At 41.6% G+C, this 121,896-nt stretch overlaps 4 protein-coding genes and 1 non-coding gene across 15 annotated transcripts; 2 read left to right on the forward strand and 3 right to left on the reverse strand.

Annotated features, from left to right (window-relative positions):
- The first annotated feature begins 10,947 nt into the window (after positions 1-10,947).
- Positions 10,948-27,200, forward strand: TP53INP1 (tumor protein p53 inducible nuclear protein 1). 5 transcript variants are annotated; one of them, XM_043483501.1, is made up of 5 exons: positions 10,948-11,154; positions 17,372-17,628; positions 18,220-18,580; positions 20,966-21,003; positions 22,338-22,472. In XM_043483501.1, the coding sequence occupies exons 2-4, from the start codon at positions 17,517-17,519 to the stop codon at positions 20,985-20,987; spliced, it is 495 nt and encodes a 164-aa protein (XP_043339436.1). In that variant the 5' UTR covers positions 10,948-11,154; positions 17,372-17,516; the 3' UTR covers positions 20,988-21,003; positions 22,338-22,472. The 5 variants fall into 5 exon arrangements, with proteins under 5 accessions (XP_043339436.1, XP_043339433.1, XP_043339434.1 ...); XM_043483498.1 differs by lacking the exon at positions 20,966-21,003 and adding an exon at positions 13,968-14,088 and having other exon boundaries at positions 10,949-11,154; positions 22,338-27,200; XM_043483499.1 differs by lacking the exon at positions 20,966-21,003 and adding an exon at positions 14,038-14,088 and having other exon boundaries at positions 10,949-11,154; positions 22,338-27,200.
- Positions 27,201-27,812: 612 nt separating this feature from the next.
- LOC122450897 (translation initiation factor IF-2-like) lies at positions 27,813-66,133 on the reverse strand. 2 transcript variants are annotated; one of them, XM_043483270.1, is made up of 3 exons: positions 65,233-66,133; positions 38,445-38,562; positions 27,813-27,947 (listed from the first exon to the last, which is right to left on the reverse strand). In XM_043483270.1, the coding sequence occupies exons 1-3, from the start codon at positions 66,050-66,052 to the stop codon at positions 27,887-27,889; spliced, it is 999 nt and encodes a 332-aa protein (XP_043339205.1). In that variant the 5' UTR covers positions 66,053-66,133; the 3' UTR covers positions 27,813-27,886. The 2 variants fall into 2 exon arrangements, with proteins under 2 accessions (XP_043339205.1, XP_043339206.1); XM_043483271.1 differs by lacking the exons at positions 27,813-27,947; positions 38,445-38,562 and adding an exon at positions 51,533-51,896.
- On the reverse strand, positions 57,017-57,124 carry LOC122451582. Its single transcript, XR_006272476.1, has one exon. It is a non-coding gene; the product is annotated as a U6 spliceosomal RNA (small nuclear RNA).
- Positions 65,798-78,859, forward strand: CCNE2 (cyclin E2). 3 transcript variants are annotated; one of them, XM_043483267.1, is made up of 12 exons: positions 65,798-65,914; positions 67,146-67,185; positions 67,282-67,378; positions 67,459-67,512; positions 68,438-68,589; positions 69,584-69,719; positions 71,826-71,972; positions 73,050-73,145; positions 74,810-74,944; positions 75,986-76,097; positions 76,788-76,945; positions 77,349-78,859. In XM_043483267.1, the coding sequence occupies exons 2-12, from the start codon at positions 67,172-67,174 to the stop codon at positions 77,460-77,462; spliced, it is 1,215 nt and encodes a 404-aa protein (XP_043339202.1). In that variant the 5' UTR covers positions 65,798-65,914; positions 67,146-67,171; the 3' UTR covers positions 77,463-78,859. The 3 variants fall into 3 exon arrangements, with proteins under 3 accessions (XP_043339202.1, XP_043339201.1, XP_043339204.1); XM_043483266.1 differs by lacking the exon at positions 65,798-65,914 and adding an exon at positions 66,044-66,134; XM_043483269.1 differs by lacking the exons at positions 65,798-65,914; positions 71,826-71,972 and adding an exon at positions 66,044-66,134.
- INTS8 (integrator complex subunit 8) lies at positions 78,781-120,503 on the reverse strand. 4 transcript variants are annotated; one of them, XM_043483262.1, is made up of 27 exons: positions 120,205-120,503; positions 117,730-117,904; positions 115,891-116,031; positions 115,514-115,585; positions 114,748-114,799; positions 113,653-113,835; positions 109,852-109,959; positions 108,205-108,360; positions 104,936-105,036; positions 104,343-104,484; positions 101,317-101,387; positions 100,756-100,931; positions 99,503-99,636; positions 97,874-97,984; positions 96,650-96,851; positions 95,768-95,889; positions 92,269-92,453; positions 91,791-91,824; positions 90,979-91,035; positions 90,831-90,892; positions 87,391-87,509; positions 86,013-86,116; positions 85,191-85,241; positions 82,834-82,907; positions 82,695-82,759; positions 82,487-82,530; positions 78,781-78,980 (listed from the first exon to the last, which is right to left on the reverse strand). In XM_043483262.1, exons 1-27 carry the CDS (start codon positions 120,332-120,334, stop codon positions 78,864-78,866), a joined length of 2,988 nt encoding a protein of 995 aa, XP_043339197.1. In that variant the 5' UTR covers positions 120,335-120,503; the 3' UTR covers positions 78,781-78,863. The 4 variants fall into 4 exon arrangements, with proteins under 4 accessions (XP_043339197.1, XP_043339199.1, XP_043339200.1 ...); XM_043483263.1 differs by lacking the exon at positions 78,781-78,980 and adding an exon at positions 79,891-80,668; XM_043483264.1 differs by lacking the exon at positions 82,695-82,759.
- Between the last annotated feature and the right edge of the window lie 1,393 nt (positions 120,504-121,896).

Raw genomic sequence — 121,896 nt, forward strand, 5'->3', positions numbered from 1 at the left:
AGTGCTGACAACTCTGTGAATACAGTAAAAATCAGTGAATGTACAATTTAAATGAGGGAAATTTATGACAGTTGAACTATATCTCAATAAAGCAGTTTAAAAAAAAAGAATGAAGTGTTTTCACTCAGACACCCCGTGACATAGAGGCTATGAGCAGCTTAGAGACTGTGTGTCCATGTGTCAGTTAACTTTGTACAAAATGTGAAGCCAAGGTTTGTTTACTGATTGATTTGTTTAACATCTGGACTCCAACACACACATGCTGTGATAAGAGAGCTTGTAAAAGCAAAATCACAAAGCCACCCATTCCTTGGGCTTATGAAAGAGGATAGCAATCTGCATGTGAAAAGCTGATGATGTAACTGGCTGAAACTGGTGGTGACCTGAAGCCCAGTTCAATTCAAATAAATAGGCCAGTTCTGGGTCACAGATTCCAAATATTCAACCACGGTGAAACTGGACTTTCTGGGGGTGTTTCAGCTCATTGATCAGTCGGACAGAGCCTCACCTACTTCTCCTCCTTCCCCTTCTGTGGACCCAAGACCACTCAGCCAACCCCTGAGTGCAGGGCTAGTAGGTAGCTGGGACAGCTGTAAGTCTATGCATGCTCGTGTTTACTCCATCATGATCCTCTGCTCCTTTCCTGGGGAATTCCTACAGTTATTGCTGGTATTGAAATGTAGCTGGCGAGACCATGAGTCTCTGGGTCAAGTGCAAGCCCCACCACTCACAAGTTAGTGACCTGGGTAAGTCAGTTCACACCTCTTGATCCCATCCCCTCTCAGAGCTTTGAGGACTTTGTACTGACCCGCTCTCTCCCTCACAGTGGTCTCAGCTTCTCTGTCATGCCTTTCTCACCAGCAGTACCAGTGGTTGGAACTTCTCCCAGAGTAAAAATCCAAAATAAAGACAAAACCTCCCTGTCTCCCTTGTCACCTCCAGTGCAGCCCTTTGCTCTCCTTCACAGCAAAATTCCTGAAAAGGAATTGCTTAGTGATAAGTGCCCCCTTGCCCTGAAATCCGTATGCTGAAGCCATAAACCCTAGCACCTCAGAATGTGACTACATTCGTAAAAGGGCCTTTCAAGAGGTGATTAAACGGAGGCAGTCTGAGTGGGCCTCCGTCCAATATGACTGGTGTCCTCACCAGAAGAGAATATTAGGACACAACACAGAGGGAAGGCCACCACCTGCAAGTCGGGGTGAGAGACCTCAGGAAAAAAATCAACCCTGCCTGCCTATACCTTGATCTTGGACTTCCAAGTCTCAAGAACTGTGAGGAAATAAATGTCTAGTGTTTAAGCCACCCAGTGTGTGGCACTTTGTTATGAGCCCTAGCAAATTAATACACTTAGACGTTCTGCCTCTGCTTTCTCCTCTCCTAGTCTCTCTCGGGATTTTCCGTCCTCTTGTGAACCTAGTCCAGTCAGCATTCCGTAGCCACCAACCAATCCGCCAGACCTGCTCACCAGACGTTACCGCTGGTGGCCATCTTGCTGGATCCAGACGCCACAACACCGTCCTCATCAGACTCGGCTTCTGGGCAGTTTCTTTCCTTCCGATTTTCAGCCCTCGGATTCCAGGTTATTTCACTCTTAAGTTTTCATTCACCCCATCGGCTGCTCCTTCTCAGTCTTCTCGGCTGAATATTTCTTCTTTCTGTCTTCTAAAAGTGAGAGCCCCTGGCCAGGCCTCAGCCCTCTTCTCGGTCTATAATCTTTCCCTCGGTCATTCCATTCAGTTCTTTGGCTTGAAGTATTAATAAAAAGCTGATAAGTCATACATCTGCATGAGCAATCCCTACCTACTTGTTCCTTGAGCTCCAGGCTCAATATTCAATTGCCTGGAACATTTTCCCTGAATATCCAAAGAGCATTTCGGATTCAAGGTGTCTGAAAATCCAGGCTTTAACTTCTCACCATATTTAGAATGAAATCGAGATTTCTCATTCCTGCTTGCAAGTTTCCTCGTTACTCTTTAGACAGCATCTTCTTCCACAGTCCCTTCCCTCACCACACTCCCTGCGCTCTGCTGGCCCTCTATGCACACCTGGGGTGGCCTTTACACTTACTGTTCCTTCTGCCTGTACAATGAGTCACTGCCTGGAGCCTCACAAGGCCTGTTTGGTCCTTTGCATCACTCAGGGCTTGACTCAAAATTCACCTTCTCCAGAGCCTTTTTTTGACCCATTGTCTCAGTATCACTCTCCTGAAGGTTGCAGAATTCAGTACATTCAGGTTACACTAATAACATTTTAATAAGCTCCTACTATAGTGCTAAGCATTATATTAAATGCTTTATATGCATGATCTCATTTACTTATCAGAACCACCTAATGAGACATTTTTATCATCCTTACTTTGTAGGTGAGGAAACCAAGGCTAAGAGTGGTTAAACCCAAGGTCAAACAGTTTGCACTAAGGTCTGATTCCAGACCTGGTGCTCTTAACCATGAAGCTCAGCTGCTTCTCACTTTAAACACTATTCCTGATTATGGACAATATGGCTTCCAGGAATTTACTTTCCAGGATTAATTAGTTTCCACTGCACTTGTGTTTGAGCTGGTAAAGTAACTCTGCTGTATCAGTGTTTGCCAGGGAGGCGCTTATTTTCCAAACTCTGGTTTTAAACAATCAGAAAATACAAAATGCAGGTTTCACGGGGACAAAGTCAAACATGGGTCCAGACCACCTCTGTGGTTCTTGCTTATAGACTTATTAAAGAAGATAAGGGTATTTTCCTCATCTTTCTTGTTTGGAGGTAGGCTCAAGTTCTCAGAAGCTATTAACACTTTTAAACTTTAGTTTTTTTCTCTTAAAAAACATCCTATTTCCACAAGGTGATTAGAAATAAAATCCTTAAAATAAAACTCTTAGATAAACATCAGTGTTCTGGTGAGAACAAACATTTGTCAAATACCTACATGTCCCAAGCACTTTTCTGCTATCACTGTCTAAGTAGGTATTATTTCCCATCTTTTACAATTAAGGAAACTGAGGCACCAGAAGATAAATGATCCACTATAGCACAGGAACTCTGCAATTCCTATCCCTTCCTTCTTTCCCAGATAGTACATGCTGCAAAGTGGTTTTGCCTTCCCAACATGATACTGAATTGACTCCTTGAAGCCATTGTTCTTGGGACTCTGAAATTTAGTCCCAGGACATAATGATAATCACAAAAGCCACTTCTCAGGGACCTATATGCCTTTGTGGCCAAAACCCAAAGACTAACAGAGGAATTTCAAGATCCGGGCCAGTCCTTGAACGCGTGGACTTACGGGGTCTATTCAGGTAACTGTCAGATACCAGGTCCTGCCAAATTCTCAGTGACACTGTTTGGTACAAGAGCAGCGCTATTCCATGAGCATGAGGACCCTTGTGCTTCCGACCTTTGCGCTGGCTCTCCTGGCTGCCTGGGCTGCCTCTTCACCTCATGTCGTTCTGTCCTCAGAGAATTCCATCTGATCATCCTACCTCCCCACTAGTTCAGTTCAGTTCAGTCACTCAGTCATGTCCGACTCTTTGTGACCCCATGGACTGCAGCACCCCAAGCCTCCCTGTCCATCACCAACTCCTGGAGTTTACTCAGACTCATGTCCATTGAGTCAATGATGCCATCCAACCATCTCATCCTCTGTCATCCCCTTCTCCTCTCACCTTCAATCTTTCCCAGCATCAGGGTCTTTTCCAATGAGTTAGTTCTTCGTGTCAGGTGGCCAAAGGATTGGAGTTTCAGCTTCAACATCAGTCCCTCCAAGGAATATTCAAGACTGATTTCCTTTAGGATTGACTGGTTGGATCTCCTTGCAATCCAAAGGACTCTCAAGAGTCTTCTCCAACACCACAGTTCAAAAGTATCAATTCTTTGGCACTCAGCATTCTTTATGGTCAAACTTTCACATCCATACATGACCACTGGAAAAACCATAGCTTTGATTATACGGACCTTTGTTGGCAAATTTATTCTCTGCTTTTTATTTATTTATTATAATTTTTTTTTACCCTCCTCCAGCTTTCCTACTTTTATTAATGGTGCTCCATACAGATTGGAATCTTCAGCCACCTCTGTCAACCATATATTCAAATGATCCTAAGCCTAATCTAGTCTCCCCAATTACACAGCTACCCTTCTAGTTCACTTTCTTACAATCCCCTTATTTGGGAACTTCTCTGAAAATATCTCCTAGTCTCTTCTGCCTCTTATTCCTTCAAACTATCCTGCACCAACCTGCTAAAATAAGCTTTCTAAAAAATCATTATTGTTACACCGATCCTCTGCTAAAATCCATTAAGTCTAACAGCTAAGTGTGAATCAAACTTACTTTGCCTAATAAGCCACTCTTTTACCCTACTCTTCCTATTTCCTACAGTTCCTGTTAAAAAAAAAAAAAAATATATATATATATATATATATAGGATCTAGAGATGAAACTGACTAGGTGTTTGGGGGAAAGGCAGCGGAAGGATTTGGGATACAGACCCTCCCCTTGGAGAGCTGACACAGGCACTGAGTAAATAAAATCAACGAGGAGCTGATGATGAGGAGCCGAAACGCTGGGGAGCCAGAAACACAGGCGCCCGGCGCCCGGCTGTACGCAGTGGCTCTGTGACTGTAGGCCGGCCACTAGCCCGCGGGCCTGGAACAGATCTAAGACAAGGTGACCTTCCAGGAATGAGAGCGGGATGGGGGCGGGGAGGGGCGCGTCCCAGGGTGCCGAACCCGAGGAACCCTGCGGTGACTTCGCCGGACCCAAGCTTACAAGTTGCGCAAAAGTCTCTCCTGGCGCTTCAACATTTCCCGTAGCTCCGCCAAACTCCGCTGCCCCAAGTCCTCGGGAGTTTGGGGCTCGAAGCCGCGGGGCAGCGAGGACATTCTGCGGGGGCTGAGGCTGGCTAGGCGGTGGGCACTCGGCGTCCTCGGCAGCCCCCGCAGCTGGCGCCAGATCCGCGGCCAGCGGGGACTCCAGCGAACCAGCGGGAGTCCTATTCTCTGCTTTTTAATAAGCTGTCTAGATTGGTCATAACTTTTCTTCCAAGGAGTAAGCGTCTTAATTTCATGGCTGTAGCCACCATCTGCAGTGATTTTGTAGCCCCCCAAAATAAAGTCTGCCACTGTTTCCACTGTTTCCCCATCTATTTGCCATGAAGTGATGGGACCAGATGCCATGATCTTAGTTTTGTGAATGTTAAGCTTTAAGCCAACTTTTTCACTCTTTTCTTTCACTTTCATTAAGAGGCTCTTTAGTTCTTCTTCACTTTCTGCCATAAGGGTGGTGTCATCTGCATATCTGAGGTTATTGATATTTCTCCCAGCAATCTTGATTCCAGCTTGTGCTTCATCCAGCTCAGTGTTTCTCATGATGTACCCTGCATACAAGTTAAATAAGCAGGGTGACAATATACCGCCTTGACATACTGCTTTCCCGATTTGGAAGCAGTCTGTTGTTCCATGTCCAGTTCTAACTGTTGCTTCCTGACCTGCATACACATTTCTCAGGAGACAGGTAAGGTGGTCTGGTATTCCCATCTCTTGAAGAATTTTCCACAGTTTGTTGTGATCCACACAGTCAAAGGCTTTGACATAGTCAATAAAGCAAAAGTAGATGTTTTTCTGGAACTCTCTTGCTTTTTTGATGATCCAACGGATGTTGGCAATTTGATCGTTTCTAAATCCTCTGCCTTTTCTAAATCCAGCTTGAACATCTGAAAGTTCATGGTTCACGTACTATAGAAACCTGGCTTGGGAATTTTGAGCATTACTTTGTTAGTGTGTGAGATAAGTGCAATCGTGCAGTAGTCTGAGCATTCTTTAGCATTTCCTTCCTTTAGGATTGGAATGAAAACTGACCTTATCCAGTCCTGTGACCACTGCTGAGTTTTCCAAATTTGCTGGCATATCGAGTATAGCACTTTCACAGCATCATCTTTTAGGATTTGAAAGAGTTCAACTGGAATTCACCTAGCTAGCTTTGTTCACCTCCACTAGCTTTGTTCATAGTGATGCTTCCTAAGGCCCACCTGACTTCACACTCCAGGATGTCTGGCTCTAGGTGAGTGATCACACCATCGTGATTATCTGGGTCATGAAAATCTTTTTTGTATAGTTCTTCTGTGTATTCTTGCCACCTCTTCTTAATATCTTCTGCTTCTGTTAGGTCCCTACCATTTCTGTCCTTTATTGTGGCCATCTTTGCATGAAAATTTCCCTTGGTATCTCTAGTCTTCATGAAGCTATCTCTAGTCTTTCCCATTCTATTCTTTTCCTCTATTTCTTTGTATTGATCACTGAGGAAAGCTTTCTTATCTCTCCTTGCTCTTCTTTGGAACTCTGCATTCAAATGGGTATATCTTTCCTTTTCTCCTTTGCCTTTTGCTTCTCTTCTTTTCATGGCTGTTTGTAAGGCCTCCCCACCAATGTCTGTCTAATCCTGAATCCAGCTTTGTCTTCCTTCACAGCATCCATTACATTCCACACTTATCTCGTCCACTAGAAGGTAGCTTCCTGAAGGCTGAGACTGTTTTGTTCACTGTGGTTATCTCCAGCGCTTAGCATAGAGTAGGTGCTCATTAAATAATTACTGAATGAATGAATGGATGCTGTAAACACAGCAGGCCTGAAGAAATGAGTGGGTATCGTTCAGTCTTTACAGGCTATATTATTCATATCCTCCTTCTGTCTGAGCTTCAAAGGGAGGGGCATGATGACTCCTACCAGAGGAGTAAACAGGGAAAGAGGCCCCCAAGAATAGAAATCAAAAACCCTCCTGCCTCTGATTTCATGGCCAAAGCCTTGAAAAACCTGAACACAAATTAACCTTGCAGAATGTAATAGATATTTAAGGTAGTTAATTCCAGCAAAAAGAATAACCCAGTAAACAAGTTTTCCTTAAACAGGCAGACTGGCAGGCAGAGTGCAGCTTACATAAGGAGCAATCACATTGTCTATGTCACCCTCTTGGAGAAAGGCGGCAAGACACGTTCTGCTCAAGCTGTCCCCATAACCGAGTGATTCATGGTTACAGATCCCACCTGGAGCTGCCTCTGGCACATGTGGGATGTTGGGCAATGACCCAGAAGTAGCCGTGAGAGTGAAGAGGTAGCTTCCGCACTAGGAGCAACAAAAGACCTTTGCTCACACTCCTCAGATAACAGCTGCCTTACTACTGGGACAGGTCATGTCTGCCCCTCCAGAGTGGGGGACGGGTGTTGTCTTCAGCTTCATGGTGCCCTGGTGTGTGTGCTGTGTATAGAGGGCTACTCTAGATCATGGATCTCAGTCACATCCATGGAGGGATGACTCTCTGCTCTGCTGTAAGGATACATTTTAACATAATTTTAAATAATTGGACACTTTTTGTGCGTTCACCTAGAAACCAAAAAGTCTTTCAAGTGGGGACTTTACAGAAACTGGAGAAAGCACACTAGGTCTGGGGGACTGTCTCCAGTCACTCACAATCCACCCGGTGCCACCACAGCTCTTGGGGCCTCTGCTCCTCAAACACTGGCTGCTGAACAAGGTGGTCCCACCTCCCTTCTCCCTCCTGGAGCCTCAGCCAGAACACAGACCCTTTTCATTTTAAGGATTTTATTTTAATCATCATTCATTTAAAAAATGAATCTGCTGGAGTAACAGAGGTTCCAGAGTCTGAAAAGCTAGTACACAATGACTTTAGTATCATTCCTGACTTCTTTCTGAGATGATACCTGGCAGCCTAGTTGCCTGACTCTTTTTGTTTCTTTTCCAGAAAGTGGAGTTCACCAAACCTCTTGCTTCTTTCTGTTCCAGGCTTTCTGGAGACCAAGACAGACCCTTTCTTTCTTTCTGACAACAGATTTCACTGGAATTTCAAGTGATTGTTTCCCCAAAATGCACAAACAAACAAATCTTTCATCTTTCCCAGATACTTGACATCAAGCTGGACGGATAGTAGAAGGCTAGCAGACCCTGTGTTGATGGACAGATTGAAAATTACCTGGGCAGACTTCACTTTGGGAGTCTCCTCACTAAAGACTGAATGACTTGTTGCTTTGTTGTTCTGAGGTTGCCCTGAGCAGCCACCCTATGGGGTTCCCCATCTGCAGCTTGGTAGGAAACAGCATTCTTTAGCAGCCTTGACGCAACTGGCAGGGTAATGGCCGTAGCCTGCCTTTGTTAACAGGAGGCAGGGGCATTAGCTGTATTGTTTCTGGAAGTTGGCAGAAATGTGGCCCTGCCCTGTGGTCCTTCAAAACAAAACTTGAGTTTGAATTTCTTTTGTTGGGGTAGATAAGGCAGTGCATTGAGCTCCATGGAAAACAGACAGGAGGGCTCTGACAGATGGGGAAAGGGTCACCCCCACAGCAGGGGGTCAGCTTGGAAGTGGGTACTATGGCAACCCACTGAGAATTATCCTGTGAATTAAAGGAAGGTTGGATTCACTGGGTCTGCCCAGGCAGGGAACCTGGCTGGGTCTTTGTCAGCCAACAGACAAGAGGCTGGTTTGCAGCTGTGTGATTTGACAGTTTGGTTGTGTTCAGACAGCTCTGTGCTGTGGAGACGACATTACTCTGAGTCTCACTGCGAGTGTGTATGTAAACCAGTGGCACACCAAGGAGGGAGGCAATGGGAGCCACCCGTTCAGGCAACAAGCAGTGGATTTCTGTGTGTGTGTGAGTGGAGAGAACTTAAAAACAATAATAAAACTGATGAAAATTCTGTTTGCTTTTTATTATTTTCATGCTCTAACAGTTCCAAACAAGGTACAGTAATAAAATACTCTTCCCTCATTGGGGCAGACTTCTCCTATGTCTCCTCCCCCCATCTTTGGTATAACACTGGGATAAACAAGCACCAGGTGGTATGATTATAAATCAACAAGAGAGTAAACAGAGAGCAAATAACTCCTGAGATAAGATTAAAAAAAAAAAAAAAAAAAGAATTATCCCCCAAACTCTGCCTTGTGGAGTCTACAGAAGGTTGATCTGTATCCTAGGGACTTTCTCTTGTTTAGCTTTGTCTTGGTTACCTATTGCTGCTTTTAAAACGACCCCAACATTTAGTGCCTTAGAACAACAATCATTTATTTGCTCATGATTCCACAGTTTTGGCAGGGCTCAGTGAGGATGGCTCATCTTTGTTCCATGTGGTATCTGCTGGCCTTGGACCTTCCTAGAGCGGTTTTTCACTCACAAGTCTGGTACCTCAGCTGAGACAGATTGAACAACTAGGGGCCAGTCAGTCATCTCTTTCCAGGTGGCCCCTCCACATAGCTTAGACTTCCTCACAGCATGGTGGGTTCTCCTTACGTGGCGGCTGGTGTTCCCCAGAATGCAAAGCAGAAACCATCAGGTTTGCTTAATGTCTGGTCTTGGAAGAACTCGAACACTATTTTTGCCACATTCTATAGGTCAAAGCAGTCACAGGGCCAGCCCCAATTCAAACGGAAGGAAAAATAGACTTCATGATGGAGATACTGTTGTGACCATCTTTGGAATCAGCATCTACCTCAGGTCTTTTTCTCTGTTGTAACAAGGTATTGTATGCTTCCACATTTTGCCTTTAATGATGATAAATCTTATCACACTGGAAAAAGGTAGGTCTCGCTGTGACCTTTTAAGAAATCAGACTCTTAGAATTACCATCATGCCTGGGTTCTGAATGACAAGATGGTCTCTTGGCAAATTCCTAAGAAGAAACGAGATTTGGGGGCATGTAATATTAGCAATGACAAGCAAGAGAAAATATGAGGATGAGCCTGATTTGCCAAAATCCAAGTTAATGCCTTGATCTATCTTCTGAGAAAAAAAGTCAAGTGGCCCCTGAATTTTGATTATTACTCCCGGGTGTCAGACAGTCCTGTATCTTACACCCTTTAAAACTAGTATTGCTGGAAACAGACTGGCCACAGGATACCCCTGAGGGTCAGGAGGCCAGAGTCTTTCAGATCCTTCATGTATGACACACCTGTTCAGGGGTCTCTATACAAATTTCACCATGGATCAGAGAACTGCATCTCAGTCGAAACAAAATCCACCTGAGGGTGGAGATATGTCGAAATGACTACTTTGTCTTTGCCACACAGTGTGAATCCGTCTATACCCCTACAGAGCTTTGGTTTGAAAAATATTTTCAAGCCCCCTAACATTCCACTCACTATAAATAACCGGGTGACCAGGTAGGCTTCTGGTAAACGCCCACGGTTTTGTGCTGTGTAAACACCAGAACAGAAGCCTCGGCTCCCTGGGTCAGAGCAGAGCCTGGACCGGGCCCTGTCTCCTTGCCCCGGGTTCTCCTGTCTTCTGGAGCAGAGCCCCTCCAGGCTCCTGGCGTCTCTGCCTTCAAGGTCTGGTCTCATGGCCTCTTCTGCCTTGCCGGCTTGCATCCCGAGCCAATAGACGAGGTCAGTCAGCTCCCAGGGTCAGTGACCACAGCAAGGTGGGTGCCTGGCTCCTAGTCTTAAACAAGGAGGTTGGGTGGGCGGCACGCCTGTACCCACCGGACCCAGCCCTTCCTTCCCACGACGGCCAAGACGTGGTGGGGCTGCCTCACCGTCTTGGGCTCCCATCACTCTCGAGGCCCTTAGCTTTCCTCTCACAGCAACTCTGTGTCCCTGTGTGCCCCCAGACGCTCGGCCAAAGGGCAGCTGGGGTCAGGGTTCTTCCTCTCGGCGGCCAGGTCTGCTTGGTCCTCACCCTCCGGGGCGGGTTTCCGCGTTGGTTCGCCCTCGAACCAGCCCCAGCACCCCCGCCTTCCGCGGGGCCCTGTCTCCTCGCTCGCTGGGCGCCCGGGCGTTGTTGCCCGGGCTTGTTTCTAGCTCCGGAGCGTCGCCCGGCCCGGCGCCAGGTCACGTGCGTTAGTGACAGCCTCTCGCAGGGCGGCCCTGGGGCCCGCGCGCCGCCGATTGGTGGGGCCGGGCCGGGCCCCGCCCTGGGGCGGGGCGTCCGGGCGGGCGGGCCCGACGGGCGGGCGCAGCGGCGGATCAGCTGTTCCGAGGCTGCACAACAACAAAAGGAGCGGGACGCACCGGCGGCGGCCAGCGGCGCGGCCTCAGGAGGGCTGGAGCGGCCCCGCGCCCCCGCGCCCCGCCGTCCGGGTGCCGCAGCTACCTCAGCCGCCCGCGCGCGGGTCCCTGCCAGCTGCCTTTGCCGCCCGTCCGGCCGCGGGTCGGGCCCACGTAAGTGCGGGCGGGGTCGGCGTCCAGGGCCGCTCGCTCCGGGTCGCCCCTCGGGCCGCGGTCGGTGCGCTCCCCCAACCCCGCTCGCCGCCGCGGGCCGGCTGCCCACCGCCTCGGCGGCCGCGGAGGTGGGCGCGGGCGCGGGGCGGCGGTTGGGTGTTTGGTTTCTGCCTCCCCCCACCCCGAGCGCGGCCTGTTTTCTCGGGGCCGCCGCGGGACCGACCTCCTCTTCCCTCTCCTCCTCACTCGGCCTCCTGCCCTCCGCCGTTGGGCTGGGGCTGCCCGCCCGGGAGTGGGCGTCGGGGGCCCCGTGTCCCGGAGGGGCGAGCGCGGCGGCCGCCGCCGCCGCCCCGGGGCGCAGCCCTCCGGGACTTGCGGCTGCTCGGGCAGCCCTCCCGGCGCGCGGCGGCTCCGCTACCCCGCGACCAGCGCTCGCCCGCCCGTCGGTGGCAGGTTCCTTGACTCCTGCTTTGATCTTACCTATCACTGGTGGAGGTTGCACCTGTGGTAGGCACTTTATCTCCCATCGTAGTTAAAATCCTCATCATTTTGATCGTGCACGCTCATTGGGTGCCACAAACTCGGTGAGGATTTTACATGCATTAACTCGATTCCCACAATAATCCTGTGAAGTTAGACTGTATTACAGATAGGAAACCTGAGGGCCCAGAGAGATGGACTTAACTTACTCAAGACCACACAGCCAGTTAGGAGGAAATGGTGTTTTAAGTTGAAGATGAGTTTTCTGTAGGGATTCTGTGTGTGTGTGTGTTTAATTGTATTTCCTAATTACATCTGCTCATTGTCTCCTGTGTTAATTCCAATTTCGAGGAGATTAAGGAGGAGGGCCTCTCCCCCTTTCCGTCACTGAGACAAGAACCCTTTCTGAGTACAAAGTAGTTTTGAGAAAGGGGAGTGGAAAGAGTCCCCTGGGGTTGTTGAACCGAGGAAATGAGGAGCCCCAAGATCTAGAAATCGCTTGGTAACTGAAACATCTTTTTCACTGCAGATGCAAAAAGCTGTAGGAAGCGTTTGCTTTTAAGGCACAGTCACTATAACCCTGAACTGGCAGCATAATTTTCGCAGGTTCCAGCCTGGAACCAGGACCTTGCTAATTTCTATGACTAAGGTCTGGTTTGTTTTTTTCTTTATCTTTTGTTCTTTTCTGTGAATGCTTCATCGATTGCTCATACTTCTCTTGGGAATGGTCCCACTTTCAAACCTCAGGGTTAACAGGCTCTGAATTACCCTTTATTGCTGTCTTTGTTCACTGTCATTCAAGGCTTCGGAGCCAACCTGGTGGATCCTGGGGAGAATAACCTCCTTGTAGCTGGCTGAGTAGGCTGGATAGAGTGGAACAAGCGAAGACAACTTTCTTAGCTTGGTTTTTCTACAGTTTAAAATTGATGTAAAATTACTTGAGTCAGCACATTTATTCTAAACTAGTGAGAGAGGGTGGGATAAAGAGATCATTTTGAGCTGCTTTTTGATGATGTGTTAGTCTGGCCACCTGATATTTCGAAACTGTCAAGAAGCCACAACTGTACACATAGTTAGGAGTTAAATCATCAAAGTTGTGGGATTTTTTTTTTTTTTAAATTTAAAATGTTTTTGGAGCCGCCTACTGGCAGCCAAAACCAACTGAAAAGTGCAGTTCTCCGAAGTTCAGAGAGCCAGAGTTGAGGCTGGAAGGAACCTGAGACATCCCATGCTGGGGATGGGGGGCAAGAGCGCAGGGTCCTAGGAACCAGACAGACTTCTGCTCTAACGTGGGCCCCACCCCTGAATAGCTCTGTCACTTTTGAGCAAGTTACTTAATTTCTGAGCCTGTTTCCTTATTAATCAAATGGGACAAATAAGTACCTCAAGTCTGTCGCATACAATAAATCACAGCTCTGATGACTTTATGAACATTTTGCCAATAAAGACACTCAGACCCAAAGATGCTAAGTGACTTGCTCTGGTTTGAAGTGAACTTGTGGTTAATATTTACTGGGTGCCTGCTGTGTGCCTGCTTCTAAGTGATACACACTTATTCCTCCTGTTGGCCCTATCTCCCCATTTTAGGGATGAGAAAAGTGAGGCACTGAGAAGTTACTATATATATTCTAAATACACACAAGTTCTGAGGAGCAGAGTCAAGATTTCGAACTGAGCAGGCTAACTCCAGAGCCATGTGGCCTCAAGGTTGGTTGCCTGTCTCAAAAATGAGAAAATAAGTCATACCAACAAGCTCTTCCCAACCTAGTAACTCCTTTTCTAAGTTCTCAAACTAGAATGCTTTACCCATGAGTATTAAACTCAGCTACCTTTCTCTGCTCACAGAGCATTTCTACTCATGTAATATGAAAAATATTGATAACAAAATGTTAAGTAACAAAGCAGGATACAAAATTGGGCATGCATTGGCCTACAATTGTGATAAAAAAGAAACTATTGGTAGAAGAAAATGCACAATGTACTAACAATGATTGCAACAAAGTATGGAGTAACAGTTTCCTTATTTATTTTCTAAACTTTCTGTAATGTGGCTTGGTTCATTTTATAATGAAGGGAGGGAATGGAGGTATTTAGAGCCAAGCGGAAGAGGCCACAGCTGCCCCCTTGAAGTGCTGGGGCACAGACACTTCGTTTCTTTTCTCCACCAGGGTGAGACTGCCAGGCCCGCCGGTGCCGGGGACAACAGCAGCGCCTCCCGCCTTGCCTTCATTCCTCGACCTCTTGGCTAAATTCCAGAGCTGTATTTGTAAATTTGTCCTCTTAGGACACTGGCCTTCTCTGGAATTTTCACCTTAGTTTTATCTTTATCCTAGAGTTGTGAATATCAAAAAGTCTGTGACCTGCTGAGGAGTGCAGTCTGAAGCCCTGCTTTCCGTTTTTTAGCTGCAGAGGACCAGCCCCAAGGAGAGCCTCCATTCTTGGGCCAAAGCCAAGGTGAAAAGTAGCAGTGACCTGGTAGGGACAGTCTGGGTCATTGGGAAGATAGGCCATCAAGACATTAGAACAGCATTGTCCAATAGTAACATACAGTGTGGGCTATGTATGGAGGTTTGGATTTTTAAGTAGCCACCTTAAATAGGGAAAAAGAAACAGGTGAAATTAATTTTGTCAATATATTTTATTTAACCTACTATATCCCAAATTAAATAAGATTAAAAATTTAGTTTCTCAGGGAATTCCCTGACGGTCCAGTGGTTAAGACTCTGAGCTTCCACTGCAGGGAACGTGAGTTCAAATCCTGGTCGGGGATCTAAGATCCCTCAGATCCCACATGCCGTGTGATTGGGCCAAAGAATTTTTTTTTTTTGTAGTTTTTCAATCTAATTGCATTTCAAATAATCATTCACCTGATGTGCCCAGAGGCCATCTCACTGAACAGTGTCAGTGTACTGGGGTCTCTCTAGCAGCTCCTTGTCCTTTGTGACAGCTACAGAACGCGGGGCTGGAGGAACTTGGCAAAGTCGGCCAACCTCACTTTAGGAAACCAAAAGAGGCTTGACTCGTGCGGTCCTGGGGGAAGCTCCTCTAGAGATGCCCTTCCCCTAGCAGAGCTGTGTGTCCTCCAGGCCCAGGCTGGCTTCCACATTACGGAACAGGGCACAGCCAGAGGGGGCAGTTTGGAACCTGCAGCTGCCCAAGCACAGTGGTCCCAGCATGATTTCTGCCTTGTAGCTGCTGCTTAACTGGCCTGGGCCTCAGTGACTGACCGCATGTGGCACCACAGTTGGGGGATAGGGGCACGTTCAGAACGAGCTAGGGTTCCCGTGGGGTGTTCCCTCCCCACCCAGCAGCTCTTGCTGCTGCAGGGCCTGAGTCCATCCGGGCACTCGGGAGAATTCATCCAGCTAGGTCAGCAGACACAGAACTGTACTTGGGGCCAATAATTTAAGAGAAGTGGGGGAAAGATTAAAGTATCCTTTCTCCCTCCTAGCTCATATGCTCAAAACTTTTATGTACACATCAGCCCTGGGATAGCTCATCTTTTGGGATAATCAAGTCTAGCCAACTACACAGCCCACTTCTCTTGTAAATTCTCTTACATGCAACATAAAGTTCACTTTGAGTTCTCATCCTCCAGCTCTAGACTACATGATTGGCCAGACTGCTTTCCAGAAGGGTTTTAGGGAGACTGGTTATGCAAGTGACACTTCCTGTTTACCCGTTTTTCATAATTAATGGCTGAAGATGACAGATTGTGACCACAGAAGTATTCCAGTGTCATTTATTTAAACACATACTTGTAGTACTACATGAGTAGTACCCTGCCAAACAGTCGTAGCAGTCCAGAGAACACGTAAAGATTTGAACCAGGAGTCTCATCACCAACAGATTTGAACCACATCATTTATATCTAAGGATGATTGTTTTGAAAGTGAAATATCCAGAGTCTGAAGTTAGGGATTCAGGGCTGACGCTCCCTGTGTGAGCTCACCTACTCTTACGGTTCTTATGGTTCATGTCACCCGCTTTGTGTTGGTAACTCCCAGATCTGTGCCCTCAGCAGACACCGTGCTCTTGGACTGCAAAGCCCTAGATCCAGCTCCTTGCAGACATCCCCAGGACTCATCAGCTTCCCTGGTTCCTCGTGTCCAGAGCACATGGCCTACACCTCTGCTGTGTTCCTCTTCCACTGAACTGTCCTACCACCCCCCCAGTTGGCCAGGCCAAAAACCTAGGGCATCCTTGACTTTTCCTCTCCCCTTCACTTCTGGCACACAGCACCCTGCAGGATCCAGTCCCCACATAGCCCCCAAGCCTGCTGTCAAGACTGTCTGCCTAGATCTTGAGCCAAATGGAAGTGAGCCAGATTCTCACTCATCTGCACGTTTCCATAGCATTCTTTCTCCTTCGTCCGTTCTTGAGCTCAGCCATTCACGATTAAGGTCATGATTGCAGGTGTCCTTCTGTGACCCCTGTCTGGGATTTGAGGAACCCCCAGTACTTCTCCTCACGTGACACTCATCACACCGGGTTGGTGGGCTTGCCGTGGGAGGGCCTTGTCTGCTGCTGTCTCTCCTGCCCTGAGCACTAGGCCTGATGCATAACAGGTGCTCAGCAAATATTTGCAGAATGATAGTTGACGCTGACTGAGAACTCTGTACCAAGTTCCTTGCTAAGTAGGTTGCCTGCACTATCTCACTGGACAAGAGTAGGGGCAGGGGAGCCATCTAGGAGGTGGTGATTAAGTCAAACCAGTTGGCTTCAACTAGGGTGAGAGTGGTGGAGAGAAGTAGGCGGATTCCAGCCGTGTGTGCAGTTTGGGTGAGGGGTGCAGGGGTGAGGATGAAAGGGAGTCCAGGGTGAGGGCTGAGTGTTTGGCCTGAATAACTGCTGCCTCTCTTTCCTGAGAAGAGGGACGGCTGGCAGTGAGCCTGAGTATGTTTGTGGGGGGAAATTAAAAGATCTCCTTGCAGTTTGTTAGGTTTGGTCTGCCCAGCAGGTAACCAGGCAGAAATGGGTATGTAAATCTGGAACTCTGGAATAAGATCAGGTGTGGCTGGAGTTCCTCGTTAGAACTCACCAGAACTCCATGCATGGGGTAGAACCCTTGGAGTAGTGTGACTTCCTCACCCTGGTAGGAGACACGCCACCTTCGAACCAGGCACAGTGGTCCTTCTTGGTTCTGGTTGCTGGGCCACCTGAGTTCTCTACAGTGTGACTTTTCCCACACCAGCTGTGGGAATGGTTTTGAAGGTCAAAGTGCGCTGTAGTTACAGATTTTAATGGAATTAGGTGTGCTTACAATCGTACACAGGAACAGAGCAGGACAGAAAAGGTGCCAGGGGAAGCTGAGGGCTTGGCGCGGCAGTGGACACGTAGCCGGCACGAGTGCTGGGCTCAGTGGGCAGCTTCTGACCAGTTGACCATGAAAACCTAGCTTTCGCTCTACTTACAGAAAAGTAGTATTTCAGTTGAAATATGTTACCCAGGGATATTATTTTATATCCCTTACTATAAAAGCACAGATGTGAAAGAGAACTAACCCCTTCCATTGTGCATTTTGAGATATTTACAGGTTGCATTTGAGTACTTGATTATATGTTTGTAAAAAAGAGATTTTGAAAAAAAAAAAAGAGATTTTGCATCCTTCTGTTTGAAAGAAGGGAAGAGCCAAGCTGTAGGCTAAGGCCTGTGCTTTTCTCTAGGGGTGAGCAGATGTACACATTATATAAACATGTGCTGATTTGAAATAACCTTTTTTTCTGTATTATTTTAGGGATAATGATCCCTGCTTCTCGCCTAAGTTGAATAAGCACCTTGTGCACTTTAATCCCCTGTCAGTGGCATCAGGCTGACCGAAGCGGGTTTTGGAAATCTCAGCTACAAAGACATCCAGCCAAAGTCTCAGTCTTGCCTTAACAATGTTCCAGAGATTGAATAAAATGTTTGTGGGTGAAGTCAATACTTCTTCTAACGAAGAACCAGAATTTAGTGAGAAAGAAGATGATGAGTGGATTCTTGTTGACTTCATAGGTAAGGGTATAGCCGTTAATCATCACAGCAAAAGTGGAAACTCTTTTATCAAGTTTTTGCATAAGTAAACCAATAATTCTGAAGGTTTTTAAGCCTTAAAAGTAAATAAACAGGAATTTGTCTAAAAAAATTGCAGGAAGCATTCTGTGCCAGATGATCAGGTCAGTGAAACTGATGTTAGCCTCTCCAGTATGGCAGCTCTTATACCCTGATCCAGTTAGAGGCACTTTTATAGGAAACCCCCATCCCCGACAAGCAGTAACCCATTTGGTGCATTATGTGTCTATGCAGCAGAAGAGAAACCAATCTTAAAAACTGTTCTGCCAAACCAACATAATCCATCCCATACAATGATGCACACCGCCCCCTAACACGCACACATGCACGCGCACACACACACACTAGGTGCTCAGAAGTTATTTTATGATCATTGTGAGTGAATATGAATGGTTTTGTGTCTGATCTAAATAAAGGGAGGACTGTGAGCATCAGCTAACAGCATCATCTCTTCTTTTTCTGTGCTCTGATGTGATCTCAATGTGTTACTCATACCCCGCGGGACTTCAACAACGTGTGTGGACTACCATCTAGACACTTGCACGGGTTTCTCAGCAGCAGAGGATGAGGAAGAAGATGACATCAGTGAAGAGTCACCTCCTGAGCACCCTTCAGTCTTTTCCTGTCTCCCTGCGTCTCTCGAGTGCTTGGCTGATACGAGTGACTCCTGCTTCCTCCAGTTTGAGTCCTGTCCAATGGAGGAGAGCTGGTTTATCACCCCTCCCCCATGTTTTACTGCAGGTGGATTAACCACTATCAAGGTGGAAACCAGTCCTATGGAAAACCTTCTCATCGAACACCCCAGCATGTCCGTCTATGCTGTGCATGACCCCTGCCCCAGTCTCGGTGAGGCCCACTGTGGGACTGAGGAATTCCATAACCCAGGCAGTCCCAGGTACGTTACTGTCTCCACCGATGTTCGTGAAAGTATGTGCCTAGTGCATAAGGCGGGTGATGGTATGAAAAGATGAACTCATTTGAGATTTTCAAAATATTAGTTCTAGCATGGCCCCAGTTATGTAATGGAGAGCTGTCTCGTTTGTAATATTCTGCTACTGAATGAAAAGAAAAGACTGGCATTTCTGCTAAGTATCTTAGAATATAACTCTGGCACTTTATAGTCTGGATTATTTGGGGTATCAAATTTGACAGGAATGGTATAACTTAAAATAAATCTCGTGATCTTCGAAGTAGTCCTAACTAGGTCACATCAAATGGTGCTTAGCCTTGAAAACCCGAGGAATCTGAAGCATGAGGTAAAGAAAATGGCAGATTTAGCAAAGCATTTTGCTCAGAGTTCTCTTCTGCCTTGCAGAGGGAAGCTTTCACATCCAAATACTGTTTTGTGGTTAAATGGGTGCCCCAAGTGGTCTGAAAGGCTCTGCTTGGATGGTGGATGGGTTGAGTGTCTGGAACCGTTCAGGGAGGGTGTCTGGTCAGTAATCCATTCCAGAACAAACTCACAGTCTGGCCTTTATCCTGGGACTACATTCAAGATGGTTCCCACCCACTAAACAAAGCCGGTGGCTGCGTTCAGCGGCTCAAAGTCCAGCTGGTCTGTGATGCATGTTGGTGGGAGGTCCCCTCTAGCATTAAGCTGTTGGTAGGATCCTGGCACTGACTTAATTCCCTTCATACCTGTCAAGGGGACAGGTGAACTGGACTTTGGAGCGGCTCACAGTGTTCTGTGGCTCAGTGCAGTCAGCCCGAGGGCCTCTTTTTCAGTTGTCCAGGCTCTGGCTCTACTAACCAGGCCACTGTGTGTGTATCTCCTTCTATTTCCTGTTTGCCAAATATAAACAAAGCCCAGGCAGCTCATTAATCTGATAACTTTACCAGAGTTTGCTGCACTTTCAATATTGTAGATGTTCTTGAATGAAGATAAATATACACTTGTGCCAAACTGAAAAACATTTGCTTATATAGTTACCCAAGCTTTGCATTAGGTAGGATCTTTGATCTTTGATATTTGACTGGCACTTTATTCCATATTATAAATTTATCAAGAGGTTAATGTTTCAGGCATTCCAACAGAAGTTTAAAATACATTTCTTTGAGGTGGTTTAATTAATTTATTTAATTGCTTAGCAGTTGATTCAAATTAATTTCTTCAGTTCTTAGAAATTCTTCTCACCTTATTTTGATCTCATCTCTGAGGAGTTCCACTCGAGAATTTAGTATGATTAATTACTAGCATTTGTATATTTATGTTTTCAATATTTAAAGTATGTGTATTTACATATGTATATTTAGCAGCTTCATAGACAATAGAAGTAGTCCATATGCACTGCAGAAAATTAGAAAGGGCAAAAATTTTTAAATTTTAAATGACATTTTTCTCACTACTGAGAGATGAATACTGTCAAGATTCTAGGGCATATCCTTCTGGGTGGTTATTTTCTGGATGTGCCCATGCATGGATATATAACACCATTTTTAACCTAAATGAGATCAAGCTATAGGTACTGTTTTATAATCTGCTTTCTTAGGCAATGATCTCTACTTTTTTTTTTTCCCAGTAAAATTTTACTTTGTGAACTATACAAACCATACTCAGATTTGCCCACTAAAGCCCAGAATATTTCATCTAGTTTGTTCAAACCAAGAACCAGTTCAGGACCTTGCATTGAACCTGGTTAAGTGTTTGCAGTTTTGATGCAGTGAGTTCATTTTTTATATCTTGTTTGTCACTGTATCTTGTTATATGTTTTGATATAACACTTAGGGTAGTTAATTATAAATAAAGGATCAAATGGACACATCTAATTTTATATTAATTCTTTCTGAACATAAGAAAGTACTGTAAATTATTATAGTTTTATAATAACTAAAAGATTTTAACACCTTTATATTTGGATTTTAAATTCTTATAAGAAAGGCCCAGTAAATCAAGATAGAAATCAGATGTCACCAAAATTAGGAAGATGGCTATGTAGTAAATATCTGTATTTTCTGAGCAAGAAGTAAATCATATGCTTTTCGAAAGTTAAGATTGTTTTCATCCTGTGTATCCTTGTAGAGATTACCATAAAGTACATAAAAGTAAGGTGCTTAACAGTTAGATAGGCTTCAGAGTATGTACTTTATTGCATTTTATCCTTTATAAAATATTGTATGTGAAGGTTTATGTGCTATCATAATCTTAAGTACTACATGTTCCTTTAATGACCCATAGTAACCCAGTTTTAATAAAGAAAAGTTGACCACATCCTAATAGTAAAATTAAATAGCATTTTCAACTTTACTAGTGATTTAATAGTTCACCATTTAACATTTGTAGGGCCAGGAAAAGCTGCTTATAAGACTCACTGGCACAGAGTAAGTATATTTCATTTGAGACTGTGTGATATGTGTTATCAGTCTGAGCAGGAAGGCAAAGGACTCAAGGCATCCAGCTTTTAAAAACCACTGTCTTTGTTTTGTTTTAACTGCTTTCTATTAGTTTCTTAATGTGACCTGCTTTAATTCTACTACTTAATAAAAATAATATATTAAAAACATAACTGTGTTTTCCTCTAGCAGTTGTAGGCAGAATATATAACTGCCTTCCTGTGTAAAATAACCCTTAAAAATCTTAAAGTTCTTCATTACGTGTTAATGTAGTTTAGAACTATCTGATTAGCTTTTTTTTTTTTTTTCAGTGGGTTTTGTCATACATTGATATGAATCAGCCATAGATTTACACGTATTCCCCATCTCGATCCCCCCTCCCACCTCCCTCTCCACCCGATTCCTCTGGGTCTTCCCAGTGCACCAGGCCCGAGCACTTGTCTCATGCATCCCACCTGGGCTGGTGATCTGTTTCACCATAGATAATATACATGCTGTTCTTTCGAAACATCCCACCCTCACCTTCTCCCACTCTGATTAGCTTTTAATACAGAAAATATATAGTAATTACATGGTTTGTAGCCATATATTAAGATTATGTGTTCTCCAAGGGTCTTTATAACATTGCTCTGCAAATGCCATTCCAAAGTGTGCCTGTTGTGATATAAATTTAAAACTTAAGAGTTATGTTTTGTAATAAGCAGATATCTTACCAAGACAAATTTTAGATGAGAATTTCCTTATGCATATTTCTATTAAATTCAGATTTAAGCCCTGTTTTCCTAGAACATTTTGCTTATAAACAGATAAAGTCTGTGAAGCTGCTGTTGGCACAATGCCTCAGTATCAACCCTGCCTCATAATCAAACCTTGGAGTGTGACTTTTGTTACATTCTTGGTTGAGTTAGTTAATGATTGTGACGTTTACCTCTCTGAGCCTGAGTTTTCTGATTAGTAAAATTTAGGGATTAAAATAGTTTTCTTTTAAGGTTATAGTGAGAATCAAAATATGTGTGTAAATGTGTTTGGTGTGTAACTGAAATTCACTCAACGTGTAAAGCATTTTTTTTAAACTACAGTCCACTCAGCTTACCACCTGTGGGTGGATTCTGTCACGTACTTCAGTGAGAGCGGGCTGCCTCTGTCTGCCATTATCAGTCAGAGTGCTCACAAAGTCAGAACCTGTCTGACGGCCCTGAGACCCTGAGCGCTCGGTCAGACATAGACAAGTCAGTGTGGCGAACTGAATTGCCAAGTAGCTTTCTCAGTTTCCTCGATAACGCACAATAGTCTGTAATAATCCCCAGTTTCTTCTCTTGCAGAGTGGAAGCTGAGAATGAGATGGGGCAGCATATTCATTGCTACGTTGCAGCTCTCGCTGCTCATACAGCTTTTCTGGAACAACCCAAGAGCTTTCGCCCTTCGCAGTGGATTAAAGAACACGGTGAAAGACAGTCTCTAAACAGAAATAGCCTTCGTCGCCAAAATCTTACCAGAGATTGCCACTCTCGGCAAGTCAAGCACAGCGGCTGGGCTGTCCATCAGCCCTGCCCACGTCAGTACAATTACTAAGAATCTGAAGCGTGTCTGGTTGGCTTCTCGTAGTTTGTGCGTATGTGTGGGCATGTGCATGTATGGACGGTGAAGATGCTGTCTCTTTACAGCCAACAGATGACCAATCACATAGTTTTATCGGTGTGTTTAGACACTATCTTGAAAACCAGATTTATATGCTGTGTATCACGTAATGCCTTGCTCTTAACATTTGCTTTTTTGTAAAAATTTCTTCAGAATATTTTTGGAAACATATCAATACAGCTAGTGTTTGGGAAGGTCTTTAAATCTATTAAGGTGTACATGAGTTAGCAATTTAAAGATGTTTCTTCCCAAGTACGAGAATAGGCATCTTTCAATTTCATTTTATTGGGTATTAATCAGTCTTTTGAGTAAGCAGAAATTTATTCTCAGGGTCAGCCATACACTTTATTGACCAGTACTTGATAATCTTTTCTGTATATAATGAATACATTTTTACACACTAACATGAGCATTAACAGGTGATGTGGTTGCCACAGATAAAATGGAATTATGGCTGAACTTTCTTTTGGAAGAAAACTTGATATATTTCTATGTGTATGGGGTTTTTATTTCCCAGGTTAGCCATGCAGTTCATTTTGGAATTCAGGTACATTAAGTGTTAGTGAACAGTGCATTCAATAATTCCGATGTGACTGTGTAACGTGGTACAGACATTACGGCATCGTGGGACAACAGTGCCCGTCTCACGTGCAGAGGGATTAAATTCGACCTGTGAAATTGTGGATTTGGGGAAATGTGTATCTGTAAGTAACGCATTGGTCCACTGTTTGTTTGGATTCTTTCCTGCCAGCTCTGCCTACTCGCCACTTCACATCAGCTGTAGATTCAGAAGTCCGTGTCCTGCACTCTAGTGGCTTCCTATTTATATCTGCCCAGGGGAAAAGAGATAGGCTTTGTATTTCTGATACAGTGATAGATCCTCTGCTGTGGAGCCTGTTCCGCCAGCTGGCAAGCAACAGTGAAGGGGATTCCTGGTGACATCTATTCATAGCATCTAAATGAAGAGTGACAGGTTGAGTTTTTCCTTGAGTTTATATATATATTTTTAACTTGGGCTTCAGGCAAATTCCTTAACCACTTTGGCCTTTGGTACCTCCACCAAGGAGGGCGTAGTAACACGTACCTCCCTCCCAGTTGTGAGGACCGTGTACTGATTGAAGTGGGGCTGTCCTGAACTGATCCTTGGGTGGAATTCCAAGGGCCCCTCTGCCGAGTCTAAGTGCAGGGGCGGGGCCGGGCCAGCTCTTCGGCCATAACTCCTCTTCAGAGTGTTGGTGCTTGTGAGGCCAGGGTGCAGGGTTCGGGTCACACCGAGGCCAGTTAGCTCAACGAACGCAGAGAAAACCCATTTCTTTACCTTTAGTCACTTTATTTTTTCGCAGTTGGGATGGGTTTTGCTGAGCCATCTGCACTCTGACCAGTTTCCTCTGAAATTAAGTTGAACACATTTACAACCCAAAGCACATTCTACTGACAGAGCAATAATATTATCACCTTCATAATCAGATAGCTTATTTTTCCAGTCTCCTCTGCAATCCTAATTGAGTACATGACTAGACAGTGTTGTCGAGGAAAAAGCAGCATATAGTTATGTGAAGTATTGTTTTATTCTTCAGCAACCCTGTAGCAGCTGGATGCAGGGAACCATGGGAGACTTTGCAGTGAATTCTGACCAGACTGGGACGTGTGGAGTCGGGAGAGGTGACATAGCTTAGTTAGATGATAGTGGTAGGCTGTTCCTCCACCACTGGCTGTGCTGAAGGGCCAGGAATCTCTCTCCAGAACAAGGGTCTAGATCCTCCTTCTCACCTTAGTCCCCTTCTGTTTCGACTACCCCTTTATTTATTTGTTTTCCTCATTAGGGGCCAAGTCTGTTAAGTTTTGTCAAACTGAGCTAGAAGTTGTTTTGTTACTATTTGTGTTTACCAGCATTGGGAGATAGAGTGTTCATGAAAGTGTGTATGTTTTATGCCATGACTGTTAAAGGGCCGTATGTTGCTAACTTGAGCATAGGTGTAAGCCTCTGAATACATGGGGGTCTCTTTTTTTCACATACTAAATGTAAGCTGTTAGTACCTCATGAGCTCCAGAAGTTCAGCCATGAGAATTTGTTTGGCAGCATGAACAGATTTGTATATAAAACTGCAATGGTCTTTTTTTTAACTATTATTTTTTCAGATTTCCTGATACCTTAAATACATTTACATCTCTATCAGTTACTGACTTTTCGTTTGCCTTATTTGGGCCAGGTTTTTTATGCTTTGTACCTGGAAAACAATTGACTTCAGTCTTTTCAGTGTTTTTTCAGGGTAAGGCCTACCAGACATCTGTGATATCATACTGTGGTTTCTGCATCAGTGTCTTAAGGCTTCTGTCTAAAACTGGCCCATGTAAGAACTGAAGAAAGTGGTCACCTAAGGCAGTTCTTGGTCATCACGTGTTTGTTAGGGATCGACTATGTGCAGGTTCACAAGACCAATAATAACAGAGAGTGCTATTGACCTGTTAAGTATTCTTTGAAACAGGGCTGAAATGCAGCTTATTATAAGTTAATTATTTTTGCTGTTGTAAATATAAATGGTTTACAGTGTGCTTTAGTGCATATTTCTTAAAAATTCCAGCGGTGAGAAAGAAATAAGACCCTTTTGAATTTAGCACTCTGGTTCTAAACTGATAATATAGCATGTTACTTGGAAAAAGTCTGGAATATGTGGTGCACACAGCAGTGCTTCATGAATGAGTTTCTTAGTTATAATGCACCATGTTTCTCAAAGTTTGTGTTTTTCATTTTTAAAACATTTTATGCTGTATATCTTATGTTTATTACTTTTCTTCCTCAAATAATTTGATTATGTACTGCACCATAAGTTGAAGATTAACCACCCATTATTTATCTTCTGTGGGACTTTATATGGTTGGGTTGGGGGGAGGGTAGGGAATTTTTTGCAGAAGGTGCAGAGTGATTGGGTTTATTACTCACTGTTCCAGGGAGCTTTTTTTACATTGATTTCCTGTGCGTTTTTTCCCAGTTTCGATGCAAACTGTTTCTGTTTACATACCTTCTCTGTTGTATCAGTACTTTGATTCTAGTGAGATTACAATTTACTTAAAACTTGAGAAGGCCATTCAGCATTGCCTAATGTTTTTGCTTCTCAAATCTGTGTAGTACACTGGTTTGTAATCTTTGTGTCTTCATTGAATCTGAGTATCTTTGCTGTTTCTCTTCTTCCTCAAAGAAATATGTTGTCTTATATACTCTTTTAAGAAAAAAGAGTAAAGAAGGATATCTTTCTTTCTCTCATTTTCTTTGAGTTCAAAACAAAAAAGGACTCTAGAAGATAGACATTTAAATTTAAATAGCTTAGTGGAAAAAGCTTAAGAGTTTCCAATTAGTAGTTTTTGTTCTTAGAATCAGTTAAGAGACTGCTCCTTGTACTGGAGATACTGGCATATGTTTGTAATGTTACCTTAAAATTATCTTTTTATTTTATAAGTCCCATACATACTGGTTAAATTCTTTAAAGAGTTGGGCCGCTATCATGGATGGTTTCACTGCCATCGGCCCTGTTGATGTATTATAAATGGCATTCTTATCTACTTATTTTAATGCTTAAAGTTTTATATAAAATGCTTTATTTAGAAAACTTACATAATATAGTGGTGTCAGCCTTGCCATGTACCAATTTCACTTGAAATTTGACACCAATTGCAGTGGTCTGGGGTGGAGAAGGCAGTCCTGGAAAGCATACAGATAAGGATATCTTTTCCTGTTTGCAACAGTATCCTTTATGTGGGAGGAGAAGTTACTATTCCAAGGAAGGCAGCTTAAGTGGATAATGTTTTGTGTGTCATTGACAATTTTTCTTAAAATATTTTTTAAATTGTGTAATTGCTAAATGCCCAATTTTTCTCTGTATTTGCCTGAAGTTTTAGTATTTGTTTTCTAGGTTGACTTCTAAAAACCAAACCAGCTTGGGGAGGTTAGATGTGTCTGTTTCCAAGCTTGCTGTGTGTGAGTGGTTTTGCTTGCTTTTTGGTTGTGTTTTCCTCCAGAGGTTTGGAAATCTTAATCAGTAATTGTGTGTATTATTTTATTTTAACTGGCTTTGGTTTTTGTTTTTTTTTTTTTCCCTCAAGTAAAATTGTGAACACATTTGCTTTTCAAGGGCAGGGCGTCAGTCCTAGAGACTGAAGAGTGTTGTAGGCTGTACTCTGTGCCTTCCTGGTGTGTTTCTGGACACAGTTTTTTTGTGTTTTTTTTTCAACAACTTGAAAACTTAAAAGGGACATTTGGTTAGGTTATATACTGTACATCAATCTATGCATAAATGGCAGCTTGTTTTCTTGAGCCACTGTCTAAATTTTTTTTTCTGTTTTTATAGAAAATTTTTGTACTGATTGGTTCATAGATGGTCAGTTTTATACACAGACTAAACAATACAGCACTTTGCCAAAAAATAAGTGTAGCATTGCTTAAACATTGTATATTAACACCGGTTCTTTGTAATTGGGTTCAGTGGTGTATTTTGCACTACCTGGAGTTACGGTTTTTAATCTGTCAATAAATAAAATGTCCTTTACCTTCACATTTGTCAGATTCTTTTATTTTATCTTTATGGTCATTAGCTTTAAAAACTATGTACAACTTACTTAATCAATCAGTCAGTTCAGTCACTCAGTCATGTCTGACTCTTTGCGACCCCATGAACCACAGCATGCCACGCCTCCCTGCCCGTCACCAACTCCCGGAGTTTACTCAAACTCATGTCCATTGAGTTGGTGATGCCGTCCAACCATCTCATCCTCTGTCATCCCCTTCTCCTACTGCCCTCAATCTTTCCGAGCATCAGGGTCTTTTCAAATGAGTCAGCTCTTCGCATCACGTGGCCAAAGTATTGGAGTTTCAGCTTCAACATCAGTCCTTCCAATGAACACCCAGGACTGATCTCCTTTAGGATGGACTGGTTGGATCTCCTTGCAGTCCAAGGGACTCACAAGAGTCTTCTCCAACACCACAGTTCAAACACATCAGTTCTGTGCTCAGCTTTCTTTATAGTCCAACTCTCACATCCATACATGACCACTGGAAAAACCATAGCCTTGAGTAGACTGACCTTTGTTGACAAAGTAATGTCTCTGCTTTTTAATATGCTGTCTTAAAGTGAATGCTTTTTAGTTTTACTTGTCCAAAGGATATGTTTAATATGCACTTTACTTTTTTAAAAAACTTGTATAAATTAATGTATTAAAAATTTTCAGCTAAAATGAATAATCATTTACCTGAACATGAATTTGGGAATGACCCCAGCCAGAACCTTTTCCCTCCAGCCAATCTGTGTTAAAAAAACAAATACAGAATTTAATGTACTGGTTCTTAGCCTTTTTTAAGCAAGCTTGGTAGGATTCTTCATAGCTCCTCTCCCAGATAAATGCAGACACAGTCTCACGTAAGCATTGCAGGACAACACCCCTGAGGCCCGCGGATGTCCCGCTGTGGCACTCTCGTCCTCAGTTTTGGTTTCTGTTGTTCTGCCATGCTGCACACCTTGCAGGCCCTTCGTTTCTCAACCAGGGATTGGACTTGGGCCACAGCAGTGGGAGCACCAAGTCCTAACACTGGAGCGTCAGTCGTGGCCGACTCTGCCACCTCATGGACTGCAGCCCATCAGGCTCCTCTGTCCATGGGATTCTCCGGGCAAAGAATACTGGAGTAAGTAGCTATTTCCCTCCTCCAGGGGATCTTCCCAACCCAGGCATCACACCCAGGTCTCCTGCATTGCAGGCTGAGCCTTTACCATCTGAGCCACCAGGGAAGTTCCCTAGGCACTGGACCGTGAGGGAATTCCTCTGCCTCTAGTTTAAATAAGCCAGTAACATTCAGAATATTTGAATAGGAAGCACAAAGAATAACTCCTGTGTGAAGGGATCTTTGAGGAAGACTGGCATTCTAGAACAGTAGCTTACTGCAGGATACATTTTTGTTATCTCTTGAAACTCTCAGCTGAGATGAAAAGACTGGGGGCAGGGGTGAAGAAAAGGGGTGACCCCAAAGACGAAAATAAGGTCCGTTTGGTTTGGGATGGAGCAGCATGAAATGAAAGCGCCTACCCGGGCGGGGCAGGTGGAGGGGCGCTGTTGAGTCTTTGGCAGGCCCACTTCCGGGTGACTGGAGTGTCAGGGGAATCCAGCAGCTCCATCACAGCTCAAGGGCAGTGACTGCACGGAGTCTAACGTAGGCGACTCAGAAGCACACGGGCTTGTGAGGGATGGGTATGTCAGGGTCTCACAGTTTGACATCTGCTAAGATTATCTAGCTCCTTCATTTGAATTTATACTGGCCAGAAGACTAGTCACTGCAGCATTGTCTGTAAAATGCTAGGAACAACCTAAATGTTTAAACATAGGAGAAGAGTTGAAAATATTGTGGTGCATTGCATAATGGAGGTCAATGCTCATTGGTTTTAAGAAATGAGATCAACTCTATGAACTGATAAGGAGTGATTTCTGAGGCTCTGAAGTGGAAAAAAAAAGCAAAGTGCAAAAGAGTATTTAAAGTAAGATACCCTCCATGCAAGAAAGAAGGGAATATAAGAAAACACATGTATCTGCTCATTTGTACAAAATACAGGAAGAATAAACCAGCCGCTAAACCTTTAGAAAGAACGTGAAGCCGCTCAGTCGTGTCTGGCCCTTTGTGACCCCATGGACTGCAGCCCCCCAGGCTCCTCTGTCCATGGGGTTCTCTAGGCAAGAATACTGGGGTGGGTTGCCATTTCCTTCTCCAGGGGATCTTTCCCACCCAAGGATCAGACCTGGGTCTCCTGCATTGCAGGCAGACGCTTTACCCTCTGAACCACCAGGGACGTTATTAAACCTGCAGAGGGCAGGTAAGAAAGCTGAAGAGAGGGACTGGGACAGGTTCCTTGGGATGAGGAAAGAGCAACATGTCTCTTGAGTGTCCCTTTTGTATAGTTTTGGCTTTTAGAAACCATAGTAATGCTTCCAGCACCCCCACAAAATAAAAGATGAAAATCAACCAGAGTGTGTGAAGGAGGAATCTCAATTGGAAGCAATTACAATTGGACCTATTACAAATGAGACTATAACCACACTGAAAGTGTGGTTAAGTAACTGGAAATTAGCATTTTGAATGGTTACCATTAATATAAGGCTAAGATGAAAAGAACTGTAGACAAATAAGCCAAGTAGTCATCTGCTGCTCACAAAGGTTATCAGTTAGCAATTCCGTCATTTTGTATGTATATTAGGACTGAATATATTGATATATTGAATATATATGAACGGAATATATGGTGGATAATGAGAGCCAGTTTCACACTCCATGACCCAGACACACACTAAGGTGACCCCGAGCAAGGTCACAGCTTCTGTAATCCCTTCCCTTCCTTCAGTGAAGGCTTCTAACCAACAGAATATGGCAAAGGTGAAGGGATTTTGTAGATGTAATAAAGTCCCTAATCGGCTGATTTTAAGATCAAAAGAGTCTCCTGGATGGACTGAACAATCAGGCAAGCCCTCTGAAGGAGAGTCTAGAGGTCATGGGCTTGAAGCAGTAGAAACTCTCTTTCCATTGCTGGATCTGAAAAATAAGCTGCTAGGAATTCAACAGTCACAAAGAAATCAATCTGCCAACAGCCCGGGAGAGCACAGAGGTAGATCCTTCTGACCTACAGAAGCTGAAATAAAAATAGGTGGTGTTCCTAGCCACTGAATTTGTGGTAACATTATGCGGCATGGAAAACAAATTACAGGGAATTCCCTGGTGGTCCAGTGGTTAGGACTCCACACTTTCACAGCCAAGGGCCCTGGGGTTTGATCCCTTGTGTGGTATGGGCCAAAGAAAAACGAAAACCAATTACACTAGTGGAGAAAGAAGTTACAGCTAAGGAAATGGGGAAGACTAGAATGGGCTTAAGGTGCTAAAACGGAATGAAAGGTGTCAGGGTTAACTGATTTTTAACATGCTTCTGCTACAGCACTGCTGCTAAAGTTGCATCAGTCGTGTCCGACTCTGCGATCCCATGGACTGTAGCCCGCCAGGCTCCCCTGTCCATGGGATTTTCCGGGCAAGAATACTGGAGTGGGTTGCCATGCCCTCCTCCAGGGGATCTTCTCAACCCAGGGACCGAACCCGCATCTCTTATGTCTCCTGAATTGGCAGACGGGTTCTCTACCACGAGCGCCACCTGGGAAGCCCAATTTTTAATATGTGTATAGATAAACATAGTTTACCCTGACACCTTTTCATTCCATTTTAACACCATTAGCCCGTGCTCCACAACAAGAGAAACCACAGCAACGAGAAGCCCGAGCACTTAGAGAGTAACCCCCACTCGCCACAACTAGAGAGAGCCTGTGCACAGCAACCAAGACCCAGCAAAGCCAAAAATGAGAATTAAAAAAAGAATGTTAAAGACACATTAACATCACGTACTCTTTAGTAAGATATACTGAGAAGGATACTACATCACTTCTGTGACAGTCTTGTCAAAAAGCTAACCTTGATCCATGAGAAAACATCAGACAAATCCAAACTGATGACATTCCACAGAACACCTGACCAGTACTCATCGTAAGTGTCAAGGTCATGAAAAATAAGAAAAGAATGAGGAACTGCCACAGACTGTCAGAGAACTAAGTAGACCCAACAACTAAATGCCATGTGGGGTCCTGGAATAGAAAAAGGACATTAAGGGAGATTCCAATAAAGTTATGACCTTACTATGTTATGGCTGTCCAGTCACTGTCTGTCCAGCTCTTTATGACCCCATGGATTGCAGCACCGGGCTTCCCTGTCTTTCACCATCTCCCGAAATTTGCTCAGACTCATGTCCATTGAGTCGGTGATGCCATCCAATCATCTCATCCTCTGTTGCCCCCTTCTCCTGCCCTCAATCTTTCCCAGCATCAGGGTCTTTTCCAATGAGTGGGCTCTTCGCATCAGGTGGCCAAAGTATTGGAGCTTCAGCTCCAACATCAGTCTTTCCAATGAATATTCAGGGTCGATTTACGTGATACTAGTGTTTATGTCCTGATTATGTTACGTTTTTAACACTAGGGGAAGTTAAATGAGGGTATTATTTTTGCAACTTTTCTGGAAGTCTTAAGATTACTTCAAAATAAAAAATGCTCCAGTGAGTGAAGAGACAAGCCATAAAGTGGGAAAAGATGTTCACAACACATAATCAACAAAGGACTGGTATCTAGAATACCTATAGAAATCTGGCAAAACAGTTAAAAGTTCAAAAATGTAGTAGAAAAATGGTTAAAACCCTGAACAGGCACTTCACAGCAGAGGAAACTCAAAGGGCCAATTAATATTTGAAAAGATGCTAAACTTCATTAATTATGATGGGAATGCAAATTAAAAGCATAATGAAATATGATTATATATTCACTTGATTGGCAAAAATCCAACACTGACAATGACAAGTGGAGGTGGGTCTACTGTTGACACAACCACTGTGTCCTGGCAGTTCCGTTCCAGGTGCAGACCACACAGAAATGTGTGCTTCTGTGCGTTAGGACTCACGTCCCAGAACTTTCCTTTCAGCATTTTTTTCCCAACAGCCAGAAACTGGAAACAACCCACTTGTCCTCCGATGGCAGACTGGATAAGCTGTGGTGCACTCGTGCAAAACACGGCCGTGCAACAGGGCCAGTGGGCCACCTGGAGCCACAGACATCAGACAGGAGTGAGTCTTAAAACGTGAAAAAGAGAAATCACAGGAGTGTGGGAGACCTGGGCTCTAGGAGGTGGGCTAGAGAAAGATACACTTTGCACTGTGTACATCCTTTTGTATTTAACACAAACTCAATGAAACTAAGTAACTTTTTTTCAGCTTCTTGGTTCTATTCCAGACCTACTGAATCAGAATCTCTGGAGGATGACTGGGAATCTGGGTTCTTCATGCTCCCTGGGATTTTTAGGCAACTGAAGTTGAGAATCCCTGGTGGCAGAAGAGGGAAGTCAGCTGTCAGGAATCCCAGTCCTCCGTGTCCCTCCCCAGAGGGAGGGAGGCTCCCCTGGGAGCCCTAGTCCTTTCCTTGGGCACGGACATCCCAGGCACAAGATACTGAGCTCTTGAAGGCTGGTTCCCATTGCTGCCCTGGAAATGAGACGCTGGCCCACCCACCATAAAGCTCCTTCTTGGTCTCAGGTGACCAGCCAGAGAAGAGTGTGACTGCTCCCTGCTCCCTGCTGCATCCTTCTATCTTGATCTCCTTCCTTCCTTTAGTGGTTCTCCCTCTGTTTTATTAGACCGTGGATGATACGCAGTTGAGAATTATAGTAAGACGAGTTCTGTGTCTTTGGGTTAATTTTAGGTCTAAAATACTGAGGCATCCTTCTTTAGCATGAAAATTTATATTTCAAATAAAAACTTCAGATGGTAGCCCCTAGCCATGTGTGGTTATTTTACTTAGAATCAAATAAAAGTAAGAGTTCAGTCCCTCAGCCACAGCAGTCATATGTCAAGTATTCAATAGCTACATGTGGCCAGGGAATACCATAATAGGCAGTTTCAGATACAGAACATTTCCTCCACCCATAACGATCTCTATGCCTAGCAGCAGTTCCACAGCTCCTATGTAGCAGTCTCGGACCGCTGCTCTGCCAGGCAGCGTTCCCCACTTTACCAGAGAACCTGCTTTGTTCTCAGAACTACACAGGCTGTCATCCTCTCCCTTCACGGCCACCCCCCTTCCCACCCAGCCTCAACGCCATTTTGCACCATCCTTGTGATCGCACACTTAACTCTGCACCTTCTCTCTTTCCCACATGCCTCCTCTGCTGATCTCCAGCCTCAGGCCAGTCCAAATGCAGGCCTTTGTTTCTACACTCGAGCTGCCTAAGAGCTACTGGAGCGTCACACAGCGGAGGGGCTTGGGAACATGAGACACTCGGGGGTACAAGCTCGAGCATCAGTGTTGGGCCATCCTATTGTGCCCCTGGTCAACCCAACACAATTCCCTTCTCTGCTCACCTCAAGACCCCTATCCCAGTGCTATCAAGCTTTAATGCATAGGTGAATCATTTGGGAGACCTTATGAAGAATGCAGGTTCTGATCCACTAGGTCCAGGGTAGGGCCAGAGACTCTGCAATTCTAACAGGCTCACCCTAGAGAAGTTTGTGAAACTGAAAAGTGGATTAGCAGTTACAGAGCTGCCCAGGCTTTGCTGATGATAAACGAAGCCTCTAAAATAACAGTAACAGAGGCTGATGTGGTGGCTTCCCTGGACAGCTTCTTTCTCAACCAGCCTTCCCAGAACCCGCTTGTCCCTATTATCTCTGAAACCCCAGGAGGCCCTGGCCAAGGTTTCCTGATTCACACCAAGCCTGGACCGCAGGGGACAAGAACAGCACCTGGCTTTGTCTCCCTGATGAGCCTGGGCTGTGTCGATGGCACACATCAGTAAGGGAGTCAAACGGATCAGTCCATTGCACTTAGAAGTTTCTGAGTTTCACAGGTCAGGCAGTAGTTTTGGGCGGGGGCGGCGGGGGTGGAGGAGAGAAAAATTGCAAATATATACCCAGAAATCCAGAACAAGTTAGAAAGTCTTGGAACTAGGGAACATCTTACAAGAAGTTTTGCTGATCCAAAAACATGTTGCGTTCGGCAACACGTGCTGCAGAATGCATTTGCAGCCCCAGAGTTCTGCAGAAGTACCTGAGGGATTATTAACACAAAGAAACTTCCGTTAATGCTCTTGCTGTTAAGCAAAATGATGAAGAAATGGATGTATTTCATATGCTTAAAGCAATGTAAATAAACTTAAGGATTCTTTCCTATATACCTTGTCATAAAATTGGGTTGGTAGAACTCGCGCGAGGTTGCAACGTTCAGGGGAGGACTTGACAAATTAAGATGACATCAGTTTCAGGTTCCAACTAAAACTTTGCACCTCCCTCTTAATAGAGTCCGTACACTTGACATTTTTTCAAATCTGAAGTGCCGACACACTAAATTTCTTCTAGACGGAGATTCTTTGTGGCTGTATTTTCTATTTTAGGACCATAAAGTGGGGGTGCCATTGCTAAGACACTTCTTGGTAATTCAAATACTTGGTTATTATACAAAAATCACCTATTTCAGACCCAAAGATTTACTATGTTTACTGTCAGTTCTGGCAGAACTGATTTTACATCTATTTTTCAGTTGAAATACCCTCGTCAGATACTGGAAAATGTGAGTTCTGGTCACATCCCATACCAACACCTGTGCTGTGGCTGAAATTCCAGTAAGTGTGTGAAACAATCCCGAGGAAGTAAAGCTGACTTGAAGATGTGACTAAATGCCTCTGTACCTCTAACCCGGGGACCCTGGGGAACAGGCAGAAAGCAGAGGACTGCACTCCTTGGGGTGTTACTGTAGGATTTTTATTGTAGGAACTTAAATATTGATAGTACCCTTTTCAGTGGTTTGTCTTCTAAATTCATTCTTCTGGCTGTTTTTCTGTTTGTTTCTTTGTTTGTTTGTTTTAATAGGTAAGGTAAGCTAAAATTGGGCCTACTCTGTAGTAATTTCTTTAAATGTAAATGCTAAATACACAGAAGTATCTGACAGGATGACAGCTGGGCTGCCGGAGCCGGGTCATGAACGGGCTGTGAGGGGCAGGGCGCTGGCCTCTCCCCCTCCGACGGAAGGGCCGGGGACAGGGGCTCTCCTGAGGATGTCTCTTGCTGTGGGGTGGTATCGATCCCACGGACCAGCACCTGGCTGGCCTCTGAGTGATGCGTTGTGTTGATTCAGTGTGGAGCTGCTACTGAGAAACAACGGAGGGGGAAAATATTGCGTCGGGCTCTTTCACAAGGCTTTATTTTTCTTTCATGCCATCTTGCTACTTCCCTCAGCTCCTTGAAGACTTACAAACTCACCGCACATTCCCGCCTCACTGCCTGAGCCGTATACACCGTTTCTGCTTACCTGCTGCGGCGGGAATTCCAGTTGGTGGTCTCTACTAGTTGCAAGGGAGAAGGGGAAGGGTACTTGGCCTTTCTTTCAGCGAAATAAGGGGATCTAACTACTGATGAAGAGCGAGGGCACGGACACCAGGGCAGGGTGCCTCCCCACCCGCCCACTGGAAGCCGCTCACCCTACAAGGTCTAGGACAGGCATCACTTACCCCCACAGGTCTTTCTGTTTCTTCCTAGTCCCCCTCAGCAGACTCCCAGCCACTCATTTCTCTGAAGCCCCAATTCTACTTCTGCTTGCTTTTGTGCTTTGAGAACAACGATCTATGAACCTTCTCAGGGCTCATGCTAAGTTTAAGTCCTGAGCCCTGGACACCTGTGGCTCAGCTTCATATGGGGGCTCCACATGTTAGCCACTCCGTGCTTCTAAGAACCGTATGTTCACTTCTGTGTGGAGAACCTGGGACATGTGTGGCAGTTTTCAGCCTGAGACCCCGGATTTGTGGGAAAACCAGTAAAAAATCTAAGCCATTTTCAATATAAATACCGAGGCTGCAATATATATTAAGCTGACAAATCTTATGCATGGCCTGAATTGTATGCTGTTGTTCAGTCTCACAGCCGTGTCTGACTCTTTCAGATGCCGTGGACTGCAGCACGCTTTCCCTGTCCTTCACCATCTTCCAGAGCTTGCCCAAACTGACATCCATTGAGTCGATGATGCCATCCAACCATCTCATCCTCTGTCATCTCCTTCTGCTGCCCTCAATCTTTGCCAGCATCAGGGTCTTTTCAAATGAGTCAGCTCTTTGCATCAGGTGGCCAAAGTTTTGGAGTTTCAGCTTCAGCATCAGTCCTTCCAATGAATATTAAGGACTGATTTCCTTTAGGATGGACTGATTAGATCTCCTTGCAGTCCAAGGGACTCTAAAGAGGCTTCTCCAACACCACAGTTCAAAAGCATCAATTCTTTGGCACTCAGCTTTCTTTATAGCCCAACTCTCACATCCATACATGACCACTGGAAAAACCATAGCCTTGACTATATGGACCTTTGTTGGCAAAGTAATGTCTCCGCTTTTTAATATGCTGTCTACGTTTGTCATAGCTTTCCTTCCAAGGAACAAGTGTTTTTTTCATTTCATAGCTGCAGTCATCATCGGCAGTGATTTTGGAGCCCAAGAAAATCAAGTCTCTCACTGTTTCCATTCTTTCCCCATCTACTATTTGTCATGAAGTGGTGGGACTGGATGCCATGATCTTTGTTTTTAAATGCTGAGTTTTAAGCCAGCTTTTTCACTCTCCTCTTAAACCTTCCTCAAGAGGCTCTTTAGTTCCTTGCTTTCTGCCATAAGGGTGGTGTCATCTGCATATCTGAGGTCACTGATGTTTCTCCCAGCAGTCTTTATTCCGGCTTGCACCTCACGCAGCCCAGCGCTGTGCATAACACGCTCTGCATGGAAGTTAAATAAACAGGTGACAGCGCATAGCTTCGAAGCACTCCTTTCTCAATGTTGAACCAGTCTGTTGTTTCAAGTCTGGTTCTAATTGTTGCTTCCTGACCTGCACACAGATTTCTCAAAAGGCAGGTCAGGTGGTCTGGTATTCCCATCTTTTTAAGAATTTTCCACAGTTTGTTATGAGCCACACAGTCAAAGGCTTTAGCATAGTCAGTGAAGCAGAAGTAGATGCTTTTCTGGAATTCCCTTGCTTTTTCTATGATCCAGCGGATGTTGGCAATTTGACCTCTGGTTCCTCTCCTTTTTCTAAATCCAGCTTGAACACCTGGAGTTCTTGGTTCACATACTGTTGAAGCCTAGCTTGGAGAATTTTGAGTATTACTTTGTATACAAGTCAAAATATTTGTTGTTTCTATAAATGAAATTTCAGTGCCAAACAGAACCTTTGTTTGGCAGTTAGAGCTCCAAGGCTAAAGAGGTCTCTGGTTAAAAACAAACAAACAAAAATGCATTCTCACTGTCCTAGGTGCTCAAGAAACATTGTTTAATGAAGGGAACTGTTATTTCTTTCACTACATGAAAAATATCTTCCAAAAAAAGTAGGCCCATGGGATGTCCCTGGTATGGACAGGGACATAATGATGGACATTAAGGATGTCCCTTAATCCAATGGTTAAGACTCTGTACTGCCAATGCAGGGGGCGCAGGTTCAATCCCTAGTCAGGAACTAAGATCTCACCTGATATGAGGCATGGGCAAAAGACTTTTTAAATGGGTCCATAGTTGCTTATCGGCAATTCTGAAGTCTAAGAGCTCTTAAAACCAAAAGTTATTTCATAGCTTTGGCACAAAACTTATTTTGAAGCAAAACCTGGCTTGAACTGACCTAAGACTCAATTGTGTCATAACAATCCTCCTAAAATATCTGCTGAATACTGGTGTTTTGTTGCTTTTTTTTTTTTTTGGTTCTTTTGTAACCGTAAAAACGTCAAACAGAGTCAAAGATACCCTGTGGTAATAGTGAGAAGATAAAAAGAAGAAAAGAAGTGTTTCTCATTAACAACAGCACAGCACAGTGACGTCATTACAGAAGCTTGATCCTGCAGTCTGTGAGGCATCTTACTGGAGATTATGAAGTAGAATAATTATTAAAGATGACTTAAAGAAGCAGGTGCTGTTTAAGGTATATAGTGATGATGGACAAAAATTAGTAAAAATAAAAAAACAGAAAACGTTGCATAGAACAAAAGAGTTAAGACCTGGACCAAGTTTTGGCTCAGTGGATTCCACAAGAAGGGAATGTGTATCTGGAACATATGCCATGAAGAACAGAACCTGAAGGTATGTGTGAACATTATTAGAACTGGCTATAGATACTGAAGAAGCGGAGAAGAGCCCTTGGAGGAAGGCAAGGCAACCACGCCAGTATTCTTACCTGGAGAATCCCGTGCACAGCGGAGCTTGGCAGGCCACAGTCCATGGGGTCGCAAAGAGTTGGATCCAACTGAAGTGACTTAGCAGGCACATTGAAGAAGCATCACTGTGTGAATGATCTGGAAATCAAGTGGAAAAAGCTTCTAATGATCAGAAAATTATATGGGTGAATCTGATAAAATCCTGCCTGGTGAAAACCTTATTCTTGAACAAATTGACAGTGTAGACGAAACTGCTCTTTCCTGGAGATACACTCTCAGAAAGACACGCACAACACCGCAGAGTGACCACAGGTCGTGGGTGTGCTGTGCCCGCTGCCCCAGTAGACAACCAGCAGTGCCTGGAGGGAGCAGCGCCTCAGATGCCGGAAAGGTGCGTGTGATTTACCTGGGCTGCATGACACAAGGAGGACGCAGGTAACAGAGATACAGTGGTGGGTCAGTGAGGATTCACAGGGGGCATTCCCTGCAGGCAGGCTGCCTGGGAAGGACTACAAGACTTTACTTTTCCTAGAGAAGTGCTCCACAACGCCACCCTGAATTTCCTGCGATGCCGATGTGGACTTATCCTCGGTGAAGAACACGTAAAATCATTTAACAAGTAAGACAAATACTGTCCTAGATGCTTGCTTGCTGAAGTTAACAAGGATCTCAGAATCAAAGACTTTCTGAAAAAGTTCAATCTTCAGGATGCCATCAGGTGCTCAGGCTTGGAATTATAGTGATACATCAAACATTAAAAGTGCGTGCCATCACTAATCATGAGAAAACTCAGACAAACTCAATTCGAGGGACATTTTTCAAAATACCTCACCAACACTTCTCAAGAGTTTTAAAGTTGTGAAAAACAAGGAAACAGCCACAGTTTCAAGGAGAAACCAGGGAGACATGAAGATGAAAGGCACTGGGGTAAACTGAATTGGATCCCAGACCAGGAAAGAAAAAAAGGCCATTAATGAGAAAACTGGTGAAATCTGATAAAATGTGGGCTTTAAGGAATACTATGATACCATCATTAATTTCTTACTTTTGGCCATGGTTATTTAACATTAGTGGAAGATGGGCTCAGGGTACATGGGAACTCCATACTATCTTTGCAATTTTTCTGAAAATCTAAGATTATTCAAAATTAAAAGTTTATTTTTAATCATGCTTGTATTTTTTGGTCTACAGTGATGTTTGAAGCAAAATCCAGCGATGAATACTTTAAAGTATTTCCTATCACTAATGAGAAGACTACTTTTTGCTCAAAGTTTATGAGCTAAAAGTATGAACTGACATCAAAGAAACACTCCACGTTGATGACGATACTTCCGTTGGGCATGTCGTGAGTGAGAAAATGCTGAAGCGGCTTTGTGTGTGTGTGTGTGTGAATGCATTTTTGTGTGTGTGTGGTAAAATTACACATCATAAAATTTATCATCTTAACTATTTTTTTTGTAAGTGAATATTTGCTAAATCTTTTTTTTTTTTTAAGGACTAGTGTTTTGTTTATTTGGCTGCACCACACAGTATGCAGGATCTTAATTCCCTGACCAGGGACTGAACCTGTGTCCCCTGCGGTGAAAGCAGAGTCCTAACCACTGGACCGCCAGGGAATTTCCATCTTAACCATTTTTAAGTGTACAATTCAGTGGTATTAAAATACAGTTACACTGTTGCACAGCCATCACCATATCATCCATCCCCAAAACTCTTTTCATCTTGTAAAACTTAAACTCTTTACCTACAAACACTAACTCCCCAGACTTCCCTCCTCTCAGCCCCTGGTAACCACCATTATAATTTCTGTGTTTATGATTTGGAATACTATAAGTATCTCAAGGAATTAAAGAGTCTCTTGATGAAGTTGAAAGAGGAGAGTGAAAAAAAGCTGGCCTAGAACTCAACAATCAAAAAACGAAGATCATGGCAGCCAGTCCCATCACTTCATGGCAATACATGGGAAAACAATGGAAACAGTGACAGACTTTGTTTTCTTGGGCTCCAAAATCACTGTGGACAGTGGCTGCAGCCATGAAATTAAAAGATGCTTGCTCCTTGGAAGAAAAGCAATAACAAACCTAGATGGGGTATTAAAAAGCAGAGACATTACTTTGCCGACAAAGGTCTGTATAGTCAAAGCTGTGGTTTTTTCAGTAGTCATGTACAGATGTGAGTTGGACAATAAAAAAAGGCTGAGCGCCGAAGAAATCGATACCTTCGAACTATGGTTTTGGAGAAGACATTGAGAATCCCATGAACTGCAAGGAGGTGAAACCAGTCAATCTTAAAGGAAATCAATCCTGAATATTCATTGGAAGGACTGATGCTGAAGCTGAAGCTCCAATACTTTAGCCACCGGATGTGAAGATCTGACTCATTAGAAAAGACCCTGATGCTGGGAAAGATTGACGGCAGGAGGAGAAGGGGACAACAGAGGATGAGATGGTTGGATGGCATCACTGACTTGATGGACATGAGTTAGAGCAAGCTCTGGGAGGTAGTGAAGGACAGGGAAGCCTGTCACGCTGCAGTCCATGGGGTTGCGAGAGTTGGACACGACTGAGCGACTGAACAACAACAACAAGTACCTCAGGTGAGTGGAATCATATAGTATTTGTCTTTTTTGTGGCTGGCATATTTCATTTAGCCTAATGTCCTCAAAGTTCATGCATACTGTAGCATATTGCAGAATTTCCTTCTTTTTTTAAGGCTGACTTGTATGTATATACTACAATTTGCTTATCCATGCATCAGTGACAGATACTTGAGTTGCTTCCATGTCTTAGCTAATGAAAATAGTGCTGCCATGAAAATGGGGGTACAAATACCTCTGAGACCCAGTTTTAAATTCTTTTTAGTATACAGCCAGAAGTAGGATTGCTGGATTATATAGTAATTCTATTTTTAGTTTTTTGAGCAACTGTTACACACTTTTGCAGTGACGACACCATTTTACATTCCCACCAGCAGTGCACAGGTGTTCCAATCTCTCTGCATCCTTTCCAATACCTGTCATTTGGTTTTCTGATAGTAGCTATCCTAATGACCATGTGAAATGGCTTTAAATATAGATAATCATGAGGATAACAGTGATGATGGAGATGAATTTGTAAACACAGGTGGAAAAAAACAGCCCTACATGAGATGGTGAAAATGTGTGATTAGTCAGGGGCTAGCCTTGAACCATGCCGCATTTATCAATGAGCGTGAGCTTATGGTGGTTTTCACAATTTAAGAGGGACTGCTAAGATGGAAACCTAAATTAACGAAGCATTTGACCTGAGGAAAAGTACTTAAAATGGCCCTTAGTTCTGCTCCTGCCATCAGGGGGCGCTCCGGCTGCTGCTGGCGACAGGCACTGAGGTTCCTCCCCCAAAGACGCTCAAGCAACCAGGGGCGACGGATGTTCACGTTTGTCTTTGCACAGGCATATTTACCTGAATTCAAACCTGTGTATATTGAAAGATTTATAAAATGTTTTCTTAGAAATAAGACTACTAGAGTATTTACATTCTGTATTCATCCCACTATTTCATGTTGGTGATTTTGTTATTTAAATAAACTACCCAAAAAAAAAAAATAAATAAAAATAAAAAATAAATAAATAAACTACCCACTATTTGTCCTAATAAATACTTCACTACAAAAATATTAACATATTTGACCATCGTATGCTACGTCAGACTCTGCTGGGGTTACTACATTACCTACTACTGCTTAAGAAATCTGAAAAATTCTGAATTCCGAAACTGACCAGGCCCCACGGATTTTTCAATTATAGACTATGGATATTCTTTTAGTCAAAAAGCAAATAATGTATTTGCGAGAGATCATTCCATTGTTCCAAGTTAAAAATCCTGTTTGAACAATTTCTAACACCTGCCACGGGTGGCTGTCCAGACTTCTAACTACAGGCAGCTATACTATCTTTCCCTCATAGGATAAAGACCTCTGTTATATTCTGGCACTAATACCAAAACAAAACTTACTTTTTTACACAATGGAGCTGAAAAGTTTAATCATCTTTGCAGCTAATACTTCTAGACTGTATAACCCCCTAATTAGGGGCCTTTACAAGATTATATGAAGCATGAATTAATTTCTCCCTAATAATTCAGCATCGTCATTATGAAGACCAGTTATTCATTGTGAAAACAGGGCCTAGCCCCAGACCATCTGGCTTCCTGAGTACTTGTGTTCGCATTTTAGTCTTCCATGCACGCCTGGGCTCAGACCCTCCTGTCTGCTCTGGGTAACTGCCATAGCATCATTACTGGAAAAGCTTGTTCGGGTTATCTAAAGTAAGAATAAATGATCGCATAGGAGCCTGACTGTCAGACATCTGTTTTGGCTATTCAGAGGCCCTCTTCCTTCCTCTCTAGGTTGCAGCTGGGTTACTTGTAACTGAGGCACCAGGTAAATAACACCAGAGAGGCATGGCACCATTGCACATTATTCTTCATCTCTATAAGGACTAAGGGGAGCAAGCAGAGCCACTGTATCACCCCTTTGGTAGGCCAATGCCACATCGCGCACATCAGGATAACACACACTGGTACCATAGCCAACATATTTTGCTTGTGTTTCAATATTCTACTACAAATTGTGTGTATAGAGGGAAAAACAAACTAACATTTACAGAGGGATTATAATCTGCTTTGCATATGTTACTGCCTTTAATCACACAAGGAGATGTAGGTATTACTCCCCTTTTACAGATGAGTGAAAGGCAAAGTTGCTCGGTCGTGTCCAGCTCTTTGAGAACGCCATGGACTGTGTAGCCTGCCAGGCTTCTCTGTCCATGGAATTCTCCAGGCCAGAATACAGGAGTGGGTAGTTGTTCGCTTCTCCAGGGGATCTTCCCGACCCAGGGATCAAACCCAGGTCTTCCGTGTTGCAGGTGGATTCTTTATTGTCTGAGCCACCAGGGAAGTCCTTTACAGATGAGGACTGAGGTTAAATACTTTACCTAATCTCTCACAACTATTAAGTGACAGAAACTAGATTATAAGCCATCTTCTGTCCATGTCTCAAACCTATTCTCTCAAAATTTTTTTCACTTTATTAAAAAAATCATAAACTCATTGCGTGCTTGTTATAACAAGACAAACAACACAGATATGCTGATGTCTCCTTCCACTTTCTGTCTGCCCTTGAAGCATAAGGTTCATTAGCTGAGTTGGTATCCTGTCATCTCCCTCTCCATAGTCACCTACTGGTGGTGCCTGACTTACTACGGTTCCACTGCCAACTTTAGACTTTACAATACGGCTCAAGAGTGATAAGCATTCAGTAGAGTCTCTACTCAAATGCTGAAGGTTGATCTTTTCTCAGGTTCACGACATGCGATCTGATACTCTCAAACCACAGACCACAGCTAGTCACACCATTAGGAGGGTAAACAGCCAATGCCCTTACAATCATCCTGTACCCAGAAAACTATTCCAGTGGTCACTTTCAGTATTTAGTAAATTACATGGACATTCAACACTTTATTATAAAATAGGGTTTATATCAACTTTGCCCAACTGCAGGCTAATGGCAGTGTTCTGAGCATGTTTCAGGTAGGCGACATGAAGCTATGAAGTTCAGAAGACTCAGTTCAGTGGCTCAGTTGTGTCTGACTCTTTGTGACTCCATGGACTGCAGCACCCCAGGCTTCCCTGTCCATCATAAACTCTCAGAGCTTGTTCAAACTCATGTCCATTGAGTCGGTGATGCCATCCAACCATCTCATCCTCTTTCGGACTCTTCTCCTCCTGCCTTCAATCTTTCCCAGCATCAGGGTCTTTTCCAATGAGTCAGTTCTTTGCATCAGTTGGCCAAAGTATTGGACTTTCAGCTTCAGCATCAGTCCTTCCAATGAATATTCAGGATGGATTTCCTTTAGGATGGACTGGTTTGATCTCCTTGCAGTCCAAGGGACTATCAAGAGTCTTTTCCAACACCACAGTTCAAAAGCATCAATTCTTTGGTACTCAGCTTTCTTTATAGTCCAACTCTCACATCCATACATGACTACTGGAAAAAACCATAGCTTTGACTAGACGGACCTTTGTCGGCAAAGTAACGTCTCTGCTTTTTAACATGCTATCTAGGTATGTCATTGCTTTTCTTCCAAGGAGCAAGCATCTTTTAATTTCATGGCTGCAATCACCATCTGCGGTGATCGTGGAACCCCAAAAAATAAAGTCACTGTTTCCATTGTTTCCCCATGTATTTGCCATGAAGTGATGGGACCAGATGCCATGATCTTAGTTTTCTGAATGTTGAGTTTTAAGCCAACTTTTTCACTCTCTGTTTTCACCTTCATCAAGAGGCTCTTTAGTTCTTCTTCACTCTGCCATAAGGGTGGTGTCATCTGCATATCTGAGGTTATTGATATTCTCCTGGCAATCTTGATTCCAGCTTGTACTTCATCCAGCCTGGCATTTCACATGATGTACTCTCCAGGAGTTGGTGATGGATAGGGAGGGCTGGCATGCTGCGGTTCATGGGGTCGCAAAGAGTTGGACATGACTGAGTGACTGAACTGAACTGACTCTGCATATAAGTTAAATAAGCAGGGTGACAATATACAGCCTTGACGTACTTCTTTCCCAATTTTCAAACAGTCTGTTGTTCCATGTCCAGTTCTAACTGTTGCTTCTTGACCTGCTTACAGATTCCTCAGGAGGCAGGTCAGGTGGTCTGGTATTCCCATCTCTTGAAGAATTTTCCACAGTTTGCTGTGATCCACACAGTCAAAGCTTTTGGCGTAGTCAATAAAGCACAGGTAGATATTTTTCTGGAACTCCCTTGCTTTTTTCGATGATCCAGTGGATATTGGCAATTTGATCTCTGGTTCCTCTGCCTTTTCTAAAACCAGCTTGAACATCTGAAAGTTCCCAGTTCACGTAATGTTGAAGTCTGGCTTCGAGAATTTTGAGCATTACTTTACTAGTGTGTGAGATGAGTGTGGTAGTTTGAGCATTCTTTGGGATTGCCTTTCTTTGGGATTGGAATGAAAACTGACCTTTTCCAGTCCTGTGGCCACTGCTGACTTTTCCAAATTTGCTGGCATATTGAGTGTAGTACTTTCACAGCATCATCTTTAAGGATTTGAAAGAGCTCAACTGGAATTCTATCACCTCTACTAGCTTTGTTCATAGTGATGCTCCCTAAGGCCCACTTGACTTCACACTCCAGGATGTCTGAGTCTAGGTGAGTGATCACACCATTGTGGTTATCTGGGTCATGAAGATCTTTTTTGTATAGTTCTTCTGTGCATTCTTGCCACCTCTTCTTAATATCTTCTGCTTCTGTTAGATCTATACCATTTCTGTCCTTTATTTCTGTCCTGAAGCTATAAAGTTCAGAAGATTAGGTGTATTAAATGTATTTTTAACTTTTTATGATGGGTTTATTGGGATGCATCATTAATCTGTCCATTTCATCATAGGTGATTAGAATGCAAAACTAGGAAGTCACAAGATATCTGGAATAACAGGTAAGTTTGGCCTTAGACCACAAAATGAACCAGGAGAAAGGCTAGCAGAGTTTTGTCAAGAGAACACACTGGTCATAGCAAACCTTTTCCAACAACACAACAGACTCCACACATGAACATCACCACATGGTCAATACCGAAATCAGACTGATTATGCCTTTTGCAGCTAAAGATGGAGAAGCTCTGTACAGTGAGTAAAGACAAGAACTGGACCTGACTGTAGCTCATATTATCAGCTCCTTATTGCAAAAGTCGGGGTTAAATTGAAGAAAGTAGGGAAAACCACTAGGTCACTCAGGTATGACCTAAATCATTACTTATGATTATATAGTGGCGGTGATGAATAGATTCAAGGGGTTGGATTCTGGTAGACAGAGTGCCTAAAGAACTATGGGTGGGAGTTTGTAACATTATACAGGAGGCAGTGACCAAAACAATCCCAAAGGAAAAGAAATTCAAGAAGGCAACGTGGTTGTTCGAAGAGGCTTTACAAATAATTGAGAAAGGAAGAGAAGTAGAAGGCAAGAGAGAAAGGGAAAGATATACCCAACTGAATAGCAAGGAGAGAAAAGAAGGCCTTCTTAAATAAATAGTGAAAAGAAATAGAGGAACACAATGGAATGGGAAAGACAAGAGGTCTCTTCAAGAAAACTGGAGATATCAAGGGAACATTTCATGCAAGGATGGGCATGATAAAGGACAGGACCTAACAGAAGCAGAAGAGATTAGAAAGAGGTGGCATGAATACACAGAAAAACTAAAAAAGAAAGGTCTTAATAACTTGGATAACCACAATGGTGTAGCCACTCACCTAGAGCCAGACATCTTGGAGTGTAAAGTCAAGTGGGCTTTAGGAAGCATTACTAAGAACAAAGCTAGTGGAGGTGACAGAATTCCAGCTGAGCTATTTAAAATGTTGAAAGATGATGCTATTGAAGTGTTATACTCAATACGTCAGCAAATTTGGAAAACTCAGCAGTGACCACAAAACTGGAAAGGTCAGCTTTCATTCCACTTCCAAAGAAGGGCAATGCCAAAGAATGTCCAAAGGGTGAAAGTGTTAGTTGTTCAGTCATGTCTGACTCTTTGTGACCCCATATACTGTAGCCTGCCAGGCTCCTCTGTGCATGGAATTTTCCAAGCAAGAATACTGCAGTGGGTTGCCATTTCCATTTCCAGGGGATCTTCCTGCCCCAGAGATAGAAACCAAGTCTCCTGCAGTGCCGGCAGAATCTTTACCGTCTGAGCCACCAACTACCATACAACTGTGCTCATTTCACATGCTAGCAAGATGATGCTCAAAATCTTTCAAGCTGAGATTCAACAATACGTGCACTGAGAACTTCCAAGTGTACAAGCTGGGTGTCTAAAAGGCAGATGAACTAGAGATCAAATTGCCAACATTCATTGGATTATGGAGAAAGCAAGGGGGTTCCAGAAAAATATCTACTTCTGCTTCACTGACTATACTAAAGCCTTTGTCTGTGTGGATCACAAAAACTATGGAAAATTCTTAAGAGATGGGAATATCAAATCAACTTACCTGTCTCCTGGGAAACCTGTGTGCAGGTCAATAAGCCACAGTTAGAACCAGATGTGGAACAATGGACTGGTTTAAATTGGGAAAGGAATGAGTCAAAGCTGTACATCATCACCCTGCTTATTTAACTTATATGCAGAGCACATCCTGAGAAACGCTGGGCTGAATGAATCACAAGCTGGAATCAAGATTGCTGGGAGAAATATCAACAACCTCAGATATACAAATGATAACACTAATGGCAAAAAACAAAGAGGAACTAAAAGAGCCTCTTGATGAAGGTGAAAGAGAAGAGTGAAAAAGCTGGCTTGAAACTCCACATTAAAAAAACTAAGATCACAGCATCTGGTCCCATCACTTCTTGGCAAATAGAAGAAAAAGTAGAAACAGTGACAGACTTTATTTTCCCTGGCTCCAAAATCACTGCAGATGATGACTACAGCCATCAAGTTAAAAGGTGTTTGCTCCTTGGAAGGAAAGCTATGACAAATCAAACCTAGATAGCATATTAAAAAGCAGACATGACTTGGCTGACAAAAGTTTGTATAAACAAAGCTATGGTTTTTCCATTAGTCATGTACAGATGTGAGAGTTGGAACATAAAGAGGCTGAGTGCCAAAGAATTGAAGTTTTCACATTGTGCTGCTAGAGATGACTCTTGAGAGTCCCTTACTCTGCAAGATCAAACCAATTAATCCTAAAGGAAATCAACCCTGATTGTTCATTGGAAGGATTGATGTTGAAGCTGAAGCGCCAATACTTTGGCTACCTGATGCAAAGAGCTGACTTACTAGAAAAGACTCTGATGCTGGGAAAGATTGAAAGCAAAAGAAGGGGGCGGCAGAGGATGAGAAAGTTAGATAGGATCACTAACTCAATGGACGTGAATTTGAGCAACGTTTGAGCAAAGTCAGGAAAACAGTGGAAGACAGAGGAGCCTGGCCTGCTACAGTGCATGCGGTCACAGAGTCGGACACAGCTTAGTGACTGATGACCACAACGGCAACAACACACACACACAGAGATTTGGTTTTTTCCAAAGGTAAGACCAACCCATTAATGTTACTCCATTACTTTATGTCTATATTTATGTAATATAGACAGTTTTACAAGAGTATACATATAATCCTAACTCATTAAAAAATAATTGCATGCTATATTCTGCATTACAGATAAACCATAATTTATTCAACATCTTCTGACAGAAATTCAAATTGTCTTTAGTTTTTTTGCAGTCACAAAAAACTGAGCTTTAGTAAACTTCCTCGGACATAGAACCTTCCAAACTGGACCCTTGATTTCCACAGGATAAATGAAACAAAAATGACATTACTGGATGTAAGCTCTGTATTTTTTAATAGGTAGCTGGCTGTATGCCCCAAAAGGAACAGCAATTCATACTTAGAGCAGCAATGGATGAGCGCTCATTTTCTCACCCTCTTGCCAGATACACTACCAAGGTCTCTGATATAATATTTTGCCTATTTGATAGTCAAAAATGGTATTTCATTGCATTTGTTTGATTACTGGTAAAATTTAGATCTGTGCTCTTCTGTTATCAGGGTTTGACTCATAAAAAAGAGTGATGTGCAAGGCCAAACAATGCAATCTGCCTTGAAGGCTGGTAGTTATCCCTGCAAGACAGGGGCAAGGTCTGTTGGATCCTGGGCAAAGCCCACCCACAGTTAAGACAGTAGGGTCTACACCCGGGGCATCAGAGAAAGAAAGGAAGACACAAATGGACTCTGAGGTGTGAATGGTTCAATAATAACAGTAAATAAATGAAGAGGTAAGTGGGGTCATTCTTATCAACTCTCAAAGGCTGTATCAAAACCAGGTCTTACGGGGGAGGGGGTAAGGAACACTGAAGACCAGATGCCTCTTTTACAGCCTTCGCCCCTCACCTGCAGGGTAAATAAGAAAGAAGAAAAAGAAATGACAAAAGAGGAAAAAAAAAAACAGTTTCCTCCAGCGAGGGCCAGGCTCCTGTAAGAGAGGGCAGGGTGTCTGGAGCCTCTGATACAGGAAAGCAGACAGAGCTCGGCCTCCCGCAGCTGGGCCCACCGTCTCCAACTGCGAGAGAAATCTGACGACCAGCCGGAGGCCAGTGTGGAGGGGCCGCCATCCGCTGAATCACGGCTCAAACCGGAGGCGTGCCTCTGGACAGCTCACAAAAGTTCTCCAAAACTTCTTTTTCCATTTTGAAAAACGAGAGAGGGGTTTGGAATTTCTGATGTGGAAGGCCACTTCCGACTCTAAGATTCTATAATTCCAATGATAAAATGTTGATAGTTTTCTGATAAGTTCATCTCATCTCTAAGTGGTATCTATGAAAAAGTTGAAAAGTCGTACAATTTGCAGTCTAGGATTCAGGTCCCAACCTGCCAGCTATGTGATCTTAGACAAGTGCTGTGATTCCTCTGAGACTTCCCTTATCTATAAAACTGAAAAAATAAACCTCACAGTGTTGCTGTAAGATTTAAGCATTTGAGAGGGTACTTTTAAACTGCACAGGTTAAAACAAACTCAGCAGAACATTCTTACTAAGTCTGAGCCACTTGTTCACATTTCTTCCCTTAGTTTAAACTTCACTAATCAGATACTTAGATCATTCTTTCTGAAAATATTGAAAGAATGTCTTCTGTTTTAAGCACTGGAGATACTTTAGTGAAATGCTGGAGGTCACTGACATGACAGGACTTGGACCTGAAGATGTTCTTTTAACATCTGCATCAGACAAGGAAATCTGGACATGTAAACATTTTAACAAGATACATAAAAGGTAAACAAGCTGTGTCCAGTATTGTAGATATGAATTCAAAAAATATGTACGGAGCTCCTACTATAGCCCCAGACCTATGGACCAGGCACTGTTCTAGGTGTTGGGAGGCTGAGCTCTGCACGAGACAGACCAGGTCTCTGGCCTTCTGAAGCTTACAATCCACCAGAAGAGTTGAATAAACCAGACTATCACTAATTATATGAGTACATATGACTTCCCTGGTGGCTCAGATGGTGAAGAATCTGCCTGCAATTTGGGAGATCCAGGTTTGATCCCTGGGTTGGAACGATCCCATGGAGAAGGAAATGGCAACCCACTCCAGTGTTCTTGCCTGGAGAATTCCACGGACAGAGAAGCCTGGTGGGCTACAGTCCGTGGGGTTGCAGAGTTGGACACGACTGAGCGACTAACATATATATATATATATATGTTTTAATTACATATGTAAGACACAGCCAGAGAGAAGTATGAGGCTGCTGTGAGAGGTATGAACATGTTCTGGACCCAGGGCTGTGGGCCTCTTCTTGGGCTACACTCAGGATGGGAGACATCATGAACTCTGCCATGTCCCCCTCATGTCTCATTTCTCCTTCCAACTATTGAGCCTGGACGAGTTAACCGCCTTTACTAAGGAATGAGATGTCTGGGTGGAGAAAATAACCGCAACTATTTTTCAGCTGTGGTCAGTTGTTCTGGCTTAATTAGATTTTCAAACAGGTTTCACCCATTCTGCTAAAGTGTGACTCAGCTTCATCCTTCTTTCAGGTTCCTCTGAATTTACCCGGTGACTCACTTAACATAACGACTCCACAGCCAATAACACTACCAGCTGCCCTCTGACCTCTGAAGTATTGATCACTGCGCTGCACACAGCTCTTCATTCAACAACTGTGGATTCTTTTACATGTAACACGGTACCAGGTCCTTGCTTCTGGCATCTACAATCACACTTGAAAACTTACATCAGCTACAGGTCATTTGCATCTCTCTTTGAAGACAGTATGAGTGGATACCATTTAATTAAAGGAGATACAGGATGACATCACTTCTGGCTCGAGTTAACCAGGGAAGGGGAGGCTGCAGCTCTCTGATGAGAACCTGCTTCATCCGGGACATTTTACGTAGATTCTTGGATTTGATGTGTAATGCTGCACAAAGAACTTGGAGGCGGAGACCTTGAGTAACAGGAAGAATTAGGAAAGGCAAAAATGAAGTTTCAACTGAGTATTTATTGACGGCCCAATGCTGGTCAGGCACCCAGGTGAGCAGTGTGGAGCTTGCAGCAAAGGGCTTTCGGTGGGAGACACACACAAATAAACAGGCAATTACAACTATGATACGGTGTAATGTGTGCTACGATAGATAAAAACACCAGGACAATGGGAGAACACAGTAAGGCATATTTGTCAGGATTCGTTCAGCTGCACTTAAGCTAGACTGCGCGGCCTGGCTTATGTCAGGACCCTCGGTGGATCCAGGACCTACTCTCCCCGTGTGTCACCGCGTCCTGTGATTTTGCAGATGGTGTGTTCTTCCAGGTGAACGTCCTTTGACACAGTGACCCCGGAGGCAAGAGGCAGGCGTCAGCTAGCTCCAGCGAAAGGAAGCCAGGGAGGGACTTTGGCCCTGTGTGGGCCATTCAGCTTTCCCTTAGACTGCTGCCCAGGGAAAGAGAACTATGATTAACATACTGGGTTTACACATCTATCCCTGTTAGTGGGTACGTAGAGAGGGGGAAGAAATAACATGCTGGGACACCAAAAACAACAGCTACCATGAAGAGGCCCTGAAGGGAACACGGGCTGGAACAGAGAGCAAGGCATGTGCGCCGTGAGTTCCTGGGTTGGTGGGAGATGAGTCTGGCCAGAGCCGGGGTCACATCCAAGAGCACGGAGGGAAACTGAGGCCAGACTGGGCAGGGCTTTGAATGCCTGGCCAAGGATGCTAGGTCAGCCTGATGGGTACATGGTGACAGTTTTGTGCAGAATCTTTCCCACTTTCCTGAAAATCATTCCAAGCAAGAACAGAGGTGTGAAACACCAACAAGCTTACATCTTTAGTAAAACAAGGAGATGAGAAATTTCACAGACGTCGTATGGTGTGCGGTGTCGCCCCCGCCCCCAACAAACACGGGAAACTATAACGGGAGGTTCAGCAGGTGCCCCAGGGAAGGGCAGAAGTGGTCCAAGCGTCCTGTGGGGGCAGGTCCCAGCAATGCCCAGCAAAACTTCAGCCCAGGAGAGGGCTCGGCCTGGGGGCGGGGGGAACAGCTGGGTGAGCCGGACTAAGGAGGAAGAGGGCCGGGACGCTGGGGAGGAAGAAATAAATCTGTGAATGACTGGGGCAGCCACAGTTGCAGCTCAGGAAAGCGAGGAGAGCAGGCGGGCAGGAAGGGGCAGGATGCCTGGGAATCAGAGGCTGGGGGAGGACTCAGGGGCGCCCCGGACTAACGACAGGAGCTCAGCTGGGCCAGGTTACAGCTCTAAACTGAGAGGACGCCCCGATACACGAAGGTGCCACAAAGTCAGGTATACACTACACGACAGAGGCGGGAAGCCTTGAGCTGAGAAATGCGGAAAGCTCCCTCATTCCTGTCAAGGGATTCTCTCGCTAACAGTCATTTTAGAAAATTCTGACTCATTCAAAAGTGATAAAAAGTTAGAAGTCAACATTCAATCAAAGGCACTGCCAGGAACACATCTCTACAAAGGTACCGTCACAAGAAAAATCTGAAGAGTAGCAACAAAACTTCCCTGAAGGCTAAGAAAACTCAACAGAAAAATGTGGCCACAAAGCAGAAGCAAGTTTTATCCCAACGTCCCACGATGAATTTTTAGAAATGTAACGAGGCAGGAGCAGCTAAGCAGGGAGCTGACAAAGCAGAAATGGTTCAAGGAGGGGATGGTCAGGTCAAGGACAGAGAGTGGGCAGGTTTAGGGAGTAAGTGTAAGAAAAATAAATACCAGACGTTTCAGAACAAAAACCAAGTTACAAGGAACACAAGAGAGAGGAGACATCACTCTGAAGGACACCGTGGAAGATACAGAGAAATAAAAGTGAAGATAAATGGAAATGAATAAAAATCATTAGAGAGGGAGAGTGGGGGAAGACAGGCTAAGGGAAACTGCACAAACGTCAGGTTAGGGTAACTGAGGGAAAAACCCAAAACAACCCAACAGAACGGATACTTTAAAATGAGCCCAATTTTAAGTAGGGATTGGAGGGAGAGCTAGGCCCAGGTCACAGACCTAAATTTAGGAGCGAGGAGGGGAGGGCAGGCCTGGCAGTCTTCCGCAAGGCTGCATACCTGGGGGCAGGTCAGAGGCATCTTCCCTGGGGGCTCTGAGGCGCTTCCCCTGAACTGCGGGGCGCAGTAGGGACACAGTGGGAGTGGACCGAGCATCTCTGCTCCCCTGTCCCGGCTCAGCCCCTTAGAGGTGGGCAGCGACTTAGATACAAGTTAGCAACCAGAGAACCAAAAACTACAGAGATTAATGTAATAAACATGTATCCAGCACCCAGCTTTATAAAATCTTAACACTTTACCATATTTGCTTCAGATGTTTTTAAGGAGAAAAACAAGTTTACTGATAGAGCTGAAGCCAATTATGAACCCCTGCGATCTCATTCATCTTTGCAACACCCCGTGAGATACCAGTAGCCTGAAATTGATCATTGCTTGCTGGCTTTTATGCTACTGCCGAGTAAGTGTCCATAACGATATGTAATATATCTTTCACAAGCTTTCAAGTTTGATATAAAGGTATCATACTGAACGTTTCGATCTAAAATTGGCTTCCCCTCACACCAAACATTATGTTTTTGAAATTTATATATGTCGACATATGTGGTTCTACTTCATTTTAACCATAACACAATATATCACAATGTATCCATGCATTCTTTTGTCAATGAACCTCTGGAAAAACGTCTGATGGTTATTTTATAAAACTGAAGCATATACCCAGCAATTCACCTCTTAGGTACTACTAAAAAGAAATGAATATGCTTATCCACAAAAAAGAAAGAAACCAGACACAAAATAGTGTATATGCAAGATTCCATTTCTGCATATAATATATACAAACACATATACATTCATATATATTCATAGTATGACCAATCTATGGTGGAAAAAAGAACAGTGGCTGCCTGTAAAATGGTGAAAATGGGAATTAACAAGAAAAGGAAACTGCAGAAGTGACAGTTATAGTCTATAATTTGTCAGGAGTTTGGGTTACACAAGTGTATCTGTTAACAATGTATACTTAATATTTGTATTTTTCACTGAAATTTTATCAAAGAAAAAACTAAACAAATATTGAACAATGGAGAAAAGACGATCTCTTCAATAAGTAGTACTGGGAAAACTGGACAACCGTATATAAAAGAATAACTTTTTAAAAATGTATTAAAAGCCTAAATATAAGATCTAAATACCTAAAACTCCTAGAGGAGAATACAGGCAGAATGCTCTTTGACATAAATCGCCGCGATATTTTTTTGGATCTCTCGCCTGAGGCAAAAGAAACAAAAGCAAAAATAAACAAGAGGGGCCTAACTAAGTTTAAAAGGTTTTGCACAGAAAAGAAAACAATCAACAAAATGAAAAGACAACCTACTGAATGGGAGAAAATATTTGCAAATGATATGACCGATAAGGGGTTAATAACCAAAATATATAAACAGCTCATACAACTCAATATAAAAACAAACAAACCAAAGAAAAACAAAAAAACACAATTAAAAATGAGCAGAAGGCTGAAAAGACACCTTTCCAAAGAAGACAGACGGACGGCCACAAGCACATGAAAAGATGCTCAAACCGCTAATCATCAGAGAAATGCAAATCAAAAATCACAATGAGATGGCAACTCACACCTGTCAGAGTGGCTGTCATTAAAATGTCTACAAATAACAAAACGCTGGTGAGGGTGTAGAGGAAAGGTAACCTAGTACATGGTTGGTGGGAATGTAAATGGGTGCGGCCACTACAGAAAACAGCATGGAGTTTCCTCCATAAACTGAAAACAGGACTAACACATGATCCAGCAATTCCACTGCTGGGGATAGATCCAAAGAAAACAAAAATACTAATTCAAAAAAGGTACAGGCAACCCCAAGTTCATAGCAGCATTATTCACAATAGCCAACATATGGAAGCAACCTAAGTGCCCATCAATAGATGAATGAAGATGGATATCTATATATACTACTACCCAGACATAAAAAAAGAATGAAATGCTGCCATTTGCAACAATGTGAATGGACCTAGAGGGTATTATGCTTAGTGAAACACACCAGAGAAAGACTTATGTGGAGGAATCTTAAAAAAACAAAACAACTGAATATGACAAAACAGAAACAGTCTGTTATATTCTTTCAGATACAGAGAACTAGTGGATAACAGAGGGGAGGCGGGAGGGTAGCGGGGCAAGATAGGGGTAGGGAATTAGTAGGTACAAACTACCATTATAAAATAAATAAAACACAATGTTATATCCCCTGTGCCCTATTGTACAGCACAGGGGATATAACAAAGGTTGCATAATAAATTTAAATGGAGTATAAGCTATAAAGAGTCAGACATGACTGACTGAACAACAGGTTTTATTTATTTATTTTTTCATTTATTTTTATTAGTTGGAGGCTAATTACTTTACAATATTGTAGTGGGTTTTGTCATACATTGACATGAATCAGCCATGGATTTACATGTATTCCCCATCCTGATACCCCCACCCACCCACCTCTACCATCCTCGTGGGTTCCAGTGCCCAGGCGGAGCATTGTCTCATGCATCCAACTGGAGGCTGCGTCTTGATCTACTCCTTAGATAAATACGATGTGTCATGTTGTTCTCTCGAACATTCCCACCCTGCCTTTTCCACAGAGTTCCAAGTTGTTCTGAATCCTTGTCTCTTTTTCTCGGTTTTGCCACTATGGGTTTATTCAGTTACCACTCTGTCTAATTCAGTATAATGTTAGTATGCGTAACATAGGTCTTATCTTTTGCTTCTTCAACTTCTGTTATAATGGGTCCTTTCATCATAATCTATTAGAATGATTCACAGTTCTTTTAATGCTGAAGGAATTTCCATGGTTGTATATGTACCCAAGTTCCTTATCCATTTCGCTGCTGATGGGCATCTAGGTTGCCTTCCATGTCTGGCTATTATAACAGTTGGCTTGTGAACATTGGAGTGCAGTGTGCTCTTTCAGATATGGTTCACTCACTTGTGTTGCCCAGAAGTGGGATTGCTGGGTCATATGGCAGTTCTATTTCCAGTTTTTTAAGAAATCTCCACACTGTTTTCCATAGCGGCTGTACTAGTTTGCATTCCCACCAACAGTGTAAGAGGGTTCCCTTTTCTCCACACCCTCCAGCATTTATTGCTTGTAGACTTTTGGATAGCAGCCATCCTGACTGGCGTGTAAGGGTACCTCATTGTGGTTTTGATTTGCATTTCTCTGATAATGAGTGATGTTGAGCATCTTTTCATGTGTTGTTAGCCATCTGTATCTCTTCTTTGGAGAAATGTCTATTTAGTTCTTTGGCCCATTTTTTGATTGGGTCATTTATTTTTCTGGAATTGAGCTGCAGGAGTTGAGCTGCAGGAGTTGCTTGTATATTTTTGAGATTAGTCCTTTGTCTGTTGCTTCGTTTGCTATTATTTTCTCCCAATCTGAGGGCTGTCTTTTCACCTTGCTTATAGTTTCCTTTGTTTTGCAAAATCTTTTAAGTTTCATTAGGTCCCATTTGTTTATTTTTGCTTTTAAAAATATGGAACGCTTCACGAATTTGCGTGTCATCCTTGCGGAGGGGCCATGCTAATCTTCTCTGTATCGTTCCAATATTTAGTATATGTGCTGCCGAAGCGAGCACTGAACAACAGGTTTTAAAAATATTGAGTCACTATGTTGTACACCACAAACTGATACTAGAAATCAATTATATTTCAATTAAAACAAAAAACAAATATTGATGTCTGTTAATGCTATGCATGCTGAAGTATTTGGGGGAAGCAAGTAAGTAAGTGTGAGTCACTCAGTTGTGTCTGACTCTTTGTGACCCCATGGACTGTAGCCCGCCAGGCTCCTGTGGGTTGTATCCAAGCAAGTATCCAGGCAAGAATACTGGAGTGGGTTGCCATTTCCTTCTCCAGGGGATTGTCCTTACCCAGGGATCGAACCCAGGTCTCCTGCATTGTAGGCAGATTCTTTACCATCTGAGCCACCAGGGAAAATGTATCCTAAATACTAAAATTATCCCAAATTGATATCCCCCATTTTTTTTTTTTTTTTTTGGAAAAGCATCAAAAAACAAGATGGAATGATAGATAGAAGAGGCATGGAAAGATCAAGCACAGCAAAATGTTGATGAAATTTAGGCAGTGAGTATATGAGTGTTTATTATAAAATCCTTTCAACTTTGCTGAACATTTTAAAATTTTCCTATTAAAATTTCCTCCTACATTTTAACATTTAGCTTGTCTAAAACCAACTCTTGATTTCATCCTTCCCTGAAGCCACTTTTCCCTTCACCTTCCCCATTCCAGTAAGTGACAAACGTTCATCTAGCTGCTCACCTTTGGGTTGTCCTGTCCCACACACCTAACCCATCAGCATATCCTTTCAGCTCTACCTTCAGCATATGCCCTGAATGCAACCACTTCTCCATAAGCCTGCCACAATAGCCCTGTTCCAGTCCACCATCATCTTTCACCTGGACCTACTGGTCTACTAACTGGACTCCCTGCTTCCACTCTCCCCCTTAGAATCTTTTCTCCACACAGCAGTCGCGCTGATCACTTTAAAATGCATCCTCCTGCTGTCTCTTCTCCCACTCACTCTATTCCAGCCATCCTGATCTCCTCAATGTCTGTTAACTATGCCAATGTTCCTCTGCTTGGAATTTTTTCCCTCCTCATCCACAGGGCTTGTTCTCTCACTTCATGGTTCTCCGCTCATGTCACACCAGACAGGTTCCTGAACATCTATCTAATGCAGTATTTCCCATCACATCCCCCATGCTGCCTGTATTTTTCCTCTGAGTTTTTACTACTATCCAACATGTTTGTTTCCTATGTGCCCCCACTAGAATTAACCTCCGAAGGACAGGAATTTTTATGTTATTACATATTATGTCCGCAGTTCAGTCACTCATTGCAACCCCATGGACTGACTGCAGCACACCAGGCCTCCCTGTCCATCACCAACTCCCAGAGCTTTCTCAAACTCACGTCCATGGAGTCAGTGATGCCATCCAATCATCTCATCCTCTGTCCTCCCCTTCTCCTCCCTCCTTCAATCTTTCCCAGCATCAGGGTCTTTCCTAATGAGTCAGTTCTTCACATCAGGTGGCCCAGTGTTTGTTGAATATATGAAATAGATAAAATAGCACCTTCTCTGAGTCTATCCCATATCCCTCCCCATCTTCTACTGCTAAAGTAGTCCCCTCTCTCATATTAGAATATTTTACTTTTTCCATATAGCTTATTTTTTTTCCACAATGTTTTAAAAAAATTTTTATTTTTTTTAATTTTTATTTTTAAAAAATTTATTTTTAATTGGAGAACAATTGATCACAATATTATGCTGATTTCTGTCATATATCAACATGAATCAGTCATAGGCATACATCTGTCCCCTCCCTCCCCCAGCCCACTCCCCTATGTTGTCACAGAGCACTGGGTTTGAGCTCCCAGTATAGCAAATTTCCACTGGCTATGTTTTACATATGGTAATATATATATTTCCGTGATACTATCTCAATTTGTCCCACCCTTTCCTTCCCACACTGTGTCCACAAGTCTTTTTCTGTCTGCTTCCCCATTGCCGCTCTGCAAATAGGTTCATCTGAACCTCTTTCTAGATTTCATATATATGCATTTATAAGCGATATTTGTTTTTCTCTGACTTATTTCACTCTGTATAATAGGCTCTAGGTTCATCTACCTCAACCTAAAAATATTTATTTGTATTTATTTGGCTACATCCAGTAATTAGTTGCTGCTAAAGTACCTGAGGCTACAGGGAAGTCCCCATGGTGCTTAGTAACAGTTACTTGTTACACATGTATTCTCAGTCCCTCAGTTCAGTGCTCAGTCACGTCCAACTCCTTGCGACCCCATGGACTGCAGCACGCCAGGCCTCCCTGTCCATCACCAACTCCCAGAGCTTCCCCAAACCCATGTCCATTGAGTCAGTGATGCCATCCAACCATCTCATTATCTGTCGTCCCCTTCTGCCCTCAATCTTTCCCAGCATCAGGGTCTTTTCAAATGAGTCACTTCTTCGCATCAGGTGGACAAAGTACTGGAGTTTCAGCTTCAGCATCAGTCCTTCCGATGAATACTCGGGCCTGATTTCCTTTAGGATGGACCGGCTGGATCTTCTTGCAGTGCAAGGGACTCTCAAGAGTCTTCTCCAACACCACAGTTCAAGCTCTCTGTCCCCGACTCCCCAAAACGTAAGCTCTTGTGGACAGTTCAGGTCCTGCAGTTAACAGCGCCTGGCCCAGAGGGGGCCAATCCAACCCTCACCCTCCTGCCTGTTTCAACCTCCACGGCAGAGCCTCTGGATTTCCAAGGCTGCCGTTTACCCCTGGTCTTTCCCTGCACTGGGAGGGGGGCCGGCCCGCCGGCTTCAGAGCTTGCTCGCGGTCTCACCCCCTAGAGGCCGTCCTCCCCACGGCCTGCCTCCCAGATAACAGCCGCGGGCAGTGCGACCGAACGGGCGCCCTGGGCTCTGACCCCGCGGGGCTGCAGGGCCCCCGAGCCCGGGAGCAGCTCCGCCTCCACAGGGCGGTGCTCAGCCGCGGCCCCGCCGGCCCTCCCAGCTGCCCGCGGCGAAGCGCTTCCCCCGGGCGTCTCGGGAAGAGGGCCGCCCCGGGCGAGCACAGAGGCCGCGGTCGGCCAGGCCCCCGGCCCAGCGTGAGGGGCCCCCAGAGGCAGCCTCCGTCCCCGCAGCCCCCTGTAGCCTGGGAAGGGCCGTGGGGGAGGCCGAAGGCCGAGGGTTGAAGGGGCGCCCTGCCTCCGGCCTCTGGGACACCTTCTAGAGGAGGCGTCTCTGCGTCTGCACGGATTCCTGGGAGGTAGCTGGGGAAGACCGTGGAGGTGGGGGGAGAGGTGCAGGCGCAAAGGTCGGAAGTGAAAGAGGCAGGGCTGTGCAGGAAGGCACCCCGTTGAACTTCCTGGGTTCGAGAGGCTGTGTGTGTTAAGTAGGGGCCTTGGCCTTTAACCCAAAGTGATCCACAACAGGCCCTTGGCTGGGTGGTTAGATCTATGCTTTAGAGAGCCTGGGAGATACACTGGAACACAAAATAGAAGGGGCCACACATGTCAGGAAAACCAGTTAGGAGATTGCCGCAGTATTTAAGGAAAGAATGGAGTCCTGAACTAAGGAGGTGGGGGAAAGAGAATTTGGAAATGATGCGATGGTCAGTTCAGTTCAGTTCAGTCGCTCAGTTGTGTCCGACTCTTTGTGACCCCATGGACTGCAGCACGCCAGGCCTCCCGGTCCATCACCAACTCCCAGAGCTTGCTCAAACTCACGTCCATTGAGTCAGTGATACCATCCAAACTATCTCATCCTCTGTCGTCCCCTGCTCCTCCCGCCTTCAATCTTTCCCAGCATCAAGGTCTTTTCCAATGAGTCAGTTCTTAGCATCAGGCGGCCAAAGTACTTGGGGGTTCAGCTTCAACATCAGTCCTTCCAGTGAACACTCAGGACTGATCTCCTTTAGAGATGCAACAGTAATTGGAAGACAATACAGCACAGGGGGGCTGGAATCAGACTCCACTACAGGACTAAGATGACTCTCAGCATTCTGATTTGGAAACTAGGTCTGCTGTTTTCAAAGTGTGTTCCATAGATGTCTGCAGGGGTGGGGATCCCGAAGACCCTTTCAGAAGGACCAAAAGGTCACAACTATTTTCACAAAAAAATTACGATTACGACATTTGTCTTTTTCAACACATTACTGTTGGCTCTGATGATGCAAATGCAACGTCAGTTAAAACCACTGGTGCCCTAAAACAAATCAAGGCAGCAGCGGCAAACTCTACTAGCGGTCCTTGTATCACCACTCCCCGGGTCAAAAAAAAAGCCGGCGTGCGTACTGAAAAATGTCTATAATGAATAAATATAAAGAACAGTCTGATGGGTAATCCAGTATTGCAATCTGGAAGGAATGCTCTTCTATAGTTTCGCTTTGGCTAATACAGATAATAAGGAAATGGCAACCCACTCCAGTACTCTTGCCTGGAAAATCCCATGGACAGAGGAGCCTGGTAGGCCTCAAAGAGTCGGACACGACCGAGCGACTTTACTTTAATGAAATGGTCGGGGGGGGGAGTTTTATTCCTCTCTTATGTGAGAAACGCTGATTATCATTTAGCCACATTCATTGTTGTTTAACTTCAAATCAGCCCTATAACAATAAAAAGGTATTACCCTGACCAAAGTTAGAACTTGAGCAACAAGATATAAAGAAATCATTGGATGACTTAATAAATCAGGAGACAAATTTCCTACATGGAAGAATTCCAAATGAACCATGTAGGTACTTTACCCTGAAGGAGGGGGGCATAAGGACCTACTCCTTAGGTGTGGGCTGCATACCTACTTCCCAAGAGTAGGTACATAGTAGAGTGTGGGGGGCAACTTTACAGTGGGGAAGCCTGACAAACATGACCAGGTGATCAAGGTCAACATCAGCAGTTCATAAACCATGATGATCGCATGGAGCTTTGATATGATGTGATGAAAATGACACTTTACCTCTGTGATCATCTTCCTCCAAACCCATAAACATCTAACCATGAGAAAAACATCAGATAAATTCCCATAGAGACATCCTCCAACATACTTGATCAGCACTCCGAAAAACTGTCAAGATCATCAAGAACAAGAAGAGTCTGAGAAACAGTCACAGCCAAGAGGAACCATAAGAAGACGTGACTTCTAAACGTGAGGTGTGTATCCTGCCACAGTGAAAAGATATTAGGGTAAACTAAGGAAACCTGAATGAAACACAGACTTTAATTGTTCTTAACTTTGCATTATAATAATAATATAATGCATCAATGCACCACAGTAAAGTGAGATGTCAATAATAGGGGAAACTGCCATGGTGGGGGAGGGTGGAGGAAAGCAGAGGAGTTTATGGAAGCTCTGTTCTACCTGCTCAATTTTTCTGTAAAACTTTTCTAAAAGATAGTTTATTAATTTTAAAAATCCTAATATTAATTGGGAATAATTCTACCATCCATCACTCTAACCTTACAGAATTTAAGTTCTATAATGAGATATCCTATCCATAATTCAATTCAGTATTTACCACGCTCCTATCAAGCATGCCTCTGAACAGGTGGGTACTGGCTGTTAAAAAACAAAACAAAACAAAAGAAGGCTCACCACCTAGTTGAAGACAAAAGACATTTTAATTGGTAATTACTATCCTGAGAGGTGAGTATAACTGAAGAGCACAGAGGTATGGCATAGAAAAGGTGCAGAAGCAAAAAATAATTGGGCTGGGCCTAATTTTTTTTTTCCAAATCTGTCCTTCTAAGAATCTCCCCCCCCCCCTTTTTTTTTCCTTTTTGCTGAAAATGAAAGCACTGTAGAGGCAACAGTTTATTTACCATGGTGTTTTAACGTTGCGTGTACAATGGACAAAATATACTTTAGAAAATGCCAAAGTTTCTAAAACTGTTACAAGTATAAAGGAATTTCATACATTTCAAAGGAAGTGAATATTAAAACTGGGATAAGTAGAAAAAGTAGGGAGCTGAAAATGAACATATACAAATACAAAACAAAGATAACATATTGAAAGATGATACCTAAAATAGGTACCCAAAAAGACGAGTACAAGGACAAAACTTTGGGAAACAGCAGTTTTATAATCTGCATGTCTCTGAGTATAAACTGGTAAGGGGGGTGGATGGAGAGTGAAGACAGCACGTAGCAGCTGCTCTCTGACAGGTACACATGCAAGAGAGGGTCTCTGTTGTTGTCGATGGTCAGTGGCCAAGTCGTGTCTGACTCTGCAACCCTATGGACCGAACCACACCAGGTTCTTCTGTTCTCCACTGACTCCAGGAGTTTGCTCAAATTAACGTCCATTGTGTATACGGAGGGTGTCTATACACATTATAAAATTTAATCTGAAACACGCCCTTGAAACGAGGGTCTGTTATCTCTTCTCCACAAAACTCAGGTTTACAGAGATTAAGATGACTTACAGCAGAGCAAGATTCCACACTCTGTCCACCTGAAAGGTAAGCCCTGTTCATTTTGGTCCCACCTGACCAGTGACCGGGTCCTGGTAATATGGCAGAATTCACCCTGTCCCTTTCCACACGAAGCAGTCTTAGGATTTTAATGTCTCCTCTACTAGGATTCCAGTGTTCACTTCATAGTCAACCGCATGGTCCACAGAACACTTCTAATTATGGTATCTCATTTACTAGTTTGCCCGGCGTTGGGCTTCCAAACTCCCGAGAGTGGTTTTCAGTGTCACTACCAAATTCACTCACGGAGGCCACCAGTTTTGCTTACGTTCCAGTCATAAGCTTGTTGGAAGGCCTCCCATTTCTTACCATCACGCTATTAGCTCCCTAAGCTTTATACTGGAACAGCACAGCGTTTTGAGGTGACTACAAAAAGGAGCCAACTCCCCCCTCATCGAGAAAGCCATCATAAACCATCCTAAGTGGTATGAAGTTTCCTGGGCCGCTTCTGATTCAATGACACCTTTTGTGCACTAAGTCACTTCAGTCTTGTCCGACTCTGTGCGATCCTACGGACTGTAGCCCAAGAGGCTCCTCTGTCCGTGAGGACTTTCCAGGCAAGAAGACAGGAGCAGGCTGCCATTTTCTCCTCCAGGGCATCTTCCCGACCCAGGGATCGAACCCGCGTCTCTCATGTCTCCCGCACTGACAGGCGTGTTCTTTACCACTTAGCGCCACCTGGGAAGCCCGCGTCACCTTAGACAAGACCCTTATTTCCTCACGGGTAAATTTGGGAGGGAAACAAACAAATTATTTGCCGGCGTCCGGAGACTGTGGCGAGAAAACGGTGAAGGAGGGTTTTGCCTGAAGCGCAGGCGTGATTTCGAGGCCCCGCGAGCCGCGCGGCACAAAAGGCGCGGAGCCGAGAGCCCGGGGCCGCCGCCTCCCGGTGCATCTCGGGAAGGCCCCGGGCCGCGCCGCCGCGCCGGGGCTCCCGGCCTCCCCCGGTGGCTCCACTCGGGCCCGGGCAGACAGGCGAACACTGCCTGCCGGCGTCCGGCGCGAGCCGCCGCGGGGCCCAGGAAGCTTCCGCACGGCTCCTCCCGCTCCGGGGGTCTTTGTTCCCGCAGGACGTCCCCCACACTTTCTCGCCCCGCAAATCCGGGCTGCGGGAGGGTCCACGGTTGGTCCTACTTGGAGACACCCCGATCTTGGGGGCGCTCCGGGGCAGGACGTTAGCAGAGGCAGCGAAGGGAACCCCAAACCTGGATGCTAGGGGAAAAGGAGGGAAACACGCGCCGGACCGCCTCCTCGCCTGACCGCTCGGAGGCGGGCGGCGATCTCCCGCGCTGGCGGCTGGCGCGGGCTCCGCAGGGCGCGCTGGCGGCTGCAGCGGCGGGGCGGGGCGCGGCGGGCCGGCCCTGGGCCTGCACGTGGTGGAACCGCTGTCCCCGTCGGGCATGGCCCCCGGAGAGCCACCGTTCTCTTGGGGAAAGAGGCAATGCCACCCACCCTCGGCCCCGCTCCAGAGAGATGTCTACGCTTCCTCTTGAAGGGCTCCAGAACTGGAGATTGGGAGGAGAGAGGGACCGCGCGGCTCGGCGCGAGCGTTTTGTTTCCTGCGCTCGGACCACCTGAATGGGGAAGCTGCCAGGCAGCGGCTGGGTGACATGGGGTAGAGGGACCCACCCCCACGAAGAGTCGTGACCAAGTCCGCATAGCAGAGGGCAGGGGAAATAAGAGGGTTGATGCATACCTCGGCGGGCGCGCTGGAGCAAAGTGCAAGACAGGCATCCCTGAGAGTGGCCGTCGTGGGGCTCCAAGGGTCCCAGCAGGCCCGGGTGGGGCGCGCGGCGGTACACGCGGTCCCCGGCGCGCCGCGCTGTGTTTACATTCTGCAGCATCTCCACGTTGTGCCGCCATGCCCGCCTCCCATTGGCCAGCTCGCCAGGCGGCTCCATGCTGTGCCGCCGTCCCCGTCTCTCATTGGCCAGCTCGCCAGGCGGCTCCACGCTGTGCCGCTGTCCCCGCCTCCCATTGGCCAGGTCGCCAGTCCCCGGCGCCGCGCCCCGCCCGCAGGGGGCGGGCCCTTTGGGTCCGCGAGTCTCCTCAGAAAACCCGGGTTCCTGGAGGCCTAGGCGGGACAGCCAACCTCCGCCAGAGGATGGCCACTTCCTAGCCGCTCTGTGCCTCCTGCCCCCCACCCCCACCCCCGAGCCGCCTCCACAGGGCCATACGCCGGGGCCGGGGTCTGCGGCCTCACACCCCCGGCCTTCGAGAGTTGAGAGAGGAGGGAGGGAACAGAAACGTACTGGCGGGAGATGACGAAGTCGAGCGGCGGGGAGCAGGGCTGAGGCGGCGGTGGAGGAGCGGAGCCCTCTTGAAAGGCTCCCTCCTGCCGCCGGGCCGCGCGGGCAGGGGCAAGGCAGGGGGCCGCGGTGAGCCAGCCCTGCGGGCCCTCGAGCCCGGCGAGCGCGGACAGAGGCCAGGGCGCGGCGCTGCGCGCGCGGGTGGGCGGGCGGCGGGCGCGCGGGGGAGGGGAGCGAGCTGTCCGGAGGTGTCAGTCTGCGGCGCATGCGCGCGGGGCGGGCCCGGCCCGGCCTATATATTGGGTTGGCGCCGGCGCCAGCTGAGAGCCGAGCGGTAGCGGGTCTGGCGGTGAGGAGGTGCTGGGCGCAGGGCGGGATGCGGGAGGAAAGAAACCCCCCACCCCTTCCCCACTCCTCACCCCCGGGTCGATCCATCTCGCGGGCGCGAGCCTGGGGGGCAGGGAAAACGGGCAGGGCTGAGAAGCAGGCTTCTGGGGACGCCGGGTTCCCGCGTTCCCCGTCCCTGTCAGGACCCTTGGCAGGGGACCTGGGAGGTGGCAGGGGATGGAGGGCTGCCCCTAAGCGGGAGGCCCGCGGAGCAGCCCCTCATTCTTGGGGCTTCTCTGTGCCGCCCCCATTGGGGGAGCTATCCCCTCAGGAAAGAAGGTTGAGGGTCAGGGTCTCCTTCACGGGGAGAAAAGTTCCCAGAGCCGACCGGTTTCCCCACACCACCACGGTTCCCCCCCCCCCCGACCCCCACTTTTTAAATGGAACTGCCTTTTCTTCGTCCTTATCTCCCATCTGGAGTCGGGGTCGCAGTGCCCCTCCAGGCGGTGGGCAGGGGCCGGCAGGGCCGGGAAGGAGGGAAAGGAGACTGAAGGACGTGACACAAGTTCCCTCCGCCCCCTGCTCCCCCGCCACCGCCGCTCTCCAAATTGGCGCGGAACCGGCTTCTCCTCAGCGTCTCGCCTCCACAACCCCCCTCTCCCCGCGATTTGTGCAGGGTGGGAGGTGGGGGGAAGTGGGGGCGCTGCCCAGGCCCCGCTCAGGGTTGGGGGTGGGGGTCCGGGGGAGAGGGGTACAGGACGCAGAAAAGATCCCATCTGCTTCCCTGCGCGTCCTGAGGGAGCTTTGCAAAATGTTTTTGAAGACACTCCCGTCCGGGCTGTACCTTGAGTTGAGGGAATACAGGCATGTGTCTAATAAATCATGCGCTAATATAGTGCAGAAGTCAACGCGGTAAAATGGCTCGGGTCATCTGAGGAACCTAGGTGTAAACCTCTGACTGGACTTGGAGAGTATGAATGACCACGTATTTGACTCTGGTTTTTCCCTCCCCGCCCCCCCCCCCCGCCCCCAGAGGTTTCCTTCAAGTGAAAGAAGAGAATGTCAAGACGCAGGTAACATTCTTTATCTTGGAAATATGCTTCAAAATTAGTTGCTGCCTTTGAGATTAATCACTTTCTAATTAAACTTCCTTCTTAAAAACTCTATAGTAGCCGTTTACAAGCTAAACAGCAGCCCCAGGCCAGTCAGACGGATTCCCCGCAAGAAGCCCAAGTAATTCAGGCCAAGAAGAGGAAAACGGCCCAAGTGAGTTAAGGAGGGGAAGAGAGGAGAAAGAAAATTCCTTGCTGGGACCTTAGTGTAACCATGACGTTTTTATTTTCCAGGATGTCAAAAAAAGAAAAGAGGAGGTCACCAAGAAACAACAGTATGAAATTAGGGTAATGCAGAACTGGGCTGGGTTTGGGGGACACAAATGCGGGACAGAAAAAAAATTGTGTTATTGTTTTGCGGTAGGAAGATTCCTCTGACACTTTTAATGCCCCTAGGGGTCAGCAGGAAGGCGCTTGTCTTTGGGTGGTTTTTATGTCCCTGAATCCTACTACAGCTGCAGAGTAAGTTTGCCTTGACGCAGCTGGTTCCTCTTTGTAAATCCCTCCCTCCAGGAGCTGCCTGGTGCACCAGGGCCCGCCTAATCTGTCCAATGCAGTGCTCTTTGTTCCCTCTCTGACTGTAGTGGAGGGTCCTAATAGCTGCTCCTAGGGCATAAATAGGATGTAAAGTCGGTGACACACTGGCACCCAGCCCTTTGCTATCTACTCTGCCTATGTGTTGTAGAGAAAACACTGTAGAAATAGTGGTTCTCTTTGAAGCCCTCATTGACTGGAGAAAGGGCCCTTTAGATATTTAATTGTTTGTACATTCAAGGTTTTGCCTTCGTGTATTCTAAAGTTTAAGGCCTGAAACAGGCCTTAAAGGAGTGGAGAGGGTGGGGAAGTGCCCTGGACACTATTGCTAAATATAGAGGAAGAATTTTACAATATTGAAAGTGCTATTTGACTACTGATGCATTTTGTTGTTCTTTCTACTCTCCCTCAATACCTAATGTCTTGTATTTCCAGAACTATAATTTGTTGTCTAAAACATCCTACCTGTTACTATTTATGAACAGTGATATGAGTTACAGGACTAACTATTAAATATGAATGTCAGCTTAAATTAACTAGACTGTCAGCACTGTTAGCTAATGATGGTGTTTGGGGGAAACTATAGACTGTTTAGAAGTATTAGCTTTCATTTAGAAAAGATCTCAGACAAAAGCTGGTTTCTTACTGTATAAATATATTCTTGTTTTTTAAATGACAGAATTGTTGGCCACCTGTATTATCCGGGGGGATCAGTCCTTGCATTATCATTGAAACACCCCACAAAGAAATAGGAACAAGTGACTTCTCCAGATTCACAAATTATAGATTTAAAAATCTTTTTATTAATCCTTCACCTTTACCTGATTTAAGGTAAGAAAAATTTCAGTAATTTAATGTCAAAGATTAAAATTTACTGATGTAATACATGGTGCTATTTTGACTTATTTTTTGCCTTCACTATAAGATAGAAACTTGTAAAAACTGCTTTTTTAAAAACTAGTCTTTAAGCATGTTTTCTGGCAGTAGTGCTATTGCAGATGACATAGGTATTTAAAACATTGATTGTATAACATTATTTTCATTTGCTTGCTGAAGACTGTAAGCCTTATCAGAACTGAATCACCTTTTTAATAGAGTTTAAGTAATTTATGTACATTGTTAAGCTGGAAGTATTTTAACATGTACAGCATTTTGATTTGATAGATTAGCTCCTCTTATTTCTTACCAAGATTAGTTATTAAGGTCTATACTTTTTTATAGTTAATGAATGACTAAGAGGTACAGCTTATATAAAATGTGTAGTAATTTATATTTGGCTTTAATAAGCAAATTAATGGACTCAAATGTTTAAACTCACCCATCTTCCTTTTGTCCTGTCCCACCTAACTCCTACAGCAAAGTACTGACAGTCTGGAGGTGATTGAGACTGTGTCTACTGGGATCATACGTTCTAAATATTTACTTTTTTAGTATTGTTCTCGAGAAGACATGGTTATCTTAAATCGGTGCCTTTGTAAAATATAAGTAAATGGGGACTAGAAGGCATTCTTGAAATCTGTCAATTTATTTATTTTTTTATTTTGTTTTTTGTCATACGTTGATATGAATCAGCCATAGATTTACACGTATTCCCCATCCTGATCCCCCCTCCCACCTCCCGAAATCTGTCAATTTAGATTATCATAGTTCAAGTTCTTTGTATAATTTCACGTTAAAGAAATGGTTTCTTAAAGTAGCAGTTTTTCCTAATTTAAGAGTTATTCCTTCCAAATTCTAATTCAGTGTTTGGAAGTTGAGTTTACTCAATGTGAAACAGGTAGCTGTATATTATGTAGATCAGACAATATTTTTCGCTTTTCCATAGCTGGGGATGTTCACAAGATGTTTGGCTAAACATGTTAAAAAAAGAGACCAGATATGTTCACGACAAACATTTTGAAGTTCTGCATTCTGAGTTGGAACCACAGATGAGGTCAATACTTCTAGACTGGCTTTTAGAGGTATGTTCTAGCAGTACAAATTTCTTTTTTCTCTGTATGACGGGAAAGTATTTAAACATAATATGCTTTCCATGTGCCCTCATGGTATATTACCTATTGCCAGGAGCCTTTTTGTTGTTGTTGTTTAGTACTTATTTGGCTGTACTGGGTCTTAGTTTTGGCATGTAGATCTTCAGTTGCAGTATGTGAACTCTTAGTTGCAGCATGTGGGACCTAGTTCCCTCAAATCCCTGCATTAGGAGCACAGAGTCTTAGCCATTGGACCACCAGGAAAGACCCCAGGAGGCATTTTTTGGGTGCTGTTCACCAGCAGATGATACCAAATGATAAGAGTAAAATCTTGACACAGCCACTATATCCCACATAAGCCAAACGCAATTTAGAAATCCTGGTATCTGGGTATTGCTGTGTACTAGGCACTGTTCTAGGTGCCAAGGATACTCGAGATGAACAGAATTTGACAAGATTTTGCATTCTGCCGTGCAAAGTGAAGAACCAGGACTAGGCTTCAGGACCCTCAGAAGTCCTCCGTCACCAAAATCAAATTATGATTTGGAATCCTAATTTCTATATCCTAAATGATAAGGAGGTTTTGAATATCCAGTAGCCCTAAGCCCTCAAGGCTCCATGTAACTTTTATTATATCCCTCTGTTCCTTTCAGAAATAAACTGTACCAGTAAAGAAATAATTAGTGATCCAGAAGTCCCTAAAAAATCTGTGCCAGAATGTCTGCTCTCGTTTAGGCACCATATCCTTTCTGGATAATAATTCTGAAAGAATCTCAAATTATTATTGAGAAAATGATTACCTGTATTGATAACAAACTGATTTTCCCACAATCCTTGGATACTTGCTCTGTAATTTCCCTGTTTTGTATAGAGACAGTGAACTTTAAGGGGGAAGTACCACATGGCAGAATAGATCCCAGGAGCTATCAGAAAAGTTCTTATGAATACAAAATATTGTCCTTCTGAATCCAGTCATCTTATTCCTTATTCTGACTAGAAGGGAAGATTATATTTCAATCATATGTGTACAAAACTGTAGTTGATTACTGACTTTTTCTGAATGTCTAGTGATCATGAATGCAACTTTTCAGCATAATTATGTTGATTTTATTTTTCCTTTTTATGTTAAATTGATTTTTATTCAGTGGCTGTATATCAAATTTATCCCTATTTTCCCTTAAATATATGATTACATATACAAAACCAAATAGAATATATAGTAAGTCAAATCCAGCAGAGCACTAATCTCTACTTTGTCTGACTATAGTCTTTCAGTCTAGGAATGCAAAAATGGTTCAACATTTGAAACTCTATTTATAGTTTAAGGAAGAAAAATCATAAGGTTATATATCATGGATGTAAAAGGTGTTTTTTTAAATTCAATATACATTCCTGATTTTAAAATGTGTAATAAGCTAGGAATAAATTTCCTTAACACATTAAATGTTTATTAGTAACACATTGATGTCTATCCCTCTGTTTCCTCCCTGCTTCATGAAATTATTTTGAGAATTAAAAGCTTTCCCTATATTGTGGAAATGACAGATACTACTTATTAGTAATAGTAATAGTGTAACATTAGGGGAACTCCCATTACAGTCAGAAACAAGGAATACAATAAAAATTTTGACCATCACCAGTGTTATCCATTCAGTTTTCTTCTTTAGTTCTTAAATGAGGTAAGAACATTGAAGAAACACAGTTGTCATTTTGTAGTTAAATGTATATCTAAAATAATGAAAGGAATCACTTGGAACTATCAGAAGACAAACTAAGGATCATGAAAACACCCACCCATTTATCATCAATAAAAATTAAAAAGTTAATAGGAAAAAGTTCTCATCCATAGTTAGCAAAATGAACCTGGGAATAAACACATTAAATCCATGTGGAAAAAACCTATGAAACTAATTAAGAGTCAGTGAGGATGGTAATAGATTAATTTATTCTATTAGCACATGTTACTTTTTCCTGCATTTGTGATTTGGTATCCTAAAAAAGTTGGGCTTCAGAAAACTGTTCTTTAGTATGCTAAGAGGAACTTTGTAATTTGGAGAAATTAATGGAATAATATTTAATGTTTGGATTCTTCTCTAGGTATGTGAAGTATACACACTTCATAGGGAAACATTTTATCTTGCACAAGACTTTTTTGATAGATTTATGTTGACACAAAAGGATATAAATAAAAATATGCTTCAACTGATTGGAATTACCTCATTATTCATTGCTTCCAAACTTGAGGTAAGCTCTCTAGATGTATTTACCCCAAACTCTTAAATTATAAGTCTCTGGTTTGATTCTGGAACTAGAATCTAGATGAAATGTTCCATGACTCACTGTGCCAAACAAAACCACCAATGCTGTCTCTATATACCTAGTTATGGTGCTTGGATTCAATAGAATGGTCTTTGAGACCTACTTAACCAATCAAATGCAATAAATGCTATCTTGGGTTAGAATAATGATCTATATCCAGCCTAATATTTCTGTATCTGATAACAGTGCCAGGATAGAAGGAAATAACTTTTCTGCCTGAAATCTTTTTTCACATAGTTTCAATCTACTTTTCTTAAATTCAACACAGATCATTAGTAACTTCATCTGATGTTTTCAAAGCCTGTACAGTTTTGAGTACAGGAGGGACTGAACCATGCATTAATTTCCTGAAGTGTATTTTTCTTCCACATTTTTGTCTTTTGACGTTTACGGGCTATCCCCAAATTTTATAAGTTTCTATTCAGTATCTCCTTACCTGAAATAATACTTTATGTTTCAAATATTTTTCTAGACTGAATCTTGATCTTTAGCCTGTTCTCACCTGTGGTAGGCATCTCTTCTACTCCTCTCATCATTCTGGTTCTTGTTCTCTGAATTAAGACAGATCAACAAACTGCACAAATTATTGTTTGACTAACCATACTTTTGTACTAGGGTAAGGTTAACATTTTCATTTTCTAGACTTTGTTGAGTATCCTGTTTTAGTCTTGTATACCAAGCAGTCCTAAAACAAGTTTGGCTTTTTGTTTTAACCAGTCACTGAAATCACTGGTTAAAATACTCCTAATTGTTTATTAACTAAGATTTTAAATCACTTCTATAAAAATGTTTCAGTCAATACAAGTTGGCTAATTTAGATACCTAGATGTGAAAAATATTAAATGTAAGGTTGCTTTGGCTGCCACAGAATTATTTTATAAAAATTTATAATCACTTTGTGATGCTGTCTTTTAAAAACAAAGCCAAGATGTGGTTTGTATATGTGGTTTGTTTTAGTCTCAGTCTCAGCTGTGCTTGATATTAATTAAATCCATTTTAAAGGAAATCTACGCTCCTAAGCTCCAAGAGTTTGCTTATGTCACTGATGGTGCTTGCAGTGAAGAGGATATCTTAAGTATGGAACTTGCTATATTAAAGGTAATAGTATCTTTATTATTTCTACTTGCAATTTAGTAACCATAGTTTACTAAATCTTAAAGACTACAATGTAAGTAGTGAAAACTGAGGTTTTAGTATTAGGATCCAATTCTAAGATGGGAGGGGAATTTTCTTAACCTGTAAACTATTTTTCTGCATCTTTCAAATTTTCCTATATTGAGAATATTTGTTAAAGTGTTTAACAACACTTAAAACTTAAAAAAGAGGTAGTTAGCACAGTATGTGTACTAAATGAATTTCAACAATGATTTTCAAATCTTAGTTGTTTTTCCACTTCCAGCAGATAGAGAATGAGAAATATTTCACTGCTTTTTTCTTCTTCTCTATATGTATGGCAAGGGCTATTAATAGAAGGGTAGAGGAGAGAAGTATAAAGGTATTTAATTGGGCCTTGAATTAGAAATTAAAGGGTGAATGTTAGCTACTAGAAAGTATGCTATGAAATCTGAGCATCATGGCTTTATAAATAGGACACAGAGAACACAATATGACTTTCATTTGTAAGTTATCTATAAACTATATGCAGTAAAATATAAATTAAAAACTTGTAAAATATTTATAAACATTCAGATTGATAGCTCTGTGTTAGAATGTGATCTTGTTGGCATGCTGATACTGTTCTTTTTAAAAAAATTTTTATTGAAGTATAGTTGATTTTCAGTGTTGTTAGTTTTAGCTGTATAGCAAAGATGATTCAGCTTATATATATATATATACATATATTATTTTTCAGATTTTTTACCATTATAGGTTATTATATTTAGTATAGTTCTGATATGTTCTAATAATAAAGTTATCTAGATTCAGACTTCAAGTATAATGTATGCATGCATGTATGCTAAGTCACTTTAGTCATGTCTAACTCTTTGCAACCCTATGGACTGTAGCCCGCCAGGCTCCTCTGTCCATGAGATTCTCCAGGCAAGAATACTGGAGTGGGTTACCATGCCCTCCTCCAAGGGATCTTCCCAACCCAGGTCTCTTGCATCTCCTGCATTGGCAGGTGGATTCTTTACCACTAGCACCACCTGGGAAGCCTGAAGTATACTATAAGGATATATAAAGAGAAGATGGAATTCTCTGGGTGGTCCTACAGGGATTAAGACTCTCTGTTCTATCCTAATTTTTGTAGACTTATAAATGGTAAAGTCCCAGGGCTTCGTGGAGGGAAAGATATCATAAATTAGGATTTGGCTTTTTTATTTTTATAACTTTTACATTTTGAATAGAAGCCACTAGAGATCATAGAAAGAAAGAAAAAGTGTAGAATCAGTTCTTGGAAGATTTAAATGGAATTAGCTGTGGAGTCATTGAATACAATTAAAAGGGCAGTTTCAATAAAGTAGAGAACACTTTTGGAAGAGAAGGGGCTGCAGGAAATGAGAAAAATAGCAATGAAAAATAGGCCCAATGAACTTTGTAAATAAAGATAACTAGAGTATAATAAAGGGGTCTATATCAATAATAGACTAAAACACAAGCCACTTTAGATGGTGAGATACCTATAAATATTTTCATTAAAATAAGAAGAAATAAGCCTAAAGCAGAAAGTTTCTTAAAACAGCTATTTAAGGAACTACCCATATAATGTGGTGTGTATATATAACTACACTTATTAACAGGCATTTTAATTTCATTAACAGGCTTTAAAATGGGAACTTTGTCCTGTAACGGTCATCTCCTGGCTCAATCTTTTCCTCCAAGTTGATGCTCTTAAAGATGCTCCTAAAGTTCTTCTACCTCAGTATTCTCAGGAAAAGTTCATTCAAATTGCTCAGGTATTGATATTTTTATTGTATATATGCTAATGTTATTAATTACAGGTTTTGTTTAGTATATTTCTTTAGTGTTAAATAGGCTGTACAACCAAATGACAGCATACTGAATTAAATTCATTCCTTAACTGACTAGAACAAAGCTCCTGATGCATAAAATTCTGTCCCAGTATTTACATTGCTAACTGAAACTTCTAGAAAAGTTTTTAAACTTGAGTTTAAATATATCATGAGCACTCTTCACTAGGAGTATGAATGAGATAGACAGTTAAATACCTCTTTTTGATTTTTAACACAGAAAGGTATTTTTCGGCCAGTTGTTTTAGGTTTTAAATGGTATAAAATCATTGCAATATAATTATCTTACCATCTTATATCTGAATACATATGGAACCTATTTTACATATTGGAATTAAAATCACCTAATTTAGTTATAACATTTAAAAATTTTAAGTTTAAACTTTCCTAGGCCAGTGTGTAACAAATATTCTAAGAAAGTACAGGAGGAGGGTACTATTCTTTCCTGCCTGCTTCTCATAAGTAGAATAATCAGAACTATAAAGGTCTGACTTCAACTTAAAGACCCTTTCTAGGCCAAAACTCTCTAGCAGCTCCCTTTTTAAAAACATGAGGGAAAGATATTCCTTATTTCATATTTTTTGTGTTCTGAAATACCGGAATTCCACAGAAAAGTAATACTTTCTCACTTAATATTTGTAAATTCTGTTTCCTGTATCCAGAACATTCTCCACCCCCCAGTCTCTCTGGCTGCCTCCTGTGTTAGGGCTGATTTAAGCAGAGTCTTCCCTACTCTGGATCAGGGCACTTCCTAATAGGATATGCATGCTACATTGTAACAGTCCTTTACTTGTCTGTTAACAAGACTGGAACTTCCTTTGGATGGCAGTTTACTTCTCTTTGGATCCCTGCAATTTTAGCAATTCTTGGCATATGGTCCACATCGTAAGCACTCTAAAATGCTAGCTGACTAATGACATGTAGTACTCATTCTTTCCTAAATTCTTGCACTTTTTCCTCTGTTAGCTTTTAGATCTGTGTATTTTAGCCATCGATTCATTAGAGTTCCAGTACAGAATACTGGCTGCTGCTGCCTTGTGCCACTTTACCTCTATTGAAGTGGTTAAGAAAGCCTCAGGTAAGACCGTGTATTTTGTTCTTTCCTTACACATTTACAACTCTTGAAGGGTCTATTTATGAACTTAGCATCCTGCTACACAAGACTTTAAAATTTTAATGAAAAAAAGCAGTTTAACAATTATCTTCCCTTCTATTATAAGTAGTTTCTAATCCAGTGTATATCCACAAATAAAAATTAAGGTTGGGACTTCCCTCGTGGTCCAGTGGCTAAGATTCCACGTTCCTGATGCAGGGGCCCAGGTGCCTCCCTGGTCAGGGATCTAGATCCCACATGCTGCAACTAAGACCCGGGGCAGCCAAATAAGTATTTTCTTTAAAAATGAAGTCAAATGGAATTTAAATCCATTTGAAGTTAGTCAGTGTGATTATAGCTCTGCCTTAAGTTTTTGGTTTTTGACAGTTTCAATTCCCTATGTAGCATGTACTGGCTAAAAAGCTCTAAGTCTTTTTCTCCCTCAAAATAGTCACATTATAAACAGTTTGAGAGGAATCACCTGTTTTGACTTGCTAAACTTATTGATTTTGGTTTATTTTATGTGCTTGTTTTGGTTTCCTTTTTACATGAGTTTTTAATTATCTTTAAATTTTCAAGCACAAGCAAATACAGTAATCATGTTTCTGATATAACAGAAACATGTATGTATTTTTCTAATGATACATGTTATTTTTCTAACTTTTCTTTATCTAGGTTTGGAATGGGACAACATTTCTGAATGTGTAGACTGGATGGTACCTTTTGTCAGTGTAGTAAAAAGTACTAGCCCAGCGAAGCTTAAGATTTTTAAGAAGATTTCTATGGAAGACAGACACAACATACAGACACATACAAATTATCTGGCTATGCTGGTATGTTTCTTGTATTTTTTGGTCTATTTGATAAGGCACTGAAACTGACAGTAAGGATACTAATGGAGTAATATTTGAGGCAGTTATATAAGATAGTGAGGGGATAGAAAGTTCCAGTGAGGACACTGATTTCAAATGTAGAAAACCTAATAAAAATTAACTTTGAAGTCAAATCAAGATTTGACTTAAGTGTCTCAAGATTAATACCAGTACTCCAGGTAGAGTTTAAAAATACAAGTTGCAGGCAGTTAATATCATTGAACGTCTAGAATATGACTACTCACAGTTGTAAAGACATAAAGAGACCATTATATTAAGCCTAAGAGTCTGGTCTGACTTTGTTTTATCATGTCAATGTTTCATCTTAGCTGTTAATCTCTGCATGATTTCTTCACATGTATAGGATGAAGTAAATTATGTAAACACCTTCAGGAAGGAGGGACAGTTGTCACCAGTGTGCAATGGAGGCATTATGACACCACCGAAGAGCACTGAAAAACCACCAGGAAAACACTAAGAAAGTTAACTGAGCAAACAACTTGGAACTGATGAAGTGCTGCACAGCATTTCATGGAACTTAAGTTTTACAGGAAAATAGTGCTGTGACTGTCCTGCCAATTCAGAAGTTTCACTGCCATTCTTTGATTTAAAAACCACTTAAAATTGGCACTAAGGAGGAAATGTATTTAATTCCCATGTTAGCTGTTTAAAGAAACAGCAGTACTTGTTTACAAAGATGACTTCATTCCCAATACTGGCTGGATAAAAGCCAGCCACGATTTATGCCATAACAAGTCTTTTGACCCAGTGTTGCTATGTTTATCTTGATAAACTAGGAATTTCATCATTGGAATTTTCAACTAGATAACTGTTACCTTAAAGGGTATATTAAATGATATAGTACTTTGAATCTAGTTTTTAGATTCTCAAAATTTATAAACTCTTAACTAGTGCAATTTGGTTCTTGAAAATAAAATTTAAACTTGTTTACAAAGGTTTAGTTTTTTAATAAGGTGACTAATTTATCTATAGCTGCTGTAGCAAGCAAGCTATTATAAAACTTGAATTTTTAAAAAATGGTGAACTTTCATCTTTTTGACTATTTTTATTTGCCTTGCTATATAAAACATTTTTAACCAGTAAAGCTTAGATGAACATGGTGTTTAAACTGTACTCTGAACAGTGGGAATACCAAAGAAATTATAAACAAGATAAAACCTGTGGCTCCTACTTGGGGCTTTGACATAAAGGTTGCTTTATAATAACTCTTTGTACATCATAATTGGGGCGAAAAACTTAAGTACCCTTTCAAACTATTTATATGACAAAGTCACTTTATTACTCTAAAAAAAATCTTTAGAGTTATCTTAATTTAGTGTGACTAAGGCTTTATTTATATTTACAAAACTGCTAAGGTCCTTTTTAAATTCTTACATTATGAGTTAAGGACAGTGTCAAAGTGATAAAGCTTAACACTTGACCTAAACTTCTATTTTCTTAAGGCAGAAAAGCAGTAAATGTATACTGACTCCTAGAAATCTATTTATTTTAAAAAAAAAGCAACAAAACCTTGACATAAGAACTTACTGTATATAGCTACTCCTACATAAATATTCTAGTTTTTTTAAAAATGAAATGTCAGCCTCAAAAGTAGATTAGAAAATTATCCTAGATTTACTAGTTTATTGTTATTGAACATGTGACTCTTTCCTTTGAAGAAATTATAAATTTAAGCTATTGATATGGTATGAAGTCTTCTGTATAGTTTTCATTTTTAAACTAATATGTTTCAGTATTCTGTCTGAAAAGAAAACGCCACTAAATATGTACATATGTATTATATAAACTTAATCTTTTAATACTGTTTATTTTTAGCCCATCATTTAAAAAATAAAAGTTAAAAATTGTAACTAACTGCTTAAAAGTAAAGTTTCGCCATTGCTTGGAGAAACTTTTTTTTCCTTCTCTGCGCTGCCAGCTGTAACACTTCTTCTGGGTTGCTCGCATTCAGTTCTGTCTGGCCGATGGCTTTGATCTTCCAAAACAGAAAAGTGATGTTGTTAGAGGTCTGGTCAAAAACAAAGCTTTGCTACTATACATAATATAAAACTACCTACTTGCTAACAACAATAACTGAACCTCTAATTGTAGATGCTAAGAGGTGTAGAAGAAATTAACATAAAGACTGGAAGCACTCAAGGAAAAGACCAATTACCACAGTTTGTGGAATTATCTTCAGAATATTAAGTAAATTCATTTATGTTTATCTGACTAAAAATATCACTAAATAAAGTCTGCATGTAATCTGACACATTTTTAAGATTCTAAAAAATTCAAAAAATAAAAATTCATATTTTGGGGCTTCACTTTTTATATATGTAAAAATAGCTAGTTGCTCAGCACCATATATAGTGACCCACCTCTTTCATGATTAGAAAGAAATACTTCAGCCTGATAAAAATCTATAGTAGTATTCTGCCATGGAATGTTTTGTGAAAGCATGTTTTAAGACCTTAAAATTACCTTTAAAGAAGCTGTTTTTTTTTTAAAAACAACAGACTATTTGAAAGGTAGCCTGAAGGAAGCTAAGACTATTCAGAAATGATCAGGTTAGTGGGTAGGAGGACTTGCTGATAATGCTATTTCAATATGAAAGAATGCATGTGAAAAAACCTAGTAGTGGGGAATAACTAGAGTTATTTCGAACAAAATATCCTGAAGACAACTGGCTAAAAAAATCCAAAGTATAAGACAGAAATTGGACAGAGAACAAACTTATGGATAACAGTGTGGGGGGATGAATTTGGGATTGACATATATACACTACTACATATAAAAAAAATAACTAATAAGAACCTACTGAATAGCAAGGAAACTACTCAGTGCTCTGTGATGACCTAAATGGAAAAGAAATCTAAAAAAGAAGGAATACACACATATATATGTATATAACTGATTGACTCTGCTGTATGGCAAAAACTAACAGAACACTGTAAAGCAATTATATCCCAATAAAAATTTTAAGAAGACAGAAATTGGAATAGGAGGTAGATATTTGAGAGAAATAACACACCCTAAGTGGGCAGTGGTCAAAACCGTAAGTGGATGAGGTTACCTAGGGAGAATGAAGGGCAATCATGAAATACCCAAGGACTAACTTCTTGACAAAAACCAAGGTTCGGGGTAGATGTGGAAATATTCACAAAGAAGAGAAGGCAGAAGAGTCAGGGAGAAGAACTGAGTATAAATGATGTCAAGGAAGCCAAAGGAATAATTTCAAAGAAGGAAGGAGATGTAAACAATAAAGACTGAAAACAGTGAGGGACAGGAGAAATCAAACTGTACTGGGTAAAAGCGCCCAAAAAACTAGGCAGAGGGGACAGAAAGAGGTAGAGGCACAGTCAAGATAAGTTTTTATTAAGGATGAAATAGTTTTTAGGTTTAATGGGAGTGCCTGACAATATAAGAGAGGAGATAACCAACTCAAAGGGATAGAATGACTGAAGGGATAGAATCAAAAGCATAAAAATTTATCTTCATAAAGGGGTAGCATAAACTTATACTGAGTACAGTTGGCAATTATTTCAAAGGTGGAAAGCAGGTATCTGAAACAGGAATTTGAAGCTGGCACTCACAGGGCCGTAACTCCCAAGACTATAACTTTCACCAGGACAGGAACTGGTCAGTCTTTTTTTCTTGTCTACTTCAAACACAAGGAAGTTACTGAAAATGGAAAAAGGAGAGAGAGGACAGGGCTTAATAGGGCAAAAGTCTAAAATATTCCCTAAAAAGAAGGCACACCATTGACTAGTGGCAGGTAGACAAAAGAAATTAGGGGCCAACTAAGGTTGCAGGCCATGGAGTCCACAGGCCAGTGTCTGCTGTACTCCAGGCCAGGAGGAAAGAAGGCAAAGGGAAAGGGGTGACAGATTGGGGAATACTTGGTCATGAACTTGAACATCCCATGATGATGAGAAATATGAAAGGCAAGAGGTAAGAAAGGGACAGATTATTGGCAGAGAGATCTTCATAGAGCAATTCTGTCAAAAAGGCCTGGCTATGGCTACTGGAGGCTGATGAAGAGTAAAGATGACAATGGAACTTGGAATGTTGGGGAGCTGGATAAGTCGATTATACATTTTTTGATACATGCAGAGGAACAACTAGGTTAGTGTCTACATGAGCTAGTAAGGAGGCAGGTTTAAGCTCCCAAGAAGGGGCTTAAAAAATGATACAAGTAGAGGTAGTCTGGAAATCTCATCAGGGTACTGAGAAATTTTCAGCATTACCTTGCAACCCTGATTAAGTTATAAACGAAAGAATGAGTAGCTTCCAATAAAGTGGAACTGGTACTATATTCTCTTGTCTCTCTTTTTTTTTAAGATGCTGTTGTCACTCTGTTGCCTCTAAATAATGGCCATACAGTTTAGTCCAAACAGAAAGCTTTAACAGATCAACAACCTCAGATACGCAGATGATACCATTCTAATGGCAGAAAGTGAAGAGGAACTAGATGGCCTCTTGATGAGGGTGAAAGAGGAGAATGAAAAAGCCAGCTTAAAACTCAACATTCAAAAAACTAACCTCATAACATCCGATCCCAACACTTCAGGGCAAACAGAAAGGGAAAACATGGAAGCAGTGAAATTTCATTTTCTTGGGCTTCAAAATTACTGTGGATGGTGACTGCAGCCATGAAATTAAAAGACCCTTGCTTCTTGGAAGAAAAGCTATGACAAACCTGGGTAATGTATTAAAGAGCAGAGACATCACTTTGCCAACAAAGGTCCTCATAGTCAAAGCTGTGGTTTTTCCAACAGTCGCATATGGATGTGAGAGTTGGACTGTAAAGAAGGCTGAGGGCTGAAGAACTGATGCTTTCAAACTGTGGTGTTGGAGAAGACTCTTGAGACTCCCTTGGACTGCAAGGAGATCAAACCAGTCAATCCTAGATGAAATCAACCCTGAATATTCATTGAAAGGACTGATCTGAAGCTCTAGTACTTTGGCCACCTGATGGGAAGAGCCAACTCATTAGAAAAGACCCTGATGCTGGGAAAGACTGAAGACAAAAGGAGAAGGGGGCAGAGGATGAGATGATTGGATGGCATCACCGACTCAATGGACATGAACCTGAGCAAATTCCAGGAGACAGTGAAGGACGGAGGAGCCTGGCATGCTGCAATCCATGGGGTCGCAAAGAGTGGGACACAACTCAGCGATTGAACAACAACAGGAAAGTAATGATTTCTAAGAAGGTGACATCTGAGGAGAAACCTGAGCAAAGTTAAAAAGAATGTTCCTGAAAGAGAAAATGTGACAGACACTTCGGTGGTGAATGTTCTTGGGATGCTCAAAGAACGGTAGGGGTACTGGGGTAGCAGAACTTAGCGAAGGGGAATCAAGTGACTAGCTGGAGGTCAGGTCACTCTCAACCTTGCAGACCACTGTAAGGACACCAACACGGTATGAGACAAGAAATGGTTTAGTATTAGGGAAATTAAGTATATCATTGAAGAATCAAAGCACAAAATAACTTACTGCAATTTGTCTTTTATCTGTTTCTCCTCTTTTATGATGAAGATCTAAATGAATCAGTTAAGAATAATAAATTTAATACTAGTACATATCATGGTAAGAGTCTCTATTCTGTTCTTCATTTTTTATTTAGAACATACACAATATTAAATACTTTAATTTACAGAAAATTAACTGTTCTAGTAACACATATATGTTAATGAAAGGATACAAGTCAAATATTCCAAAATGGTAACATCCCATATATAGTCATAGTAGGAGTCCATTGCATCATGACTGAAAAACAGAATTCAGTTATTTCATCTTTCTTAAGCAGAAAATTTCAACTTTATTTTAAAAACCACTCATACCTGTTTTGTTCCTGCAGTGATTTAAAGGCTGTTTTGTAGTCAATCTCTCTGAGGAACTGACATAAAATTGCCACCTACATAAACAAAGAATTAAAAATGGTTTCACATATTGAACTTATGGTTGCTGTGGGGAAGGGATAGTTAGGGATTTAGGGAAGGTCATGTACACACTGCTGTATTTAAAATGGATAACTAACTAACAAGGACCTACTGTATAGCACATGGAACTCTGCTCAGTGTTACGTGCCAGTCTGGATGGGTGGGGGCTTTAGGGGAGAATATATGTATGACTGAGTCCCTTCACTGTTCATCTGAAATTACCACAACACTGTTAATCAGCTATACCCCAATACAAAATAAAAAGTTTAAAGTTTGGGGAAAAAGATAAAATAAAAATGGTTTCATGTAATTAGTGTCAACAATGACTCCTGGTTTTGCAGGGATAGTTTTTAATGACTGTTATGTCAAGAATGTGTGCTTTGTCGCTCAGTTGTGTCCAGCTCTTGGTGACCCCATGGTCTGTAGCCTGCCAGGCTCCTTCCATGGAATTCTCTAGACAAGAATACTGGAGTGGGTTGTCATGCCCTCCTCCAGGGGATATTCCCAACCCAGGTATTGAATCCTGGTCTCCCACAATGCAGGGAGATTCTTTACCATCTGAGCCACCAGGGAAGCCCTATGTCAAGAATATACTCTATAACTTAAGAGGTCTTGCAGATCAGGCTGAATCAATCAGCTCGTATGTATGGAATCCATCCAATTTTAATGGTAAAAATCCTTACACAAGTGTCTGTCTGCCCAATATCTTCTTCACCAGTGACTTGAATCATAAAATTTTTAGAGATTTACTTGAATGAGAGGCTGGCAAAAAGCTGGTTTAGAAAATCAAAGGGAATGAAAAACTGACAAAAGTGTTAAGTGTTCAAGGACATACAGAACATCCAATTAAACCTTCCACAGCTGGCAAGTGCAGAAGCTCATTCTGGCAAAATGTAAGCTGCCAGTCTGCTTAAGATTAAAGACAGATCCATTTCAATCGGGTACGTAGGTCATAATGCTGATCTCTTTCTTAAATATTTATAGAAATTTTAAAATTGTTATTCACATACCAAAATATGAACTCTTTCAAGAGTATAAAATTCAGTGGTTTTTACTATATTCACAAAATTGTACAACCATCACCACTATCTAATTCCGAAACATTTCATTACCCTACCACAGGGAAAAAACTCCATATCCATTAGCAGTCCCTCTCCTACCTCCTCATCTCCTAGTCTCTGACAACCACTAACCTACACTGACTCTACAGATTTGCTTATTCTGGACATTTCATATAAAAGGGATCATACAAATCAAAGCTTTTTGTATCTGGGTTTTTTTTACTCGACATGAAACTTACAGGATTCATCCCTGTTGTAGCATGTATCAGTACTTCAACCCTGTTCACGGCTGAATAATATTCCACTATAAAATATGCCAGATTTTGTGTATCCATCCATTCATCAGCAAATGAACATTTGGGTTGTTTCTACTTTTTGTCTATTATGAACAATGAATGCTGCTATGCTATAAATATTTCACATATAAATTCTTTTATGGACATATGTTTTCAGTTTTGCTGGTTATATACTTATGAGTGAAACTCCCAGGTCATATGGTAGGGAATTTGATGTTTACTTTCTTGAGTAGGCAGCAAATTGTTTTCCAAAAACGTCTGTCCCACTGTATATCCCTTCCAGCCACATGAGGGTTCTAATTTCTCCACAGCTTCACCAATACTTGTTTCTGTCTCTCAGTTACTGCCTCCTCATAAGTGTGAAGTGGTATCTCACTGTGGTGCTGATTTACATTTCCCTGATGATTAATGTGGAACTTCCCTGGTGGCTCAGATGGTGAAGAATTGGCCTGCAATGCAAGAGACCTGGGTTCAATCCTTGGGTCAGGAAGATCACTGGAGAAGGCAATGGTTATCCACTCCAGTATCCTTGCCTAGAGAATCCCATGGAGAGAGGAGCCTGGCAAGCTATAGTCCATGGGGTCACAAAGAGTCAGACATGACTGAGACACTAACACATACCCAATGATTAAAGCACATCTCTACTCTTAAATATAAGGCATGCTTGAGAATGCCTTTTCTATTTAAAAGGTTCAAAGGCCAATGTTTTGTAAGCCATACTTTCATTTTCATTAAAATTCTGTAAACTATTTAAAAAAATTTAAAGATCATGCCAAATTCTTAAATGCTATAAACTTAACGAATTATGACATGGAAAATACTTGCCAGTGCAATGCCTTGTATTTACTATAAACTCTAACTCACATGACAATAGACCAATATCATAATTTTGTAAACTAACCTGTGTGTGGCAATTCAGCAAAGAACAGCACTTTATCATTCGTTTTATTACCTACAAAAACAAAATTCTGATTATTTAAAAAAACTAATTGATAACAATTATAAAAAATGTACCACTCTGACGTGGGATGTCAATCATAAGGCAGGTTGTACATGTGCAGGGATAGGAAGAATAGAAGAACTCTACTGTTTTTCACTCAATTTTGTTGTGAATCTAAAACTGCTCTAAAAAATAGAACTTTTAATTTTAAAAACCTAATTATTAAAATACTTTAAATCCTATTTCAAATCCTTATTGTAAGTATTAAAAAATGCCATTTATTAATTATGATATTGGCAGCCTAAACCAGAGGACAGAGTAGAGCATATTGGGAGAAAATGAATAAAATTTGAGATTGAGGAGACAGAATCAACATGCCTTAAAGGTTTGAGTGGATATTGCTGGAAGGATTAGAAAAGAAAAGAGGATGACACTCAGGATTTATGCCTGGTCAACTCAAAGGGCAAAACAAAGTTGACTGATATTTCAGTGGGGATTTATGTTTTTGTTCTGGTGTGGGAAGGTCATCAGGAGCAGAGACTGGTAGAGTAAGATGCTGAACCAGCTGTGGAGAGGTTGAGTTTGAGGTGTTTGGGGAAATCAAATCAGCAATGGCTGTGGGCACTGGAACTATGAAGCGTGGTCTGACCTAGAGCAATCACTCCTTTTGGGAGTTACCACCACATTTATGGAAAGGAAGAAACTCAGGCAAAAAAGAGGCCCAGGAAAAAGAAAGTTTTCAGACACACAAGAAGAAAGCAAGCGCACGACAACAACTTTTACCTGGTCTGTATAAACATCCGGGGGCACAGCCTTGTTAAAGAAATCAGAGCACACAGCTCCTGCCTGGAGGTAATAGTGAAGAGCTGCCGAATACTGATTTGTTGCTTGAAGCAGAAAACAGAGATAAAGATTATCTGTCATTAAATATGCAGCTGGAAAGACAGGGCCTCTTTTGTGAACAGTCAGCTATTATTACTTCATGTATGACAAAGTAGATTCCAACCACAGACCTAGGGGTAACGCTTAGCCAGGGCAAGAATGAGAAAAATTGGCTTTATTATTTCAACCACTTTAAAGAAGCCCTATATAAATCGTTTCCTTCTAGGACTGATTAGGCAAAGTTTTACCTCAGATTTCTTGTCAAACTTACTAGTACATAACTTAGTACTTGGAGGCATTTATTCTCCAAATGCCTGTACTAGAAACAGACCTTATTTTTCTGAGATCGTTTAGAATCAGAAAATTTACTCTGAATAAAGATATTAAGATCCTGATAATAAATTATTTGTGGGGCTAGGGTAAACATAAGCATCAAAACTGGCAATTATTGGGCTTCCCTGGTGGTCCAGTACTTAAGATTCAGCCTTGCAATAATGCAGGGGACACGCGTTCCATCCCTGATCCAGGAAGATCCCACATGCCTGGGGGCGACTACGCCCAGGCCCCACACCCACTGAGCCTGCCCCCAGTGGCAGAGGCTGAGCCCAGCAGCTACTGAAGCCCACACACTCGGGAGCCTGCGCTCTGTTAGGAGAGAAGGCACCACAGTGAGAAGCCTGAGCACTCCAAGTGCAGAGAAGCCTCTGCTCTTTGCAAATAGAGAAAAGCCCTCAGGCAGCAATGAAGACCCAGCACAGCCAAAAATAAAGACATATTTTTTAGTTGGCCATGGTTTGTTTCAAAAATAATCCAGAAGAGAGCAGGATGATGTAGGTGAAGGTACATATGAAATAAGACTGGCCCTGAGTTAATTACTGCTAAAACTGGGTGGCAACAAATCTCTTCCCATGAACTCAAATAATTATCAAGAGTGCCTGGATATATTTAAGAACCTTTAAAATAGCAATTTTGCAAACTAAACTTTAACCTCCTAAGAATGTTTTACCAACTGTTCAGATGACCACTTACTATGGGGAAAAAAAAAAAAACAGAAAAAAGGTGGTCAACATAAAATTAAAAACATCTGAATCTAAGACTCAGAAAAATGCATACATATAACAGTAACAATTACTCTCAATTTCATCTTGGAAGAAGAGTTAGAGAATGTCAAAAACAAGACAGTTTAATAAAGTACTGTAAGAGTAAGTGTAACATATTTATTTTTACTTCTAAAAGAGCTACAAAAACAAAACACAAAGCAGTGATACATGTCACTTACCAAAATAAATGTCTGCCTGAATAATTAACCAGGAGTGGTTGTTTGGGTTTATACTAAGGGCATACCGAACTAGCTCTTTCACTGTGATCGCTACAGCTTCAAAATCCACTGACTGGAGGCTACAGCAAAGACAATAAACATAATTTAGGAGTCAACTTCACATTCAACACACACATTTATTAAAACAAACAAACAAACAAAAGAGTCAAAATTTAAGTGATCATAAATACAATGCTAAATATTACTAGCAGTAAATATTTTTAAACTATCAAAACAACTAAATCGGAGGATAAGCTTTTTACACGAGGCTGAAAACAATCTGATTTTTGTTTCCTTTCCCCAAAATGCCAAATAAAGTAAACTAGGCCACTCTATGAGTATCTTTAAACATTTTACAATGTAAAGCACAAAAAGGTGGTATGATATAACCCTATCTCCACTTTTTATGCATAACTTACAGGAAACAAAATTATAAAGAGATACACTCATAAAAATTTTCCAAATGATTTTTAAGTTCTGTAATCTAGAGAAAGCTACAAAAAACAAGGGTTTAAACACCAACAATACTGCTACATGTGGCCTTAAATCCATCTTGTGGCTTCTTGTAAGAGTAACTAACTCCTGGATTAGATGTTTCACTGGGTTAGGAGTGAGATATGGCAAGTGTCATCTCTGCAATGCATTTGGAAGCAATGAAGAATCCAAAAAACGAGGGGAATGGGGCCAGCTGCTCTGAGCCTTTTAAACCTGAAAATTCTGAGACACAGAATAGGGAGACAGAAGTGAGAGGATGAAAGCCAGGCCAGCACCCAAGAAACACCACCACAGCTCCTACCTCCCAGAAGCAGTGAGACCCAATGTTAGGGAAAACAGGCTTTTGATTCAGAAGCGTACCACAGTTCAAGTTCTGGCTCTATCATTTACAAGATGAACCTGGACAAGGGCAATTTCTGTTGCCCTGAGGAGCTAAATTTTACCAAAATTCACCACTGTTCCCAGTGTAGTGGGAAAGTATTGTGGTGCTACTAGCAAACATCCAACTGTTTATAGCTTATTCATTTTTGCGAGTGGGCTTTATTTAACTGCAGTGAGTGGGAGTTGCTCTGGAGTCGAGGTGCGCAGGCTTCTCATTGTGCTGGCTTCTCTTGTTGCCTCTTGCAGGCCCTGGAGCACACAGGCTTTCAGTAGTTGCAGCTCGCAGGCTCAGTAGTTCTGGCACACTGGCTTAGTTGCCCTTGGCATGGGGGCTCTTCTGGGACCAGGGAACCTTCCTGAACCTTGTCCCCTGCACTGGCAGGCAGGTTTTTAACCACTGGCTCACCAGGGAACTCCCTGTGCTAAGTCACTTCCATCGTGTCCGACTCTTTGCGACCATATGGACTGAGCCTGCCAAGCTCCTCTGTCCATGGGATTCTCTAGGCAAGAATACCGGAGTGGATTGCCATGCCCTCCTCCAGGGGATCTTCCCGACCCAGGAGTCGAACCCGTGTCTCCTGCAGCTCCTGCACTGCATGCATTCCTGACCGCTCAGCCACCAGGAAAGCCTACAACTAATGTATTTACAATTATTTAAATAAGATAAGGGCGTCCTTGGTGGGTCAGACAGTAAAGAATCTGCCTGCAACGCGGAGACCTGTGTTCAATCCCTGGGTTGGGAAGATCCCCTGGAGAAGGGCATGGCAACCCACTCCAGTATTCCTGCCTGGAGAATCCCATGGACAGAGGAGCCTGGTGGGCTACAGTCCATGGGGTCACAGAGAGTTGGACACGACTGAGCGACTAAGCACAGCACAAATAAGTTTAGCTAGTTTATAATTTCTAGAAATTTGTAAAATGTTAAGTTTAAGAATTGGTTCTATATATCAAACAATTTTAATAAAGCAGTAATGTTTAATCTATGCCATCCTCACACTATTCTTGGACTCAAAGACTCTTGCTCAAGAGAAAAGTCTCTGGTCAAACATTTAGTCACATTTTATTTTCTCCATGTTAATTTACATTAAAATAATTTTATCATGAAAATAAAAATAGTTAAGCCTACTATGTAGCAGTAATGATTGTAAACACCTACCTTAGAACATGTATTATCCTCACGGGGTAGCTACTATTCTTATCTCCATTTTACAGATGAGGACACTGACACAGAAAACAACTAACCCAAGGTCATATACCTGGTAAGTGGACAGGCTGGGACTCAGGCTCTGTGAGTCTGGCTCGGAACCTCTATGACAAACCACTGCCTCATTTATAAACACATACTGAAGAAAATCAATCAGTATTTTACAATCTAAACTTAGGCTGAAGAAGTAACACCTAAGACTTATCATAACCAACAGGAAATGGGGATTTCCCCAGCGCCCTAAAGCAGGGGACACGGGTTCGATCCCTGGTTGGGGAAGGAACTAAGATCCCACATAACACAGCGTAACTGAGCCCCCACGCCACAACTGGTGAGCCCGCAGCTCGAGCCCACGCTTTGCAAAAAGAGCTCCTGCACCACTGGAGAAAGCCTGTGCACCACAGTGAAGACTCAGCACAGTCAAAAAGAAAAAAAAGGCAAAATGATCTCTACCTGATTAATGGATTGTTATCTAATATACCAAATTTTACACAAAAAATCTGCAGTTATTCGAAGGAAGCACGGTGCTGCTCTGGGAACCAGGACTCGTAAGTGGTGGCAAGGGTCACTCACCACTTTGGATCCTCCAAAATCCCTGTCCGAGAGAGCTTCCAATCTCTAAGACTGCTTACCTACCTACTACAATCTTTTCTTCTTCAGAGATGCCTTCATTAAGAGCAATAACATATGGCCTAGATTTCTGTGCCTGCCCTTCAGGCACAAGAAGATGACTACGGGCTAGGGGAGAAAAGGAAGCGTAACTTCTGTGAGGAAACAAATGGACTCTCCTGAGTAAGAAGCTGCTATCTGTGGGAAGAGGAAAATGTAAATGGTTTCTTCTTCCAGAAAAGGAAGAACACTTTCTTCTCCCCTTAGTTGTCCTTAGTCGTCCAGCTCTTTCTGTGGTTCTCAGGTGATAAAAGAAAGAAGAGTTCTTAAAGTAACTAAAGAATTTCTAAGGTAACTAAAAAGAATTGGGGACCTCTGACAATCAGTATCAGAAAAACCAGCTAGAAAGTCATCCTTTTATAAGCCTCCATTTTCTAATTCCACCACTTACAAGAAATCGGGACTACTGAGAGTCAGTCTAGATTCAACCTGAGGCTAGCACTCTTCAGCTCCTTAGTTATGCCTGATGCGTAATTTTTAGGAAGATCATTACTGTAATAGAGAAATATGAAGTTGGCTATAGAGTTGCAACAAATTTCAGTCTTTTAATCAAATTATTCAAGGTTATCTATACCAGTCAGGATAGTTTATATATATATATATATAAAATATATAAACAATTTAATAAAATGTAAGCTGTAGTACTTCTTACTTGGGGATGGAGGATGGCCAGATAGAAATATGTTCAGCTGTAATATCATTCACAATGTCCTCCTTATTTAAAAAAAAAAAAGAAAGAAAAACTGTGATTTAAAAAGAACTTTCAAAGATTTTTTTAGATGAAATTATGAAATACTGACCCGAACGTTATGAAGTTTCACAAAGAGTGACAAAATAATAGTCAAAACCAATGGTTCCTATGAGAAAGAAAACAGAGAATCCTTAAATATTATATATCTTAGTATTTCTCTACCAGCTTCAAGGATACCAAGTACTTTCCTTCAAAACATTCTTACACTTTTGAAAGTTATCACCTACTTTAGTTAAGAGTACACTAGAGATTAACATTAATCTCATGAAAGAAATCACAACACACAACACAAAAATGATCAAATTTAGGTGTCTGTCCTCCCCTGTCTTTTGAAATTGAATAAATAAAACTCCTTCCCACTAGTACTTCCAGCTACCTCTAAAAAAACTGACTTTTTAATCCTCAAACTAATATTCAGGGACTTTCCTGGTGGTCCAGTGGTTAAGACTTAACACTTCCACCGCAGGGGCACAGGTTTGATCCCTGGTGGGAGAACTAAGATCCCACAAGCTGTGTGGCACAGTTAATAATAATATTTACAGAATGGAATTTAAAGAGTGGAATCTATGTTCAATAAACAAATATGATATTAATCCTATCAAGAATTAAAGTTAGGATTTACACATCTAGCCCTATTATGAAGACTTCTTTAAAATTCAAAAACACCTATTCTACTCACTAAAACAGAGTAAGATAAATGCAAAATAAACTTCTCCATTCAGACTATCCCATCCTCAAAAAATGATCACCGAAGATAAAAAGCACATTAACAGATTAAATAATCATCATTTTAACACTCAATATTTTATCATATCCTCAGAAATCAGCAAGAGTAGTTAGACCCACTTTTACAAAACTTACCCTTAATCTTTTGAGGAAAGAAAGAAGTTCACTCCTACAAAAACACAAATTTTTGTATATACATTTAATACCAGAAACTCAAAATGAAAACAAAAAAGTAAATTCTAGGCAAAGGTCTATTCCTAACTTTCCAGTTCTGCATGTATAAAAGAGTGTAATATTTTATTGTCATACTAACCTAATAAAATGTCTTTCCTGTTTTAATTACATGTGACATCTTCAGTACTATCCAACCAGACACTGTTGGTTTTGAATTCAGGTTTGATTATATTAGATGATTAACAGGTAGTTCTTTAAAGTAACTATATATAAACAGTTATTTCCTAAGGTGGTGCTATTAGACAAGACCATGGGAGATTAGCACCAGAGAATTCTTACACTGTCCATTTTTATGATACACAAGGATAATGACAGATGTTCTGAAAATAGTACAAAATAGTATATAGATAACTTAAAAAACAAACTGATAGAAACATACCGATACATTATGCCTAATGTAGATTCCCTCTGCTTTATTAAACTAACTCTGCCATCATTTCCTCGTTTGTGCTGACTGGACACACTACAGATCTGAACCACAACTTCCCAAAGGTCTTTAGCAGTCCGTCTACTTTCTTTAGGGCCTGGAAGTTCTTTGCATGTAGCTGCTAAAAGCTGTCCAAGCTGTAACATGAAAAACAGAAAACACACAAAAGATACTCTGTAATGTCATACATGCTATTTCTATCACTGAGGAACATTTGAAGAAAGATAAAAACTGCCCACACATACAAAGCACAGTTATTTGATGCTGGCCTCTATCCGACCACCAAGGAATTTAGAGGTCACTGTCCACTGACAGATCTGAGTCAGATCTGGGAAGAGGATCCTCTGGTTCCACCACATTACAAACCTTCTTGTTTCTAAACAACCAGTCTAAGGAGAACAAAAACAGCATAGTCTAATGAGAATAAAACTGAAACAATTCACAGATATGCTATTAAGTCGGGGGGCGCGGGGGGGGGGGAGTTGCTAAATACACTTACTATGATCCCATTTGGAAAAGAAACAAAAAGCCTGTAATGGAATATATACATGACAGTGTTAACTGTAAAAGCCCAGAGATGAGATTAAAATAGTGGTTAAATTTCACTCACACTCACACATTATTATTTTTTTTTAATGAAAAAAAATGAGGAAAAAATATGGACACTGAAGTTGGCAGAACAGAGGAACAAGATTTAGAGCAAGTTTTCTCTAAGGAAAAGGGTAGCGACTAGGGATGTAAGTACTGTTGATGTGAGGAGGCAGAATTAAGGAAGCACAGATTACTGAAAGGGACTGATCTGAACAAAGGCAGCCTTCAGGACATAAGGTGGAGGAAGGATCCAGAATGAACACGCAGCACACACCCCCGCAGAAGTGCAGGACGGCGCTGGAGGCGCACCGGCACCGCCAAAGGGTGCGGGCCAAGGAGGAAGGAGAGGCCCCTGTGCCGTAAGAGGCCGGGCAGGCTCGGTCAAAGCCGGGGCCTTCGTCCTGCACCACTGCGACCTAAGTGAGCACCAACCTCTCCCCTCCTCCCACCGGCCAGTCTCCTATAATCCAAGAGCCCATCAATGCTGTACATTTTCCTAGACTACACTACCCCCACCCTGATCTGCGAGGGAGACTAGACAGCTTTTACTATTTCAAAAGGTCATCTTTAGTCACATGCTTAAGAGCTTCTTCTTTCCTTTTTGTGATAAACGGATATTTAAAGAAAGAAAATACGTAACAGAATGGAAAATCAAATTGATTTAAATCACTTACTGTTTCACTACCTAGGGATAATGACTACTAATACCCTTCCAAACTCTTCCCTGTGCATGTATATTTATATTCCACATGAAATTCAAAATCTGAAAGGTGGTCTACACTGTATAATTTTTAATACAATCCCACACTCTAGACTTCTCTACTTTCTCCTCTATGCTAACAAGGGAACAAGGGGCCAGCTAGGGAAGGAGGCAGGCAAAACCCTAACCCAGATGAGACAACAAGAGGCCTGAGTGGCCCTGCAGCAAGGTCACCCCTTACTCTGCCTCCTCTGCAGCCAGATGAGGGGCAAGTGCAGGAAGCAGGGGCTAGGTAACCAACAGCACAACCCTCTGCACTGCGGGCCCTCAAACACGCGGCCAACCTCTCTGGAGCACGGCTCCACCGAGTTCACTGCTCAGATGAACAGAGAGAAGCCACGCACCATCTTAACACCAAGCCGCCATTCTAAGCAGACATGACAACCTTGAAACAAAACGGTTCTCTCATCGGAGGGCTCACTAAAGCCTAAGAGGCGGCTGGGCGTAATCAGAAAAATTCCCTAAATATGAGGAACTCCCATCTCACAAAGTTGACTAAAAACACAGATATAATCCAAAGTCTGAAATTACAAAGAGAAGGATAATTCAGGACAACAATATATTTTTATCAACAATCAGAAAGAAAACAAAAAAGGAGGGAAAACCAAAAAAATCAGTAAGTCTCCAAAGGGCTGAAATAAAATGGGCTCAGTTTTCCAAAGGACATACATGAAATAAGAAGGAAGAAACAAATAACCGAAGACAAATGTAAAAAACTAGTACAATCTTGCAAGGTTCCCAGATAGCCATCAATTTAAGGGACTATGTACTAAAGATGAGATGAGGGCAGATAAGAACAAAAGGTAATACAAGCATTAAGAAAAGAATAAGGGCTTCCCTGTGGTCCAGAGGTTAAGAATCTGCCTTGCAATGCGGGGATACCAGTACGATCTCTGGTCAGGGAAGATCCCACATGCCGCAGGGCACCTGAGCCCACGAGCTGCAGGTACAGAAGCCGTGCGCCCTAGAACCTGTGCTCCGCAACAAGAGAAGCTGCCACGATGAGAAGTCCCCGAGCGGCAGCTAGAGAGTAGCCCCTGATCGTCACAACCAGAGAAATCCCAAGGGCAGCAACAAAGATAAATAAATAAGCATTTTTAAAAAAGAGTGAGGAAACTTGTGATGAAATGCATACATAAAAAGTCTTAAATCATGAAATTTCTTCTTTTTAAACTGTAAGGCCAGAAAGGGAGAAAAGCTCACTGCTTCTTCAGGGCAAATGTAGTATTAACGCAGGAAAGATGTGTTTTCTCAGGGAAAACACCCTCTGTATTTTTGAAGTTCTCTGCACAGAGAAGCACTTTCAGTGGTACAGGAGAGATGCAATTAAGAAAGAATAATAAACAACATACCGTCATTCAGAAGTCACTGAATAAATTCTTTCACATGGAAATAATCACTAATAACAAACATGCGCGCTAATTAAGGGGGTTTCCCAGGTGGCGCTTGTGGTAAAGAATCTACCTGCCAAAGCAGGAGACGTAAGAGACTAGAGTTCAATCCCTGGGTCGGGAAGATCCCCTGGAGGAGGGCAAGGCAATCCACTCCAGTATTCTTGCCTGGAGAACCCCCATGGACAGAGGAGCCTGGCTGTCTGTAGTCCACAGGGTCACAAAGAGTCAGACACGACTAAAGCGACTTTGCACACACACTAATAAGAATCAGGCATCAACTTAAGAGAGTTTAACAGGCTTCAAAGAAGGGTAAGGTGCTCACATGGAAATGGGTGCAGTTCATCCCTGGGGGTTTCCTCAGGTCTACCCCAGGTACTCCAGAGTTAAAGTCAGGGTCTGACTACATCGATCAAAGCAAGAACAACTAACTTCTCACTAGTTTAGGATTATTCCAAAATGATGTCTGTTAACTAAATAATTTTTGCTTACATTTTCATAACTATATGGTACTAGAAAAAAAAATTGAGAGGACAAACTCAAGTGCCTTAATTATCAAAAACTATATGTTTACCTACAAACCAACAGGCATTTGTCCAAACTTATATTCAATCTTAGAAACTGGACAAGTTTCCTAAGGAGTACAGATCTAAAGAAACTAGTCCAATAATCCCACCTTAATAATTCATTTAGATTAAACATGAATTACCTTCACAAATGGATTACTCTGAAGTAGAAATGCAGGAACTTGCAGAGTAAGGTATTCATTTTCCCTCCAGTTTAACATAAAAGCCACACACTCCTCAGAAATAACTTGGCGAAAAGGAATATCTAAAAATCAAAGAAGAAAGTGGTTGGAATTACTATCATAACATTAAAAGAACAAAGCAAATAGTTGCTCAGATTCCAGCTGAGTAAATTAAAAACAATAGTTACAGGTGGAAAAAATAGAAAAACACTAACATTTTATACTTTTCTTCTAGAAAGTCTAATATTTTCCAATAACAGATTGCCACAGTTTCCACTGCTGCTGCTAAGTCGCTTCAGTCAAGTCCAACTCTGTGCGACCCCACAGACGGCAGCCCACCAGGCTCCGCCGTCCCTGGGATTCTCCAGGCAAGAACACTGGAGTGGGTTGCCATCGCCTTCTCCAATGCATGAAAGTGAAAAGTGAAAGTGAAGTCACTAAGTCGTGTCCGACTCTTAGTGACCCCATGGACTGCAGCCTACCAGGCTCCTCCGTCCATGGGATTCTCCAGGCAAGAGTACTGGAGTGGGTTGCCATTGCCTTCTCTGTACAGAGGAGCAACAGCCTTCAGAGGAAGCATGGCCCTGCAGACCCCCTGATTTCAGACATCTCATCGCCAGAACTGTAAACGAATATATTTTCGGTACTAATATATGGCAGTCCTAGAACAGTTTTCTACACCTCCCCCAATGTTCTTGAGTGAACTCCACATCTGAATTGTTTTAAAAGAAAATTAATTTTTTCACTGATGGTTAAAAAGTCCTGTAAATATTCTTTTAGAATCTTCCCCACAGTTATTTGAGTACTAAAGTCCTGAAATTTGACTTTGTGAAAGTGTCTTACCAGGAAGCCTCATTTCCAGATATCCTCGCACCCTACTAATAAGATCAGAAGGAGGTCTCTCTCCTGACTGCCCTGTTCCAGCTTCATGCGTATAAATATCCAAAAGCAGCATCTCATTCAGCATGACCTGACGAAGTTTTGGTGAGAATTCTGTAACCAACTCCAAACAAGCAGCAAACAGCTGTTTAGCATGGGAAAAGTCCTATAAAAAGAATAGCAGAATGGTCTGAATCACCTTTCCTCTGAAGTGAGAAAAATGTCTTTATAAGTACAGAACAAAGAGAAGAATTAATTTAAATGGTGAACACTGGTTATCTCGAGGCGTGAGGCTAGATTACACCTTTTTACTTATCATCTCTGCATTATTGATTTAATCCAATAAATATTTCTTTTATTTATATATATATATATACATCCTAAAATTCTGCACACAACCATATTAGCCTATATAACTAATTAATAAAACAAATCAGCTATGATCTAAGCCCTTTCCTACAAATTTCCTTCTAATTTTTCCAAAACACAGTCTTCGCTCATTCTCTCTCTCCACATGCTCTTATAATCTGGTTTCTATCCCGCAGGTCATGAAGAAGAAATGGCTCTTACTAAATAAAAAACTCCTAATGGCACACTCTACTGAGTACTTCCCAGTTACCTAACTGCACTTCAGGGCTACAGCCCAGTACTGTCCACTCCCTCTAGCTGACATCCTCTGTCCCCTGAGCTGTCATGACTCCATGAGTCTCGTTCTCACACCAGACTCTTCCAGGCCACTGTTTCTTGGACGCAATGCCACACACCCTAGTATATCCTCCTAGCGTGATCTATGATGATTCCCAAATCTGTACTTCCAACCCAGACTACTTCCCAAACAGATTACAAATTCCTCATGTAAAATCTACAGAAGTGATTTTAAGGATCTTTGTTTTGTTTTTAGCTTGAAATACAATCTTTTACTAACGTAATACTAAATACAAATAAGAACTATTCATGTTCTCTAATTTTTTGAAAGAAATAGAGAAGCAACCATATGTCCAAGACCATTTTTGTACAGTTATGAGGATAAAGGGAAAAGAATAAACCGAGATGCCTTTTCAGATATCCTTTCAGACCTACAATGATGATTTTTAAGATCAGAAAAACAAAACTGATCCTGATTCCTGATTTCATCCTAAATTAATAGAGCATATTCTTAACCAGAGGTCAATGTATACTTTTACTCACCTTAACAGTACTGCAGTGCAGACCTTTGGCCATTAGAATGTAAACCAAATCTCTTGTTAAATTGTCTTTAATTCCCAGGATGACACTACTATAGACAAGAGGTAATTCCCACTAGAAGGAATAAAAACACATAAACACACACACACAAAGCCAAATCTAGATAACAATCCTTCAGTAACAGTCAACTCCATTTAATAAAATCATTCAAAGGTCATTTTTTAAATAGAAAGGAAAATGATAGTTGCAATGAACTGCTAATCAAGATGAACATATTCATTATAATAACCTAGTAATAAATAATTAAATGGACTGGAACTTTCTGAAGGATAGCCTATAGAAATAAAGAAAAATTCTAGGAGTTTAGTATGTATTAATCCATATGATCCTCACAACAGTTACTATTATATAGGTATTATATCTCCATTTCACAAACGAGAAAACGGAGGACACAGATGCTGAATAACTTGCTGAAGACTGCACAGCTAATTAAGAACAGCACTGGGACTCACACTCAGGTGCCTCGTACCAGAACTCTGGCTCGTAACTCTCAGGCTGTACACTCTCTCATCCGTATAAATGAGCACAAATAATGACTTCAATGCTATGGAAACCCAACTAAGATTCAGACTAATTTTTCATTTCACTTCACTTGTATGTTCAAATCCCACAGAATATGCATCAATTCTAGCTGCTTTTTATCACATTCAGCAGAGAGGGAGTATGCAGCTATATTAGAAACATATTCATATTATTATAGGGGTTTCCCTGTGGCTCAGCAAGTAAGAATCCTCCTGCAATGGTGGAGACCTGGGTTCAATCCCTGGGTCAGGAAGATCCCCTGGAGAAGGAAATGGCAACCCATTCCAGTATTCTTGCCCGGGAAATCCCATGGACAGAAGAGCCTGGCAGGCTGCAGTCCATGGTGTTGCAGAGTTGGGATACGACAGCATGGATGTACTACGACTACACCTGATGAATAAGATGCACGTGCTAAAGGCAAGTTCCCCATGTTATTATACTTTAACTTTACCTGCATTTGTGAACTATTTCCCTTGTATCTCTAGTTATATTCCACTGAAAGTTTAAAAAGCGGTTTCATTTGCACTTTCCATGTAGGAAAACTTAAGACAACTTCAGAAACATTATCTTGGTATTTTTTGGGGGGCGAGGGGGGCATTTTAAAAAAATTATCTGAAGATTAAAATGTTCTATAAAGAAGTTTTAATGATGTGGTTCTAACCTGCAGGCTTCAGACTTAGAGAGGACATGAAAAAACTAAACCAAAAATACTCTGTATGGCAAGTATTAGCTACAGACTGCACAAATATCATACCTTATACACATATTTACAGCTATACTGAAAATGCATGTAGATGCTCTAACAACAAATGAAATATAAACTCATTTTTAGTTGTTACTGATTTAGTATTATTTTTTTTGCCTATTTCATATTTTCTCTGTCAATAGATGTTCAAAATACAATGTCGTGTGACAGTCTTTCGCATTACTGATGAACTATTAACAAATAAAAGGGCTTCTTATTCCCAAAGTCAAGCAACAGCTCTTCTATTAAATTACATCAGAAAACAAGGGTAATTTTCTTATCTGTTCTTAACAGAGGTTTCTTACCTTATTAGACACTGTCCAGAATTCACGCTCTGAAGTCATACCATGTAATTCAATTAAAATCTGTCGAATCCTCCATGGATCCACTGACAGTATCAGTTGATGTTCCAACTGGCCAATGTTGACACTTGCTGAGGCTAAGAAAGGAAGAAGAGATTTTCATTTAAATAATTATCTGATATGGCATTCACTCGTTACTCATTCATAATCGTACAAACATGAGAATGGTAATTTACGGACAGAAACTGTGCACGTTTATAAATATTAGGAGTCTCTCTCATCTTGAAAACTGATTTATCCAACTTAATGCAAACTATGTTTTAACTTCACTCTCATATAAAAAGCCCAACACAACCTGTGCTATGTCTTCATTTAACAAATAAAGATAATGAAAATATAAACCAATAAAAATCAGTAACTTTACATGGGAAGAATTATATGGGATATATGGAAAAATTTAACTTACACAGACAGTCTCCTATTTTTGAACATCCTGTGTTAAAAGCACTTCTAAAATGTTTTGAGTAGTAAACATTAAGAATGTTTTTCGAAGGGAGAGAATGAGAAGGTAGAGGCATTGCCTTCCCAGAGAACCAAGAACTGATCATTAAAACTCCTAATTACAAGTCAGCTTTCACATATAGTCTTCAATAATGCATTTCCGACATTTTATCTGTGATAATATTATTCTTTTCCTTTACGACCGACAGTCAAAGCAGCTTAAATCTAGTGAGGTCCAAAGTAGCTACAAGTTCACTCAGTCAACTGAATTCTGTCTCCCCTGCATGTTGAAGTGTTGAAGCTTGTATTTCTTCTTAACAAGCAGCACTATACTTTCCTATTACATTTAAAAAATAAGAGAAAACGATGGAAGAAAATCATCAAATAGGGCAAAAATGGCATATTGCCAAAGCTGAATGTTTAGCAGCAGACAGTGATACAAAGGCTGAAATGCATGCAAGCCTGCACCACTTAACCACTCCTCTTCCCTCTTGGTGTACACCTTCAAGAACACAGCAGCAGAGTTACATGGATCTATTTCCCCAGCTAAAATCTTTTATGTATCTAGGCCTACATCTCCATTAACCATAGACTCAGCAGATTCCCAAAACTTAACTGCTTACAGAAATATGACCTCGAAAGACAGGTTTTCTATTAGTTACCAGCATTAGTGTAAATAGAAAAAAAAATTAAGATGACGGCCTCAAATATACTGAGGGGCAAAATGTGCCAAAACCTGAGCCCGGAACTCTCACCTGGGATGTCGTAAAATGAAGTTACGGGTTTGATGCACAGGTTGACTCTGGGGGACCGCTTCCTCATCTGGTCGACAAGCAGCTGCCGCTCTTCGTCTTTCAGCAACGTGATGGAGAGCTCGTGCGAAGAGATCATGAACACGTACTGCAGGTCTTCCAACCCCAGACACACATTCCTACATCAGGAAGAAATATTACAAAACAAACAGGTGTATAATTTTAGTTTGGGAAAAACAATCATATTAACCAATTTTTATTAATAAACTGTTTAAGAGCCACCATTTAATAATTGCAAAACAATAATTTGGAACAGTTTTTAAAATTTCCCTTTGGTCCTTATCTAAAGTTATGATTTCAATGCCATAATATACAAAGAGAGTAACAGCAAGAATCCTGTTTTATGTGGCTACACAAATTTAAACCTAAGTATTCTCAGCTACCAATTACCGCCTGGTTATAAGAAGACAAGCAAGGTAAATGTAAAATGATAAGGAATAAAAGATATTTTTCTCACAGACCTAAGTTCAAAATTAAGAAGAAGAAGAAAAGAAAGGCACTTACTTCAAAAAAGCAGCCATGTTTCCTTTCAAAGGTTCTGAAGCTTTTTCTAAATTTATTGATCTTGAACAAACCTAGGAATTTGAGTAATTTTTATTTGAATATGGGTACTTCAAAATAATTATAACAGCTTAAAAGTTTAGATTTAAAAACAAATTGTTCTTTCAAACATGGATCAGTCACAGATTTGGTTAAGAAATTTAAGAAATGAGACCAAAGAATAAGATTGCATTATGTGAAGAGGGAGTGGAATGTGACCATTTCAAGAACTGCAGGTATTTATATGCAGTAAAGAATAATCTATTTAGCATATGAACAAACCCTGCCCAACAAATCCTTGGGTACAAAGTATGTACCCAAATTAAATGGAGTGATAAAACTTTTAAGAATCAGTAGTTCCTGTCAGAAAAGTGAGAGAAAAGACTCATCTTGGATAGCTGAAAAGAATGATCGATAATGGCTAAAGAACACAGAACCAACAGTTAGGGAGGTAACCAAGGTTTAAAAAATAAACAATGAAAATAAAGAGCAACTTAGCTATGAAAATATTAGTTATCTAAAAATAATACTCTTTAAATATCATTCTGAATTTATTAGGTTGGGCTTCCCACATATTATTTACAAGAAGTCAAAAAAATACATTATTAAAGAGCCTAAACCCATGAAATTGTCAGTATTCTCTAATACGTTGACACAAAAGCTAAATTATATAATGTGTACAGTGGTACTACTCACAAGAGCCAAAAAGTAGAAACAATCCTAACGTCCATCAGGTGATGAACGGACCCTCAAAACAGACACTGAAGAGTAAATATATCCACTCAGTAGGACACTATTCAGCTATAAAAAGGAATGAAGTATTGATGGACACTCCAACATGGATGATATGGCTTCAGTACCAAGTGAAAGAAGTCAGTTACAAAAGACCGTATGTTTTATGATTTCATTTATGTGACATGTCCAGAATAGGCAAATCTAGACACAAAAAATAGATCAACAGTTGCCTGGGGTTGCAGGGATTGAGAGAAAAATGAGAAGTGATTGCTAATGGTTAAGAAGTGTTCCTGCAGGGGCAGAGAGGAATGAAATGCTGGCGAACTGGCTGAGGTGATAGCTGCACAACTCTACAGACAGACTAAAAATTACACTGGACTGCACACCTGAAATGGGTGAATTGTATATTACTAGCTGGAAACAAAGGCAATTACACAAATTCAATTATAGTTCATTAAAAAAAAAAGACTTCTATGGAAAAATTATAAAGCTTAAAAGGACATTAAAGAGGCCAAAATAAATCAAGAGCCATACCAGTTCATGGATTAGGATACTCAATATGGTAATGATACTAATTTTTTACAAACTGGCTTTTAAATGTAATGTAATTTCAAACAAATCCAACAGGCTTACTTCTGAAATTTGACAATCTGAGTCTACTGTCTACAAGAAAATGTAAAAAGATAAGCAGAACCAATACAACTTTGGAAAACAAGGTTTGTACTTCAGATGATACCAAGACAGGGTATGGGGATGGCTGACGGGTAAACAAACAGAAGAGCTGTTACAGAACAGAGCAGAGACAGGCCCACACACGTGTGTATGTCTGACACTCGGCATTCAACAGAGGCAGCACTAGAGACCAGCAGAAAAAAGACAAAACTTTCAACAACTGGTACTGAAACAAGTGAGGGAAAAAATGACACCAGATTCCCTACTTCCCATGATATACAAAATTCAATCATAGGTGGATTAAAGACCTAAATGTGAAACAAAGGCTAAGCTCTGGAGTTTTTAGAAGATAAAATACAGGAAAATTTTCACAACTACAGGATATAAAAAGCTTTCTTAAGCAAGACACAGGCGAAATTCACTAATCTCTTCCTTTATGAGAAAGACTGATAAATTTTATTATCTTAAAATTAAGAACTTTTAAAATAATAAAAGTTAAAAGTGAAACTCAGAAAACATAGTTGCAATACTTAAAATTAGTAAAGGACAGAACACAGTGACCCAGACAGGAAATCTGACAGTGAGATCCTGATGGACAAAAACTCTCATACATGTAATGGCAAAAACACTTTGAAACTTTATGGTAAAATTGCAGATATACTTTCTCCAGGAATATAACAGACAAATGGTATGTGGGCGCACCAGGATATAAGTACAAGAATGTTCAAGCAGAATAACCCCAAACTGTAAATAACACAAATGTCCATCATCATAAGAATAAATAAATTGTGGCATGGTTATATAATGTTGTAACATCTTACAGCAATGGGGAAAAAAAAAACTATATCTGCATATAACTTGAAACAACGTCACATAAATATGTTCCCTGAAAGACAATTTATTTTATATGATTACACTTATGTGGAGATCAAAACAGGTAAATTTAAGAATATTCGTTAAGAGGACATACAAAGGGGATACAACTGTAATGAGAAACGAGGAAATAACTATCACAAAAAAGCAGGGCACTGATTTCTTCAAGGAAAAGCAGAGAGGGTGCGGGAAGACACATTAAGGACTTCGAGAGCATTGGCAGTGTCGTATTTTTGGAACAAAATGGTATTAACTGCATTCTAGGTACTTCTCTCAAGGTCTGTTACATTAAGACTATTAAAGAGACAGACAGGTCCAGTGGAAACACAAATTATGGAGCTCACATGAGAGGCAAGAAGTACGATTTAAGCGTTTTTAGAGAGGTGACTGAAGTTTTGGAAGAGAATAAAAGTGGTGAAGAATAATAGAAGTTGAGTGAGCCAAAGACAAAACTTTTGTTAAGTAAAAACATTAAAGGGAGATCAAGAGAGAAGTCAATGGAGGACTAAGGAAAACCCAGTGATGGCGGAGAACCAGAAGAGCTCCAGCAGCAGACACGGCAGGCAAGCGCGGTCTGTCGGCCGTACCACCCCGAGCCGGAGAGGCAAGTCGGATGAAGACAGCAAAGAGGGCTCCGGATGTGGCAGCTAAGAAGTCACTGGTAAACTTAAAGCAAAATTATAAATCAAAGGGGGAAACAAATGTCTTACCTCAAGAAGAAAGTCTATTTTCTCTTTATTGGGTCTAAGAAATAGCTGGTTAAATTGAACACTAATCGTTCTACCTTCTAATACATCACGGACTGTGTTACAGGCACAGACTTTAAAACAGATTTCATCCAGGGCTTCATTTCTGTCGAATACAAAAGTAGATACACTCATTTATTTTTTAATAGAAAGGCATATATTGTAAAACTAAAATTACAAGAATGGGTCATTTATTCTTGAGAGGTAAGATTTTTACAATATTCAGGCACAGTAGTAAATAACTAAGTCAATGGGGGAAAAAAAATAAACAGGAAAGTTTTGAATTTACCAAGGGATAATTTAGGTATACAGATTAATCTGAATCAAACTAACAGAATCAAACTCCGCTGTGTAAATTTTTTTACCCAAGCACTTTGAAAAAAAGGATTAGATGAAAATTAAAGTGGCTCCTCTGATCATGTTAATTTTCCATACAGTAAAAATAAAGTAAAAGAATTGTGACAGACATACGGGTAATCTGGAGGGATGTTTTTGATAAGTCGGAAATGCACACTTACTCTTTTACATAAAAATCAAAAAGTAATTCACTTACTTACCCCTGTTGAGCTTTCTGAAAGAGTTCCCTTAGGACCGACTGCCGGAACTGGACAGGTAAACTGAAGGTTAAGTTGTCTTCAACAAAGATCTTTATTACCTCCTAGAACACAGACAAAAAATTGCAACTATTTCAAAAATCTTGAAAGTCTCTTTTAAAAAAAAAGTTTTTTTAATAAAATTTTAAGTCTTTCTGTAATAGAAATTACAAAGTGGAGAAAATCATTAAAATATCTTGCTAGGAAAACCTCTTCCGAAAATTTTAAAATTACATTAAGGGTAAAAATAGCACTCCCCTCAGTTCAATTCAATGGCTCAAGTCATGTCCTACTCTTTGCGGCCCCATGGACTGCAGCACACAAGGACTCCCTGTCCATCACCAACTCCCAGAGCTTGCTCAAACTCATGTCCATTGAGTCGGTGATGCCATCCAACCTGTAATTCCATCCAACCAATCTGTTGACCCCTTCTCCTCCCGCTCTCAATCTTTCCCAGCATCAGGGTCTTTTCCAATGAGTCAGTTCTTCGCATCAGGTGGCCAAAGTATGGGAGTTTCAGCTTCAGCATCAGTCCTTGCAATGAGTATTCAGGACTGATTTCCTTTCGGATGGACAGGTTTTATCTCCTTGCAGTCCAGGGGACTCTCAAGAGTCTTCTCCAACACCACAGTTCAAAAGCATCAATTCTTCAGCGCTCAGCTTTCTTTATGGTCCAACTCTCACACGCATACATGACTATGTGAGGAGCAGTGTTCCCACAAGAGACTAAGCTAGACTTGCCTGTGAGTGTCCCGGAGTCTCTGGTGGAGGTGTGGGTCAACAGTCTGGCCTCAGGCCAAACAACAGGGAAGGAACACAGCCCCGCCCATCAACAGAAAATTGGATTAAAGGTTTACTTAGCATGGCCCCGCCCATCAGAACAAGACCCAGTTATCCCCCCAGTCTGTCTCTCCCATCAGGAAGCTTCCATAAGCCTCTTATCCTTATTCATCAGAAGGCAGACAGAATGAAAACCAAAATCACAGAAAACTAACCAAACTGATCACATGGACCACAGCCTTGTCTAACTCAATGAAACTATGAGCCATGCCGTGTAGGGCCACCCAAGACGGATGGGTCATGGTGCAGAGTTCTGACAAAATGTGATCCACTGGAGAAGGGAATGGCAAACCACTTCAGTATTTTTGCCTTCAGAACCCCATGAACAGTATGAAAAGGCAAAAGAACCCCCCTACCCTTCTTTAAAATTGGAGATCATGGGCCAAAAGTGAGAGGTGAGAAAAGAATCATCAAGTAGTAATTCAGCTATGTTATTAGATAGAGACTTTTAAAATTCCTCTCCTCTACTTTAAACATGATTTCATACAACAAACTTTTTAAAATGTTAAAGAGAAATATTTCAGCTAGAAAAAACATGTGCTAAGAAACTAGTCTAATCAAGTTAAATGGTTTAAAATATATTAGTGAACTGTAGACAATTTGTCATTCTAATAAATGATATTACCACAGTCTTTTTATAGTCTTTTTTCTCAGTTGTTTATCAGCTCCTTATCAAACAATGGAAGAAAGTAGGGATGACAGTGTGGGGATTTCTGGAAACAGCTAAATCAGCTCTACAACAAGAGCACTGACAAAAATGGTTTCAAACTACAGAGCAACCACTATTTCACTTCCACAGCAAAACATGAGCTACATGGGAGCAAGCAAGTCACTTCCCAATGTTGGAAGACCTATTTGTTACAGCTGTTCAATAACTCATCAGCCACAGAGAGAATCCTATCCCCCTACTCCCAAAAAAGCTAAACATGATTTCTAAGACACTCCTGTATATATAGCTAAAGTGATAAATTCCAGAGTTGCAACAAAATCGCTCTTTCCCCTTTCCTAGCTATCCATTACACTACCTTCCTGAGTTATACATTTGGTCCTTTATTATATCTATGGTAACATGTGGGCTTCCCTGATGGCTCAGCTGGTAAAGAATCCACCTGCAATGCAGGAGCCCTGGGTTCAATCCCTGGGCTGGGAAGATCCCCTGGATAAGGGCATGGCAACCCACTCCAGTATCCTTGCCTGGAGAATCCCCATAGACCAAAGAGCCTGGCGGGCTACAGCCCATGGAGTCGCAAAGAGTCAGACATGACTGAGTGACCAAGCACGGCCCACATGGCAACATGTGCCAATCTGACTAACATTCTCGCCTGCACAGGTCTCACTATGCCAGGAACTTTCTTAAAGATTCTATATCTTATCATAATTGATTACTACTCCCCATAAGCCTGTACTAGGGATATGTAACTGAAAAGATCTCTTGTGTTTGAGAACTTCATCTATATCTGAAACCTACCTTCAAGAAAGTTTACTTTTCTTCCCTAGGGCAAATCAGAATTGGCAAAAAGGGGGCCAGAGGGAGAGAGAGGGAGCACTGTCCCCTCCCTTCTTCTATTTTCTCTGAAGAGAAAAAAAAACAAACCTAAAACCCTAGCTGAGAAAAGAGAACTAAAAACCTAGGCTAAAAGTCCATTGTGAAAAAAAAAAAAAAGTCCACTGTGGAGACACAAAACTTAAAGGCATGTTAGAGCACTGTCATTACATAATTTCTGTTTTGAATTTAATAAGATAAGGTATTATTCACTTTCTAGAATGAAGGCTTTCTGAAAAAGATTTTAAAAGTACAAATCCTAACTCCCAGTGATTTTCATTACAAAGCTACAGATATATACTCAGAGAGGGCAACAAAAAATCTCAACAGACTAATTTAAGCTCTCTTCATGAGTAAAACTGAGATGACAACCAGCTTCCCTGGAAAAGGGGGCTATTGTAATAGACTATCCAAACCGACCAAAAACGCTCTGCTCACCCTCTCCTTCAGTCTTACTGTTCGCAGTGGCTAATAAGGTCAGGCTGGAAGACCGTACTTCCAGATCTTTAGCCTCCATAAAACCAAAAGTTCTCTACCTGTAATTTTAAAAGTTAAAAGTTCTGCCTACAGAGTTTCTTACAGAATGTACTTAAAATGGGCCAATTTTATACCTTCAAGAAAGGATAATTATTAGCAATATGAGTCAACATCTATCCAGTGCTCTGCCTTAAGAGTTTATAAACTATAACTTTTCATTTGATTCTCATAAAAAGCTTTATTATTACAACTATTTTATAGACCAGTCTGTTTGACGTGCCCCAAATGGGACAACTGTAAATGGTGATGTCAGGATTTGAACTCGGTTGTCTGGTTTCCAATGACACTACTGTATCCCCGTCATACATCTTACCTGATAGTTGCCAGATCTCAAACAAATATGGACCTGACTATATGGAGTCAATTGTTGAGTTGTACTATCAGAGGAAGGTACGAGAACATCACATGCTTGGCAATAGCCAGCTAACCGCTTCTCATCTATGGTACAATGAAGAGATAATGAACCTATCTGTAAAGTAAGAGGTATACACCATTATCCATCAGTGTAACAGAAAGAACAGTCTAGCACCCATTTATTGCATTTTAACAGTATAAGAAAATGCCAATGGAAAACAGGAACCATAAAAAATGAAGTTAAAGGTTTAGAGCAGGGGTCAGCAAACTATTGCTAACAGGCCAAAACCAGCCCATGTCCTGTTTTTATAGATTCCATGACCTAAGAATAATCCTTAGTGTCATAAAGGGAGGAAAAACAAAAATTTGGACTATGCCACAGAAACTGTATATGGCCCACAAAGCCTAAAGTATTTATTATTTAGCCCTTTACAAAAAAATTTACTGACTGCTGGCTTAGTTTTCAGGCCAACATAAAAAGGTAGACATTATTATCACTCTCTGGAGGTATAACAACAATTAAGATACTAACAAAGAATGAAAACTGTTTAAAAAAAAAAAGATTAAAACACTTTAAAATGTTGATACATACACTTGGCAGAGATTAAAGGGGGACAACAAAGAAAACTCAATCTTCACTCAACCAGAAAAAATAGACATGCTTCCACTGAAACAGAAAAATTTTTAAGACATACTTTTTTTAAAAAATTAAAGCTTTAAAAAAAGAAAAATTGATGCTTTAAATTACTATACCCATAATGCCATAAAATTAGAAATCTGATGAGTTCCCCAGGCAAATTAAAATGAGAATTCCCAACAAAGTATATCTCTAGTGCATTTATTCAATGTTTCTGGTGAAGAAAGGAAAGGTTGAAATGGGAATTTTTCTGGCCACCAGGCATATAAAAACCTAGTTATACACTTTAAAATTCAGTTGTGTGAATCATAAAAAGAAAAATGCAAACAATAAACACATGAAAACATTTGCCCTACTAGGAATTAAGGAAGCACAACTATTTTAAAGGTATTCTAGATAAATATAAAATTAGCAATTTAAAAAATTTCACTCTGATAGCAGAGCCCTCAGAGAAATGTACCTAGAAATCAATTTGGCTTTGTATATTGCATCCTTTAAAAAAATTAATGGCCACTGACATGGTTAATTCTACTTGCAGGAATTTAACTTTATCTAAAATTCAAACAAAAATTTATGCTTGGAGATATAAATTTTGCAACTTTATAATAAATAAGAACAGCAAACTATCTAAATGCTCAAACATTAGGAAAATCATAGCACATCTATATACAACAGAAAAGGATAGATACATTTAAAATATCTAACATTTTAGCAAGATACAAAATAGCATGAGCTTAACTGTATAAAAACATAAAGAAGAAAAACTGGGGGAAAAAAAAAGCTAAAACCATAAAAGGAAGGGGTTATTTCCAGGCAGTAGTATTACAGATTTTTAAAAATATTTCCATTAGTTTTTTGATCAAATTTACTACAATGAACAATTTTTTAATCATCAGAAAAATGAAAGCCAAAAAATATATAGATGTTTTAAAGGATTGAAAATCATGTGACTGTTATGACTGTATTTACCTCTGCAATTAGTTCTTTGGTTCTAAAAAATTTTTCTCTGGCATTTTCATAGACACCTGGATTTGTAGAGCCTTGCTGGAAGTATGCTGCACCCAAATCATAACACACCTAAAATGGTAATGAATACCAATTTGCTCAGTGATTTTTCATGAACTTAAGAGCTAACAAAACTCAAAATCACCTTTATCTCAGCAACACAGTTACACATGTAGCAAAAAAGGAAACAATGTTTTAATGAGCAGTAAAACAGTCAATGTTCTTAGTCACAAGCAACAGAAATCAACTCTGACTGACTTAAGGGGACTTAACTACAGAATTATTGGGAAAGCCAAAGAATCAGGCCTGGAAAACAAACGGGGGATGGAAGGCAAGCAGCCAGAACAAGAGCCGCAACTGATGCAGTGAACCAGCACACAGCCACCTCAACAGCCAACTCCACAGATCTGGCAACTGCGGCCACCACGACCAGACACTGAAGGCAGCGCTCCACTCCTGCCAGGGCTGCCCCGGGAACTAGACTTCCCTGTCACTGCTGCAGTTACTCACCATCACAGTGGATTCTCCATCATCCCACTTCACTGACTGACTAGCGAGCTCCCACGTGCGTGCTAAGTCGCTTCAGTCATGTCTGACTCTTTGCGACCCCATGGACTGTAGCCCGCCAGGCTCCTCTGTCCCTGGGATTCTCCAGGCAAGAGCACTGGAGTGGGTAGTCATGCCCTTCTCCAGAGGATCTTCCCAACCCAGGGATCGAACTCACATCTGCTGTGCCTTCTGCATTTGCAGGCAGATTCTCTACTGCTGAGCCACCGGGCGAGCCCAGCTAGCTCCTAATTCAGTCTGAATGTCTCCATCACACCGCTGTGACATGCCTGCCCTCCAGCAGGATAAGGCTAGAGAACACTAATATTTGGAGTTGTCAGTTTTATTATAGGAAACAGGCTCTCCCTCCCATCAAGTCTCAGAAGGTAGGGGATTCTTCTAACAATGAAAAAGGGGACAGCCACGGGAGTGTCTCCAAAAGGGTAGGAGGGGCAAATGTCTACTATCAAAGAACTGGCCAGAATAAAATACTGAGAAATCTGAACGAATGAGTATAACATGACAGCGCATTTCCAGTTGTCTTTTTCTAACAGAATCTGCATATTTTTCCAGGAGCATTCCTAAACAGACACCTCAGTTCAGTTCAGTTCAATTCAGTTGCTAGTCATGTCCGACTCTTTGCGACCCCATGAAGCGCAGCACGCCAGGCCTCCCTGTCCATCACCAACTCCCAGAGTCCACCCAAACCCATGTCCATTGAGTCGGTGATGCCATCCAGCCATCTCATCCTCTGTCATCTCCTTCTCCTCCTGCCCTCAATCTTTCCCAGCATCAGGGTCTTTTCCAATGAGTCAGCTCTTCGCATCAGGTGGCCTAGATTTACCCAATGCAGAATTCAAATACTGAGTTGAACTTGGCCATTTTATGAATAAGAATACTAAGGCCCAGAAAATGACATTTCTACTTGAAAGCATATAACTAAGCACTGGCGGAGTCTAAACCTGAAGCCAGACCCTTAGGTTCCTAATATTCTATCTCAGATTTACTCCTCACAAGGCCGACTGGTCTGCCTTCTCAATCTGACTTTTTTAAAAAGCCTTCAACTTATTCCCCCAAGTAGGAGAAAGTTCAAACCCCACGGCCTGATTTTCAAGGATCTCAGAATCTGGACTGCTTTTTTTTTATTTTTTTATTTTTTTTTATTAGTTGGAGGCTGATTACTTCACAACATTTCAGAGGGTTTTGTCATACATTGATATGAATCAGCCATAGATTTACAGGTATTCCCCATCCCGATCCCCCCTCCCACCTCCCTCTCCACCCGATTCCTCTGGGTCTTCCCAGTGCACCAGGCCCGAGCACTTGTCTCATGCATCCCACCTGGGCTGTGGACTGCCTTTTCTCTCCAAACCTCTATTCTTCTCTATTTCAATCACACCAGTTTTCTCAACTCCCCATACACATCAGATGTAGAAATAAATTTCATTCCACACCATTTATTTCCATTTGCACCAAACCAACCTGAGCCAACAGATACTCATTCCTCTTTCAAACTCCTAAGCTGTAAGTCTCTGATATTCCTGACCAAACTACTCTTCACTGATATGGACTACAGATACTATTCTGTCCTGTTCAACAAATCAAGATTAATTCTTCCTCAGCCTCTAGAATACTGCTTTATAGTATTTAATCCACACTTAATGTTGGGCAGATTTCCATTCTAAAGTGCTTCCTTCCATCTAGGATAAAGGAGTGCTAAAGTTTAAAATAAAGTATGTGTGTGTATATAACAGAGAAAGATTTATATACACACAAGCACACCTATATTTGCACACATTATTATAGACACATATAATTCCCCTTTCCAGGCAAAGACAGAGTTGTTGTTGTTGTATAGTTGCTAAGTTGTGTCCAACTCTGTCACAACCCCATGGACTGTAGCCCACCAAGCTCCTCTGTTCATGGGATTCTCCAGGCAAGAATACTGGAGTGGGTTGCCATTTCCTTCTCCAGGGGATCTTCCTACCCAGAGATGGAACCTGCGTCTCCTGCCCTGGCAGACAGATTCCTTACTGCTGAGCCACCTGGGGAGCCCTTGAGGTGGTTACCAACTGCCAATGCCTCATGACTCCGACTCCGACTCCTACTCTATGAGACGCCATCTCAGCAAGTCTTGAGAAGGGATTATCTTTAACTCCAGAACCAGCTAATCTGAAAAGGTACCTCTCAACCCTTTTAAAAGTCAGAGCTATTTCAGCTCTTTCAAGATTGGGAAATAATGATAAAAGAAGTCATGCCAGACATCCCTGGTGGCCCAGTGGTTAAGAACCTGTCTGCCCATGCAGGGGATGTGGGTTGGACCCCGGTTCAGGAAGATTTCACATGCCTTGGGGCAACTAAGCCCATGTGCCACAACTACTGAGCCTGTGCTCTAGAGTCTACGAGCCGCAACCACCAAAGCCCACGATCCTGTGCTCCACAAGGAGAGAGTAGCCTCCACTCGGCATAACTAGAGGAGGCCCGCAAGCAGCTACAATGAACCAGCGCAGCCAAAAAGATTAGTTTTTTAAAATATTATGCCAATTCACACAATGAAGAAAATATAGAACATAGAAGGCTCTACTGTAGTGGCAATCATTAATTCTTTTAAAATTTCTATTATACTCAAGATTTGGGGCTAGAAAGTAAGGAAGATGCAAATACAAATATATTTTAAAAAAGAGAGACCACAAAGAGTTTATAATCAAGCAAGGAAAAAGAAGCTATCAATACATAAAATATCTAACAACAAAAAACAACTGAAAGCAACAAAGGAACTAGGGTACAGAGTTACAGAGAGCAGGCAGACTTAAGATCCTTGAAAACCTAGGTATTTCTCTAGGAGCCTTACATTTTTCAAAATCTAGCACAATATTAGTTTTGTTTTTTCAGTCTGGTTAGATTTTTTTATAATGTAAATGAACTGTTAGTCAGTTCATTCATATTATTACTCCCTGCATTCTCAGTCTCTTAAATATAACCAGGAAACTAGTTTGGAGACAAAAGATCATAAGAAATTTTCCTTCCATTTCTTTCAGAAAAATTTCAAGAGAGGTCTTATAAAATTCACAATTAAATACAATGCAAAGTTTTAATAACATCAGAAGTAAAATCAAAGGGACAAGGGCAGAAATAAACTCTAATTAAAAATACAAGGATGATTTTATGCAAGATTTTCCAAAATTTTGCCATGCATTGATTAAACACTGAAATAAATACCTGGCACTGCATCTCCTCGGTTTTGATTTTCAATCCAGCAGTGGAACTCTCAGTTTCTCCATTGACCATGCCTGGCTCCACAGCCAGTAAGTCTAATGTTCTCATTGTGTGGACATAAAGATCCTTGTTTAACTTAAGGGCTGCCTCTAGTACCAGGATAGAATCAGAAGCTTGTTCTTTTAGCTACAAAAGTTCAATAAACAAAATTTTAAAACACAAAAATGGCAGTACTGGACTACAGCAACCAAAAATATTTACAGGATACTTAGCAGCTTAATGTACTAGTAGTCTATTTTAAAAATGCATCTAACATAGCAAGAGTGAAATTATATTTGTTAAAATTATCTTTAAGATTTTAAAATTCAGAAGGTTCCTATTGTGAAATTGAAAACACAAATTGGAAAAGATTGATATCTTTCTTTTATATAAAAGTTACTGATGAAAAATGCTTACAATTTTACACCATTTCATTGATGTATTCAAGAAATGTTTTGTATGCTTCAACGTGCCAGTCATTTTTACTAGGCATTAAATAATAACAACAACGCAGGTTTTTTGCTTCCACATTCAAAATACATTATCTGTTGTATATAGATACAGACAGTCTGTTATCTTCCTTCTCCTTTCCCAGTCTCTGCACTTTGGGTGGTATCTCTGGTACATTGTAGGTATTAAATAAAGAATTAAAGAGATCATTTTTAAATTATGATTTCTACTTTTATGTTGACTATGCTATGTTGACTATGTTATGTTAAAAGCAATCTTAAAAATAACTATTTTTCTGAATATAAAAGTAGTTTTAGGGAATTTCTGGCAGTCCAGTGGTTAGCAGTTGGCACTTTCACTGTAGTGGCCTGGATTCAATCTGATTGGGAAACTGGAGATCCCAAAAGCCACACAGCATGGCCCAAAAAAAAAAAAAGGAACGTGTCAATTTAGAATATTATCAAATTACCTTCTAACAGTCAAAGTCTAAATGCCATCACATCGAGACCATGCCAAGTCTTAATATATAAGATTAGAAGAAGCACCTATACATGCTCTAAATATAATACATCCCAGAAAGGTTACAGTGTAACCGATACCAATACTCACCACTTTCAAAATATTTTCTGTTAGCTCTTTCTCCTGTTGCATCTGATTCATACTAAAAGAGAAATGATAGAAGAGTATCACCTATTACTTGAAAGACTGAAAATTCAAAACTTAAAGATCATTCTTGACAGTGAGGCTGAATTTAAATAAATAAAAATGCTTTTAATACTACTTCTTTTCATGCTTAAAAAATAAACTCAATTATGATGATGCTCCTTTACCATTATTTTTTCATTTGCTTTGCATTAAAAAAAAAACCCTCAATTTCAAAATAAAACTTTCTGGCAGCAAAAGCTCATTTATATCAAGTTAGAAACTACACTCTAGCTCCAAATTTGGGTAAGTTGCTACCACTTGGAATTTAAGAACTAGGTTTAAAACTCCAGACCTGATCAAACTATTGTACTTAACTTTTGCACTCTAAATTAAAATTTCCCACATACAGAACAAACATATCTCTTTCAAGTAAATTTAATTAAATGAGAACAATCTTAATTCCCGGAAGCAGGTCAGCTAACATTCAGATGAAAGGCACAGTTTACAAACTGCTCCCCTCCTTTTTCAGAGCTCTCTACTCTAGTTATCCAAAGCCCTGTCTGATTCTCACCCTTCTAACCCCTCCAAACCTACCTGCATGCAGGCCTTCTGCCCTCTGATTTCTGCTTTATTCCTTCTGTACCAAGAGTTCTTAAAAACTTGCAAAATTTAAAAAAAAAAAAAACCTGAAAAAAAAGTGCCAAGTACGGGTCTTTATTGGCCAACTTACACACTTAACTGAGGAGGTCCAGGTTTTGCCTGTTTAACAGGAAAACTACTTTGAACAATTGTCCTAATTGCCCTTAAAAAAAAAAAGACAAATAAAAACAAAATTTAATACATTATAAATGTCACTTCAAGTATTTTTTAGTACTTCCTAGAAAACTTACAAACTATCCAAAATTCTGACATATAATAAAAACTTTATAAGTCATCCACGTCTCTATCAGAATGCTTTTCGTCTATGCAGTCATAATTTTCTCCACCATCTCACTATTCCCAAGATCCTCTGAGAGATCCCTAGAATGACTTAAAAGCACACCCCTGAAGTCAGAATGCAATTAAAGCCAGGCTGCCCAGCATATTTTAGGTTTACGAAAAATTTACCATCTATTGTAGAGAAGGATGGCCATGGCAGTGGTTGGAGGTAAGGTGGCCAGGTCCATGTCTACGTGCTTTGTCCCTGGAGGAACTTTACTGATGCACAGCAGTTCATTCAACAACATATTCAATACTGGAACAGACAAACTTAAAAGGGAAGAATCAGAAGACATATAAGTTGTGCAAGTACACAATGCACAATTCAGTGTCTTTGCTAAAAATAATTAAATCGTTTAAGTAGTAAATCCACAGGGCCATTCTACTAATCTGTCTCAACAACGTAACTGAAAATTTACCAAAAGATCTTTTAAGCTTTTATTATGAAAAGAATTTAAATACATACAAAAGTAGACAGAATAATATAATACACACCAAAATGTGCCCATCATCCAGCCTCAACAGTTATCAACTGATGGCCAATCTTGTTTCCTCTCTACTCTCACCCACTTCCCTCCTTTCCATATTACTGTAAAGCAAATTCCCAACAGTAAATCATTTCTTCCCAAGTATTTCAGAACATATCTCCAAAAAATTACCTCCTAACATAATGACAGTATAAATTTCACATCTAAGAAATTATTGTTTATCATCAAATATCCAGTCAAGTGCTCAATTTTCCAACTCTATCATATACATCATACTGTTCTGCACACATTGCTATCCGCTGCTAAGCCTTGAATCTATTAACAGATAAGCTTCCCCTTAGAGAGCAAACCGTTTTTTTAATCCTACTATTCAGTGCTGGAAAATATATGGTGAAAAAAGTGTTCAAATACTACTAGTGTTAGTATAAACGAATACAACTCTCTGGAAATGCAATCCAGTATATGCATAATGCACTTTAACAATGTTTACACCGCTTGACCTGGCAATTTAACAATCTATACTAAGGACGCAACTCGAAATTTATACAAAGCTTATGGACAAAGACATTTTAAAGCTCTATGATTTATAAAAATGAAAAACTAGAGAAAAACTAAAAAAACTGTCAATAGAGGAACAATTTAATAAATTATCTATACAACGGATAATCTCCAAAAACCAAACTGGGGAAATGCTCATGATATCCTGCTATATGAAATAAAATTAAAATAAAAACAAAACAAAAAATCAAAACAGTATACAAGGTATGTTCACAACTTTGTTTAAAAATATAGGGAGGAAAACCAAAATAAAATACATATATATAGGGAGGAAAACAACAAAAATTACACAAAAATGTTAAAAACACTTCTTTCCCCTTCCCTATTATTTCCTATTTTCTGAATTTCTCCAAATATTCTATAAGGTATTTCTCTTTAAATTGTGAGAAGGAGGTGAAAACAAATTATTATATAACTATGCATTTGAAATATTTATTTATAAACAAATAACCACTAATTCTAATAAGATAGTTTAAAAGTTTAAGAGACAGTGATTGATTTATGACCAGTAAAATTAAATGAATTATTTAACAAAGACAATATGTACCATAGTATTATGTACAATTCATCATTAATTTTTATTTATTTTCCTCAGATATGCAAAAGTAAAATGAAGATTTAAAACTGTTCAGGCGTGGATTTTCTCTACTTAGCACATCAAAAAAATAAAAATAATAAACTGGCTCATTATTGATAACACCAAGTTTATACTTTAAAGGTAATTTAAATTCATTCAACAGTCAAATATTTTCTTATACTTTTTGAAAAATACTTGCATATTTTACCAAGAATACACAGAAAAGTAGTTTTCACTTTAAAGACCAGTATTGTAAGAACACATACTGAAATAAACCAAAATATCTAACAGTTCTCAAAATAAATTCATTTACATCTTTTTAAAATTCATTTAAATCTTGTATACCTTTTCTCTAATACGTCTAAGTCCCATTTCAAATGTGCAGCAACTTTAAGAGCAAGTAGCTTTAAAACACGATTTCTCTTGTTATCAGGCGGAGGTTGAACTTGGTTCTGCTCATTAACTGAAGGTTTGGAAGCCTGTTCCAAAAACTGGACTATAAGCTGAACTGGTGCAGGATCTAGGATTTAAAAGAAAGCAATTCTTGAACTTAAGGTCTAATTATGAAGATGCAAAAGGATTCACCATATTGGTTTCTGGCCACAAAAGGAACCCAAATAAGCCAATAGGCACATGAAAAGATGCTCCATATCACTATTTGAGAACTGCAAATCAAACTACGGTGAGGAATCAATCACTTCACAATGGTAAGAATGGCCATCATCTAAAAGTCTACAAATATGAAAAATACAGACGTTAGTTTAAAAAATTAATTTTTAGTAATTATTGGAATGGAAATAATAATAACCTATAATGGAAAATAACCTTAATTAATATTATCCAGCAATCTCACTCCTGGGCATATGTCCAGAAAAGATGAAAACTAATTCAAAAAGATACATGCACACCAGTGTTCATAGTGGCACTACTTAACAATAGCCAATACACTGAAGAAACCTGTATGTCCACCAACAGATGAATGGATAAAGAATGTGCAGTACATACACACAGTGAAACAATACTTGGTCATAAAAAAGAATGAGATTATACCATTTGCAGCAACATGGATAGACCTAGAGATTATCATACTAAGTAAGTCAGAGAAAAAGAAATGTCATATGACATCACTTTTATGTGGAATCAAAAATAATAATACAAATGAACTTACTCACAAAATAGAAATAGAGTCAGAAAGAAAACAAATTGATGGTTACCAAAGGGGTTGGGGGTTAAGGATAAATCAGGAACTTGGGACTAAGAGATACACACTACTATACATGAGATAGACAATAAGGACCTACCATATAGCACAGGGAACTATATTCACCATCAACATATTGAACTGTATTACCTATCAATATATCAAAACTACATAGCACAGGGAACTATACTCGATATTGAACTATATTCAAATAGGTTATTTTAATAACCTGTAACAACCCACTCCAGTATTCTGGCCTGGAGAATCCCATTGACAGAGGCGCCTGGTAGGCTATAGTTCATGGGGTCGCAAGAGTCCGACACGACTGAGTGACTAACCATCTGCACAATGGAAAACAATCTGAAAAGGAACAGGTGTATACATATAACTGAACTACTTTACTGTACACCCAAATCATCATAAATCAACTAGTCTTCAACTTTTTTGAAAGTTAAGGGGTAAAAAAGGGGATCCAAACAGTTGTGTAGTTACAATGACTAAGGATTATGATTCACAAGAAGTGCGCCTGGCTATTAAAACGAAAGACCAGGAAGGATGTAAGAAGGAAAGATAACAGATTCTTGCAGAGGAAAGCACTTTAGAGGACAGAACATAATAGTTACAAATTCCAGTTCAGCAAACAACAATTGTCAATTAGGGGAAAGAAATGCCATGTTTAAAATTATTCCCTTAACGCTTAATCAGTGGGACCTACCTCAAGTTACCTCTCTGCACCTGTTTCTGTCGATGCAAAATAGAGGATCACCTACCTATCATGAAGACGGAATTACACAAGAATGCAGATATGAAGCACCCAGAAACACTCAGCCAACGTTCATCAAAAGCACTGAATTAAAAGCACATTAATACAATATAGTGGTAAAACCGCCCACGTGAAGTACACCAACTTCTCGCCCAGGAGTCTCCATCAGTTCTGGCCAGCGGATTAGACTGAACAAGCCACATCTGGATTCGAACTCTGTCAGCAAAATTTCATCCAAGGAATTCACCTTTTCAGGCCAATACCTCTTTCCGGAAATATCCGTTATTTCCCACCTTCCCTAAACGGCACTCCTGAACTGCGGTATCAATCATGAACATCATTATAGAATAACCATCTTGCAACTGTGATAGCATTTTCTGCTTTCAGAAGTTTTCGCTTTGATTTACAGCCCAACTTTGGAATAATTGAGTCAGCAGAATCCCCTCGTTGAGGAATAAAACAGTTAAAATAGGGACCTAAGATAGTTATTAAGCGTCAGGACCAGCCTCTGAACAGCTGATGTCTCCGCAGACCGCATTCCCTGCCCAAACTGTCCGGGTTTCAGCCCCAGGGGAGGGTTGAGGCCCCAAGCCGAGTACGGTCACAAGGCCACCTGAGAGGCGACAAGACGGCAAACACGAAAAGAGGGAGGGCGCGGGAGAGTCTGTTTCCCGCTATTCTTATGCCTCCCGCAGCTGCGCCCCGCGCGGGCCTGTGTGATGCCCAGTCAGAGACGGGGCGGCGCCAGGGCTCGGCCCCGAGGCCCGCCTCCCCGGGCCGCGGAGTCGCGGCTGAGGAAGGCGCGGGGTGGTGGGAGCCCCGAGGGCAGTCCCCGGGCCGCGGGCGCCGCGCTTACCCGGGCAGGGCTTGCGCAGGTGTTTCTCCAACAGCGACTCCTGCAGCAGGAACTCGAACCAGGAGGTCTGCGGCGGGGTGCAGGGGCGGCTGGAGGTGGCCGCCTCCCGGTCCGCCGCCTCCGCGCTCATCCTGCCCCCGCCGCCGCTACCCCCAGGGACGCTTCCTGGCTCCAACCTGACGCTCGGACGCGGGACCCAGGGGCCCCTGACGTGCGGAACTGCCCGGAAGCAAGGAGGCACGCGGAACGTCCCGGAAACCCACACAACCCAAAATGGCGGCCTGACCCCCTACCGGGGCTGGGCGTTCTGGATCCGCCTCTACCCCACCCCCGCCGCGCTTCCAGACCAATCGTTATTCGAGTTGGACGAGGAGGGCGTGGCCTATGCCCAGGCCACGCCTCCTCCCAGTTACCCTGGGAGACGGCTTTAGGGTGAACTGCGTCGCTCTGTTGGCTTTCCCTGTTTCCTGGGCGTTTCTTGGCCAGCCGACAGAACAACCTCATCGGCAAGCCTCAGAGTCTTCGGAAACGTTAGTGAACGCTACAGGTTCAGACTGTGATCTAGACACATCTGTTTTTGTTGATTTCAATTTTCCGACTTCCATTTCTGAGATTTCAGTTCAGTTCAGTCACTCAGTCCTGTCCGACTCTTTGCGACCCCGTGGACTGCAGCACACCAGGCCTCCCTGTCCATCACCAACTCCTGGAGTTTACTCAAACTCATATGCATGGAGTCAGTGAGGCCATCCAATCATCTCATTCTCTGTCATCCCCTTCTCCTGCCTTCAATCTTTCCCAGCATCAGGGTCTTTTCAAATGAGTCAGTTCTTCCCATCAGGTGCCAAAATATTGGAGTTTCAGCTTCAACATGAGTCCTTCCAATGAATATTCAGGACTGATTTCCTTTAGGATGGACTGGTTAGATCTCCTTGCAGTCCAAGGGGCTCTCAAGAGTCTTCTCCAACACCACAATTAAAAAGCATCAAGTCTTCAGCGCTCAGTTTTCTTTACACTCCAACTCTCACATGCATTCATGACTACTGGAAAAGCCATAGCCTTGACTAGATGGACATTTGTTGGCAAAGTAACGTCTCTGCTTTTTAATATGCTGTCTAGGTTGGTCATAACTTTTCTTCCAAGGAACAAGCATCCTTTAATTTCATGGCTGCAGTCACCATGCAGTGATTTTGTTTTTGTTTTTTTCCATTTATTTTTATTAGTTGGAGGCTAATTACTTTACAATATTGTAGTGGTTTTTGAATGCAGTGATTTTGGAGCCCCCTCAAATTAAAGTCAGTCGCCGTTTCCACTGTTTCCCCATCTATTTGCCATGAAGTGATGGGACCAGATGCCATGATCTTTGTTTTCTGAATGTTGAGCTTTAAACCAACTTTTTCACTCTCCTCTTTCACTTTCATCAAGAAGCTCTGTAGTTCTTCACTTTCTACCATAAGGGTGGTGTTGTCTGCATATCTGAGGTTATTGGTATTTCTCCCGGCAATCTTGATTCCAGCTTGTGCTTCATCCAGCCCAGCATTTCTCATGATGTGCTCTGCATATAAGTTAAAATAAGCAGGGTGACAATATACAGCCTTGATGTACTCCTTTTCCTATTTGGAACCAGGCTGTTGTTCCATGTCCAGTTGTAACTGTTGCTTGCTGACCTGCATACAGATTTCTCAGGAGGCAGGT

The sequence above is a fragment of the Cervus canadensis genome, chromosome 12 (assembly GCF_019320065.1).
Source record: "Cervus canadensis isolate Bull #8, Minnesota chromosome 12, ASM1932006v1, whole genome shotgun sequence".
Taxonomy (NCBI): Eukaryota; Metazoa; Chordata; class Mammalia; order Artiodactyla; family Cervidae; genus Cervus; species Cervus canadensis.

What these genes read in the sequence shown, in the direction of transcription:
- TP53INP1 (XM_043483498.1), top strand. Translation starts at nt 17,517, where the DNA reads ATGTTCCAGAGATTGAATAAAATGTTTGTGGGTGAAGTCAATACTTCT. An exon ending in GATTCTTGTTGACTTCATAG is followed by an intron (nt 17,629 to 18,219) that starts GTAAGGGTATAG and finishes ACTACCATCTAG; the next exon opens with ACACTTGCACGGGTTTCTCA. An exon ending in CATAACCCAGGCAGTCCCAG is followed by an intron (nt 18,581 to 22,337) that starts GTACGTTACTGT and finishes CTTCTCTTGCAG; the next exon opens with AGTGGAAGCTGAGAATGAGA.
- LOC122450897 (XM_043483270.1), bottom strand. Translation starts at nt 66,052, where the DNA reads ATGCGCCGCAGACTGACACCTCCGGACAGCTCGCTCCCCTCCCCCGCG. An exon ending in GCTCCAGCGCGCCCGCCGAG is followed by an intron (nt 38,563 to 65,232) that starts GTATGCATCAAC and finishes CTTGATTTCCAG; the next exon opens with ATCATTCACACAGTGATGCT. An exon ending in CTGTGCACGGGATTCTCCAG is followed by an intron (nt 27,948 to 38,444) that starts GTAAGAATACTG and finishes TTTTTAACACAG; the next exon opens with ATTGGCTGGAGGGAAAAGGT.
- CCNE2 (XM_043483267.1), top strand. An exon ending in AACAACAGTATGAAATTAGG is followed by an intron (nt 67,513 to 68,437) that starts GTAATGCAGAAC and finishes TTTAAATGACAG; the next exon opens with AATTGTTGGCCACCTGTATT. An exon ending in TTCTAGACTGGCTTTTAGAG is followed by an intron (nt 69,720 to 71,825) that starts GTATGTTCTAGC and finishes ATTCTTCTCTAG; the next exon opens with GTATGTGAAGTATACACACT.
- INTS8 (XM_043483262.1), bottom strand. Translation starts at nt 120,334, where the DNA reads ATGAGCGCGGAGGCGGCGGACCGGGAGGCGGCCACCTCCAGCCGCCCC. An exon ending in CCGAGGAGATGCAGTGCCAG is followed by an intron (nt 109,960 to 113,652) that starts GTATTTATTTCA and finishes TTACCATTTTAG; the next exon opens with GTGTGTTATGATTTGGGTGC. An exon ending in ACATTAGGCATAATGTATCG is followed by an intron (nt 91,825 to 92,268) that starts GTATGTTTCTAT and finishes GTGTTTTTGTAG; the next exon opens with GAGTGAACTTCTTTCTTTCC.